A 142591-nucleotide genomic window follows, 5' to 3' on the forward strand; every position below is an offset into this window, starting at 1 on the left:
TTTCCTTTCTAGAGCAGTAACTATGTTAACTCGGCACCTTGATAATATATTTGACATGAGGTAATTAATAAATTACCGGTACTTAAGATGTTACGGGACTCTCTTCTTTCGCATTTATACTGCTCTTGTCCCGCACATGGCGGATCTTGCCAGCTGCCATTGGAAACCAGAAGTTTGATCAGAGAACTATTTTGACTAGGCCGGGACGGCGCTGCACAACCAGCGATTTCCTTTACGTGAGAGGCATTCACTCACTCGCTCCCAAAATGACAACAAACCAAGGGGAAGATTGACAGCTGCAACAGCCAATGGTGATCCAAATCAATTTCAGTCCATTTTTTCTAATTGCCCTGCGTGAATGGCACTACTGAAAAGTCGGAGTGACAACTAGGATCCTACGACATTGCACCGATCCATAATTGGACAGCATCGTTTGCCTGTTTTATAACCCCTGGATTGTTGTTCAGTCGTGTCCGACTCTTCGTGACCCCATGGACCAGAGCACGCCAGGCACCCCTATCCTCCACTGCCTCCCGCAGTTTGGCCAAACTCATGCTAGTCGCTTCGAGAACACTGTCCAACCATCTCATCCTCTGTCGTCCCCTTCTCCTTGTGCCCTCCATCTTTCCCAACATCAGGGTCTTTTCCAGGGAGTCTTCTCTTCTCATGAGGTGGCCAAAGTACCCCTGGATTAGATGGCTTTAAATGGGGATGGGCCAAATCTATGCTGGATGAGTAAATTTATGGCCATATTTACGACAAGTCGATGGAGCCTCCAGCTTCAGAGACAGTGTACCTCTAAATGTCTGATACCTTGTGAGAAACACGAGATGTTTCTCACCAGGCTTCCTCGATCTGGCTGGTGGCCGTCGGGAATAGGATGCCGCGCTAAATGCGCCTTTCGGTCTTTTCCAACAGCACTCTCCTCATTCTTTTTTTAACCCCTCCCGTTCAGTCATCGGCCCATGCCAAGCGCTTATACCCCGCCAGTATGCGCCAGCGGGGCTCATCTTCAGTCGTGCTGCCCCACAACGACCCGCGTTAAACCTCGCTTCAAACGAACCACTTGCGTTTCCGTTCCTACCATAGCCAATACTCGACGAACACCCGGAGTACTTCCGCCGACGGTTTCCGGGCGGCACCGGAAGTAGCGCGGGTTGCTGACCGGAGTGCTTTCTCTGCTGCAACGCTTCCTCCCTGAAAGTGTGCGTTGCTTTTGCCTTCGCTCCGAAAGCCTCGCTATGTCCTACCCGGCGGAGGATTACGAAGAGGTACCGGCCTCGCCTGCTCACTCCCAACCCGGGGTCTTGGTCGGCGGGTGGAAATAACTCGCCGGCCTTGGGAGGCGGCGAGGGTGGTTTTTGTCGGGCGGCCAAGCAGCCCCAGGAAGGCGAGGCCGTGGTGTGTCGCCTTCTGGTTAGCTGGTAGTCAGCATCTGAGTAGGGAAAGGGCAAAGCATCTTATGGGTGTGTCGGGTGCAGGGCTGGATTTAGGTCTGATGAGGCCCTAAGTTACTGAAGGTAATGGGGCCCTTTATATGTCTAGCTGTCCTTTGTCAACAACAAATTGTCGCTGTTTTTTGTGTTGAATATATGCTATATGGGAATTTATGGACCTAATAGGTCCATACACAACACAAAACATTGTTGCTGTATGTAGGTTTTATTTTATTTGTTTTTATCTTATATTTTAGAAATGTACATCCAGGTTTTTTCCCTTTAATTTTTTTGGGGGGCCCCCAAGGGAGTTAGGCCCCAATTTATACCTTGTTTAGCTTATACGTAAATCCGGCACTGGCCAGGTGTGTTGATATTCTGGTCTTTCTCTGTTTTCAGGGCTCATATGACCCCTATACTTATCCAGGGGAGTATGATATGCACACAGGTGAGCCCTTTCATTCTTATTTTATTTGTTAAAAATATGGCGGTCTGCTCTTCATCGGTACTGATGCTAAATTGTAAGATCTTTTGGGGTTAACCCCCCCCCCCACATTTTTAGAATGTTTTTGTTATTCTCTCATCTCAGGCTGTAGTACAACAACCAAAATCCGGGACTTTTTTTAAACACCAGGAAACACTAGACTAGAAACAAACAAACAGAGGAGAAGGTTAACCCACCACCCACTCCTTTCTTAAAAATCTAAAAAGCCTGAGTAGACAGATATATGTCTTCACTTGGTGCCAAAATGAAAATGTACAAACAGGGTGCTGCTTTTGAAAAAAAAGTAGCCATATGGAATGAGGCTCCCCCCTAGGCCTGGAGTACCAAGAAAACACATGGACCTTGCCCACTCCCAATGCATGCTGACAAAGTTGATGTGCTACACAAGATGTTTTCATGGTACATTAGGCCGGGACATTGTGGGATATGCACAGGCCAGAGCTGATACTTAATAAAAGAAGGGGGTGCTGTACAAAAGTTGCTAAGAGAATTTTACCAGCACCAAGTGCTGCATCAGAATTCTACAACATTGTTTGGAATTTTCTGTTTTGGGGCAAAAAGAACCAAACTTTTTCCTGGGTTGAATCTGACAACCCCTGTGGGAAGATTAGATAAGGTACTTTTCTGATTAAAATTTGTATTATCCCTTACTATTGTTAGGGATTAGGGACGTGGGTGGCGCTGTGGGTTAAACCACAGCGCCTAGGGCTTGCCGATCAGAAGCTCAGCGTTTCGAATCCCCGCGGCGGGGTGAGCTCCCGTTGCTCGTCCCTGCTCCTGCCACCCTAGCAGTTTGAAAGCACGTCAAACTGCAAGTACCAGTAGATAAATAGGTACCGCTCTGGCGGGAAAGTAAATGGCGTTTCCATGCGCTGCTCTGGTTCGCCAGAAACAGCTTAGTCATGCTGGCCACATGACCCGGAAGTTGTATGCCGGCTACTTTGGCCAATAAAGCGAGATGAGCGCCGGAACCCCAGGGTCATCTGCGACTGGACCTAATGGTCAGGGGTCCCTTTACCTCATTGTTAGGGATAATTCCCTGATGGAAATTGTAATCCAACATCTGGAGCACCATAAATTTCCCATCCCTGAGGTTCTTGATGAGGGTCCTTCTTCCTGCTACTTTGCTACCCTCAATGTTGTCTCCTTCCATTTTTAGTAATTAATAGGAAAATCTTGACAGAGCAAAGTAACTATTAAACTTACTGATTTTGTATTCTCGTATTTTATTTGGTATGAGGGGGATTAACTTGAGTTATATCTAAGAGACCTAAAACTTTTCTTTTTAGTAAACATCATGGTTATTAGTATTTCTTGGGTTAAAACAATCTTGCTGTTTGTTCCTGGGTTCCAGTATTCTTTTATGTAATGTGTATGGATGTTTGGAAACTAAGCATGTAAAGTAATTATGAAGGGAAATGGGGTTCTAAGTGCCAAGTGCTTTTGAAGGTTGGAATGCAAACTGTTTCCTATTAATCTACATCAAAAGTGGGAAACAGTAGCCCTCCATGTGTTGTTTGACTCCAGTTTCCATCAGCCCCAGCTAGCATGACAATTGGCAGAGATTATGGGGCTTTGAGTTCAACAAAATCTGGAATGCCACCTTGTTCTACATCTTCCTGTTCTGTTTTAATATTCTTTCATCTCTTCTGTCTCACAGGAGATCCAAAACAGGATCTTGCCTATGAAAGACAGTATGAGCAGCAAACCTATCAAGTGATTCCTGAGGTGATAAAAAACTTTATCCAGTACTTTCACAAGACTGTGTCTGACTTGATTGACCAGAAAGTGTATGAGCTTCAGGCCAGTCGTGTATCTAGTGATGTTATTGATCAGAAGGTTTATGAGATCCAAGACATCTATGAAAACAGGTAAGATTCAGTTTTTTTCAGGGAAGTATGAAGTTTGCAAATATAAATGTTTTGTGGTATCATCGAGTCCCTCGCATCAACACCTGTAAGGGAATGAATGATGGGACAAAAATGCAGAGCAGTTGCCTTGTTTATAAATTCTGGGAAGTTAGCTGAGGTTTGTGTAGGAAGTTGGTTTATACTGTTGGTCCAGTCATGCAACTAACCTAGTTCTGTTTATTCTAGCAAAACATCTCAGGTAGTGGCTGTCCAAGATCTCTGGCAGATTGTTTTCTAAGCCATAATACTGAGGATCTTTTAAAGCGAAGGTGCTTGGGGTTGAACCTGGGGGTTTCTGTGCTGCAGAGCTATAGCCCTTACAGAAGAAGACTTTTTCATTCCATTCTGAAGGGGGTCCTTCAGGTCTCACCAACAAACATGTGTAAATGAAAAGTCTTGCTATTGCTGTCCATAGAAGATAGATTTCTTTCTCACAGCAAATCAGTAATCCATATTTACATATGCTTGATTAAAAAAATTGGAAAAAGTAATGTGAGTTGCAACAGCAATGACTTCATGACTATTGCCCATGTTATGTCTTGGTTTTTTTTAGTACTGATGAGTGAGGCACTTGATTTACTAAACATTTCTGTATGTTGCAGTTGGACCAAACTGACAGAAAGATTCTTTAAAAGCACACCATGGCCAGAGGCAGAGGCTATTGCACCGCAGGTTGGAAATGGTAAATATTTTCATTTCCCTTGGTCAGCTTAATAAGTAAAAGTAATGGGGAGCTTGTGGCCCTCCAGAACTGATGGAGCTCTGGAGGGCTGCAGGTTCTCTTATCACTTCCTTAAGGTAAAGACTCATTGTGGCCTTTGTCATACATTGGAAAAGTTAACCTATTATTAAAAATAAATAAAGATGGAACCATGACAGTTTGGGCATTTGCAGTGAGCTGAAGCAAGCTTTACTCTGTGCTGCATTTTCACCTGGGCCCCCACTTATTCTTGGAAATGCTTAGTTTGACACCTGTGATACAGTTATTCTGTATTGTAATGGCCGATTGGCCGACAGTTAATTCAACTGCACTAATTTAACTGCAAAAAGTTAAGATTGGAGAGGTGGCAGGAAAAGATACTTACGGCCACCATTGTGTGGGTTCTAAGAAACTTGGTTCTGCTTGGTCACAAAGGAGCCTTTAGATTATGTCTAGATCCTTTAGTATTGCAGCTTCTTTCATAAATGTCTGAGTGCAGAGAAGACAGTTTTTAATTGATGGTTATTTTGAGAGAAGCACTTTCCTCTCTTTTTCATCATGATACTTTATTTCCCCAAGCTTTATTCTGTTATGTTTCTACAGCACCTTTTCTGTCTTATTACTGCTGTTGATTGGAAAGGTTTATGCATCTAGATGTGGTTTTGATCTTGTTTAGTTGTTCTGTATCAGCCTTCACCAACTTGGAGTCCTCCAAATATTTTGGATTTGTTGTTGTTATTGTTACTATCATTATCATTATTATCACCTTTTCCCCCAATGGGACCCGCCTGCCATCAGCCCCAGCCAAGTTGGTGAGCAGCGGGTTGGCAAAAGCTGTTTGAAATTGAATCAATTCATTGGGTGAAAAAATAGGATGCAAATTTTCAAATAAGATAATATATCTATTTTTTCTTGAAGATGCCGTCTTCCTGATTTTGTACAAGGAGCTGTATTATAGACACATCTATGCTAAAGTCAGTGTAAGTACTGTGATGGAAAGTGAATTGACTTATTCAGTTGCTTATCCACCTTGAATCCCTGGATTGTCTTGATTTGGGATTATCATTAGGTGAGATGCTCAGCTAGTATTTGAAGCCCAGAAAATTTAACTCCTAAACTATATACCATCTCAACTCTGATCAGTTTGGTGTAGTGGTTAAGAGCAGCAGACTCGTAATCTGGGGAACCGGGTTCGTGTCTGCACTCCTCCACATGCAGCTGCTGGGTGACCTTGGGCTAGTCACACTTCTTTGAAGTCTCTCAGCCCCACTCACCTCACAGAGTGTTTGTTGTGGGGGAGGAAGGGAAAGGAGAATGTTAGCCGCTTTGAGACTCCTTCGGGTAGTAAAAAGCGGGATATCAAATCCAAACTCTTCTTCTTCTTCTTCTTCTTTTAATTACAGGGTGGTCCATCTTTGGAACAGAGATTTGAGTCCTATTACAACTACTGCAATCTATTCAACTATATTCTCAGTGAGTTCCTAGAATCTGTATATATAACTTCTTTCTTTTATTGTGAAAGAGAAAACAGGGATAGTTTATATACCAGGAGCGGGTTTAATCAACATAGAATGCTATCCTACCCACACACCAAACAATGTTGGTGGCTATTTAGCTGAACTTTTTTGTCCAGCAGATTCTTTTATGTTTAATCCCCCTCACCCACACACACATACTAAAAGCAATGGGGGCAATTAGCTATGTCACCTCAAGTACAGCTAGGGACCTAAATTTGGCCCCTCTTGGGGGAACAGAGAAGCTGTGGATCCATAGCCAGCTCTGCTCCACCCCAGAATGTCCCGTTGTGAAGCACTATTCTTTCTACCACTTGTGGGAATACCACCCATAGTAGCTTTTTATCTGCCAAGCTCTCTGTGCATGCAGGTTGCTCCCTCCAGCAGACAACATCAGGGGGTTTGGATTGCTCTTTCAGTCTCTTAAGCACTATAAATTCTTTGTGAATGTTCTTCTCTAGATGCAGATGGACCAGCTCCCCTGGAACTGCCCAACCAGTGGCTCTGGGATATCATAGATGAATTCATCTATCAGGTGCGGTAGCTTTTAAGTTTGAAAGCCACAAGAAATAGAAACCTGGCTGTAGTCAACTGGAAGTGTGTGCACCAGGCAATATGGGCTCAGGACTTCTCAATGAGAATCATGTACCTTCTTACTTTGCTTGGCTCTTAGTACTTCCGAGACATCTGCGATTGAAGCTGCAATTTTATATACATTTTCCCTGGGAGTAAGTTCTGTTGAACTCAAGAGGCTTACTTCTAAACAGACATAGGCTTGGACAGACTCTTACATGGCTTACATGTTTTCTGTTTCTAGAATCTGATTTTCTTTGATACATAATGTGGATATATTGAACAGAAAATGACTTAAGTAAATTGCTAGCTGCTTTGGGTGAGATTGTTGCTTAAAGTTGGAATTTGTTTCCATTCTGTTTTCCCCGATTCTCCATTCTTGTAGCTGTCATTTGACGTCTGGGTGAAGAAACCTCTGGGAGTTTTTTTCTTGCTCAAAGTTCATATTTAAAATACTATTTAATTAGAGATCTGTTATTTGGGTATGCATGTTAATAAATTGCCTTCCCTCCAGCCTTGCTCTGGGAAATGCCTTTATTTAGTTGGGATTTGTATTCTGTCTCTATGCACAAACTATTGGAGGTGAACATATATACTGACCCAGTTTTCTCTGTATTCCTTCACAGTTCCAGTCCTTCAGTCAGTACCGCTGCAAGACAGCCAAGAAGTCAGATGAAGAAATTGATTTCTTGCGTTCAAACCCTAAGATCTGGAATGTCCACAGCGTTCTCAATGTGCTGCATTCCCTGGTGGACAAATCCAACATCAATCGGCAACTAGAGGTCTACACTAGTGGAGGTAAGAAGGAATCAAAGGTGTATGTTAAAGAGAGAGAGAATAGAAGTGGTCCAGGTTGTGGTGTGAAGGCACATGAAGAACCATGCCTAGAACCATGCATTCACCACAATGTGTTGGTTTCCATGATCAAGGAAAGGCAAGATATACAGGTAAATACATTAAATAATAAAACAAAGCCTTGTTCCTTGAGTTCCTGCCTGATTGGAAACCTGTAGAGGCTGTAAGTTCTTTTGTTTAAACTCACTTGTATAAAACCAGCTCTGTATGTGTGTAGTTTTCTACATGTAACATAATTTGTTGTGGTTTTATCCTCCAATACCTTTATTAGTATTCTTTCTGCAGAATCCTATCACTGAGAGGCTTTGAGCTATAGCTCTCCTTATCTGTGTGATAGGTACAGTTTAATCCGCAAGCCTGTTAAGCTAATTCTATCCTGCTCACTTTGTTTACATGAAGCTAAATAGTCTTAAATCTAATGCTTAGATTTAGCCAGTGTGTAGATTAGCCAGGAAGGAAACTGCATTTTGAAGATATTTGTTTTGTTTTGTAGGTCTTTTAATCAAACATGAGTCTTAGCAGTTTACATAATAGTATAAGATACTCATTAAAAAAAACAAAAACAGCAGACTATAAATAATAAGATGAAAAACAAATATACATAAAACAATCAACAGTTCATAAAAACAATTTACTAGTGGTAAATTACTTCAGTTGAATTGGTAAACTGCATGCTTGAGATTGCATAATATGGATTATTTTCATTCCAATGCATTTATAGTGCAGTTTTCAGCAGGTTTACTCAGAAGTAAGTCTTGCTGAGTTCAGTGAGCTTACTGAGTGCCTAACTGTGTCTCCTCAGAAGTAATTGAATTTAATTTAATGGGGTTTACTTCCAAGTAAGTGGGGTTAGGGCTGCAGCCTTAGGTTGTAATTCATGGTGGGGAAGTTGTGCCCCTCCAGATGCTGTGGGACTCTGGTTACATCCACCTTGTTTACATGGTCAGTGATCAAGAATAATGGGATTTTTAGTCCATCAACATCTGGAAGCCCACTGGTTTCGCACTCTTGACATGATTCTTTGCGTACTTACTTGAAAGTAATCCCAACTGAAACCATTGGTTTTATTTCTGAATAAAAATAGATCAGGCTCTTTGTTCCTTACTCTTACATTTTTATATATGTTGAAATTGAATTTTTTTACTCAGATTGTGTACACTGATGTAGTAGTGACTGTAGGTACAAAACCAGAGGATGGTGCTTATTTCGGATAGATTAATGTGCACAATAGGGATGTTTGTTCAGACGGGAGGATCTGATTCTTCTAATGTGTCTGTGGAACTAGTAAATTCTCAAACTCCTGTTAGGGTTCTTAAAACACTTTCAGTTCTTGCTCCAGCCTCTACTGCCACAGATGAATCCAAATAAACTATTTCTGTATGGAAAGTCTGAGCAAGTTGATTATAAAACAACATGTTGAAGGTTGCATTTGGTCTCTTCTCCCCTGTCCTGCTATAGAATGCACAGTGGTACTTTCAAATTCCTATTAAATATGCAAATACTATTTTCCTCCCCTAGGTGACCCTGAGAGTGTAGCTGGAGAGTATGGCCGCCATTCTCTCTATAAGATGTTGGGCTATTTCAGTCTTGTGGGTTTGCTGCGCCTCCATTCACTCTTGGGAGATTACTATCAAGCCATCAAGGTTCTGGAGAACATTGAACTTAACAAGAAGGTAACGGAGCACAGGACTCAAATCCTGCGAGATGCTAGAGCATTAAAATAGAACATCCCTGTTCTCTTCTGGGGTATTATACTCATTTTAGTTGCTGAGGAATCCTCTGGATTTCAATGAGGTTTGTGCACCATGATGATTTCTGGATGCTCTTCTCTCCTATGCTGTCATGTGTGTCAAATATAAATTTCTGTTGCCCCATTTAAGTGCTGAGTGTAGAACTAATTTGTGTAAATGGAGGGTACAGTTGTACTTTGGTTGCCAAACATCTTGGAAGTCATACGTTTTGGCTCTCAAACGATCAGAACGATTTTTGGAAGCCGGACATCTGGCGTGGCTTCCGATTAGCTGCAGGAACTTCCTGCAGCCAATCAGAAGCCGCACTTTGGTTTCCAAAAGTTTTGGAAGTCAAACAGACTTTCGAAACGGATTCCGTTCGACTTTCAAGGTACAAATGTACAGTGGTACCCCGCTAGACGAATGCTTCGCTAGACGAAAAACTCGCTAGACGAAAGCATTCGTCTAGCGGGAGGCTGCCCCGCTAGACGAAAAAGTCTATGGGGCTGCCTCGCAAGACGAAAAAATTTCGTCTTTTTTTTTTTTTCGTTTTGCGGAGCGCGGCTCCCATTGCCGCTCCGCAAGACGAAAACCCCGCTAGACGAAAATTTTCGCGGGACGAATTATTTTCGTCTAGCGGGGCACCACTGTACTGTGGAAAAATATTTCATTTTCAGTCCTATGCACAGTCAAAACTTGGGGTTTTTGAGAATCCAGCTCTTCTGAAAAACCCCCTTTTTGCTCTCCAAATTAGAGGTGTATATTTGAAAATATGCAAAGAATCTCCTTCAAAGCATCTGTTTTGTCATTTTCTTTCATACCCTGAGTTAATATTCTGAAGTACCTAAGTGCTAGGAGTCCTGTTATCTTGGATGTTGTATCCTTTGCACCATGATGCTATTTGTGTACTTCTCCAATATCATTCAGAGGACCAAGAGCATGTTTCAAAGAAGGCAAGCTACAAATATGACCTGCCCATTTCTCACTGTTGCCAGTTCTGTTTTCCACCTCGGGAATTACCTGCCCTCTCCCCAGTACCCTTTCCCAAATGCCATGTTCCTTAATCTTCTTTTTTAAAAAAAAAAAAAAAAAATCCTTATGCTTGAACATCTGGTTCTAAATAAAGCATGCATGTTGTGTACACACAAACATGCTGGTCTCAATAAAAGCAGATAAATGTATCAAAGTGTTAATTGCATTGTCAGCCGTTGTGACCAAGTACGTTGAATTAAGAACACAACATGGGATCTTAGCACTTTTGAAGTGCCAAGTGAAAATGTTTGTACATCTGCAGGAAAATAGGCACACCCCATCCCCCCTTTTCATGCTGAAAAATAAATAAATTGTAAATTTTGCTCAGGTTTGTTAGTAAATCAAATAAAATGTTACACCTATTAGAAAGGCAACAGTCGTGCCCAGTGTAAAACTGGAATAAATAATATATTAATCCCCAAGCCTGGTTTAAAAAGATAGCATGGAGCTGCTCTGTTGTCCACTTCAGGACTACCACTGACCCCCTTTCTAACATAAGGAACTTGAGCAGAATCCCTCCACCATATCCTTTGGAAGAAAGCTGTCCTCAGTAGAGATTGAAAATTATTTTTTCCAGGCATCTCACTTGAATCTTTTCCCTTCCCAGAGTATGTATTCACGAGTGCCAGAGTGCCAGGTCACGACCTATTATTACGTCGGCTTTGCATACCTCATGATGCGACGCTACCAAGATGCCATCCGTGTCTTTGCAAATATCCTCCTGTATATTCAGAGGACCAAGAGCATGTTCCAGAGGACAACCTACAAGTATGAGATGGTAAGCTGCCCTGAAGCCATGTGTTAAACAGTTGGCTTGTTGCTTCTGTTCCGAGTGCCTTTTCTTGGTGCTGTTGATTCTGCAGCTGGAAGGAAGATACTCAAAAGATTGATTTATTACATTTCTATCCTGGGGAAGAGAGGAATAACAAATTTGCAAAAAAATACACTTTATTCTGTGTATTTTATACTAGCAGCCTCACAATCCAGCATTGCTCAGAAATTCTAAGAAACCAAAAAAAATCAGTGCAGTTTTGAAAGGTTCGGTGTGCCATGTGGATTCAAAACTCCATCCAATTGTATCCAAACATAAATGCAAATGTGCACTTGGATCTTGGGAACAATCATGCAAAATTTAGTTTCTTAAAATATATGACAGATAAGACATATTTAAAGTATTAATAACACCTAGAAATCTCTATAAATAGTGGCTTACCTAAGGCCACCAAGAGAGTATGATCCCAAGGCGCTCCTAATTGGCATTTCTGAAGTTGGCACTCTTCACTTACCATTGCAAGGGCACATAGGCCTTACTATGGAAATGCAGGGTAAGATTGACTCCATTGCTTGAATCCGTGTAGTGAAATAGCCAATGGCAGCTTTCAGTTTAATCCTGGCAGTTCAGGCTGTGTGCCTGTCTGTTCTGTTTTGGTCTCCATGAAAGTTACCTGTCAACTCAAAGCAGAGGTGAGATTTGACTGGAGGCTTCTGTCACTCAGACTTTTGGCCACTGTGCTGCATGAGTTCTTACGTGGAAATTTGAAAATAAAGAGCGGAGTGTTTCTATCGAGCGTTCTTTGTGTTGCAGATCAACAAACAAAACGAGCAGATGCACGCCCTGCTGGCCATTGCGCTCACCATGTACCCTATGCGCATCGATGAAAGCATCCACCTGCAGCTCCGAGAGAAATACGGGGACAAGATGCTGCGCATGCAGAAAGGCGACGCTCAAGTGTACGAAGAGCTCTTCAGCTACGCCTGCCCCAAGTTCCTCTCCCCTGTGGTCCCCAACTATGACAACGTTCACCCCAACTACCACAAGGAGCCTTTCCTGCAGCAGCTGAAGGTCTTTGCCGATGAGGTCCAGCAGCAGGCCCAGCTTTCTACCATCCGCAGCTTCCTGAAGCTCTACACCACTATGCCAGTTGCCAAGCTAGCTGGCTTCCTGGACCTGACAGAGCAGGAGTTCCGTATCCAGTTGCTCGTCTTCAAACACAAAATGAAGAACCTGGTCTGGACAAGCGGCATCTCTGCCCTGGATGGCGAGTTCCAGTCTGCTTCCGAGGTGGACTTCTACATTGACAAGGTCTGTCCATTGCTGCCTGTCTGTTCATGTCTCTCCATCCCTTACGAGGAGCTTTCCGGGTTGGTCAGGTTGCATAGGTGACGTGGGGAAGGACCATAACTCAGTGGTAGAGCATCTGCCTTGCGTGCAAAAGGGCTCTTGTTCCATCTCTGGGGTTTCCAGGTAGGGCTGAGAAAAGCTCTTGTCTGAAAGCCTGGGTTCGCTGCCATTAAGAGTAGGCAGTACAGAGGTAGATGAACTAGTGGTCTAACTTGGTAGAAACCAGCTTCCTGCAGAGTGTCAAGGCGGTAGACACAGAGTTCCTGGAGTGGAAATGAGGTTTAAGCCAGGAAGGGCAGAGGTTAGAGGCTCTCCCAAGAATAGATTCATGCTTTTTAAAAATTTATAGTGCCACCTACCATAGGAGGTACTTTGTTTTCCAGTACCATCAGTCCCCCCCCCCTCTCCCATTTAATTCTAAAAGGGACAAAGCTATGAATCTTGTCCCAAAGAGTTCCATTCACTCCCACCTTTAAAAATCAACTACCCTTACCCAGTTTTCTCCATTAGTTCATCTTCTGCAAATACATCAGATTCAAGGCATCTACATTAGTGATTATACACCAGGGATGGGAACTCTGTGGCTCTCCAGATGTTGTTCAACTTCCAGCTCCCTTGAACATCTGGAGGGCTATATCCTGATATCTGATATACACCATCATCAAATCAATTCCCATTCTCATCTGCTTGAAGTTTGTGTGTGTGTGTGTGTGTGTGTGTGTGTGTGGAGTTTCCTAAGGAGAGGGATGAATACAAGGACAGTTTTAAACGGAGAGAGCATTGGTTGAAGCACCCTGTCTTACTACCTGACAGGCTTATCCTTTTCTTCTTTATAAGTATGGAGTATTATTATGTTTATTTGTGGCATCATAAAACAGTCTGTAAGCAACTTACAGAAAGTGGGGGATATATATATATATATATATATATAGAGAGAGAGAGAGAGAGAGAGAGAGAGAGAGAGAGAAACAAATCATTGATAGCCGCTTGGAATTAATAATGCATCAACAAAAAATAAACATCACAGTGTTTATGGACCAAGATAGCCAAGTAATCAGATTATTTCAAATGCCTAGGAAAAGATGTAGATCTTACCTGGCACCAAGAAGACGTTAATGTTGGCCTCACTCCTTCAGTAAAGAAGGAGCCTATCTGAAAAAAATATCCCTAGTTCCAGGCTAGAATGAACTTCATACGGAGCTGTTGCCTGTTAGCACCCCTGGGCTGTTCATTACTGTTGCCTATCTCCTGGCAGGACATGATCCACATCGCAGACACAAAGGTTGCTCGCCGCTATGGGGATTTCTTCATCCGCCAGATCCATAAGTTTGAAGAGGTAAGCTAGTTGCTGATTGAACAGGTGAAACTTACTAAAATGTTATCATTTGCAAAATTTTATGGGGTGACCTAGCTGCACGCTTTCAGCCAGGGTTTGAGGAAGAGCTGTGTCCATGTGTGTCTCACTCTGTACAGGAGAGAGTGAAATCTAAACAGCATTACTATGAATGCCAGAAATGAAAACGTAGATGGCAGCAGTGCCATCTATCTGTGAGTGGAAGGAGTTCTCCCAATGTCACCCTCTTCTGTCTCCTGCTGCTTGCAAGGGGGAACATAGTGTAGTTGTTCCAGCTCTCCCACAGAGGGCGCTGCATCACCAGGAGTCCCACCTGAGGGAATGAAAGCTCTATGAAGGGGAAATGGCCATTGTGTTGTTTTGACTCACATGGAAATTGCCACTTTGAGCTGGGTTAACCAAAAGCACTGAGCACAGCACCACAGGTGGAAGAGTGCCCTTCTTGTTAACATATGGGCATCATCTGCTGTACTGGGCACTTGTTGTGTTCATTACTTAAACATGTAAGAATAAGGATAAATTCAAGATTTGCAGGTGAGCAGTAAGTTAAGTGTTGAGTTTTTTAAGATTGCTAGGTTAGGGAATAGGGAAAGAACTGGAAATATGTAGCACAGAATGGAGGAGAGGCAGAGATAGTAGTAGAGTAGTATTCGGCATTCTAAAATGCAGCAAAAATACCTTGAAAGAAGATTCTGAAGCCATGGGTACAAGTTTTATGCAGCCTACTTCAGTCTGGCTGGCTGCTTCCCAACTGCAAGAACATGGACAGGGCATGATTTTGTTTAAGACTGGGCAAGCATCTCTTAAGCGATATGAACTCTAGGGTAGGGGTGGGGAGCCTGTGGCCCTCCAGAATTTTGGATTACAACTCTGATTATCCCTGTCTGCCGGCTTGGGCTGATGGAAATTAAAAGTCCAACAGCACTGGAGGGCCACAAGTTAGCTTAGGGGAGCCTTTTGCTGTCTGTTACTAAATACTAAATTACTCAATATCCTTGCAATCCTTTGCAACTTATGCAGTTATGCAAACTTCTATTTGATGTTCAACTCTTCTGTGTTCTGACCTCAAATCTCTCCATCTTGGTAGGGTCTAAGTGGTTAATTTTCCCCATGTCTGCACTTGGCATTCTTGCATGGTTCCCAAATCCTTGAGTGGACAATGCATAATTTGGATAGTACCGTGTGTGTGTGTGTGTGTGTGTGTGTTTTCTACCCTGCCCCCAAGAATTCTCTTGTAATTAGATGTCTGTCTCTTTCAGCTGAATCGCACTCTGAAAAAGATGGGCCAAAGACCTTAAAAGTCGTCTTGAACTCGTCACCAACCGCCTGGTTCTTTTGTTAAGTGGGCAAGTGGGGGGTGGAGAGAGAGAATGAGCTAAGAATTTTGGAATTTTCTGTAGGGCTCTGCAGTTTTTACTTGGATAGCAGACAGCTGAGCTCATATAAAAGGACTAAGAAATCTAATTAAATGAGTGAAATATCTCTTGTGTCTCTGGAGTTACAGTTCATTTGTCCCTTCAGGGGGAGGTGGCCAATTTCCTAGCTTCTTTTGATATCTTAACTTAGCCTGTGGAGAGCACCCACTTCCACTCTGTGGGAGGTGTGTAGGGATAGCTGACAGACAGAGCACACATGAGGACACTAATACAGCCGTCCACTACTTTGAAAAGTGATCTGTGGATGCTGTCTTTTCTTTTTAAGAAACATACAATGAAAACCTTGCACCTGCCCTTTCCCCTGCTGCTTTGTTTCCTAACAGGAAGGACACCTGACATGCTGTATATTGTTAAAAGAAAGAAAGGGCTTGGCTATATGTCTCCTAGGCATTTCTAGGATGTCATGTGAGTTCAATCCAATTTACTAGAGAATATTATCCTGATCTCAAGCTATTCACTGCTTACCTTTCAGGTGTGTTACTATCACTAGGTGTCCTTTTGGTAAATGTATGCCAAGCACTGTGACAGTGGATTGTTACGAGATCTATAATATCAAATGGTTTTCAGACTTCCTTGTGTTGCATAGTTCATGCTGAAACTTACGGTTTTTACTGGTGCTTTTTAAAAGAAGTCTTTTACAGCAGAAAATACAGCAGTGAAGGTCTGAATGGGCCTTTCAGTTTCCCTTTGTATGAAATAAAAGAACCTGCGGCTGGGGTCCTGTGCATGCATACGTGGGGTTGATCTCAGAGTACTCATGCGTGGGATCAAGCTGCACAAATCTATCTTATTTATATTTGAATCTGATGCCAGGATAGCTTTCAGAGTGTTAGTGAGGGCAACAGGTGTTGGGGAAGGCTTATTGCAGTGATGGAACAATGTGCTGAAAGAACCATGAGCACATTGTTCAAGTCGTACTCCTTCCCCAGCAGAAGCAAGTATGTGAAACTGACTGCAAATAGCTTTCATCTATCCTCTCAGTGTGAGGTTAGCACCTGTTGGAAACCTTGTTTGCATCTTGTAAGAGTCATCTTATAATGAGCTCTGTTAATGCATATGCTGCAGCCTCCCAAGGATTTGCTTGAGGGAACTATAAGTAGGGCTATATTTATCTCTCACTTCAGAGGTTTGCCACAGAAGAGCAAAATTGGATCCTTCTCACAATTTGACATCCAAAGAACCTGCATCTGCTCTCTGTTCCTTTTTATTAAACATTTTTCATGCCTGGCTGCGGAATAAGGCTTGGTAATGAATGGGTGATGTTTGAAGGCTTTGAAAGCAGTTTTGGACAGAACACAGCTGTCTGTCCCTAGTTTCTGCCTCCTGGTGAGGGTTTCCTTGTACTGTTTGCTCACTGCCAATACTCCAAACTCCACACTCCCTTCTGCCTTCCTGATCCTTGCCAAAAAATGGAGGGAGATATCAGATCCATATAAAACCAGAGTCCTGCAAACACTGTATTTTGCAACATTGCTGAACACATTTCATATAACTGCTTCTTGCTGCTGGGTGATATTTCTTTGGAATGCATGCAGCAACTATTTGTACAGTCAGAGAAGACTTAAACCTTCTAGCGTTCTGTATAAGCCTAAATTGTATTAATGGGTGGTTGATGTACCTATTTGCAATGTACGATGACTCTTGACTGAAGGTCCTGTTCATTAGTCTGGGAAGATCTGTTTATATGAATGGATGTCAGAAGTTTATATAGTTTGCAGGACTGTTAACAAACTGGTTCTCCAACTTTGTCATAGTGAGCTTTCCACAGAAAAAGAGAAAAGCCAGTATAACAGTTGGCTGTAGTCATGCACATAGCCTCATGATGAGAGGGAATAGGACTGCATGCTCATATATTACCATTTCAGAATGACTAGAGCCATGTGAGACAAAAGAGGCAGAAATATTTGTCCTGGGAGACTCGAAGGATACAAAGAGTTGCAGCCTATTGCAACATAAATCATGCACCAGAAAAGCCCTGCTGGATCAGGCCAAAGGCCTGTCTAGTCCTGCATCTTGTTCTCACAGCCAGCCCGATGCCCATGGGAATTCTGCAATCTGAACCTGAGCAGAACAGCACCCTCCCCACCTGTGATTCCCAGCAATGCATTCAGAGACATACTGTTTGTGACAGCGGAGGGAGAATGTAACTATTGATAGCCCATCCTCCATGAATTTGTCTAATCCTCTTCTAATGCCATTGAAGTGACGCATCACAACCTCTGGTGGGTGTGAATTTCCTTTTTCTTTTTGAGGTGAGGCGACCAGAACTCTACAAAATATTCCAAGAGCAGTTGCACCATAGATTTTTATAATCCCTTTACGGTATTGGCAGTTTTTCAGTTCCTTTCCTAATGATCCTTACTGCTATGTGTTGCGTTTTCAACATGCGTGATAAAAAGAACACACCACACAAAGCAGCCTTTGCTTGGGGCTTAAATGTGGAACTTGTGCATCTTGCACCTGTTACACATTCCCAGGAATTTAGTAGGGAATGGCTTATGTCATGCGTTGCACACTTAAGCCACTGTGATCCCCCCACAAGCTGCTGAAGGTTAGGAGAGATTCACTCCACTCACCACAGTTGACCTCCTGGAAAGAAATCAGGCCAGTTGCTCTTTGCCGCGAGAGGAAGGCCGGGCTCTGTCGGAGTCTGTGCCTGGCACCGACAGAAGGCAAAAGGAATTTGGAGCACGCAGCCACATCAACAGAGTCCAATTGTTGAAACGATGGGGAAGCTTCTGTGGAGCAACATTGTTGTTGGTTCTCCTCTCCAGGCTCAGCTGCTGTGATAGATTCTGAAAGTTGGTAGCCGTTGGGTAGGTAAAACTATTTTCAGATCAGAAAAGAAAGTTATCATTCATTAGATTTTGGAGTGAGGCATAAAAAGCAAAGGTGTTAATCCATTTAAAAAAGAACTCTCCAAAATCAATCAACCAAAGTATGACTAAATAGCGACAAGCTCTTCAAGACCTCTCGTGTCAGCAAGAGGTGACGCAAAGGGGGGGGGGAACGGGACGAGGAGGTGCTGCAGAGCAACCATGCTACCAGATCAGGAAGAAGCACTTATCTCCACACCATGCCATGCTGCTCCTGGCTTCATATTTTAAATGGGGCCATTGGCCAACTCTGCATCCGGTATTAACATGCTAGCATGGTGCCTGTTCAGACATCTGATCCCTGGCATGCTAAAATTGCATGCACATCCTGAAGCAACTCTGTCTGAACAAGACACACTGTATGCAGTTCATTTATTTGTTGCACATTTAGCATTGTGGTTTATTTATCCAGGTGATGTACAACAACAGGTATACAGCAATACTTAAGATGTAAAAACACCCTTACAAACAATACAGAACAATCGGGCTAATAATGAAGTTTTAAAATTCTGCATAGACCCGTTGGCATTAAAGTCTTCAATATATGCTTGAAAGTCACAAGTCAGGATGCCTATTGAATCTCTGCTGGAAGAAGGTTTTCACAACATGGGACCTGTGAGGTTAGTCTGGCCTCTGTAACACGGGACAACTTAACAGTGCTCCTCCCAACAGTCTTGGTGATAATTAGCTAAACGCCATAGACCTGGTTTGCTTTCAGCAATCACTTCATAACTTCTAAAGTTGGAAGGGATCCCTGAGGGTCATCTAGTCCAACCCCCTGACATTCAGGACTCTCAACTAAAGCACTGTTTCTCTCAGTTTTAATCCCTCACAGGAATCCAACTCAAGAAAAAAGGAGCCAACAGCAAAAAAGCTATCTCTCCTCTTGCTTGCAGTCAAATGAAAAAAATAAATACTTTTGCTTTTAAGGTAAACCATTCTTAAATTCCAAAGATCATCTTATGTGGCTGCTGAGTTCCTTATTGATAACAATAGAGTAAGTTGGCTGGAAATAAAGGTTCTCCTCAGGAGTGTTCTGTTCTCAGGTTAAGAGCAGCATAAGAGAACAAGAAGAAAGAACCCTCTGTGAAGAGTTTGAGACATGTAAACCTCGTTACCTGGATCAAGGAAGTCACAAAACTGTTTGAAAACATATGAAGGGGGGCAGTCTGACTGCAGCAAAAGGGATCTTTTCTGGCTTAGCTAAGGCCATAACATCTGCAGCTATCTCTGGAAGGAGCATGTCATATTCCGAATTGCTTGGCTTCCAGCCTTTCTGTTCGCCTACTCCTGCCCTTTCGGCTTTGGAGACCACAAAGAACTCATTGTATCCGCTGGTCTGAAAATACCGCTGTTTTCCATAGCTCCTTGCAGCAGGGCTGGTTAATGGCACTGCTGCCAGGTGACAGGCTGTTAAGAGCCCAAAATCCTCATGTGTACCTGTAAAGGTGAAGTCACGGCTCTGCCTGGATACAGGACACACCCTTCCACACCTAACTTGCTTAGCTCCTCATTCCAGTTCCCCTGGTCTGACCAGTTTTTGCATGGGTTTCTTCAGAAGACTTGGACTAGCCATGTTTGCTTTCCCAAACGACTGATCCAATATTATGTTATTTGAGGTTTTATTACCAGCATCAAGCAGAATATCAAACTTGGGGGGAACAAACGGTATTGTTCCTTTTTTTAATTATCCCTTTCTCACCATATCACCATCATTTTACCTAGCAATATATATGGTGCTTTTAAAAAGAACCATGTGTGACAGGTTTCTGCCCCAAAGGGCTTACAATCTAAAACAGACCCAGGGAAACTGAGGAAAGTGTTGGGAGGAAATGGGCAAGCAAGAGATGAATATGTGGTTCTTTCAATCACATATTCCTTAGCTTAATTCAGTGTGGAGAACCTTAGCCCTCCATAGGTTTACACAATATTGTTGAGTTTATGCCTGATTTTGATAATTCTGAATGGCTAGTGACTTTTGATCACAAGAATGCTGATGCTCCTTAATAGCTGGGTCTCCCTCTCCAGCCCTTGGAATGGAATACTCCCAGCAGATACTGAGAAGGTTAAATGGTTTAGAGCCAGTTCTGCAGTATGGATTTCAGAGGCAGAGTGTGTGTTGATTTGGCTGAAGCATCCTTGGTGTACAGTTGCACCTTTTGTAGACTTCATGAAGGATTAGTAGCTCTCACCTCCACTATGCTTGGCTTGTCTATCTGTTTTAAAAGCAAATATTACAAAAATAATAATGCCATAACAGTCCTGTGCTCTCTCTCATTCAAAAGAAACTAATTCTGTAGTGCTGTCCTTGGAACTTCTCAACGGGCAGCGGGGAACATGTAACAATATGCACCTTCATTAGTGTCAAAGAATGGGACCAAAATCGGCTTCTCTTTCATTCCCAGAGAGGGTGGGCAACAACGTTTTGAAAGATGCCAACTGGAACTCACTAATTCCATAATGTATGTGATTTCTTTATACAGTTTTAGAAGAGTCCTGGTTTTTCATCGGGGGGGGGGGTCAAAATCCAAACAAACAAGAAGCAATATATGCTAAATACAACTTTTCTTTTGATGCTAAATTTCTGTCTTTCAAATGCATTCAAATGATCAAAAAACAGGCAGTACAAACTGCATATTCTAGTGAGGCAACTGTCTTGAGGGTTGGAGTTAGAATTTTGAAAACTTTAGCCTGAGCCATCAAGAAGTTTATTTGCTGCATCGTTTTGGGGACAATCAGCTACTGTAAGAATCAATTAATGGGTCCCCCCTCCCTTGACTCCTCTGTTAGAGCCTTCCCTGAGAAAATGGGTCAGATATTCATTCTATCCTCAAGCAAGATCAGTGACGGGTGTGGCCTGGGGAGAGTTCCAAGGGGCAGAGTCTTGGAAGTCTTCATTTGGCTCCCAGGCCAGAGGTTCCCCATTCTTGGCTTATGTAGGCAAAATAGGCAACGGCACCACACATACGCTTGCTGGAGGATGGGGAAAACCCTAAGATCTGCATATTTTAAAAATACAAAAGGACCAGTTTGTGGAATGCTGACTTCATATTTCAATGAAAAACTGGATTACCAGGTGAGAGTGGAATGGAATATCCTGCCAGAGGACACTGTTGTAGGTTCCACTTGTATTGCACTACTGCAGCTGCCCCCCTTTCCCCATTGGTGGCTGGAAAGGAAGGACAGATCCTGAAGTTGAGGCTCCAGTACTTTGGCCACCTCATGAGAAGAGAAGACTCCCTAGAAAAGACCCTGATGTTGGGAAACAAGGAGAAGGGGACAACAGAGGATGAGATGGTTGGACAGTGTTCTCAAAGCGACTAACATGAGTTTGGCCAAACTGCGGGAGGCAGTGAAAGATAGGCATGCCTGGTGTGCTCTGGTCTATGGAGTCGCGAAGAGTCGGACACGACTGAACGACACAACAACAACAACAACAAGGTTGCCAGGCTGTTTGGGCTGGTACAGACCAGCTTGGCTCTTAGTGCAGTTTGGAAAGAAATGCCCCACAGGTTGGTATAGCATTGTGCAGACATATCATGCACTGGGCAGCCATAGACTGCATGCAGACCACAAAGGGCACACTTCCCTAACCACAAGAAGTCTGTTGTCTCTTTTTTTAAAGTGAATTTGTTGTGCAAGGGCAACAGAGCACTTTAAGCTACCGGTACATAAATTGCACAGGCCTAAATTTCCAGCTTGTACTTGAATCCCTCCTGCAAAATAACCAGTCTGAAAGTGGCCAAAGGCTTCACACATGGCTCTTGTGACTCCTTTTCTTCCTTCACACTTGTACCTTTTTTCTGCAGTAATGCTAGCTCTGATTTAGCTCAGCTCTAGAGGCCAGGCAATTCTCAGCAACATTTTAGATAATGTCACATGCTCCTCACTTCCCTGAACTGTGAGTAGTTCAAAAGGCAGCACTACCAGAGTTAGGTTGCGGGGTGTGTGAGTGGAGAACTGGAAACTCTGTTTCTGCAATATTTTGCTTATTTACCATTATACAGGTAAATTATACATTATACAGGGGCACAGGCACTCCAGAGGGATGCACCTTGCAACTCACTGGGTGCCTCCAAGGCACAACTAACTCTCTCTCTCTCTCTCTCTCTCTCTCTCTCTCTCTCTCTCTCTCTCTCTCTCTCTCTCTCTCTCTCGTCTTTCTGCAACCAGGTAGTATTTGTGTTGTAAATTAATGTGAAATGACAACCTGAAATTAAGTAGTCCAATATGCTTACAAGTCTTTGACTTGGATCCAGACTAACTAAACTAGTTGCCCTTATGTCCCATGAGAATCCATTTGAAAAGATCTTTTTGATGACCTGCTTAAATCCCACTGGTTGCAAAGGGAATTAAGTGCAACTATCTAGGCTGGATTTTTCCCAAAACATCTGCAATGGTTGGCCAGAACCCTAGAGCTGTGAATAGTAGATACATATACCTGCACATTTCCCCCTAGTGTAAGGTTACCAGACGTCCCCATTTCCTTGGGACAGTCCCCAGATGTACAAATCGGTCCCCATACCAAATCCATTGAAGTTGAAAAGTGTCCCCGGATTCATAGAAAAAAAATCTGGTAACCTTACCCTAGTGACTGTAAGAAAAAAAAGTGGGGGAGGATTTAGTATTATTTCAGCTTAATGTATAGATTAAAGGGTCTAATACTCTTATTTGGGGGCATTACAGTAACAGGTAACCTATGTATGGCCATAGGCAGTCATCATTTTACAGAAAAACTGCTTAGCCCACAGGACTCAGTCTGTGTTTGGGATGTGATCTTACAGATTTGAGTTTGGCCTGGCATTCCCAGGAGAACCTTTGAACTCTCCAGCGCTCCTGCCTTCCCTGCCACAACTACCAATTCTTCAGCACCAAACTCTTGCTTGTATGCCTGGTCTCTTCCAGCCCAGTGTCATGTCATGAAGAGCCCTGATGGAGCAGACCAAAAACCCATCTAGCCCCCAAAGTGGGGAACCTGAAGCAACTAAGGGACTCAAAACTCCCACCACCAGCCCGAGCCAACAGAGGCCGATGGTCAGGGTGTGTGTGTTGGGAGTTGTAGTACAGCAACACCTGGTGGACCAAAGGTTGCCCCCATTTGATTTCTAGACCAAGTATCCCGCTACCCACAGAAGCCACTTCGGTGCTTCCGGGAAGCTCACAGACCCGTTTCCCGCGGATGCAGCTGGCGCTGAGCGGCACGCTGCCTCTGCCCATGGAAGCTCCATTTGATGTTCCTAAAAATAAACTGCAACATCTCCAGCCAGCGCGCTCCGCTGCCGGAGTCCGTCCCCCCGCTCTCTCCTCTCGGCTGCCGGGGAGCGAGGCATGCCCTCCTGCTCTTCTCCAGCCTGGCGGCCGCGCCGCAACCGCCTTCCCCCGCCAGCTCGCGGCCCGGACGGGCTTTTCTCCCGGGGCCGCTCCATGAGTAACCGCTCCGGCGGGGTCGGCGCGGGTATCATCATCATCATCATCATGGGCGGAGAAGCAGCGGCGGCGGCGGCGGCGGCAGAGACAGGTCTGAGCAGAGCCCGGCGGTGTGGCTGGGCGAGAGAGGAAGGAGGCGCCCCCCGGGGGTAGGAGGCGAGCCGGGAGCCGGCAGAAGGAACCTGAGCGCGGGCCCCGGAGCTCAGCCTCCCCGCCCAAGCACGGGGCGAAGGAACCGCGCCGGGCTGGGAGGCACAGACCCGCCTCGACCCGTCGAGAGCCGCGCAGGAGCCGCCCGCATCCAACCCAGGCGCGCCCAGCCAGCCTGGCGCGGCTGCCTCTCCGCCCCATCCATGTCCCTCGGCCGGGCGAGGGTGGCGGCGGCGGCTCTCTGAGCCTGGACCTGCGCCCCGCTGCTCGTTTCGTCGCCCGCCCCGATGTCGGGGCCCCGCAGCGCCTTGCAGGCCTGGTGCCGCCGCCAGTGCGAGGGCTACCCGGGCGTGGAGATCCGAGACCTCAGCAGCTCCTTCCGGGACGGCCTGGCCTTTTGCGCCATCCTCCATAGGAACCGGCCTGATTTGCTGTGAGTACCGGGCGAGCGCCTCAGACCCCCGCACCCGACCCGACCCCACCTCACCGCGCCCCCTCCGGGACTAGGCCCAGCAGCCGCGCTCTCGCCTGGTCGAGCAGCCGGCCCGGGTTAGGACTCCTCTGCCGCTGCGGAATGGAAATTTGAAAAGAGGGCAGGGGCGGAACAAGCCGTATAGAAGGAAGGAAGGAAGCCCCTTGGCCATGGGGCAGGTATGGGGTAATCCCCGAGTGGGATTTAGACTGTTTAGGAAAGAGGAGAGGAAGCCCAGGTTGCCACACCTGGCAGGTAGGAGGGGAAGCCTTGTTGTCAACGGGAATATGCACTCAAGCGCACACCCTTCTGCTCCATATTCATTGATCCTGAGTGACTTCTGTCCTCTGCTCATTACAGTTGCCAGTACAAATTAGGGCCTCACCTCAAAAATGAGAACCTAGAAAAGGCTGGAAGGAGAGTCCGCCCTTTTAATCCTTCTTTGATCACCCATAGTTGTATATAAAGATTAGGGTAGTTAAAACGTGGGAGTAATTAATCTGACTAAAAGTGATCTCAGGTATATACCCAGGTTGCGTGTAACCATGGCTTAGCCTGAACAAGCAGACTTATAAGTTCCTAGACCAAAGATCATAGTCGCAGCTGCTGTACTATAGCGAGCAAAGCCATGGTGTTATGCTCATGGTTTGGTCTTGCTGGAGAGGCACTGTGTGTTGTAACCAAAGTCTGTTTTGGTTTATCACTCTCTCTTTTGAGAGCGGAAGACAAACCATAAGCCTGAGTCTGGATGGGACACTAAGCCAAACTATGACTTAACTATAAGTAGTGCAGTAGGGCTGGGAAAGGAGCACTATGGCTGCAGTCAGGCTGGGAGGGACTTGCATATATGATCATTTGTGCTAAGCCCATAGTTTGGCTTAGTTTTATGTGCAAACTAGGCCCATATATAAGGGAATACCAGACGAAGTCCTCAACCCATATCAAGGAAGAGAGGTTGTAGACTGTTTTTCTGAAGTTTGGGATCTAGTTAGGCGGTTGAACACATCCTTATCCAAGAGGACTTGGAGGGAGCAAATTGAACCTGATAATGGGGCTCCTCTTTGCTTGGGCTGCTCTGATGGGAGTGGTGGCCTCAGACTGCCATTGGCATAGCTGCTGTGAAATCATACAGGAGCTTTCCAGCCAAAAGAGAGGCATCTGATTATTGGGGTGCTGGTGGTGCTGTCTTAAAATCTGAATGCCAAGATTCATGTGCAACCTTTGATCGGTTCAGCTTCCTTATCTAACCCAGTACTGTACACTGTGGGGTTTCTTTATCACACACCTGGTTGTTGCAAACTGGTTGAGCCTTTTTCTAGAAAGAGAGACAGGTTGCCTTTAATATGTGATAGTGCCAACCTCTCCTGACTATTTCAGTATTATCGTTGCCATTTAGTGTAGTAATTAATACTTCACCTTCTAATCTTATTTTGAAAGCTTCCTGCATTGTCTCAGACAATGTGCTGCTTCCTTCCATATTACTATTTATAAACATGACTTGTGAATTGCAGCACCGGAGAATAACATCCATAGACAAAAGCAAGAGATTGATGAATGTGACCTAGTTTGTGCCCTTCAGTGACTTCTGAGCTTGTATTACAATGGACAGTTGCATCTGGTTGCTGCTTCCTTATGATCTGATTAAGTGCTTGGGGAGAAAAACTGGTGCCGTTTCAACAGGAAACTTCCTTATGTAGAGCATTGAGAATGTTCAAATACAGGTCTTACTTGGCAAAGATTTTAATTTAAAATAAAAAATTTAAAAATTAACTAGCATTTCAAATAACCATGTAGGTGAGAACTGGGAAACATGACCTTCCAGATGTTGCTGGACTACGAGCCCCATAATCACTGATTATTATTGGCCATGCTGCCTGGGGTTGAGGGAGCTGGAATCCAACAGTATCTAGAGGGCCTTGCTGCAGACAGAGGATGGCATTTTTAAAAAGAGTTCTTGAATTAGGACCCATACAGTAGTTTGGGACAAACAGAAACACAGTGTACATACAATATAAATTGAAAATAGTAAAAATGTTATAAAACGAAATTAACATACAGTTAAAGCTCATTAAAAATGTGGCCATCATTATTTTTAAAGAAGTCTAGTCTGTCAACTGGGAAACCATGATCAAAAGGGCCTACTGAACTTTTGGGAGAGAGAATTCAGCAATTGAATAGTAGTTACCAAGAAGATCTTTTCACTCTTAGCCACACCTCCTTTGGTGGCAGAACAGGGCTTCTGATGGTAACTGTAATGGACAGTAGGTTCGTTTTCATCATGCTCTGCTTCAGAGGTTCCTAGGGCATTTTACTGACCTCTGCAGGAGACAGATTGCTGGGGGAGATTTTCCAGAAACAGGTGAAGTCTCTGGTTTTGATTTTATTGCAAGGCGGTCTTACACAAGCCAGTAGTCTCTCAGCTTCAGACCCTTCCCTCTCTGCTATATGGAATCAAGAATACTGGCCTACCTTACAAAGCCATAAGGATTATTTATTGTGGTAATGTATGTAAATGGTGCCAAGGTGTGACCTGAAAGTGCATGAGACTTGCTGAAGTCTAAGAAAGTCTGGGCAATTGCCTGGATAGGTGACCATCTGGGCACCTTATGTACCCAGCATTGGATTCCATAACAGAAGAAAAGCAGAATGTAATTGTTAAAATAACTATTCCCTTGTTATATGTGTCTTATATTATTATCATCATCATGATCGGCCCTTTTTATGAGAACATTTGCTACTCTTCAAAATGGAGACTGAATTATGCTCACACATTATCTTGGTGATTTCTACTCTAATTCTGAGATGTTTTCAGCAGAAGGTTAGCTGCTAATTACTGGTAAATCAGCTTCGGTTTAGCACAGGTCCACACCACATGCAAGACAGTAAACCCACAACCTGTAGCAAACATGGTTTTGTTGCTAGGACATTGTTCTATCTTCACAGGTGAAGAAGTTCTTGCCAAGGGTCTCCATGGAGTGCTGTGTGACATTGACGCACGATGACAGACAGGCATGAGAACAGTGAACAATTCATACACTTTTTAGATGTGTGTGGCAGCTGTTAAGGGTCCAAAAAGCAGCTGTTTAAAGAGCATGTGGCCCAAGCCAGCATCTGAACAAGTGGGTCAGAAGAGCTACATTCAGCAGTGGCAAACTTCTACTCCAAACAGCTTTCCTATCCCATTAAGCAGAAGTCGTTGCTGCTAAATATCCAGGACATAAATCTCTTTTCTAGCAGATGGTCTAACTAAGCACTTCTCAGTTTAGTGAACTATATTGCAGGCTTGACACATAGGACCTTACAAGGACATGGCACATTAAGAAAGGATTTTCGAAGCAGCATCTAAGGGGAGTGTTGAATCATTTCAACCACTTTAGTATGCCCTGATTTGGAAGCAGGGGATCTAAGAGTGGAAAGAACCACTCAAACAGATCAAAAGCAGACCCTCTCTCCTTCCCTGCATATTAATGGGTTCTGGCTGTGGTTGCAGGGTCCTCCACATGGACTGGCTGTTTCAGCTGAGGCCTTGGAGAACTCAAAGAATCTGCTTAGTCCACAGTGAACTCTATAAAAGCCCTGAATGCTCACATACAGCTGTGCTATTAATCATTGCCACAGCTTACACAGACCTTATGATCAGGGTTTTGTGTGGTAAAACATCATAGAATTGTTGAGTTGGAAGGGACCACGAGGATCATCTAGCTCAACACCCATTCAATGCCGAAATCTTTTGCCCAAAGTGGAGCTTGAACCCACAACCCTGAGATTAAGAGCCTCATGCTGTACTGACTGAGCTATCCCAGCTGCGCTGCCATTAAATAAATCAAAACTCCACTAAGGAAAGATTTCTGTGACTTGAATAGAATACTTTTAAATTCTTATTTTGTGTAATTTAGTCTGTATGTTTACGGACGTACTCAGCTTGCACTTGTTAAAGGGAAGGAATGTCCTGCCTATTGGCCATGCGAAATCTTGCAGTCATTTTGATCTGAGATTTCACCAGGAGTTGTCAACGTGCTTTTAAGCATATCTTCACAATCTCATGCACTAGGAACTTGATTATTTTTTTAAAGTATAGGCACCAAAGAAGCTGAATTATGTTATTTTCCCCTCCCCTGCGCACCAGTGTGGGATACACACAGCTCCATTTGTAGGGGGTACTGAAACTGCCTTTGTATACTTCTGTTCTCATCCTGAAGCAAAGTTCTTAACCCGAGGTACTATTTCTGGGTTAGCGGAGTCTGTAACCTGAAGCGTCTGTAACCCGAGGTACCACTGTACATCATTGGTGGTGAACTAGATATGGGTTGAGGAAGAGGATGTTATACCCCTTCCACCCTCCACCCTCCCTCTGTTCATTGTGGCCATTCAGTGAAGGTGATGTGTGGCAACCCATACGTTCCTTGTCATTCACTCACACCTGGAATAAGCCTTGCCCTTTTGTTTTCAGGGTAGTTGCTCCTTTTTCTGACTACACAATGAACCAGAGGAGCCTGGGATCAGACACAGCTTTTCAAACCCTGGGCCAGTGAGTTGCATGTTGGTTCAATTTGACCAATGAGCTCGCTGTCTCCTATATCAGTATTAATACCATCCTTGGGCTCAGTGAAGTTTTCTCTGGGCTGTGGTGCCTCTGTACATGCCAAGCATTAAGTCACCTTTTATATACGAGCAGCTAGTCAATGTTGTGTCCTGGCTGCATATCATTCCCATGCTTTTTTTTTTTGCATATGAGATGATGACAGAGGAGGTGTTTCATATTGAGATTAACAAATAAATAAATCACAAAGAGAAATCCCTGCTGCTTTAGAGTTAGCAGCTAGAGGCCCTGGGCCAAACCTGGCTCCTGAGAGGCACTACCTGGCTCCCTGTGCTGCCAACCTGGGGGCAAGATGGATATAGAGAAATCAGCATCTGTGGGAGGAGATAGGGATTAAGGCCCATCAGCTCCCCCTCGCTTTTCTAACTGGGTTTCTAAGATTATTAGTTGCACAGACAGAGGCTTGCCGTCTCATATGACCCACTTTTGCCTCTGCGTTGCCTGAACCCGCTCCAGCTTTGAGCAGAGCCCCTCCTGGCCGTATCTGTGCTGAAATCCTATCCTTTCTTAGTGTGTAGTTCCTGCAGTTGAGTCTCCATTGGATGGATGAGCTTAAAAAACAGCACTGCTAGGAGGCCTTGCTGGGAAATGCACGAACCTTGCTTGGATGAGAAAAAAGTGTGTTGTCTTCTTGGAGAAAAATGAATGTTCAGCTTCACTTGTGTTTGATTGTGAACTTCCTCGACTCCGGCTATAACTAGCACATTTCACACTGTGTTTCTGAACTGCTGCTCTCAACTGCATCTTTTACTGCATGCCTCCCTCCCTCTTTCACTATTGTTCAGCAAGCTTACGTTGCTCAAGGAAAGCTCATGCAGAACAGGAGTGCCTTATATTCCATCTTGCCCTGATGGATCTAGTAGTTAGTTCAGTGGCCAGAAGGTTCTTCACTGAGGTCACCTCCGTAATGGGAATACCCACACCGTGCTAGCTAGGTTTGCTTAGGCTGATTTGCAGATCAAACTTTCTGGGGCCTGAAATGGGCATCTCTGAAACAGATGCAGTAATGATACTGGGTGGTGCATAAAAAGCAGTGTTTACTCTAATGCTGGAATGGCATGAATGAATTCTATTTCTATGCTCTCAGGTCCCTCTTATTTCTGGGACTTGCATATAAAACTAAAGAAGTACACCTTTTTTTCTCTTGAGGGCACTTGCTCAGCAATATGCCAGTGAGATGGCAAAGTTCGCTCTGTGTTTTGTGTGAGGAGCATTGCTAGGTAGGGCCCACAAATTGAAACTATTCTTTTACTTGGCAGTTTTTATAAGTTAACATGACTAACAGAAAAAGAAAGACATGCATAGACCAAACTTGCATATGTTTGTTCAGGAAGTTAGCCATATCGAGTTCCTGAGAAAGTGTTCATAAGATTTCAAAGTTAGATTTTGTTATCCTTAAGTCTGCAATTCATAAATTAACACAGGACACGTTGCATAGAATGTAAGTGCTAAAACTCTGCTTTGCAGGGTTGAATAGGGGAGCAGGAGAACAGAATAAATTAAAAATACAATCCTTCTGCAACTGGTGAAATGAATCCATGTGAAGAAAGGGTGCTTAGCCTCATCCTTAATCAAAGTGCTTGTTTTCTTGCACATGAAGCAGCAGGGGGTTGGACTAGATGACGCTCTGGGCCCCTTCCAGCCCTATAATTCTATGATCTTTGACTTCATCTTAGGTGCGTGGAGATGCCTAATTAAGGGTTTAAAGGACACACACAATTGCTGAGATCATTGGACAGGTGATACCATCATAACCAATCATGGTTGCTGTTATGGTGGATGTGCAACAACTCAGACATTTGCAGATCATGCCCTAGCTTGTTAGGCTTCCTCCTTTGCAAAAGGTACTGGAAATCTTGGCAAATGTTACCTCTTTTGCTGAACAAGCGTCCACACCATTAGCAATTAAGTGCCACTGAGTAGTTTTAGACTGGATGTAATGGTCTTACACCCCACCCCCTTTAAGTGGAAGCACTAACTTAACTTCAGAGTGTGGCAAACCACAGCCTCCCCCTATGATGCTGTTCATTGGTGTACACAAAGTTTTTATTCAAATTTCTTCAAATATGGTAGGGTTGCCATATTTCAAAAAGTGAAAATCTGGACACAAAAGTTGTTGAGTTTTTTTTGGCAAAGGTTTTTTGTTTGTTTGTTTGTTTGTTTGTTTGTTTGTTTTGGCCAAAATCTTTCAAAGAATTTGAATTTTTTGAACTATTTTTTTTTAAAGGAAATTCGTCCAAACTTCTGACATGGTTTTACACCCAGGTTTTCCTAGACATTTTTACCAATTTTGGGAAATTCCACCTGGACGCTATTTCTGACGGCCAAATCCCGGATATGGCCAGGAAATTCTGGATGTATGGCAGCCCTGTGCTGGGGAAATGTCGTGTGTGAAGCAGTCCATTTGATGGTATATTCCTATTTGGATAGACTGAAATGTCATACGTGCACTGGCTAAGAGCATATTGTTGTAGAACTGTACCTTTGTGGAGCAGCAGTGGAAGTGTCGGTTTTCTTTTGAAAATAATAATAATAACCAAAGCTCACTTTTTATCTTTGGTCGTTCTAAAATCATGGTTCTATGGCCTGCATTTCCTGCCTTTGTGTTTCGTAAAATGCCGTAGTCGGAAGCTTTCTTTTCCTGCCTGTAACATCAAGGACAATTAAACTACAAAGATTCTGTGGTTTGAAAATTGCGCTTTGAAGTGTCTCCATGCTAATGGTTACCCAGAGATGTTGCCTCTCAAATCCATGTGTGATCTGGTATAGATTGAACTGCTCCTTTTGTAACACCTCCTTTATTTTTATTTTATTTTTTCCTTTCAGGGACTTTAATTCGCTTTCCAAGGACAATGTATATGAGAACAACCGCTTGGTGAGTCCCTGCCTCTGTCTTCCCCCTTGATTACTTTACTTAATTCTGACACCATTCTGGCTTACAACAGTGTTTGAAAAAATCCCATGTGCCTGGTTGCCCAGGTGTCTAGAAAATACGATGCTGGTTCTCAGATATTTTGACAATTGTTTCCGATCCTGGCTGCATGATTGTGTTTCTTGAATTTGGACGGTGTGCTTTTCTTGAATTTGGCTGCCACCCCCACCCCCCATGATGGCTACATTCGCTTCTTTAAGTACTGAGGGGATTATCCCTCTTATCTCTTCCCACCCAGATATTTAATAATAGACCTAAATATAAATATGTTGATATCCAATGAGTTAACATATTGAAGTATAAATAAATAAATAAATAAATAAAAACAGTCATTAATTAATAATAAATATAGAATCACTCAAAAGATCCATCTGCTGTGCCCACCGGGATGATCTTGTTTGCTCCTGTTTTTGTGTTCTTCTAAGTACCCAGGTTCTGCAATTCACTTGCTTGCAAATTCCAAAAGTTCAGTCTATATAAAGAAATGAGGATGTTCCCTTTTCATCTTATGAATGTCAACTGCCTTGTCCAGTAACTACCAGCTTTTGCTTCTGGAAAGAAAGTGTTGAACCTTCAGTTTTCTGTAAATTTTAATGGATGCGTGCAAGGCATGTGGACTAAAGTTTTGGATTGTGAGCTGCTTAATGTTTTTGGGATAGAGATGGGCCTGGCAAGGCAATTGGTTTGTACAGTATAGGAAAAGGAGCAGAAATGAAACTGAAAGCAGCTAGTACTGAAAAGAAGGAAGAATGTGTTCACTTAGGCAGTTTGTATGATTTTATCTCAGCTTAATAAGATGAAATATGAATTAGACTTTTGGCTGCACACACAGACTCTTGGATCCTTTCTTCCTTCTACAGCCCATCAAACCATTAGCCATAGTTTCCCATTTTGTCTGAACTAGGAAACTATGGTTAATAGCTTCAGAACAAGCTGGAATTATGAAACTACCGGTATTCAGCTAAGTTTTAATCAAAGTAGAGCCATGGAATTTAATGAACATTACTAAGTTGGTGAGGGGTAGAAGGGGCTTGGCAACCTGGGTAGGCAGCCCATCTAGGAAGAGGAAAATCTAATCCTAAACCTCCGCTGTCGTGTGGTATATCTTTGGGAGAAGAAAAAGCTAAGGAGTAAATCCTAGACAAATCTGGAGTGGAGTCCCCAAGATGGTTGGATGGTGCCTTTTACACTTCCTTCTGGCAACTCCTGCAGCCAAGCTGGTACCAAACATATTGCTCTGCTTTCCTTTGGACCACACCAGCGAGGCCAAGAGGGGGGTGGGGCTTGTTGCCTGGGCAGTCCAGGACCTCCATACACATTGCCCGGGTTTGTGCCCCAGGGAGATCACTTCAGTGCTGCTAACACAGCAGTTTGGTTTCACCCTTGGAGGCAGACTCCATTGTCTCTTGAGACAGACAGATGCCAACAACTAAGTTAGGTCCAATAACTACTTAGTTGGATACCACCCATAGTTTGAAACTAGATGTAAATAGAAGACTTCCTGACACGTTTGCTTGCTTGTGTGAAGGATGGGGCTAAGGCCCCAAAGACTCTCTCCTCTCCTCTCCTCTCCTCTCCTCTCCTCTCCTCTCCTCTCCTCTCCTCATTTATTTATTTGTTTGTTTATTTCTTTCATGTTATTTATTAATGTCATATGCCACCATTCCTCCCAAAGAAGGCTGTGACTTATTAAGATGAGATATGGCCATCTGAATGTGATCAGTGTACAGCTCCATCCTTATTCAAACAGACTGAATAAAACTAGTTGCAACCAGACTGTATTTGTTAGAAACTCTCTCTCCCCCCCCACCCCTGCCACTCTGTTCCTTAAAAAAAGAAACCAAGTTCAGATTTCCAGGGTAGCATATGAGATTCCACATTTGCACAGCGAACTTGCAGACCCAAATATGCAGCCCAGCGTGATGGGCTTGCCATGACAGTGGAAGAATGTGCTTAGATTTCTCTTTGCGGCCTGCCAGCGATACCAAGCAAGTGTAAATAATAATCTCAGCTGGGCAAACAAGCGTTGATGTAATTGCAGACTTCTGGCTAGAGATGGGCTGGTTCTGACATAATCCTTTGTGGTTCCATTCTGGAAAAAGCCAGAGCAAACCATATGTACTGTACAAATGTTCATGCATACTTAGCCAGGAGTGCCTTTTTCAAAGTTTTGCCTTTATGTTTCCCTTGGCGCTAAAGTCAAAGGCTTTCTTACCATGTTTAAATTCCCAGCCCAAGACCAAATGGAACCATTTGCTTTGCAAGCAGAAGTTTTCAAGTTTGATCCCTGGTATCTCCAGGTAGCGCTAGGAGAAACTGAAATCCTTGAGAGCCACTGCCTGTGAGCATAGACCATTCTGAGCTAGAGGGACTAATGGTCTGATTCAGTATAAAACAGCTTCCTAGGTTCCTACTGCTGTGGTGGGCAGATCTCCCATTTCTTTGTGACTGGTATTTGTTCAATATGCATCTCTTCCTAGTGTTTTGTTCGGTGTTGTTGTCTTATGTTTTATATTGATTGCAACAGCTTTGAACACATATTTCTTGGGGGGGGGGAATGGGAGAAAGCAATTTTAAGCAAACAAATAAATAAAATATACGCCTTACAATATGATTCATGCTTTATATTTGATAAGCACCAACATTCTCAAACAGAGAGAGAACCTCAAGGTCGCCCAGTAAGTCTGTGGTGCAGCTGAGAATTGGTCAGAGTCCAAATTCTGACTAATGGGCCATGCTGGAAGCAAATATAGCATTGTCATCTCTATTACTTCTGCCTCATTCTCTGTCCCTGAGCAATTACTAATGACTGGAGAAATTCACTTTGCCATACCCTGGCAGGAGCACTTCTGTTGCCACTAATTTCTTCCCAATTAAAGTGTGTGTGTGTGTGTGTGTGTAAGTGTAATGTAATATGTGTGTGTGTGTGTGTGTGTGTGTGTGTGTGTGTGTATATAAAATTGGAAGGGGGTTGTGTTAAACTAAAATGGTGGAAATGATCATTGGACCCTTGCTGAAATGTTGGAGGTGTACAACAGAAAAGTTCTGCTGGTTCAGGCCAAAGGCCCCCTCTTCTGGCACCAGATGCTTATGGGAAGCCTGAAAGCAGACTTGAGCACAACAACACTCTCCCAACCTGTGATCCCCGACAACTTGTGATCCCCTGGCATTCAGAGGCATACTGGAGCCAGATGGGTGGGGTATAAATAATAAATTATTATTATATTATACTGCATCTGACAGTGGAGGCAAAACATAGTCATTGTGACTGGTAGCAATGTGCTATAATGGAAAGAGGTGGTATGAGTGGCCTAGGTCCCGATACGTGTCATCTTCCTTATTTGTTCCTTCTGTACTGCAAGTCTCTACTTGGCGACTTCTGCCCTTATTTTGTTCCACCAGTGGTGTGTGCCTGTCTCTTTCTCAGAGTCAGCTTCCGCTTCCTGATTGTCTGCTCTTTGTTGCCTTTGCAGGCCTTTGAGGTGGCTGAGCAAGAGCTGGGGATCCCTGCCCTGCTGGATCCCAGTGACATGGTCTCCATGAAGGTCCCCGACTGCCTCAGCATCATGACCTACGTCTCTCAGTATTACAACCATTTCAACAACCCCAACCAAGGTGAGAGCTCCAAAGCGGGACATTTTCCTACACTTACCCCCCAGGGATCTGAACAACACAGGAGGAGTTGTGCTCGGTCCCCTCCCCCCACTCCATGACAATATTGGTATCTTTGCTCTCTTGGAGTCCATAAAGTTGTTCACAGTGGCCAGCACTGACTTCTCCAAGCATGATGAATCCATGCTCTTCTCCTAGAGTAGGTGTGGAGAACCTTTAGCCCTCCAGATGTTGCTGAACTACAACTCCCATCATCCCTTGCCTGTGTCCATACTTGCTGGGGCTCATGGGAGTTGTATTTCAGCTGCTGAGTCACCCAGGAGCATGAAATGCTTGCCTTTGGTGAGTGGGTTAGTAGATTCTGGAGTACAATACTGGGAACAATACACCATCACCCTTCCTGAGACTGGTGTGGGGCAGGACACAAACACTTGCCTGCTCCTAATTTGCCAAATTTTGCAGATCCCCAGAACTGCACATGGTTTTAATGATGCTGCTTAATGCTTCTGGGCTCTCTGCTGAAAGTTGAGTTTAAGGAATCATTGCAGCATTGAAGTATAAAGGAGTGGGGTAAATAGTTTGCCCACAACAACCGGAAAGAACAGAAACTCATGTAGGCTGTGTGCTGCCACCCTTGTCCGGGTGTTTTCAACTATGAAACAGTAGCAAAGTGAGAAAATCCAGGTAGGGCAATTCCACCTTGTCAAATGCACTGATTCTCTACAACTTCTGGCCCTGAAAGCATACAGGCTAAAAGGGGGTGGGGGTGGATATGCAAATCCCTCTCCAGTGTCCCTGCATTTACCAGCTCTGCTTCAGACCCATGCTGAGAGGGAAAGTCTGAAGGGGGATTCTAAATGCGTTCACCCAACAGGCCTAGAATCCTCCCCATGAGCCTCTCCATGCCTTAGCTGGGTTCTCAATCGCAAGGAGCCTAAGCACGCTCACCCAAATACATTAAGACTCCCTTTTCTGACTTTCCCCCTCGTTTGTGTTCAGAGATGTGCTTGGGTACATTTACTTGTCTCCCCCCCCCCACTTTTAGCCCACATGCTTTCAGGTGAGCACCTGAAGAGGGCTTCTGTCTTTTACTGACTCATCAGCCACTGTCATGGATTGGTTCCCATCTGTCTTTGCAGCCAGAGTCCTCCCACCTATGAAGCACCCGGCAGTTGCCGCTTCACCTACTCTGCCAGCACACAAACCTGCGCCTGCCTCCGAGACCACATCAGCACCCAAGGTACTGAGCCTGCTCCTCTGATCGGTCGGATGTCTCTAACCTGCTTCACGTTCCAGTTTCTGAATCAATTCTTTCCAAAAGCGAGCGATTCAAAAAGTATGCCTGATCATTCTGTGCTCTTCAGCTTTGAAGAATTTATGGGCCTCCTTTTGTGGTTACTGTGGCAGGGTTTATATTGACACTTGGCACAGAGATATGTATATTTCAGGAAGGGGAATGCAGTGTATAGAGCAGGTGTTACTCATAAAGTAGAATGCAGCCGTTGTGCCACTAATAACAGCCCACAAAGGCAGGGGTGGCCCTTTAGGTGTTGTTAGACTTTCAACTCCCAGCAGCATGGCCAATGGTCATGGATCGTGGGAGTTGTAGTCCAATAATATCTACAGGGTTAGAGTTTCTCTTGTAAGGGTTTGCTAAACCTGTTTATGCTACCTGCCAGGGATTGCAAAAAAATAAATAAATGGGTGTTTGAGCACTATGCATGCCACAATACTTGGGTTGTAAATTGTGCAGGTCTGGTGTAGAGAGTTGCTGTTATTCCTGATATCTGAGGGCCTTTTAAAAAAAAACATAGTTGAGTATTTTGAAATAACTATCCCTTAGCTCGCATCAGTGGTTGCTGTGTTTACAGGATATCAACCCTAAATATCTTGTTTCACCTTGGAATAAAAACAATTCTATTGTAAACAACCTTTTTTGCATGCATGTACTCCTGCGACAGGGGTCAACATTTTTGCCCAGGGCAAATAGCAAACCTGTTAAACCTTGTCAAGCACATTTCAAACTAGGATTCAGTTGCACATAGAGACTGTGAAACAGCTTGCCTCTGGACAGGATTGCTGTATGATAAACACCTGTCTTTCTCCAGTCAGCAATAATGCATGAAGACAAAGTACTGGCTTCTTCTATGACTTCTCAGTATAACACTTTCTACTGCCAACAGTTCCACATGATCATGTCAAACAATAACACAGAAGCCTGCAATCATCCGGGGAATGGAAACATGCATGTGAAGAAGGAGGCGACAGTGAATTAGGGATCCTGCAAAGTTGTGCTGCACATTTGCTCAGGCTTAACAATACATTCAAAATCCAAAAGAGAGTATAGCATGCCTTTCTGCTGAAACTCAGAAACTTTCATCTTTACAAGCAGAAATGTAGACAGACCTTTTACCATAACCTAATCAGAAGGTTGGGGGGGGGGGGCTACTACCAGACTCCATAGAAATTTGCTTTGGTGTGTGTGTGGATGTGGCATCTGGTTGGCCACTCCTGATTACAGAAAACAAACCAGTTATCTGCAAATTGAGAGTAAGCCAAATAATGTAAACCAATTGGAGGTAACAACTGGATTTCAGAAGAAGGAAAGTCAAGATACGGCTTCTATTCTGAAAAGAATAGTGTAACCTGGATGCTATATATGTGCCTCTTTCAAGGGTCTTGTTGAGAGATTTAGTAGTTCCCATGAGCTGTTGAGAATTTTACATTATTGAACTGGTATTGGAAGATTCCCCTCTTCCTCCTTGGCAGTCATCGTAGGAAAGAGCATCATGCTCCATTCATTCCAGGACGGGCTGAGAGCCAGAGCATCTTGCTGAGATCTGGGCTGCGGATGTTGGATAAGTTGCTTCTTAATACTTTGAACTGGGTGGGGCAGGAATTTGCAGCACGGTGGAGCCCTAAGTTGGTAGGCAACCCTAGTACTTGAATAGATCTCTTTCTTCAGGTTTGAGGCTCCACTGTACTAGAGTCCTCTTGAGGCCAGTCCCAAGAATGTCTGAATCTCTTTGTTTGTGGAGGCATTCTTACGCCAACTTCCTGTTGCCACAGGATGAGGATGCTGCAGGCCTGGCAGAGCAGTCCCAGCGAACCACCCTGAGCAGCACTTGCGCAGCTTGCCAACAACACGTCCACTTGGTCCAGCGCTACCTGGCTGATGGCAAACTGTACCACCGCCAGTGCTTCAGGTAAGCTCTTCCTCCTCACTGAAGACCAAGTGGAGCCATCTGCTCTCCTGTAGCCTTATTCTTCTTTGCCAGGCATGGCCTTCTAATTATGCCAAGCCCACGTAGATCATCTCTGTTCTCTGAGTTGTGAGAACATACTGCCTGCATATTTTTGCCAGCTACCATGAGGTCAGTAACTTCATTACAAAAAGAAAGAAATAAGCAGCAACCTAAAGCTTCTGTACTTTAGTGGGTCCCATAATTGCTACTGTTCTGAGAATCAGGCAGAAGGGGCTTTCCTTGGCTTGTGGTTGTCCTCTATTTGTCTTTATAGGATATTGTCCTCCTTTAAATATATATATATATATATAGAGAGAGAGAGAGAGAGAGAGAGACAGAGACAGAGAGGGAGAGAGAGAGTCCAGTAGTACCTTAGAGACCAACTAACTTTGTTCTTTGTATAAGCTTTCATTTGCATGCACACTTCTTCAGATATGTCCTCCTTTAATTAGTATTTAACATAAAAGCTTTCTGTTTAAGGCTGCGTTTCAGTACAATAGGAGGAGGACTTCTGTTCCATGTCCTTCTCCCCATGCACCCCCAGAATCTGCTCCTGAGGGTCCCCCCCAAACCTCCAGAGCTGATTTTGATGGTACAAAGGGGTGCTGGAGAGGACATTGCACACACAAAAGTTTGTTGTAGTAGTGGAGCTGCCACATTGGATACAGCTCACGGTCCTCTCTAAGAGATGATTCCAAAAATATGACATCAGGTAAAACACAGATTGCAACAGCAACCAGTGAATAGTAACTACAAAGTAGTCAGACTTTTAAACAATGTACAGCCCAGCATAAAAATAGCCAGAATGTCCAGATAAACTGAAGATTAAAACCCAGTCCTCTAAAACCCAGCAACCTAAAAAGAAAGCTGAAACAGATGGGGCTTTAAGGCTTTTTCACACCACTACTGTAGGTTAAATGATGAGGTCATATCAACTTTTTCAAAAATATGGGCAAGTGTGGGAAGAAGAACTCTACTGTGATGTTCTGCTACTAAATCCATGAAGCTCATAAGTCTCGCTCTCATTCCCAGTTGTGACCTGCTTTCTGTGTTACCGGCATACAACTGTTGTGTAGAAAAAGTGAGGGGCATGTCTGTTTCTCAGGAAAGAGGCACGTTTTCCAAACCAGCTTTGATTGTTTTACTTAATATGTCTTTTATCTGAGGAATAAAATGTACTTGATTAACTTTATAGTGTCATATTTGCCCACACAAAAAGGGAAGACAGATCCAGCCCCGGAGAGCAAAACTGCTTTTGAGTTTAAGTTGTGTGAGAGAGACGGCACCAATCCCTGCTCCGAAAACCTTATAGCCTGAGTAAGAAGTGCAAATCAATTGTAATTTCTATGTGGACAAATGGAGATGAGGGAATGAAGAAACAGAGAAGCTAAGTGACTTAGCCCAGAGTGTCACAGGGAATCTTTGGCGAAACTATAAAGTTTGTTCTTCTAAGGGTGCCTGTGATCACAACTCCACAATTCTTGCCTATCTCCACTGTTTGGTGACAGGCTTTACTTGTGTCTCTGGCAGGTGTAAGGAATGCTCCAGCACTCTCCTCCCCGGTTCTTACAAGCCTGGACCCGAAGTGGGCACATTTGTGTGCACCCAGCATCGTGGCAAGTTGGGCCTGAGCGGGAGGATGGAGCGCAGGCCAAGCCCAGATCTTCAGCACGCGGGGGAAAGCGGAGAGGCTGGGATAGTGAGCACTGGTGCGGAGGAAGAGAACGGAATACTGGAGGAGCACCCATCCGCCGTGGAAGAGATAGGCAAAACAGGGGAGAGGGTAGCTGATGGAGTGGAGAGCGAGATGCCTCTTGCACAGCCAAAGAACGAAACACTCGCCCCTGCTTCTGGATCTGAAACCTGCTCCCAAACACCCCCCAAACCTCCTGTGCCAGCAAAGCCACCTCTGCTCATGCCAGAGAAGGCTAGCCTGCAACACGGGCAGCTCAAGGAGGCTCGGCCCAAGCCTGCCCCCAGGAAGAGCACAGACACAGCAGCAGCCCTGTCACCGCCAAGCTCCCAGCCTGTTCCAAAGCCCAGAGCCAACGTGCAAAGCGAGGGATCCAGTGAGCCTGGCGCTGGACTGGCCAATGGTAAGGAAATGTGTGCACAGAGAGAAGTAGTGAAAAACCCATCAGCAGCACTGTGGCAATAGCCAAACTGAAATGGGAGCTCTCATTTGCAGCTTGTGTGGATTGGAACATTAGAATCCTAGAAGGAACCTCAAAGGTAATCTACTTAGACTCCTGAGGCAGGAAACCTGCTTCTACAACATCTCTGGTAGGTGGCCAACCGTGATGTTGCAGGAGCAGATTCCCTGCTCTCTCTCTCTCTCTTTTTGTAAACTGCACTGCGACCATTTTTGTTGAGGGGCAGTATAGAATTTTCTGCATAAATAAATACAATTGGCAGGGGGTTGTACGAGAAAACCTTTGCAGGTACCTTTCAGTTGTAGCAGTGGGCAGCTTGGCGAAAGCCTTTTTGTCCTGTGAAACACACCCTTCTGATGGGACAGATACTGTAACCTGGATTCTGTGCCCATGAATTAACTGCATTCACTCCTTGTCTGATACTTCATCCTTCTTCCACAAGCACGATTTTCTGGTAAGGACCAGTGGAGTCGATGGAAAGAAGGGCGTGGAGATTCAAGGCTGGGTGTGCCTTGGGCATAGATCAGAGAGCCGTAGCCAAGGTGGAGGAGCTGTGTGGCTGTGCAGTCATGCTCCCAGAAGGCAAGAGAAGATTTATTTGGCCACTTTCCAAGTTTCTGAGGTTTCGCAAGATGCTGCGCAGCTGCATGTTGAGAGCTTTCATCCCTGGCTATAAAAACCTTCTTTAAAAACAAGTTATCCCAGCGTAATGGATTTGGACGTCCTTGCTAGGGTATGAGACACATGGATATGTTAAGAGCATCAGGAGAGCCCAGCTGGATCAGACCAAAGGCCCATCTATTCCAGCATCTTGCTCTCACAGTTGCCAACCAGAGGCCTATGGGAAGCCTGCAAGCAGGACTAGAGCTCAAGAGCAGTCTCCCCACTTGTGGTTGCCAGCATCTGTTATTCAGCAGCAGATTGCCTCTGACAGTGCAGGGGGGAAACATAGAGCTATTAGCCATTATGGCAATCTGCCATGACTTTGTCTAAGCCTCTGTTAAAGGCACCTATTTTGCTGGCTATCCCTACGCCTTGTGGGAATGAATCCTATAGATTTAACTGTGCGCTATGTGAAGAAGTATTTTCTGTTGTCCTGAATTTTCCAACAAATTCAGTAGTGCTTGAAAACTGTTGCGAGAGAGGGAGAAAAATCCTTTCTCTATCTGCTTTCTCCAAACTGTGCATAATTTTATACACATCTATCATGTTTTCCCTTACTTGCCTTTCCCCCCTCCTAAACACAAAAGCCCCTAATGTTGCACCCTCTTTTTGTGTTCTTCATTTCCGGATTAGGTAGGCCTCCTGAGCCCTGTCCTCCTGTTCCGAAGCCCAGAGGCAGACCCACGTCCTCCGAGCGGTATGTCCCTTTTGCTTGCAAATCACACAGAGACAGCGAGATAAGTGTCGACCTTCTCTCCATTTTCCCTTTTCCCTATCCATGCAAATCAAGCTGCAGGATGGGCATGCATTGGAGGTTTTAAGTGCGGGATGGGGGTTCATTCAGAACTTGTTATTCTTCTGAAGTAGTGAAACCCCCCCCCCCCAATCTATTGAAGAGAGAATCCTGGGTCCTCGCAGAGCAATGCAGACAGTAACTCTTCCCCCCCCCTCAATCTGTGTATCTCTTGTCAAAATGCAAGTTAGCAAACAACTGTGTAGACCACACTTTTCCAACCTGGTGCTCTCCAGATGTCGTTGGACTGCAACTCCTACCATCCCTGAACACTTCCTGTGCAGTCTGGGGCTGATGGGAGGTGGAGTTTAAAAACATATTGAGGGCACCCAGTTGGGGAAGTCTGACTAGATAGTAAATCATACATGCATACCCTGTGTAGGAAGAACAGCTTGTCTTGATTTCCAAGGAGTAGCTACGTTAGTCTGTTGCAAAGAGTCTTGTGGCACCTTTAAGGACCAGCAAAGCTAAGAAATCGGGTAGTTTTTAAGGTGTCACAAGACTCTTCATCATGCTTTAAGCAGCTCTTAGCAATTTCAGCCACATAGAGGGGAAGATGGAAAGACTCAGGGTCATGTCTGAGTCACCCGATGTCTCCCAGTCCAGCACAGATGGAAAGGGTTGTTCTCAGTGCATCAGACTATCCTTAGCTTGAGAATCCAAATCTGCTGCTCAGTATTCCTGCCTGAAAGATTGAAGAAAAAAAATAGCAGGGCTGTGTATATTCTAAACATAACAACAAAAGTCATGATTCAGTGCCAAGAAAATCTGCTTTCTGCTTTTCAGCCTTCAAAATATACATATGTGTCTTTTTTTTTTTAAAGCAAAGGGTTATGAGGTAAATTAAGATTCGGCGGGGGGAGTGAATGTTGTGCTCAGTATCAGCTTGTGGTCTTGTGTGGCACACTTGCAGAACATGTGGAGCTTTGGGCTTCAGAGATGGAGTGTCTTGCTTTCTCTCGAGCGACGGACAGGTGGGCACCTCCCTGCTTGGGAGGAGCCTCTTTTCCATGTCATACTCTCCCCCTTTCATCCTTCCTTACCCCGTATCTTTTCTCCTGCCAGAACTGGGGAATGCCCACGGCCCAAAGACCCTCCCTGGATTGCATTGGTCCAAGGAGAGCCTAAGAAGAAGCTGGCCCCTCCACCTCCCCCACCAGGTAGTCGCAAGGAGAGCCCCTCGAGGGTTTCGGAGGAGGATGAAGGCGGAGAAGGGAAAGCGCAAGGCAGGGAAGGCAGGCCCACTTCGGAGGAGCCCAAGCCGTATAACCCCTTTGAGGAGGATGAGGAAGAGCAGCAGCAGGAGGAGGAGGAGGAGGAGGGAGTCGCCACGCAACAGAGCACGCCAAAGCAAGAGCAGAGCGAGGGCGAGCTCACCTCCAAGATGGCTCACCCCTGGTACGGCATCACCCCCAACAGCAGCCCCAAGACCAAGAAGCGGCCAGCTCCAAGGGCCCCCAATGCATCCCCTCTTGGTGAGTCTCCACCCTGCCTTCCGACAGGAAGGAAAAGAATGAGCTCTCATGGCTTGGACCGATGTGGCTTGGATGTTTTAGGCCTGCTCCTGCCATGCTTGCCCTGGCTGGGATGCCCTCAGGGATTTGTTGGACTCATACTCCCATCATCCCTGAGCACTAGCCATGCTGGCTGAGGCTGATGGGAGTTGGAGTCCAGCAACGTTGAGGGGGAGATGCACAGGTTCTCCATCCCTGGGTTAATGGTTCCCTCATTCAAATGGGCCTGTCTGGAAAAGGTGTTCTGTCATGCTAGCCCAGAGGTGGGCCAGTAGGCTAGGTTTTGCGCACACACACACACAGTCCTCCGTCCTGCAAATGGACAATCAAGAGGCAATACTGGAGTTCAAGGACACATTCCAAGCAGGCAAATTGGGGGCCAAAGCAAGGCCAGTGGGAGGTGTGGCATGGGAAGGGTTCAGAGGGCTGGGCAGAGAGGCCTAAAGGGCCATGCTTGGGCCTGAGTCCCCCCACTTTCGCACTAGGCTCTCACCTGTACTTTCTCCTCGTTGCAGCTCACCACCCCATTTCCCGACTCTCCCGCTCGGAGCCATCTTCCTCCACCCCCTCGCCCGCCCTGAGCCTGGAGAGCATCGCATCCGAGTGTTTGGCCAAGGGCGCGGACAACTTGGACGAGACCTCTGTGCCCAAGAGCTCCTCAGAGCCCGCAGTCCACGTCCCAGCCGCCACTTCCACCGTCTCCTCAGGCCCCCCGCTCCCCTGCCTCTCCTCCTCTGGTGAGGAGGGTCCCACAGCCCTGCCCGGCAGCTCGGCCAACTCCTCCTTTTCATCCTCCAGCGATTTGGCTGGCGATGGCAGCGAGGCACAAGGGGGACATTCACAGACTGCCCAAAGCTGCTCATCTGGGAACTTGAAAACCTCCCCTGGGGGAGCCTCCCCCAAGCCTTCGGCCGGGGCCATTCCCACGCCTATCCTCTTGGCCTCGGAGCTGAGTGGAGCGGCTGCCAGGAGCTCTCCATCACCCAAAGCACAGCCAAAGGTAGGTCGGAGTCGCTTTCCTAGGTTCTGGTCGTGAGACCCATCCTTCGTCCCTGCAGGTTTTTGAAAAACAATGACCTTTTGACTTGCTCTGTTACTTTGAAAGGTCCCTGAAATGAACTGAGATGTTTTTATCTGTGCATGTGCATGTTTGTGTGTGTAACAAAGCATCTGGCCAGGAAGTCCCAGCCGGAGTTAGGGCTTTACTGTCTTCGTACAGTGGTACCTTGGTTTGCAACCTCTTTGGATTACAACCACATCAAATCCGGAAGTGCGTGTCCCTTTTTTGGTTTACAACCAATTTTTTTTGGGGGGGGAGGCCCCATTGGCGAAAGCACGCCTTGGGTTACAACCTGTTTTGGTTTACAACCGGACCTCCGGAACTGATTATGGTTGTAAACCAAGGTACCACTGTATTCCCAGAGACATGACAACTTCTTGGCCTGCTCTCCGCTCTCACCTCTAGCACCACCCGCTGGTTATGTTATGTACTGCTTATTTTGCAGCCTTACAAATAATTACCATTAACTTAGGGTAGAAGCTGCTGTTATGAAGGGTTTCAGATCCTCTGACAATGCTGCTTTAAAGATGGCATGCACAACAAAGGCTGTTCTCATGGGAAAAGTCTGTTAGGGCTGCGTTTGATGGTGCTTAGGGCCAGATCTGATTGGGGGGCTTCTGATTCCCCGCCTGCTTAATCTCTCCATCAGTTTTGGCTTTTTGCTCCATTCTCTCCCTCCCATTAACATAGGCCTAAACTGATCACATGCAGAGGGCTTGAAATGAAGGCTGCCTGTGGCTCATAAGCTGCAGAGAAGGGGGCTGACATGAAACCCCCCAGCCACAGAGTGTTGCAGGATTTCGTGTCAGCCCCCCTCCCTCCATCTTTTACCCCGGGAAATGTAAAACCCACTGCTCCACCATGCAATTCCCTGTACCACCAGGATCCCTTGAACTGCAGGGCAGTCTGACTGTGGCTGGCTTGTCCTCAGTTGCTGAGCATGGCTGTCGGGAGTGTCCCCAGCATTTGTGATTTCTCATGTGCACTGCCTCATTTCCCTTGCTCAGAATCAGGAGTCCCTGGCCAGTGTCTGTTGCTAAAGAGGCCTGGCTACTACCCCCCCCCCTGCCCCGTGCCAGAGCTGAGTCCCTGCTCCAGAGATATGGTCCTCAAAAGTGCCAGGGTGGAGTGGTAGGTTCAGGGTCCCATTGTGGTGCAGACCAAGAGGTATATTTTGATATTCTGCTTGGTGTGTTTGTCCCCAGTCATCCTGCAAAGAGAATCCCTTCAACCGGAAGCCGTCGCCTGTCACGTCCCCCTCCATTAAGAAAACTCCAAAGGGACCCAAGCCAGCGAGGCCTCCTGCTCCAGGACATGGCTTCCCGCTAATTAAACGGAAGGTACCGAGAATTGGGGGCTTCTGCCTCGTTTGCCATGCTACTTAAATTCCCACAAATTGCTCACGAAAGGAGTATTTAAATTAACTGAGCTAACTCAGTCGTGTTTGTTAACTTCAGTGGGTTCTACTCTGAGTAAAACTTAATTGAATACCACCCCTGTGAAGAGGGATTGCATACTTTCTAGCGGGGTGATTGAGGGCTAAGGGCTGGCATGAGGCATTTGTATGCAGTGGTTGTGGCTTCCTCTGAAAGCTACACCATAACAAAAGCTGCTGGGGCAGATTCTAAATGCTGAGCCTGAAACCTGGCTTTAAAAGTGCTGAAGGCAAAGCCTCGCTTGCAGAGGAACAGTTATCTGGCGTCAGGTGTGGGGCAGGTGCTGGGGCAAGGCTTGGGGAAGTGACAGCACAGGCCAAAGGGGGACCAGGACATGTTTAGTTAGGCCTGCAGGCTGGAGGTTCCTCACCAGTGCTTTATGTTTACTCTGTGGACTCCAGAATTTGTCTCCTTAAGAATGTCAGCCAAAGCAAGTTTCTGTCCCTCATGATTGTGTAGGAAACCATCTGAAACATTCAGTAGTGATAATTTTAGGTAAGGCGGCTAGGAGGGATTTTTGGGTGGGACACCCCTGCCAGGTTCTGCCCTGCAACTTGCCCTAATTCACAGATACGTATTTTTTTAAATGTATTCCCCGTGACTTTTATCTTCCTCCTCCCACCCTGGAGTCAGTAGTTATCTTCTAGAAAGCCACGCCTGCCTTGTTAGAAACAGGAAGCGTGATCCTTGGTTCCTTGCCTTTTTACAGGTTCAGTCAGACCAGTATGTTCCAGTGGAGGACATCTATGGCGAGATGGACAGCATTGAGCAACAGCTGGATGAGCTGGAGCATCGAGGGGTTGAGCTGGAAAGGAAGCTTCGCAGCATGGAAAATAATGGTAGGGTGGTGGATTGCTGCCTGTGAGGCTGCGCAGGGCAGAAGGCAGGAAGATTCGCAGGATATATGAGTGTTATCTTTGGCCATGCTTGCTGGGGCTGCTGGGAGTTGTAGTTCAGCAACATCTGGAAGGCCAAAGGTTTTCCCGCACCTGATATAAGCAGCCAAGTTTGCTTTTCCGTGGCTTGGGCACCACCTGCCTATCTTTGCTTATTCCACTGTGTATATTCATGCGGTGAATGCTAAAAAATATTCTATGTATACGAATTTTCCCTATTTGTTAAAATATATACCACGTAATACTTGGTTAGGGAACTTTCAGGCAGAAGGGTTTCTATGTTCAGAGCAAATGCAAGGAGGGAAGAGGTTAAGCGTTGGTAACTTGGAAAAGATGGGTCAGGTTTAAAAACAAAAGCCAACCCTCCAGAATGTTTGGTATTTGTGTCCAGAGATGGAGGTGATTGAGGAAATGCCTCTGTGTGTGTCCTGGTTGTGCTTCTGCTTCAAAAACAGCATTTCTAGGTTTCAGGTGCCCTGAAGCTAATGTGGACTAACAGTAAGAGCTGCTGTAGCTGCCTCATCCCTTTGCCTCTGTGGTGGGCAGATCTCAGGGAAGGTCTCAGTGGTAGAGCACATGCTGTGTGTGGCAAAGATCTGGGTTCAGTCCCTGGCATTTCTATGTAGGGCTGAGAAAGTCCCCTGGTCTGAAACCCTGGAGAGCCACTGCCAAGGTAGATGAACCAATGGTCCAATTCAGTATCGGTGTCAGGGATAGGCAAGGCTCTGAAGAGTGTGTGGCAGAGGCAGGGGGACAGGGGAGCGACCCCGGAGAGGGACCAGTGATTTATGGGATGCCACGCCAGCCACAAGGCAGGAACTGGGGAGGAGCAGGAGCCAGGGCAATTCAAGGCAGAAGAAGAAGAGACAGTTCAGGCGAGGGACAAGTAGATTCCCCACCTTCCTCTCTCCCACTGTCTCCTGGGAGCAGGAGGGGCTTGAAAGGGGAAGAGCAGGGACGACTTCTGTGCGGAAGGTCTCAGATTGAGGGCACGCCACCCGTCAGATAAGCCGGAGGATGGGAGGGGGCCCCACTGTTGCTGCAACTTCTCCATAGGGCCCAGACCTATGGACAGCTGCGTAGAGGCTAGAAGTGTGTGAGTATGTGTATCCAGAGCATGATGGAAGCTGCTGTGTTTCTCTAGCCAACAAAGAGTTAACTGTCAGATGTGCATCTTCCTTATCTGGGATAGGCTAGGACAATAAGGTAGCTTCATACCCGTGTGGGCTTCTGAGCTCTTTCCCTTCCTCCGTCCCTTTGACCAGCAGATGTTCCTGAAGACAGCCTGCTGGTCGACTGGTTCAAGCTCATCCATGAGAAGCACATGCTGGTGCGCCGGGAGTCTGAACTCATCTATATGTAAGTACACATGATTGATTAATGGCCAGCCACTTTCTAGGGGGCAAGTGCCGCTCTTTGCAGGCTCAATCCCAAGCGCCAAAGGCCATCCCAAACAGGTAGATCAGAGGTTGGGGGCGCCATATGTTGTTGGGCTCCATCTTCCATCGTCTCCAGCCAGCATGGCCAACGGTCAGCAATGATGGCAATTGTCATCCAGCAGCATCTTGAGAGCCACAGATTCCCCATCCAGGAGTGGATCTTCCAACCTTCTGAAAGAATCTGGACTTTGCTGAATCGGCTGTGGTAGGGAATGCCATAATGGCAAGGAGGATGAGCTAGTTAGCTGGTACTATTACAGATGCCACATAATATTAGTTCTGCACTTGTAAGAAGTAGATCTTGCAGGGGGCCACCACCAAAACTCTGGACCTCACTGCCTGTTGACACCAGGCAGGCGCCTTTACTGTACTGTTTTCAGCACCTGCCAGAAACTTTACCCAAACATGTAAAAAACTGACAGACATTTTAATCTGCCATTTTAGCCTAGCTGATTTTATTTCTATGTTTTATTTATTAAAAAAATAACTTTAGCTTTTATCAATAATTCTAATGTATATTTTATGCCTTTTGTAAACCGCTTAGAAGTTTTACTTCCAGTTAAGCGGTGTATGCAAATTTTGTTAAAAATAAAAAATAAATTTGCCTGTGCTGGCATGTAACTCTCCTCTTTTCCTTCGTTTTAGTTTTAAGCAGCAGAACCTGGAGCAGCGTCAGGCTGACGTGGAGTATGAACTGCGATGCCTCCTCAACAAACCTGGTGCGTCTCTCAGGGTGTGATACGAGCAGGTTTTTAAAAAAGTGATCTTTGCCGTAGCATTTGAGAATGACTTGAAAATGATTTTGGATGCATTTGAAGGGAACAGTGTTACAGGGCCTACGTGAGGAGACCATGCCAGGCGATGTGAGCTGTTTCTTGTTCCCTTGGTGTGCTCAGGCTTTGCTAGGATGGCCAGTGCTCCAGGCTGCTCACTTTGAGCGTTAGCCTAAGTATGTTTCTTCATAAGGTGTTTACAGTTCCTTCTGTATCCTTAAAATTGTGTATGTCTGTTTGTTTATTTACCCTACTCTTCAGCCAAAAAAAGACTGACTAGCAATCAATAAATCTTTCATTCAATTTATATCCTACCTTTCCTAGTCTAGGACTGCAGAAACAGCCATGATAAATCACAACTAAAAACAATCAAAAACAGTTACAAGCATGTTAAACGCATTCTAAAAACCAGCTAAAGACATTATTTCAGTCAGTGACCTCAGGGTTGCCAAGAGCAGTGTCCTTCAGCCATCAAATGCCTGAAGAAACAGTAATGTTTTTAGAGTTCTCCTGAAAGTCAGTAATGAAGGAGACAGACACACCTCACTAGGGAGGGCATTCCACAAACACCCCTGTCCCTAGGTTTAAAATTTAAAAGACACCACACAAAAGGAAAAAGGATTGGGCAGGAGGAGGAAATAAGCAAAACTCAGAAACTAGTTCTTAGATATGGAGTTCTTTTGACTAGCTGGAAGGGAAACTGCTCAAAGAGAGGAACAGCTGAAAGTTGCTGGTTTTGCTTCAGAGCCAGTAAAGTGGTCCTGCTTCCCTTCTTTTTGCTCTGCTGCAGTCTGACAGAATGGCAAGATGGCATTTGAGGGAGAAGAAAGGCCTGCTGGAGACAGCTTCTCAGTGGAGCTGATGGAGTGGTCCTTTCTTCCGTATGCTTCAGCCCGATGGAATGGCAGACTAGGAAACGGCCTGACACCTGGGGCCCAGCAGCTGTTCTTCCACTATGGCCTGATGTGTCAGCTAAGAGGAGAACTTCCTAGTTTGAACCTTCTCTCTGCCATGAGCGCATTAGGTGGCATTTGGCAAGCCATAGATTCCCAGCCTCAATCTCACCTGCAATGCGAACAGAATAATAGCGGCCTACCTTACAGGGCTATTCTAAGGCTTGCTGAGATTGAAGGATTTCAGAGTTTCGACATGAACCTTTATGTAGGCGCAATACTACCCAGAGCAGAATACTATCTCATCGCACGTTGACTGCCAGCAGAGAGCACTGTTCAATAAAACGAGAGGTTCTTTCCCTACTGCCAGCCTTTAGTCGATGGCATTTCCTGCCCTAGTTAGTTAATGAAAGTCCAACAAGAGGGAAGCTCTCGAAACAGGCTCAAGGCACGGATGATCTGTAGAGAGGTATGGGGAAGAACATAGTGAGCAAAACCCAGTGTTTCTTGAGCCACAATTGACCCTTTGTGAGGAGAACTTGGAAGATGTTCAGCCTCACAGGCAAGAAAGGAACATGGAGCAGTCTTGTTCTGAGTCACTGCCTTACACATTGCTTTGCCCAGCCTAGTTTTGTGTACTCTGTGGCTCTCTGAGGACCCAGGCAGAGGTTTTCCTTCACTCTACTACCTGAGACCCCTTCGACTCAGGAATGGCTAACCTGGGTCCCTCCAGAGGTTGCTGAGCTACAACTCCTGTCTGTCCTATCCAACACCCCGCCATGGACGATGTGGGTTGTCGTCCAGCAACTTCTGAAGGGAAACAGATTTTCTCACCCAATTTATCTGGAACTGACACACTCTGTCCCACACAATCCCACGGGTTGTGCCCCTTCATAAGGGCCACCTTTTATCCTTTGGGGTGGCACGTGCTAGGCTAGAAAGCCAGAATTCGCTCAGACTTTGTGGTATTTCCAGCACTGTTCGTGTTAAAAGGAGGAGCACGCTGGGTTCAAGCGCACACTTGTCATGTAATCCTTCACAGAGCAGAAGTGTGACCATCTGACGCTAGGAAGTTCCATCACATAACTCCTGCATTGCTCTTCGCTGCTATTCTGTGCTGATGTTTCGCTGTTGGGTGCTCTTGTGCTTTCATTTTATGATTTTAACGTAAACTGTACTTGTTTAATTGTCACTTTTTTTGTAATCCACTTCGGGACGGTTTCAAGGAAGGTGGGCTTATAACTACAAACACCTAGTAAATAAATAACCGCCTACTCACCTCTCTCTTTCTTGGCGGACAGAGAAAGACTGGACAGATGAGGACCGCGTCAGGGAGAAGGTCCTGATGCAAGAACTGGTGACCATCATTGAGCAGCGGAACGCCATTGTCAATTGCTTGGACGAGGACCGGCAAAGGTAGCAGAAGGGGAAGTGGTTGGAAATGGCCTGCCTACTTCTAAATAGCAGAGCTGGGGTGACTGTAAAGCTGGCTGTAATTGCATGGCCCCAAATGCCATTTTTATAGTGAACATCTTCTCTAGACAAGACACAAGAGCTTTGTCCAAAGGAGCTGGTGCTAGGAGCTTGCCCAGAGATATGGTGCATTTGGAATCTGAAAGAATGGCTTTCCTACTTGGGCCAAGAATGGTGAACCTGTGGCCTGTCAGTTGTTTATGGACTACAGCTCCCATCATTCCTGACTATTGGCCATGATGGCTGGGACTGATGGGAGTTGGAGCCCAACAGCTTCTAGGAGAGGGTCATAGGGACCTATCCCCCAGCATAGAAACTATTGGCTGAGTAGGATCGAGAGAAGAGCCACTTCTTGTGTTCTATGGCACAATGACATCTTTTTAGAAGCTGTACTTTGACTGTTCTTGCAAAGGCTGAATCTCACTCTTCCCTCCCCTTTTTTTTACCAGGGAAGAAGAGGAGGACAAAATGTTGGAAGCCATGATTAAAAAGAAAGGTAAGAGAGGTCCAGGAGTTAAGGCATTGGTTCCTGAATATTATTTATTAAAATATTTCTAGCTCACCTTTCATTTGGATAGCTAAAACAACTGTTAACCAGAACACAGTGTGCTTATGTGTCCTTTCCATGCTGAACACACTAAAAGTATGCACCCAAGCAATTTGAATTCTGCTCTAGGAAAAGCTGAATTGTATGAATTGTATAAATTTGCATAATTTCTCTTATTTTTTTGTAATCCTGCTGATTACTCAGGAAAGTAGCCTTCTGCTTGCAGATGCAGTAGGGGCTGGAAGTCAGGGTGGGATGGAATTTGAGACAGGAAGGATGTCAAATGCTCCTCTGCTTTCTCCCCAAACTGCCTTTGGCCATGGGTGGTGCATGTATGTTCCCTCTGTTGTTGGGGAATATCGCTCCCAGCACAGGGCAGCACATAATCCCTATAGCCCAGTTCCTGTTCTTCATCTCAGAAGCAGTTGTGATACAGAAGGAGGAAGCTCTGAGACATTGCACCTAAATCTGAATCCTTCCCTCTTAATAGTTGCCTGGGGGGCAAAAGGAATCTAAGCTTTCCCTTTCCTTCTGAAGCAGCTATTTTAGAAGAATGAAAGCCATGAAAATTCTTTCATGGATGCATGCTTGTTTTTGCTAATTTAGTCTGGTTTTGCTAGCCACAGGGCAGGGCAAGAAACTATGCAAGGCACTGAAAGCCCTGCCCCCCAAACATAGGAAATTCAGTCTCCTTTATGGCTTCTGAGATTTTAACACTGCATTTTCAAGCATTTTCTTCACATTCAAAAAGGCTAGAGACTTTTTTCTGTCCTCCTGTTTCCCCTCCCCCCTTTTTCTTTTAATCAGGAAACTACATTCAGTGACTAAGAAAACATGGGTTTTCTCTGGACTCCTGCAGAATGGCAGGATAGACCATATTTTTCCGTGTATAACATGCCCCCGTGTATGATGCCCCCTTTGGGGGGGGACTCCAAATTAAGAAAATGGGGGGTATACACTATCCATGTATAAGATGACCCCCAATTTTAAACATAACTTTTAAAGAAAAAATCATAGTCTTATACACGGAAAAGTACAGTACACTGCCTTGGGATCAACCCTAAACACCCAGTGATAATTCCAGTTTGAGACTGTATCTAATACATTACCCTTTAGGTGCATATTTGTTTTGGCAAACAGCAAGGCTCACGAATCTTTTTAGTGGTTGCTATTCCTCCCTTTTTGCATTTTTCCACAGGTGATGATCCTCCTTTCTCAATCCCTTGCAGAATAACAATTCCAGATTGTGTAAACAATGCTTGTCCTGTGACAAGTGACCTGTTGTATGAAGCATGCAAATAAGCAGATTTATGCTAATTTAGCTAATGTAATCCCTTGAGGCATTTGGATTTTCTGGTTACTGAATCTAATTTTAGTACAGAACTGTAGCATCCATGACGTTACAGGCATTTGCCAGGGTGTGTTTTGTGTATACTTGTTGCATGAAGATCCTGGTATATATGGGAGGACTTTAGCCCAGGTTCAGTCCCTGGCGTCTTCAAATAGTGTTGGAGACTCCTGTCTGAAACCCCGGAGAGCTGCTGTCAGTGCTGAGCTCCTGTCTGACTCAGTAGAAAACAGTTTCTCACCTTCCTCTCTTGCCCAACTCCAGGTGCATTCCACAGAAAGTGATTACTGTACTTTCTCTCTCCCCCTCCCTCCTTTCTCCAGAATTTCATAAGGAGACCGAAGCTGATAGCAAGAAGAGAGGGAAATTCAAGCCCATGAAAGTGTTGAAACTGCTTGGGAACAAACATGAGTCAAAGAGCAAGTCGCCCAAGGAGAAAAGCTAAAGCAGGAGGCAGCCAGAAGTGGGGAGGGACAAAACCGGTCCTGTTTGGCTGGCCACCTGGCAAATGGGGCTTCTGCCTCCTGCCCCTTTCCTGCCCTCCCACCACCACCAATGCTGTGCCTCGCCATACACCAAAGCTGGCTTCCCTTGGAGAAATTCCGTCAACTTCCAGCAACAGAAGCTCCTTTGCCTAGTAAAAGGGGAGAGAGGTGGGGCAAGCCTAGTCAGCACTGAAATTGTTGGAGGGACAGACTGGAGGAGGAAGCTACTTGTCTCTTCAGCTTCTGGGTAAGGGTGGGAAAGTGACATAGTTTTAGGCTTCCTCGGTTGTACGTGTGTCCTTCTTATTTCTGGTTCTGAGCAGTGCAGAATTTGGGTGCCTGTGGGAAACTTGCACTAATTGTCCCCCTCCCGTCTCTCAACTGTGATAGTCACATGTGCCTCATACCCCTCTCCTTCGGGGAGGAGGAGACTTTCCATAGTAGTCCAGGGACGGGGACTCCTCTCCCCTGCTCCAAATCCCTTTTCTCATTAGCCTGCTAGTCAGAAATCCCACTTTGGTCATTTGGAAAGGTTTTAGGCTTTTGGAGCATGGTTACTTTTTGTTTTGGCTTAAAACTGTTAAACTCAGTATCACGGGAAATGCTTCCATGCCATAAGGGCCGATAGAAAAGGCCAAGAGCCTAACCAGTGGCGTATTTCTCTCCTGCTGCCAATGTGCTGCGAATGCTGAGTCTCTTGGAAACCGTTTTTAGCAATGCAGGGAGGAAAGCTTAAAGGGGTTGGATTTTCATGTACTTGATAAGGTCTGAATCAGACACTCACTGGGCCTTTTCACCCTCTTGGTTGCTGCTGCTAAATTTCATCCATGGTGCTCTTCAAGGGACACAGTGGGCTGGGAAAGGGTCCAATGTTCCCCTCCACTGTGAGGGCGTAAGATCTCATGCTGTACTCAATGCCAACAAGGTTTCCTTTTTGCCTTGCTCACCAGTGCCTCCCTTAGCCCATTTGGGAGGGATTCCAGCTGCTCCCCCCTCAGCTTGACATGTATATACTTTCCTACAAGTGCAAGAGGGTTCCTTTCTATACTGCTTCCTTAGCTTGAATTTCCACCTCTCCCTTCCAGCTTTGTTTTTATTTGTTTGCGTGTGTGTGTGTGTTTGCGTGTGTGCTGGGAGGGAAGGTGCCTTCCCACCTTCCTTTCTGCCTTCTCCTCCAAGTGGAGGAGCTATTTATTGAGATGTTTGTTTGGTCTGAGTTAAACACTGATAGTATTGTAGGTGTTGGTTAGTCAGCTGTTAGTCTTGGGTTCTTGTTAGCAGAGTAGACTACCAGCCCAGAGCAAATTGCTGTGCTGCCTTATCCAAATATGATGGAATGTTTGGCCAGTCCCTGGCTATGACGCTCAGCCTACGCTGTCCCAGAAGGGGATCTGAGTTCATCAGTGTTGCCAGCGCTGCTTGGGGCCTTGTTATCAGTCCCCACAAGTGGATGACGACCTCCTGCTGAATCCTGCTCTCCACAGAAAGGCCATCCTGGGGTTTGATCCCAAAGCACAACATTCCCCTCTAAAATGAAATTGTTACAATATGCCACCAGAGACGCTCCCGTCACAAATCCCCCTAGCCCTGATGGACAGAATTACACTGTATTAACCATGATCTCCACATACATGCAGGGAACAAACAAATGAAATAAAACTATTGTATTTAGCAACAGTGTTGGTGTTTATTTCTCCGTTTTGAATCACAGTAGAAACCAAACAGACCCTCTCTTATAAAGGTAGTCCCAGGGCATATAAAACAGAGAAGTCTCAGGTATATATTTCATACCAGTCTTGTTTTTAAAAATAATAATCTGAGAAGAGTATATGAGGGGTAAACTAGCCTTGATGGGGCAGCTGTATTTTGTATTCACACTTCTGCCCCACAACTAAACTGGAGTGGGTGTTCTTTTTACAATAAAAGGTAAGGGGAGCTGGTTGCCTCCTCCCCACCCCCAATTTACCTCTTTCCACTCGTGTCACTTCAGGCATCTGCCCTGGTTCCAATACCAACCATGAGCTAAACGAGCAGTAAATGTTTCAAGTGACAGCACAGTGAGTTAAAGCAAATAAGGTATCAGCCCTCCTTGGCCCCAGCTTTAGTCATGAATGGGGTAGGCCTGTGAATAAACAAACATGGGTGCCCTCTGTTATATCTAGGTTGGTCCTGACATGTACATGCTCCCAATCTCACTGAGGTAGCCATAAAATTAAGAACAATATTTGTCAGGTATAATTGTACACAAGATTGTAAGAGACGGCAGCATTAACTTTCAGCTTTCACAGTAAAACGTGTGAAAAGTAAAGGATATGAGCTTAGAAGCATTTGACCCAAACACTTCCTATAACAGGCTGTTCTGATTTTAACAAGCAGAAGCACAGCCTTCTAGAAAACTGCATACTGTTATGTTTCACATTGAGACTAGATAGGTGTTTGGAACTTATACCCCTTGCTGGTCTGCTTAAAGAGGAAATGCCCATTCATGCCCTTTACTGTAGCCAGGCATTAATCCCATGGCTGCTTTTAAACCACACCCTTGAAAAGACCTCTTGGTGTTAAAGGCTATGAAAATAGAATATTTTGAGTTCCTGCAAAAAACAAAGCCCCTGGGGACACTGAAACTCTTCCATTTGCCACTTAAGGGCTAAGAGCCATTTCTGAAACTCTTGTGGAAAGCCTAGTTCTGGCACCCTTGTGCAATAATCATGTTCCGGAGTGGAAAAGGACTACTGGTCTTCTTGACTTGTGCATTCAGGGGCAGGTTTGTTGCCTATATTGTAGGATTTAGCCATCGCCTCTTTCAGTTCCGCACTTCTCTGCTTGTCGATGATCTCCATCTCTCGTACCTTCTGCAAAAAGCAGGGGAAGGGGAGGCAGTGAGAATTCCAGACACTTTCATCTCAAAATCACATGCAACGAGAGTCAGAAATTTACTCCCACCCCTGTAGCATTTTTTAAAGGATCTTCATGTCCTCCATATACCTGTCGGTCAAATCTTTCCCCACCTTCTCAAAATACATTATGGCCAGTTAGCAGACTCGAACAGTAATGCTCAGTACTATACATGACAGAATGTCCAAACCAAAAGAGGCCACATACCTGTGATATTTCAGTGAGGATGATCCCTCGGTAGAATTTGTCTTGTCCCAGGGCCTCCATTTCTTCCAGAAACCTCTTTCGATCTTGAACTTCATTAACCACTGAGCATTTTATTGCAGGGAGGGGGAGGGGGAGAGAAAATGAAACAATGTGGAATGAGGGAGCCTGAAGGCAGGAACACATAAGTACTCCCGGAACTCTGACTCATCCAATTTCCTAATTACTACACATATTGTATTCATTTTTAGTATGCTCTTTAAAACTTGGAAAGGACCGTTGCTCTCTTGGAAAGAAAGCTTGATGACTGAATTGGTTTATTTACATGTATGAAAAGGAAGTCTTCCCACAGTGCCTAATTGATTTTTCGAATTCGCCTGCAATATAAAAGTGGCGGTCAGAGCCTTAGGTAACTTTAAAATGGGACTAAGCAAATTTATGGATCTCAGCTTGCTGGAGTCCAATATACAACCCCAGGCAGCATGGCTCAAGGGCCAGGGAAGATGGGTGTGGTGCCCTCTAGATGTTTTGGACTACTCACTTGGCGAAGGCTGAGCTATAATAACTAAATGAGAACTCAGAGGAGCTGAGCATATACATTCTAGTTGCTGTGGTTGGAGGGCAACAAGTACAGGCCAGCAGTTGCTTGCCAGAATGTTAGATTGGATGGCCCTTATGCTGATCCAGCAGGAATCTTTCATCAGAGCATTTATATTCTGCCCTTCTAGTGTTGATACACCACTTAATATACATTAAAAATATACATTAAAAATACAACCCTATTAGAAAATGGTATAAAACAATTACTGAATAGACATGGTAAACAATTACAAATAATGTAAAAATACTGTCCTAAAAATTCAAAATAACATTTTGTTGCCTTTTTATTTTAATTTATAAAGTATTTAATTTTATACCATCTCATCAATCATCAGAGCAGTGCCTGATCACCATCAATCAACATATTTGAATGCAGGGGAAAATACGCATAGCTTTCCCAACTTGCATGTATGTATATCACCTACTCAGCATGTTTTCCAAATCAAATATGAGAATATTCCCCCACACCATTGGCAGATGCTTTTCAGAATGAGCTCATCTCAAGGTTTTTGATGCCACAGCTGTCATTGGCACTGTGAAGGCGTTCCCATGTACACACTGGGTGGGGGGGTGTCTGCAGTGTGAATTCACTTTACACAGTGGACACAAGCCCACAATACATGTGCTGTTTCTGTTGTGGCAGGAGTTCATTTAACCAGGCAAACTAGGCTGGCTGCCTAGTCTGTTTATATATTTGGACAGCTTTACCGAGTCAGGCCTGCAATGTATGTGCTCTGACACGAATCTAGACCTTGTAACTCATTATACCCATCTTAAATATGTATTAATCTTACATCAGACTGCTGTAATGCCATCATGGGGAGCAGAGGGCACCACTGACCAAAGCCATGTTTATGGGGTGGAATTTGCCCTGCACTCTATAGTTCCTACTTAGTGAGGTAACCTTATATGACAAGACACAATAAGGGAGATTCCTTAATTTAGGGCTCTCCCTGAATCCAATAGTACAACCCTTACTTTCCTCTGACCAATTCCTATGCTTCAGAATGGGAGAGCAGCCTCCCCACCATGCATAGAGCACCAGATCACTGCTTTCAACCAAGGCAATCCATTGTACATACATTCTTCAAACCGGTCTGGTTCTGGGACCTTCTCTTCTACCTTGACTGGCTCTTTCTTCGGCTTTTTTTCAACTTTGTCCTTTCCCGTTGCAAAAATGTTTTGGAGTCTTTCCTTCTCCTTCTCCAGGTCTCCTACAAATGCCAAAGCAAGCAGATGATGTACAACATGTGGGAGAAGTGCTTTCTTCTATTGCAAGCTCTTCAGGCAGTTTCTCTGCTAGATATACAGAGCTCCTACAAAGGTGTCTGCATAGGAGACTTCTCAAAATCAGGCACAACAGACTGTAGGCTGCAGAGGCCCTGCATCCTGAAAATGACAAATATTTTGGGTAGATGTTCTGACACAAATCAATCAACAATGTTAATGTGAAACAACCTGAACACAGCAAGATATGGCAGGCACCAAAACTGGTAAGAGGAGGGCAGAGGTTACAACACAATCCTATTCATATTTACTTGGCAGTAAGTCCCACTATGTTCAACAGGGCTTGCTCTCAGGTAAATATGCATAAGGCTTGTAGCCTTAGTAATGGAAACTAGATTCTATTAAGCTTTTCAGAGGAGAGGTGTGAAAACTGATTTAACACCTGGAAAATTTCAGTGTGTGGTCTAAAAATTCTGCTGAGCTTTCATAAACATTACTGCAAAGAAAACTTGTGAGCTACTGCACTGCAGTGGCTAGGAACTGGAAGCCAGGAATTTCCCAGTTCAGATCGTGCTCTCAACCATAAACTTATTTGTGGCCCTAGGCAAGTCACTTATCCATCAGCTTCAGCACAAACACACCCACCCATTGCACATGGAAGGACTGTTAATGCTGACCTGACAGGGCTGTTGTGAAGAGTGCTAAATCCATTTTACATTCTGAAGGGCTACATAAATGCAAAATGTTGTCAGGGTTACTTAACTCCCATTTCAAAATTTGCCCCCTGGGAATGTTATCATTTGCAAAGGTTTGCTTCCTTACGGGTGGCCTGGGGCCTGAATTTCTCCCGGGTGTATGCATCGCCTGCCCGGCACATCGCAGCAGGCCGGAGATGAGGTCTTCCATATGGACTGATGGACAAAAAAACCTTTGGTGGTGAGACAGGCTTGGGAAGCTCTGGTTCTTTGCTGGATGTTGGGTAGCATTTATCAGGAAGGGAGTCACCTCCTAAGGAAGGAAAGACCAAGAGCAGATGATCAAGGAAGCAGAACTTGTGACTTAGTGATAGAAGTAAGTGGAAGTAATCCTAACAAAGGCTTCAAAGGTATACCTGGTAAAAACCAAGTATTTCAAGAGCTCAGATTTGAACCAAAGGCCTAACACAGCCAAGCAGATGCAGTGCTCTACTCACAACCTCTCAGCAGAGGCTCTGGCAATTGGTTTGGCTGCAAATGCATAGTGCAGCATGGTAGATGACATTTAACATTCAGAATCTTTTGATTCTCATCTTTTAATAAAAACTATCCAAATCTAGTTTTACAGTATATGCAGTGACCAGAACAATAAAACAGCCTTTATTATATCTCTACGGAGTCAGCTGGATAGAACTAGTATCTGTTAGGGAATCATCCATGACTTATTTCCACTTACTGGTACATTCTGTTTAACTGCTTGAGTCAATGCTAATTTCCTTTCCAAAGGGATGATTTGTTTGTTTGTAAATGGATAACATGAATGTGACTAAACCGTATTTGGACTTTGTAAACTAGTAACAACCAACAACTCAGCAGCAATGCTAAGTGTAATGGCAAGGCTGAAATTAGACATAACTCACGCTTTATGCAGTTTGTGAGATGACGTTGCTGGAAGCTGGTAAGTTTGGATTCTTGCATCATCACTGAAAAACAGAAGCTATCTGTAAATATCATGGCCTGAAAATTCCTAAGACATGATCACCTTCACAGGATTAGTTTTAACATAAACAGCAGCTATGCAGGAAGAGCAATGGTCCTACAGATTCTTAAAAGATCTTAGGTAAGGTTTTTTTTGGGGGGGGGGTTAAAGTATATACAGAAAAATAACTACTTAAATCTTCAAATGTGTGATTAGCCATCAGCTCCCAGTGATCTCAATAAGTGGAATTCTTGGATGAAATAGTGATGACTACTGTATTTGAACTTCTCAAGAGACCCCCAAATGGAATAATTGATTCTCCCCATATTTCTGAAAAAGAATACAAATATTTTAAATACCTTCTGAACCACAGAAATCCAAAGGAAAGAGACACTTTTATGAGTTTGTACTGGATCTTTCATTTTAAAAAGTATTATTCAGAAAGGCCATTATACAGAAGGTTTGGGTTTTTTTTACACAAAATTGCAGATCAGCTTAGAATCCATTTCCATTAAAACTTCAGTGGACAGCAGCAGTGAGAGAAACCCAATCTTTGCCGACATGGAGCCAACTGCAGAGCATGGCAAATGGGACACATGCACTCGCCCCCATGCGTTGGGAGCTTGGGCAGCTTGTGGTAGTGTGCCAAAAGCTGCTTCCACTACATTGTGGCATGTGTGGAAATCCTTCCTGGCACATGCTAGGCAAAGAAGGGACTTGACCTAGGTTTTTTTCTGTAGTCATCCTTTATGAAAGTGGTTGTCAAACTAGGCCTTTACTTTATAATCCCAGTTTGCACTTTCAACACCATTAAAAATTAGTTGTATTATGATGTAATATATATTCTTTGGCTTGTGCTCTTAAGTGTAGACTTGGATAAAGAGGGCTAAATCAGAAGTGTCAGAAGCCCACAAATTAGATAACTCTGAAATGCAAGTCCATTTTCTTGCACTTATACAATAAAACTCATGCCATGTGGATGGGCCATGCCATGTGGATTGTATTTTTAATCTTTGTTGGAAGCTGCCCAGAGTGGCAGATGGGCGGGGTATAAATAAATAATAATAATAATAATTATTATTATTATTGGCTCAAGGAAAACCTGTAGCATGGTGGTAGTATGCATGTCAGCCCCTTGCATAGCTGTCAAGTTTCGGATTTGAAAATAAGCAGTCTCACCTATCCCGGGGACAGTCACATGTCAGTGGTGGGCGGAGCCAGAAGCAAAAGTGGGTGGAGCAGCAATGTAAACTCCATGCGGGCTCGGGCTCGGAGCGGAGCAAAGAGGAGGGCAGCCAGCAAAGAGGAGGGCAGCCAGCAAAGAGGAGGGCAGCCATGTGCTCCGCGCGATGGAGCCCCATTGTCTTCTTGTCTGATCCCATCAAAACAGGACAGGAAGCAGCAGCTGCTCAAAGGCAGCCAGGCTCTGCCCGCCAGCTAACCCTATTGGCCGGCTTAGGGGCTTGGCGGCAATGGATAGGGGCTGATTCAGGGGAAGGAATACACCCCCCTGTAAGCACGGGAAACAGCTCCCACTTGCTTTGAGGGCTGAGGCTTTTCTCTCCAAGTAGGCGAGGTCTTCCCACCCAGTCCCTGGCCAGCAGGGGAGGAGCTGCTTCCATTAAAAATGGGAAATTTAAGGGAAATAAAAAATAAGGGAGAGCAGTGGGAAACTGCTTGAAATAAGGGAGAATCCCAGGGAAAACAGGATACTTGACAGCACTGGCCCCTTGTTTGTCCAAGAAGGCTGGGTAAGACTCCTGCTTGAAACCCTGCAGAGCAGTTTCCAGTCAGCATAGAGCAGTGGTGGGGAATCTGTGGCCCTCTAGATGCTGTTGGGTTCCAATTCCCATCAGGCCCAACCAGCATTGACAATAAGCCGGAATGGTGGGAGTTCAGTAACATCTGGAGAGCCCCAGATTCCCACCCTGCATATAATCTTTGCAGACAATACTGATTGAGATGACTCAGTGATCTGACCTGGTAGAAAGCACCTTTCAGTGTTCATGTAACTGCAGAGACTTTGCTGTATCTGCACTTGCTGTTGCCCGAGGTGCAGACAGGCCGCAAAAGAGGAGCGATGAGTGCTAGATGGACTGCAGATTGTGATAGTGAATGTGGACCTACAATCTCAAGGACCTATGTGCGTGGGAATGCATTCACACAGAAGATTATACAGGGCAGCATGGCCAAATGATCTGGTGCATGAAGCAGGGTACAGAGTTGCTGGGCAAGGTCTACGACAGCTCAGTCTTGTTCTAATATCTGCTTAACAGCCTTAATTACCTTTCAATAGTTTCTGTGTTTCCTGGCTATATTCAGTTACAATGGGAACATGCCAGAATCCAGAGCCTTTTGCCACAGCAGGTGTGGTCCTTTCTCGGGCAGCCATTGCAGCACCTTAAAAAGAAAGGTAGAGAAATGCATTTTCTGCATTGGTTAGAACTACACCTCTAAGACATATTCCATCACCAAATATAGTTTTACAAATAAACGTTGGTCAACATCAACAAATTTTACCCTTTCACCGTGCTGTCAGGTACTACTGAAAGAAAGATGTGGAGTGAAAATTATACTTTGAGAAGTTACAGGTAATGGTTTAAATGCATTCAGGATTTGATTGCCTTATATGCAGTCCAGTCCTATGCATATTTACTGGGTACTGGTTGCTTCTAGGCCATATTTATGGTGCTGGTTTTAACCTTGAAAACCCTTTGTATTCCATCATTGAAGGGGATGGGAACCTCAGTTGGTAGAAGCAGTTTTTTTTTACAGCATTTGCTCTCATCCTGAGTAATGATCTCAGACCTGAAAAGCTGCAAATCTTTGGCTGCCTTTAGAAAGACATGAGGCTTTCAAATGGCTTTTGGTTTGGGTGGACAGGAGGCAAATTACCGTACAAAAACCAGCTGATGCCATTACAGTTCTGGTTTTTTTTAGAACTGTGTTTGAGATGCTATTTTAAATATTAATTTCCTATATGCCTCTCTTACAAATAAAAACACATAAAAACCCAGAAACCAGCCCTTCAGACTTCAGTGGGGCTTAGAACCAAGTAAGATCTAAAGGGATGTCACATAGAAGATTGAGAAAACTTGTTTTCTCCTGCTCTGGAGGGTAGGACTCAAGCCAATGGATTCAAGTTACAAGAACAGATATTCTGACCAGTGTTGCAAACTGAGATATGAAAGCTAGGAGCTAAATGGCACCTTAAACCTAGGTTATGGGCACCGCAATGGAGTGTCTAGACACACTTTTAACTAAGAATACAAAGCTGAAAATGAATGAACCACAGCTAAAATCTTATGCTTTTTTCACATGGTTTAGTCCTCATCTGAAGGCTGCAAAAAACAAAGCCATACTTTCCCTGCTCGCCCCACTAATATTCTTATGAGGGTCCATTCTCCAGTCTTCAGAAAGTGGCTGGAAGTGAGGAGGCAGAAAAAGGCCCTCCTTTTCTTCCAGCAGTGGCAGTTTTAATCTGAAATCTTAGGCTCAGTACTGCGCCCAGAGCTCAGAAACTGCTCATATTAATGAAATTCCCTGTCGCAAAATGTGCCTAGAACAATGGGAGTTTCAAACGCAGATTCCAACTAAACAACAGGAAGAACATTATGACAGTAAGAGCTGTTCAACAGTGGAATGAACTCCCACAGAAGGTGGTGAACTCTCTTTCATTGGAGGTTTTTAAGAAGGGGTTGGATGGCCATCTGTCATGTGATGGAGGGCTGAACTAGCTGATTCTTTGGTCTCTCCAGCTCTTTGATTCTAGGAAACCAAATATTTCAGGTATTATTGCAACATATGAGTTTCTCATGCTGAGGCTGTATACACACCATATATTTAAAGCCGACATGCCTCCCCCCACAGCCAATACTGGGAACTGTAGTTTGTTAATGGTGCTTTAACTGCAGCTCAGTGATGGCTAAACTACAGTTGTCCTGATTTTGGGCCGGGGGGGGAGGCACTCAGCCAGAATTTCTCACAAGTGCAACATAAAGACAAAAAAGATATCTTTATTATTTTATTTTATTAAATTTGTATACCGCCCTTCATCCGTAGATCTCAGGGCAGGTCAGGGTATAAAAATACAAGTTAAAAACACGTTTCTTAAGCAGTACAATACAAACGAAGCAGCAATCCCATAAGGGAACACACAGCGCCTCGTGCATGTTGCTGCAACAATCCGCGTGCATTTCTTATTCCTGACTGGTTCCAGGGGGGATTTTGGCATAGTACGTGACGCCACGGAGCAGTTTCTTGCCTCGCAAACAACGGAGGGACTACCCTCTTTTCTTCCCATCCGCCTTACATATACCGTGGTCGCCCCAATTCCACCCTGTTACCTTTAAAAGAAAAAAGTTCCCTCATAGGATCTTAATTGTTCCCTTCATTTGTAAGGGTATGACGAATCCCGCACATCCTCCTTCTCTTGCCCGAGTTGGCGGCTGCCGTCACCATAGCAACCGCCTCCGACGTCCACTTCCGGTGACATCAGCTGCGACCCGGAACGACTTGCGCTGAGGAAATCTTTGCCGGTAGAACGTTTGGGAGGCTTGCGCGCGGCGGCCGGGGTGCCGTTTGGCCTTTCTTGGCTCCCTCGTGTGAGGCGCCTCGCTTCTCGTCGGAGCCTCTGGTATCGCGAGAGGTCGTGCCGAACCCGGAAAAGCCTCAGCATGTCTGACAACGAGGATAAGTAAGGGACCCTCGTGAGGGGAAAGGGGTGGGGGGTCGGTCGCTGGGGTTTCTGTAGGCAGCAGCGGTGGTATTTACGCAGGGCGCTTATTTTGTGCTGTGTCGCTGGATTCCCCAATATTAAACGCCATTATTGGCATTATTCTTATTGCGTCCTCCTTCCAAGGAACTCAGGGCAGCCTACCTGGTTATTCCTATCCACATTCTTTCCACACAACAACCCTGTGAGGTAGGTTAGGTGGAGAGATGGGGACTTGCCAAAACTCAACCAGTGAGCTTCATGGCTGACCAACAGTTTTATGGTGGTGGTGGCCACAAAAGTTGGATGATTTTAAAAGAGGATCGACCAAATTCATGGAGGATAAGGCTGCCACTGACTACTAGCCACAATGGCTATGCCCTGCTGCCACAGTTGGCAGCAGTAATGTCCTTGAATACCAGTTTGTACAACTACAGGAGGGGAGCATGGGATTTTTTTGGGGGGGGCAGGACTTTTGTTAGGGGAGAGGGCAGAAGCGATGTGATTGGTCAATTAGTTACGTATTTCTATTGTTTTACTTGATGGGGGGGGCAGCTGCCCCCTTTGGCTATGTCCATGCAGGGGAGAGCAGTCTTGCGCTTGAATCCAGATTTTGGTAGGTGGTGGTTGGGTTCTTTTCTTTCCCTTTTTCTTATACTGTATTCAGGTGGAAAAAACAGAAAGATGGTGATTTGTCTGTGGTTGCTCATTAAACCAGTTGCCAAGTTGGAACATATGCCAAGCAGTCAGTTCAAACTCTCATAAATTAATAAGACTATTAACATATTTCCTCAGTTCTTCCAAACCTTCCACTCAATGCAATGGAAAGGATTGTGAGAATAAGATGCCTTGTTTACATGGACGTACATGCTATGTATCTCATGTCATGGCAGCCATGCTCATAAGTTTCTCACCTCACATTATGTATAGTATTTTCAACTGGTCCAAAGTGTCTTAGAGAAGTTGTAAGGAATCCAGTGAGTCACATTAGTCCTTGAAGCAGGACTACTGGCCCACAAACTTTGACTAGCCACTGCTGCATGTTGCCACCAACCTTTCCCCAAGTCTTCTGGGATATGCGAAGGATTCATGCTGGGATTTGGAGATTCTTGGAAGATGTAAGAGAGCTGTGATGGCAGGTTTCAGTTCTCCAATCTTGGAAGCCTTAGCAAAGGAGATTAGTTGAACATATTTTGTTGATGATTTTGCAAAGGGAATCTTGCTGTTAGTAAAGTTTAAGTAAGGTACATTAACAAGCCAATTCCACAAAAAGTTATTTGAGTAGTGGCTATTATGAAAACAAGCAAGAGAGTATTTGAAGACAGGGATGTAGTAAGATTTGAGCTCTGAAACTTTATATAAGCCTTTGATACATTTCTTCCTCCAGTTTTGATGGAGATGATTTTGATGATGGGGAGGAAGATGAAGGACTGGATGATCTGGAAAATGCTGAGGAGGTAAGTGACTTCAGTATATGATGTCCTATAGCCTATGTAAACATCCCAACATTTACCTGCAGCTCTTGTATCCGTGTCTGTAACCTGTACCTGCATGGTTCCTATGCCTAACGTCAACAACTCCCCCAAAACTCATGTGATGAGAACAGTAGAAAAAGGTTAGGGAATAAGTTCTAATCTATTAAGGTGAACATATCTTATAGCTTAATGCCTGTCTCTTTTTTTTTTTTGAAATGATAAAACTTAGTAGCCTTATGTATTAATCAAATAAATACTTCTCTCGAATGGTTTTCCTCTTTCAGAGCTTTATTTTAATATATTTTATTGAAATCTTATCTGTAGATTTGAATTTGATCTCAAGTGGCTCTAACAATTAATACACATATAACTCTGTGAAAATGGTTATAATTCCTTATATTTGCACTACAGGAGGGACAGGAAAATGTAGAAATCCTCCCTTCTGGAGAACGGCAGCAGGCAAACCAGAAGCGAATCACCACTCCTTATATGACCAAATATGAGCGTGCCAGAGTTCTTGGTACACGTGCCCTCCAGATAGCGTAAGTATGGTTTTGGTCCAGGAATATTAGTCAATGCAGATTGGTAGAACTTATTTCATGTGTTTAAAGTTACTACTGTTTAGAACTACACCTAGTTCTTATCTCAATCCTCTCCCCCTCAGAAGATTTGGCGTTCCAACCAAGGACAATATCTCTGTGCTATAAAGCACGTTAGGTGCTTTAGCCAAATCCCAGAAGGTTTGGGGCTTTTTCTATAATTTTCTGCCCCCTTCTGTTGCCCCATTGTGCAACAGTGCCCCTCCAGAAAGCAATAATAAAATAACATTTGGGAAGCATTTCAGAACAACTAATGAAGTGGAATGATGTGTGGAAGGGCCAGTAACACACTGTTGCTGTGTCAGTGACATGTTGCAGAATACACCCACACAAAACCTTGGTCTTGAGGGGCCACGTGTGTCAACTACGCATGCAGTGGATCGCCAAAAGAAGTAAGCTGTGCATAAGGGGTGACAAAGAACAGGTTGCATATAATCTGCCACCTAATCTTATGGAGCGAGGAGGTGGGATATCTGTCTAGGGACATGAGCTGCTATCTTACACCAAGATTACTACACCTACTCCAGTTTACTGTGCAAAGAGTAAGGGAAGCTTTAGGGTGAGGTACTGAAAGTACCTTGCTCCACCTGTGTTTGTTGTTACCTGATGTCTTGCAGAAGATGGAGATATTCCCTGCTTGGCATTCTGTAAAATCTGGGAGTGAAGAACAGCCCTTTTCTGCTCAGGATTAACTGGTCACTGAAAGTGGAGTGATGTCCAGTGTTTGGCAATATCTTCTATTTAGGACTTCAGGAAAGCACATGGAATCAGTGTAATGCAATACAGTACTCCTGAGCTGAGCCTAACAGTATCTTACCACAACAATGAAAGGGCAAAAATAAATGTAGTTTGTAGATACAAAAGATCGCTGGACTGCTTTTCTCCCTGAAGTTAATAGGAGTCCCACATAGTACAGTTGCTTTGATAAGCTAGCTGAGACATGTTTGCTGGCGCCTGTCAGAATAATGTGCGTGTCTGACAATTGTACTCTCTGTTTGCTTTATTTCAAATATTTCTATTCTGCCTTTTTGCCCGCAAAAGGGCCCCTAAGGTGGTTTTCAATTTAAAAACTACAATAGAAAATTTAAAAAACACAATCAAAACATCTCAAACAAATGAAGCAAGTGGTATTAAATGACCTTAATTAAAATAGCAGCAAGCAGAAATCATGAAACTAGGTCAAAAAGCTAACAGTAGAAGGATAAAAACACAGGTTAAATAAAAAATATGATGCAAGATGGAATTCACTGCCCACTCTGAACTTAGAATAGAGCTGCTACTGCCACAGAGTATATCCCTATTGCTGTAATGATTTTGGAATTGTTTCCCCTCCTCCCAGCATGTGTGCCCCAGTGATGGTAGAGCTGGAAGGAGAGACAGACCCGTTGCTGATTGCAATGAAAGAACTCAAGTAAGTTGGAGATTTTAACCACGTGTGCATGATTTGTTGTAGAATGCTCAGCTGTAACGGATCAGCCCTTAGGGAGGGTATGGTCAGGAGCCCAGCGTGTTAGGAGTTAACATACACTCTATGTGACTGGCGGCTCACTCGCAGGAGGCGGGACTTTTCGCCCTTTAAAAAGGGGAGAATGGCAGTTGGTCAGGAGGGTTAGAGGGTTGGAGAGAGATAATGAGAGGTTAGGCTTTGGGGGGATGGGAGGAAAGGTCTTTACCATTGCTATATTATAACCAAGCTGAATTACATGAGAAGAAGATTTGTAACAGTAATAACCCTGGACATCCATGTTTTCAAGTTACCTAATAAAGTTAAATGTGTTTCAATGTTCATTGACTCTGGCAGTGTAAGAGGTGTGACTAAGAGGAGAGAACAAAGTTTTCCTGTGGAAGAGGAAACGGTTTGCTTATTCTCCTGTCATACAGAGGGCTGGACAGTGAAGCCAAAGTTGCCACGTAGTTGCTTAAAGGGAAGGCAAACTGCTGTAGTTGGGAACCCTGGTAGGGAGATTCCATAGGTGGCAAGAGGTTTTCAAACGTAGAGCCCTGAGGTACCCCAGAGACATCTCCCATATGAACACTTTAGGATTCATCCTAGTTGTTAGTGAAACCTAGGGAGAGTCACTGTTGGGGAAGCATTGAAGGGGAGGGATCGGGGATAGGATCCCTCACATTAGCCCTAAAAGGAAAGTTGACATAAAGCTATTTGAAGAAGAGGGCTTCATCCCATCTCTTAATATTTGCTGCCATTTCATTCACATGTAGATTACAGACAAGGCTGGTATTGATAGGGAGTTTAAATGGAAAATTAATTTTCTTATTAAAATTGCAGTAGAACCTTAATTAGCTTGAAAGCCATAGTGCCACTTCATAAATTACATAGACGCTGTGAAAGAAGTGGCAGCAACCTGCGCTCCTGCTATAGTGCAAGTGAGATTCATAACTTCAGCTTCACACATTACAGAAGTGATGAGAAAAAGTAGGACAAATCAATCAACCTTTCCTCGCATATGTGCTAGATTTTTATATATTTCATTTATAGCTAGGTTTTCTCCGTAAGAGTCTAGAGATACGGCTTTTGTTTTCCATATAATTTAGCATCTGTGTCTGTATAACTTCATGGAAACAAGTTTGAATATTACAAACATTGAAAGTATGTAAGCTTGTTTTGTTGTAAGCTTGTTTTGCTGCATGTTTGAGCTGTGTGGAAGTTACGCCATTCTGGACACGGCTATGTAATGAATTCTTGTGATTTTAAAAGATTTTCATGTGGTTGTTTTTTTTACTGTTCATGTGCTGCAAGATTATAAGCCTGATGTCCTGGACAAATTCCAAGCTGGCTAATTACATTGTTGACCTAAAAAGTCTTACTTAGATTAATCTGGATTTGAGTTTCTTTCCTTTCGGTCCTGAAATGTTCACTTTTCCAAATGCTTTTTCACGGCTATTGTATTCCACTCAAAGGTGGGACAGTTTCAGTGGTTGATGAAGTGTGTGAGCTCTTTAGACTCTGCTAGACAGATGTGTCCCTTGTGGGGAGCGGGGGCAGGGATGATCCATTGGTTGGGATTCAGTATTACTAAATCAGACCATTTCCTGCTGAGTTGTGGGGGAACTCCTCACTTAACGTCAGAAGTTTTTGTAAACATTTTGTGTGATCTTACCCCACCAAAGTGCCCTTGGATGTGAAACTCCACAATGTGGCCAAAGTGCTTTCTTCTGTATACTTTTCTTTCCTCCCTGCAGAGCCCGGAAGATTCCCATAATAATCCGCCGGTATCTGCCAGATGGAAGCTATGAAGATTGGGGTGTGGATGAGCTAATTATCACAGACTGATCAGCTATCCTTCTGTGCTCTGACTTCACTTTGACTGCAGATGTTTTTATTTTTGTGTAAATAAATACTAAAAACCCACTATAGATATTTCGTTGCTTTCTCTTACCTCTCACAACTTAATTCCATGAAGAGGCTGTAGTATGCTTTTTTCCTTTCTGTTTTTCTGGAGCATCCAGGCTACATGTCCTATTGCTGGATTTGAACTTTGAAATACCACACCAGCAAACTAATTGAGGGCCACAAGAACAGACTCTCATGTACTTGTTTCTGACTGCCATGTTGTATATTTAAGTGTTTTTTAAAGTGATTGTGCAGCTGCCAGGCTGCCAGGTGCCCTCTAAGGCAATTGAGAGACACCCTCCCCCCTGCCCGACCCACACCCTTTTCCAGGGGCCTGTAGTAGAGGAGACCTTTCTCTTGTCTGCCAGCAGACAGACATGCCTTTGTGCCTGGGAACAAGTTGCCTTGGAAACCCTCAATTTCCCCTCTGATCAGGGCTGGCTCTGTGGGCTTCTCAGGAGTATCACAGAGCAACTCTCATCAAATCTCCCATTGTTCCCTTCTTCTGCCCCAGCTTCTTATCAATCAACAGGATCCCCTTACAGTGGCAGTTCTGCAGCAGAAAGCACAGTTGTCTCTATGAGTCCCAACCTAGTGAGGCTCTGTTTTACATCTTTAGGTATAAGCTATGATTTACAGTATGTATCAGTGCACCTCTTTCCCACAGATCCCATCATAGCCTTAATGTAAGTACATCTGGCCTTCCTATTGTAAGAAAGTGAGGTTCTTAAATTTTAGTGAATCAACCACTATTGAGGCAGGGATCTATTTGAGGCACTCTGCAGGTAACAAATGGAAATATTCACTTTTGAAAAAACAAAATAGAAAAGAGCAGCTATTTGGATGCTTCTGGATGGGTTTCTGTTCTGGTAAAAATAACTGTCTTTTGGCATCTTAAAGACTGAAACATTAATTGTGTCTCTTCATTGTTTTTGCTGTGTATCTTAGATGATCTAAAGATCTGCATATAGCACTAATTCCAGATTTTAGGTACTGAAAGCAGATTTTAAAGCAACAACCATCCTTTAAAAACAGCAGCACCTTTAAATTGCTGCACTGCAAGTTTTAAAAAGCAGTTGGTGGTAACCTGTAAATGTGTCAGAAACAAAACACGTTAAGCGGATGACAAAGCTACAAAGTGGGTGGAGTTCCCTGGGCAAAGAATTCCAGAAGTGAGATTTTAATAATTTGGGGTGAGGGAGAGAACCACCCCTAACTATACTATGCTCTTACAGACTCCACCAAATGTAAGGCACTCTGTGATCATCAAAGGAAAGGTGGTAAATAAATGCAATAAATCAAAATAAATACACAATGAGTTACAGAGCAGAGCTTAATTGGCAGCAGGCACTCCCTAAGCATGTAAAGTGGTTTTAAAGGTCAACAGCAGCACCTTGAATTGGGGCCGAAAAAGAAGTGGGCAGTCAGTGCAGACAGATCAGCATCAGAATAATGTGATCTGTCCTAGACAAAGCTGCCAGTAGGTGAAAAGCGCATTCTGTATTACCTTTCCAAACAGTGCAGGGCAACACGTTGCAACAGTCTAAACCAGACCCTGCCATCGCAGAGATGGTTGGAGCAAAATTCTGGGCTAAAAGAATGTCTTAGATTATTTGCCAACAGAAGGTGATAGAAAACATTAGTGGACATTTTCTCTGCCTGAGAATTAATCGGCCATACACAGTCAAGGAGCACTTCCAGGCTGCATGAATCAGGAGTGAAGAATCTGTAGGACCCAAGATGTTACTCCCACCATCTCTGGTTATTGGTCGTGCTGTCTGGGAAGATGGTAGTTGTAGCCCAACAGCATCTAAAGAGCCACAGGTTTCCTACCTCTGATCTATAATGTTGAAAGTCACTGAGGTCAAGAAGCACTGTTACACTCTGTCTGCTGAATTCTAATAATCTAGATGTGTGGTAGTCAATGTCCCCTCCAGATGTGGATACAACTTGCATCAGCCCCAGCCAGCATAACTATTAGCCAGCAATAATTGGAGTCCAACAACATTAGGAAAGCACCAAGGCTGCTACTCCTGATCTAGAGTCTTAAGTGTAAACTTACTTTAGTTAAATTCTGCACAAATCTACCGTCTCTTGTACTCAAGTTGCTTCTTCTTTGCAATTTCATTGCCAAGAACTACATCATAAACCAAGCAGAAGTCCTTCTTGTTAGCAACGTGAGAGATCATGGCAAAATACCTTTTGATTCCAATAATCAACTTGGCTACAAACCAGAACACTAGTGGGAGCAGCTGACAACATCCCCAGAGGGTTTGGAAACCAAGTGGATTCATCAGCCTTGGAGACATATCTGAACTGATCTCGTAGGAGACAACTCCTAGGGGCTGAGGGGTCTTCAGCCCCCCCTAAAATATTTGAGGGAGCCAGGCCCCACTCCCATAATTGATGGGTATTGCCATTCATATGGTGTGATTTCACCGCATCATGTGATGGATTTGGGCAGGGCTCACCTGCCCCCCCCCCAATATTTTTTCCACGTTGGCACCCCTGATTGATCTACCAACCCTGAGTAAGTAAAGGACTTTCACGACCTGTGCCCTGACCAGGTTTTGGTTTGTGCATGATAGCTGCAAAATGGAAATGTTGCCTTAAAACCCAGCAGTAGAGCACATGCTTTGTGGCAGGAGCTGGAGCCCAGTGGAGGTTAGCAATTCAAATAAAGGAAAACAGTGCAGGCCTAGTCATCTCGGTAGGTCTTGCCCCCATGTAGGTCTTGCCTAAGTCCCTTCCTCTCCAGGTTTTTCCCCAAGCAATTGGAATAGTGTCTACATGCAATCTCTACCCTGCTCTTTCATTTTTCTGTGTGTTCTGGGAGACCAGTGGCTGGTTGCAGCAGGACGGGGAGACTCCCTGGATTCTTCAACAGCCAGTCTCCTCTGTTTCCTAGTCCCCATCCTTTCCCTCCTCTGAATAAGGACAGATCTCTGCCTCAGCCTGTTCCTGCTCACTAAACCCTGTTGCCCCTTCAGCTTCTTCCTCCTCCTCCCAGACTGTCCCGTCTTCTCCCTCTGACCACTCGTCGTCATCCCACCACCGATCCCCTAGCTCTGAACCTTCTTTCCTTGGGGGTTCCCGCCACTCCTCTGCATCCAGCCAGTCTGGGACACTTTGCATGCAAAACATCCCAGGCCTTGTCCTAGGTATCTGTAGGAAGGGCTATGGAAAATACTCCTGCCTGAAACCTTGCAGAGCCAATGCCAGCCGGTGGGGATGGTATTGAGCTAAATGGATCAGTAGCCTTGATTTCGGTCTAAAGCAGCTTCCTGTTAGTCCTCATCCATGTGACCAGTGTAGGATATTTGCCATATATGTGCCTTGCCAGTGACCAGCAGTTGCCGTGGGTGCCATGAAATCCTGAGCTACATCCAACAAGGCAGATTTGATATGGATGTATCCCCCCACCCCGGCTGCAGCCCTCAAATACCAACAGCCTTCATTCTGTGTTGTGTGTTGCTTCAGGCAACCCATCGATAATGTCTTCCCGTGTGAAAATGGAATGCAGAGATGCGAACGGCGATTTAATCAAGGGAGCAGCGGTTTAAGAGGCAGTTTTGAGAAATGACCGCTTTAAAGGGATATGATAAGCAGCTGTCAGCAGGAGCAGGGCACCGAAGCCACAAGGAATGTGCTGTGTGCTTGCAGCAACCTGGCCAGGAAAAGGTTAATCTGTGGAGTTAAAGCTTACAGGCCTCCTTGTCCTCCCCGCTCCCCCTGGCGTTTAATCACGTTGGCGTGATGAAATTTCAGTAATGAAATGTGCCTTTGTGCGATCATTTTGGCATCTGCAATGGAGCGCGGGAGTAGTTTTCTTGGTCCTCTTTTTTAAAAAAAGCTTCTTTGTTTTAATGCTCCCCCCCCCCTTCCCCCAGCCCAAGCCTTGCATCTATATCAGATACAATTAAAGGGATAGCGGGGGACTCTAGGCCAGCTCCCACCAGACTGCAAAAAGGGAACGTGCAGCCCCTTTGTGTCCAGTGTGGAAGCTGGTGGGTGCCGGATCCTGCTTTTGCTGGGAAGATAGGAGTGGAGTCGTTGGCACTAACTCTTGCCAGTCAGTGACCGAGAGAGCCTGCCACCGCTCTCTTAAAAAGCCTTCTTCGTAGGGAAGTCTGGGGACCACTTGAATTAGGCTGGGAGTTTCTCTTTCTCCAGCTTTGCTTTGGTTTCATGTGCATCACTTTTTTGCATGTTCCCCTAATCCAAATCCCAGCTGGGCTTCGGCAAAGGCAGGATTTGAACCTGCACTTTATTCTTAGCTATCTTTCCCAACCTTTAAAGATGGCTCCCCCCCCATCTTTCTTTTTAAAATATTTTCTCTGCCTTGGATTTTCCAAGGGCGCGTCTTCATGTGCACTTAACCACAAGGCAATTTGCTTTTGCCCGCATATCCAGGGAGCAGCTTCTAGAGGGCTGTAGCCGTGATAGTGTGTTGCTGCAAAAACAGTCTTTGGGATCTTAAAAGACTAATATTTATGTTGGCATAAACTTTGGGGATGCCTCGGATGAAGTGGGCTCTAGCTCACCACAGTTTATGCCACAATAAATCTGTTATTGTCAGGAAAGTGAAGGATCAATTGCCCTCTAGAATTAAGCAGTATCTTAATTTCTGTCTCATTTGCCATCTGAAGGCACCTGAATTTGTAGCCATGGCTGGTACAGACGGATTAGTTTCCAGTGCCAGCCAAAGGTCACATTTGCCCAGGTGTTTGCTGGGCATTAGCACTTGAACTGTATTTGATTATTAGATTTTACTGGGTGTTTTAAGTTTGTGAATAATATATTTTCTTAGTGGTTTATTACACGTGTTGCATTTTTTTTTAATGGTGGGGGAAAGAACTCTGCCCTGGGCTTGTTTTTACAAAGAGGAATGGGGTAGTGCATACATTAAGAGTTCTTCATGTTTCCGCTTGCTGACCTATCCCTTCATAATCCTCTTTCTCGTCTTCCACTTTAATCTATGGGTACAATGGTGGCAACATGGGCCCTTAACTAAGGCAGAGTACCTCCCCTCACTTGATTAGGCAACTTCTGGCACCGTGATGGAGGCATGGTCCAAATCGCTTAATTTGGCTGGGCATTTAAAGCATTTGAACTGGAAAGACCCTTTGTAGGCGTGGAGCCAAAAATTCCCATTAAAGCTAGTCGGGATAATGTCAGGCCAAATGCATAACCCACTCGCCTACTGCATTTTTGCATGTGCCCACGCGGAGAAAATGTGCAAAGTGTCTGCTCTGTCATGCAAAAACGTGGCATTTTCTAACTCTTTGAAGTGACCTCTGGCTGGGTATCCCCCCCCCTTCTTACCTTTTGCTACCCTTGGCCTTGCAAAAAGATATTTCAAAGTGAAGAAAGGATGTGTCGTCTGTTCGTCATCTTGAAAGGCTTGCTGTGGAACCATTTTATCTGATGGAGTGGAAAAGCCAGGGGAAGCTTCTGTAAATGGTGTTTCTTTCTCCTCCTGACTACTGTGCAGTATGACAGCTCCGAGATCAGAGGGTATCAGTTGCCTTCAAGGGTAGTGCAGAGGCTTGAAACAAAGGAATCATGGTTTGCAGAGGAAATGCCAGTGGTGTGGAGCAAAGAATGGGTTGCTGCTGCCATAAGCAATCTGGTGGAGGTGTGCAGGCAGCGATGGGATGGAGGAGGCAGAACATCCTCTTTTACTTAACCTTTGGCTTCAACTGAGCTATGTATGATAAGGTCAGGTACTCTGAGTTCTCTCTATGTGTGTGTTTCAGTACTACTAGAATGTGATGCTACCCAGTGGAACAGATTAGAAGGAGGCTGACAAAATGGAGTCATACTTAATGCAATGTATAACTTGCAGATGCATTGAATCAGTTGCAGGTATGGATGGGGGAGATATTCTGTTTAGATCACAATTAAAGATGAGCCTACCTAATTTGTACTTCCCAAAGATATAGTCAAACTGAAACACAGCCTGCCTTTGAAATTTGCATTTATCTGAATTTTGCAATGTCGTGTGCACAAAAATGCACATATTCATGGAAGTAACATACAGAAATGCTTTAACTTAGAGGACATTGCTTTGCAAAAATGTGTATATTACATAAAGCTGCATACAGAAATGTGTTTATTCGGGGACAAATTCACACTAAAATATTGATGAGGACTTTAAAATGAACATTCGGGGGCCTGATATAGAAATGTGAAGAACTGAACTTAAGTCTGGAAAAATGAGAAACTGAAATGGATAGATTTGCCCATCTCTAGCTGAGAGGGACTGAAATGTTTGCTTAGTCCAGTCCCCTGTCAGTACATTCCCACAAAAGGTGGAAATGAGTGCTTCTAACAAAAGATTAGATGCAGACCAGGGAGTGGATTTCATTTGTGATTATCCCTGAAAACTAACTGGGTGGACATTTGGTCACCCAGCAAAGACAGTTCTTAGTTACCATTTGTGCCCTTTCAACAATGTGTAGGGAAGAAATATGAAACACTATTTTCATATTGCATTTGTATTACTGCTATTAGCTGCCTTGAGCACTACAGTCGTACATTGGAAGTCAAACGGAATCTGTTCCGGAAGTCCATTCAACTTCCAAAATGTTCGGAAACCAAAGTGCAGCTTCTGATTGGCTGCAGGAAGTTCCTGCAGCCAATCGGAAGCCGCTGAAGCCCCGTCGGACGTTTGGCTTCCAAAAATAGTTTGCAAACCGGAACAATCACTTCCAGGTTTGCGGCGTTCGGGAGCCAAAACGTTCGAGAACTAAGCTGTTCGAAAACCAAGGTACGACTGCACTTAGAGGAATTCAGATTTAACATATAAATAAAAAGAAAGAAAATGTGTGAGCCAGAAGGGTATGTGTAGGGTAGAAATAGTTTCCTTACACCCCTTTTGGGCAGTGGGGGTGGGGATTGAGATAGAGAAAAGAAGAAACAGAAATTGACACGCGTAGCTGAAACCTCTTAAGTTTATTATTCCATACATTTGATGCAACGTTAATGGTGCTAGAGGGTTGTGGTGCTGGGAACAGGGGAGGATGTGCTACTTCCATAAATAAGGGTGTAGAGCAGTTAATAGATTGCATGCATACAAGGATTACAGGCATACTACATGTTCTTTTCAAACACCATGGAGAAGAGATAATCATCCATAGCAGAAAAATGGAGTCAAGAATATATAAAGCTCATAACTTTGGGGGAGGTTAGCCTCAGACATCTCAATCCAAAGGGGTTAGGAACAACAGCAAGTACCACAATGTACATGGTGGCCAGTTGTGGGTCTATCCTCATGCAACTGCACAGTGTCTGGCCTCTCTGGGGTGTTTTTTTTGGTACCGTCTAAGTCACGGCAGCCATCAAAGTGACATGCTCATTCTCTTTTTTGGAAGCTGTGGAATGGGCATGCATCAGGGCCACGGAGAAGAGGAAAATAAAGGCAAAGTTTGATTTAGCTGAGGAGGCTTCCTCCATTTGAAAAACTCAAAAGTGAACATGGGTTCATCTGAATTCTGCAATGTTGGTGTTGGTGTTGACCTTTAAAGCCCTAAACGGCCTCGGTCCTGTATACCTGAAGGAGCGTCTCCATCCCCACCATTCAGCCCAGACACTGAGCTCCAGCGCAGAGGGCCTTCTGGCAGTTCCCTCACTGGGAGAAGCAAAGCTACAGGGAACCAGGCAGAGGGCCTTCTCGGTAGTGGCTCCCACCCTGTGGAACGCCCTCCCATCAGGGGTCAGAGAGATAGACAACTACCTGTCATTTAGAAAATACCTGAAGGCAGCCCTGTTTAGGGAAGTTTTTAATCTGTGACTTTGTATTGTATTTTAATATTTGTTGGAAGCTCCCCAGAGTGGCCGGGGAGACCCAGCCAGATGTGCGGGGTATAAATAAATTATTATTATTATTATTATTATTATTATTATTATTAAATGCCCATTCCACATCAGTTACACCAGCTAGGTCCTCCTTGTTTTGGCAAAGATAGAACTTAGCTGTTAACAATTTTGAACATGTGACAGGGATTGGCCCTGCCAGGAGGCAGGGTGAGGCACACAGCAGATTTTGGAAAGCGGGAGCAAATGATTGGTGATTTAGTTTATAATCAAAACAAAATAAAAAATATAAAAAGAATTCCTTCCAGTAGCACCTTAGAGACCAACTGAGTTTGTTCTTGGTATGAGCTTTCGTGTGCATGCACACGAAAGCTCATACCAAGAACAAACTCAGTTGGTCTCTAAGGTGCTACTGGAAGGAATTTTTTTATTTTTTATTTTGTTTTGACTATGGCAGATCAACACGGCTACCTACCTGTACTTAGTTTACAATGTTTTTGGCGAGCCATGTGCAGCATGCTCTGCCTCGGGCACCAAAATGCCTTGAACTGTCTCTCGGGGAATAAGGATATGTCTGTTCTAGCATTGTGTTTATGTAGACGTTCTCCCGGCACATTTGGTCTGTGTTTAAGAAAATAGGAGAACCACACTGATCGTTCCAGGCACTGATATCTTTCTGCTTTCCCTCACCCACTCTGCACACACATGTACACATACGCATATAGACACACAATCATTCTCGTAAGCCGGAAGGAAAAAAAGTATTGGCTTTGGTAGGGTATCTTCTGGCATGTTAGAAAGGTAGCTGGGAGAGTTTAGAAGGGAGCCACAAAGTGTTGGAAACAAACTAGGAATACAAAATGTTCATAACAACAAAGTTGGATTCAGTCCCATTTGCTTTTTTTTTTTTTACGGTCCAGGGGACCAGCATGTATGCACATGCTTACATGCTGCGATGCAAAGGTGGCCAGAGCATATAATGCAGTTCCTGAGTCCAAAGTACTGTGTAGTTAAGTCTTAAGAGAGCCAGGCAGCAGAGAGGCGATGGAATGGATAAGGGAAAGTGGGCGCAGGTGCCAAATATCAACAGGAAAAGCAAGCATAGGTTGGTCTTCCAATGGGGAGCAACATTTCATGCATGTGCGACTCTGAAGCAGGAATGTCCTAGAGCATGGTCCATATTGGACGGCTGCACCATTCTACTTCTCCACCTGTAACATTACCCCACCAGGGTGCCCACCTAGCCTTCACCCACAGCGAGTGGCAGAATTGTGTCCATTGTGTTTCTTTCTAAACCATCAGGATGATGTTCTGGACAACTTCAGGGATGGGGAGAGAAGGGAAGGGATTATCTCTCAATTTTATTTTATTTTAAACCCTTGAACTGCTGAACAAAAACAAAAAAACCCACCATGACTAGTTGCTCCGTGCCTAGAATCGTCCTCATCTAGAAGGCCCACGGGACTTTGGAAGCCAATCAAGGACTGGGATTGTGGGGGGTGGGTGGGAACCTTCCTCCGGCCAGGTGAGCCATCGATAACTGCGGTCAAGATAGACACGCCCGGATATTCTGTGGGTTCTGGCGACTGGGTTACACCGAATGACCTCGGGACCCGGAGGCTCGTCTTCTGGGGCTGATTCTCCGGAGCCTTTCCGCTGCTGCTTTGGTCACTGCTCCCCATTCCCTAGGGTCTCGAGAGGGTCGTATATACAGGCTGCTCCCAGTGTGTGGGGCTATGAGACTGTGGCACTGAAGGTGCTGGGTCAGAGATGGCAGTATATAGGGGCCGTTGGGAGGGCCCCATATAGGAGAAGGCCGAGTAGAGGCCGGAAGCCTGACTGGAGTGGCCGTAGTAGGGTCCTGAGGGCTGGTGGTCAGGATAGTCAAACTGAGGCCTGGATATAGAGGGGAAAGCTGAGCCATAGTGGGGCAAACTGAGAGAGGTGTATGCTATCTGTGAAGTGGAGGGCTGGTCAGAGTAATGGGCCCCCGGAGCAGAGCCCTCTGTTTTCACTTGTGCCTTGGAGTCTACCACCGATGATGTGGCAGCAGACAAGGAGACTCCATGCTGCTTGGAGATCCAGGCCGAGTGTCCACTGGCTGCAGCCAGGGCACTCCCAAGGCCATAGCCAGCTGCTGTGGCATAGCCTCCGACATGGCCTGGGTGAGCAGCATGTCCATTCGGCGGCAGGTACTGGTCAAACTCGTTGACGTCAAAGGGCTCCATGTTGGACATCACTTCGTGGCTGATCTCCCCAATATCCACATTGCCAAAGTCGATGTGTGGCTTTCCTCCTTCCCCAAGGGAACGCCCCTCCCTCTTGGAGTCAGCCTTACCGGACTGCAGTTCTGTCTTTGGAGTGGTCGGCGGTGTGGGAGGTCCGTGGCTCTGACCTGTGATGTGAAAACCACATAGGAGGAAGCCGAGAGAAGATGTCAATTACCAAATAAAGCAGAGGAAACACCTTCATAGCAGAAGAAGAGAGCAGCTGACCTGTCTCCCTTCGCTGCACAGACCTGCTGGAGCTGCTCCCTAGCTTGAAGCCCTCCAAATGTTGTTGAGTTGCAGCTCCCATCACCTTTAATCATTGGCCGTGCTGGCTGGTGTCAATGGGAGCCAGAGCCCAAAGCATCTGGAAGGCACCAGATGGAGGAAAGCTGTGCTAGCATCGTTCCTCAGAGAAGAGGCAAAAACAAAGTGGGCAGCTAATGAAATACAAAATGGCAGCTGGGTTAAATATAGTCCTTAGACTTTGGCAATAATGAACCATGAAGGGTTTTTTTTCTTTTTTAAGTTGCCAAACTCACTTGTGCCATATTTAACTATGCCAGGTCAGAAAAATAGCAACAAATTCAACCATTTGTTTTCACCATGGTACTCTACATTTTGACAAGGGGTAGCCAAGTGATGCCCCTCAGATGAAGGTGAGACTACAACTCCCATCATCCCTGACCATCAGCCATGCTGGATTAAACTGTATAACGGGACTAACCTGAGGGGTGTTCAGGGTGCCCGTCAGACAGGGGAGAGCCTTCCCCAGGGTGCCTGTGGTCCAAATGGGCGTTCTTGTAATGCGCCTGTATTGCAGCTGCTCCACCAGCTTCCCCCTCGGCCTGGCTGTCATTTTCACCCTGGGCGGCCTTGCCATTTTTCCGCCGGCGAGGCTGGTATTTGTAATCAGGGTGGTCCTTCTTGTGCTGCATTCGCAGCCTCTCCGCCTCCTCAATGAAGGGACGCTTGTCGCTTTCATTCAGCAACCTTAAAGAAAGCAGAGGAAGGGGTGGGGTGGGGGAGGACACGTGGAACGGGTTTGTTAAAAGCGGAACCACAAACCCGCCAGAAGCCATAGCATTGCCATAGCATTGGAGGAAAGAGGGTCAAATATGTTCTGTAAGTGGATTGCTCCATTGTGACCCCTGTCAATCCTGCACTCCCTTTCAGAGGTTTTGCAGTGGCACAGTGAGGCTCTTCAGGCCATTTTATGAACGACCTGCATATGTGATCAGCTCCACATTTTTTGATACAGTTCTAGTCTCAACCAGTGAGCCATCTGATCCATTTATCAGTAATAGATTGCAATTCAATCACACCAGCAAAGTTGTTGACCTTAAGCACAGTTTTATTTACCGGTAGATTGACTAACACAGGCAAAATGTGTTAATTCTCTTTATTTTGTTCTGTGTGGTTTTGCAAGCTGTGCAATCGGGAATGTCCCATTTAATTATCCCAAATATTGTTGCATTAAAAAAACAAAAACAAATTCTAGGGTCCCTGTGTTCTGATCTCATTTTCTACTCTCTTCAACAGGCGCTGCTTTATAAGTTGCTGTTTTGGGGTGACTAATTAAATACACAGCACAGAGCCTTGAAAACTCGGGATGAAAGGCACTATAGAACAGTACGCAGTGGTGGAGGAAGCCTCTTCGCTGCCTGGGGCGGCAGTGCAGAGGCACCCCCCTGGGGGTGGGGCATGACATGTGCGTCGTGACGTCATGACACACGTTGGATGCGGCATGAAGGTGAGGGGCAGGCCAGCGAGGGTGGGGCGTCACACTTGTCGCTGGCATGATGCCCCTCCTCGCTGGCCCACCCCTTGCGCCAGAAAAAGCCGCTGAAAGGGCTTTTTTGGCGCTGGGCTCCCTGGGCGGAGCCGCGGCATGGAGGCGAGGGCCGGGCCAGCAAGGAGGGGCACCCTCCTCTCTGGCCCACCCCTTGCCTCCATGTCACGGCTCCGCAGGCCAGCCAGCGCCCAAAAAAGCGCCTGCTTTAAAAACTGGCCAAGCGAGGGTTTGGAGGCGCCGATCGCAGGGGCGGGGCCCCGCCCCCGAGTGTCACCCCCCTGTGGTACCCGGGGCAGCCCGCCCCCTACGCCCCCCCTTGCTACACCCCTGACAGTACAGCCACTCCTGTAGCACTTGTGAGTTTTCTCTAGTTAGAACAGAATCCTGCTGGTCTTCATCACATTAGACATGGGCCAGACAAAATCCTATACCTCTTTTGCAGGTGCTATCAAGCTTTCACCACAACCTTTTCATGCCACATCAGGGATGGCTAAATGGTGACCCTGGAGTGATTTTTTTCTGGACCCTGGCAACTCTTAGCAAGTCTTACCAGACTTTAATCAAGGTGTTTTGTACATGCTTGTTGCCAGTTTCCCTCATAAGAAACAGCATAGGGTGGACCACGTTTCCTGTCTTTGTTCCCAAATACGCATAGTTAGCACATCTAATTTGCTCAAACATAATTTACACAACTTCTGTAGATTCCAAAATTCCAGTTTCGGAGTTGTCTTCTGAATATGGTTCCGTGGTCATCCTATCTTGCAACTCAGATTGACTGTCATTCCCCACCAACCCAAATGCCGTTCTGCGTTCTACAGGAAACAGAAAAGCTCCAAGGTACGGAAGCTTCTTAGGTGACATTTCCAGTCAAGACAGATCTAGTTGTAATATCTCAGGTGAATTCCCCCCCCCCCCCCAATTTATATGCAAGATCTCTAGTTGAAAATTTGAGTTAACTTCTGGAGAAAGTATAAACCGAAGAAGCTTCTGTGGGCCTATGCAAATGCATAACCAAACTTTTTGCAGAGTCTATTGCTGGAAAGTAAATAAACTCAGGACAAAGAAATAAAAAAGGAGAAGGAGCTAATGGCAGGAATAATGAACCCAAAGCAGTCCATAGCAAAAGTAGTGGCAGACTTAAGACTGACTTAGTCAGGCCCTAACAACAACAACAACAACAACAACAACAACAACAACAACAACAACAACATTTCTCACCTGCCCTTCACCATGGTATCTCAGGGCTAGTTACAACAATTTAAAAATACAGTATTAAAAACTGTTAAGGCTATTGGGCAGACTGAGGACACTGCCTCAGGTAGCAGATGCTGATGAGTGAGGAGTGGCAGCAAGGTGTTGGGGAAACCTGCCCTGCCTCCCTGAAATGCCTCTGCTATCCAATGAAGCCATAGAGGGTGCTGCCTCGTTCACCAAGGATGAATTATGATCCAACTGCCAGTCCAATCCGCTTCTGTACACAAAGGTAGGGACACCATTTTGCACTTCACTTCAGCAAGCAAAAAGCCCAGGCCAGCCCTGGATTTTTTCTTTTCTCTCTTGGGCAGGATGTCCTGCAGTGGTACCTCTAGTGGAGCTGACCAAACTTCACACCAGGCTGAGAGGGTCTCCGCCACATAACTGCATTCCAACCATGGCTTTAATCCAGGAGATTAAAACTATTGAGTCACCCTGAGTTCAACACCAGCTTTCCTGTGTCTCCTTCCCGCCCCTATTTATCATACACAAATGTCCCCAAGGGTCCTAATTCTCTTACCCTGAATTGCTCTTAGCACAGTTATTCAATGAGTCCAAGACTCAATTCCTGATGGTTTCCAAGAAGCGGGAGACTTTGAAATCAAACCCATTTTGAAACCTATTCTGGGTGCTTTAGGTGGATCCACACCGTATTTATTTACTATATTGATTTATTTTAAGTTAAATTTCTATACCATCCTTCCTCTGAGGATCACAGGGCAGTTTTCAATGTAAAAACACATGAATATATAACATAGTAACAAACAAAACAATACTTCCCCCAAACAGTTTAAAAGGCTATAGATGGTTTAATTAGCCAAAGGCCTGAGGGAAGAGGGATGTTTTTGCCTGGAACCTTTATATTTAAAGCACACCCAACACACATTGAAAGCACATGACTTCCCCCAGAGAATCTGGGGAACTGTAGTTTGTTAAGGGTTCTGCAAATTGTAGCTCTGTGAGTAGGAAACCTACAGTTCCTAGGATTCTTTCGGGGAAGTCATAAGTTTTAAATGTACACCGGATGTGCTTTAAATGTATGGTTTGGATCTGCCCAAAGCACCTAAACAGGTTTCCAGATAGGTTTAATTCCTGGGTCTCCCGCTTTTTGGAGACAATGAGGAGCTGGGCTTAGATTAATCATGCTTGGAACAATTTAGGATGGCATAATTAGGATTTTTCTGACACTGGAGGGAGCAAAAACTCATTCCAGCAAAGGAGCCAGCCTTTTCTAAACCTGGAAGGTACTAAGCACAACATACACTCCAACATTTCTCCAATGAAAATAGGGATGTCCCATTTCATAATGATGATTTTACTATTTATACCCCACACATCTTACTGGATTGCCCCAGCCACTCTGGGAAGCTTCCAACCTATATAAAAGCATGGTAAAAAAATAAACATTAAAAAGCCAACCTTCCCTACTATACAGGATTGCCTTCAGACGGCTTGGGGGGGGGTCAGATAACTCCATACCCTCCAACATTTCTCCAGTGAAAATAGGGACATCCTAAGGAAAAGTGGGACATTTTCTGGCATCAAATCAGAAACCAGGATGGCTTCTCTAAATCAGGGATGTCCCTGGAAAATAGGGACACTTGGAGGGTCTGAGTACAAGCCAGTGGGGAGTTGGGTTTCTGCAAACTTTCCAGAGCTTCCAGCCCTTGCTTATGCTAGTGAACATAGGAAGTTGCCTTATAGTCAGTCAGAGTATTGGGCTAAGTAGCTCAGACAGCTGCTTTCTGGGGTTTCAGCTAGAAGGCTTTCCCCAGCCCTACCTAGTGATGCTGGGAATGGAAACTGGGAACTTCTGCATGCAATGCAGATGTTCTACCCTGGGCTACAACCCCCATGCATGCACAGGGATGGACTTTTCAGTTATGGCACCCACGTGTGCCTAACCACACTGCTTCATCTGAGTTTAGGATGTCATTTCCCTTTACTGTGAAAAACGGATCATGCGCAGTGTTACAGAGACATGTTTGACAGGAGGAAACGAGCCACACAAACAGCGACCTCTGTTTTCTGGTCAGCCCCCTCCAGTTTTGAACTGCAGTGCTCGATAGCAGCCTTCCCCTTGAGATTCCCTGACTGCATTGTGCGACCAAGTCCTCTTTCCGTTCCTCCCACCCCACCCCGTGGCCCAACCCTGCCCTTGTCTTCTCCTGCTATGTCACCTGGCTTCCCTTTGTTCTTCCTGGGGATCAGAACTTCAAATCAGCTTTAGCGAAGGGAAACCGGTATGAGCAGGCAGAGAGGCCAGGAGATTTGCGGGATTTGGATTTCACTCGTTTCCTGCCTTGGCGTCCCCCCTACTTCATGACCTTTCGTGCAATGGAATTTTTGCAGGCACCCAGGAAAGAAAGAAAGAAAGATTGGCATGCAAATGCAACTGGTATTAAGGCAGTTTTAACTGGAACTTCTCCTCCTGCCTCCCCATACTTCTTGATGCAGCCAGAGTGGCATCTACACTCCAGTTTTATGATCACAGAGGGGATCCATTGCTGTGCCTTCTACATTTCTAGTCGTAGCACATGCAACTAGTCCAAATCACGGAGCCTCTTGGGCTTCCCGATCAGAAGGTTGGCAGTTCAAATCCCCGTGATGGGGTGAGCTCCTGTTGCTCTGTCCCAGCTCCTGCCAACCTAGCAGTTTGAAAGCATGTCAAGGTGCAAGTAGATAAATAGGTGCCGCTGCGGTGGGAAGGTAAAGGATGTTTCCATGCACTCTGGCTTCTGTCACAGAGTTCCTGTTGCACCAGAAGTGGTTTAGTCATGCTGGCCACATGACCTGTAAAGCTGTCTGTGGACAAACACCGGCTCCCTCAGCCTGAAAGCATGATGAGCGCCACAACCCCATAGTCGCTTTTGACTGGACTTAACCGCCCAGTGGTCCTTTACCCCCCCCATCACCACCACGCTACAACTCCCATCCTCCCTAACCACTACTGGCTGGAGTTGCTGGGAGCTGGGGCCTGACAACATACGGCATACCCTCCAACACTCCTCAGGTGAAAATAGGGACATATTCTACATCAGTGTCATCATTGCTATACCCCTCAGAGGCTAGGGCATGGATTCAGATGCAATGGCCGAACGAAGCAAGCTGGAGCCAAGTGACCATAATGGCTGCTCTTCAGCTCCCGCGGTGCCCCTTGCAGCCATGGAAATGGCCTTGCAGAAGGCCCCAACCCCGTCGCTCCCCCACCCTCCACTTTCTTTATGGGAGTCCGACTGACTGAGGGGCGGGGAAATGGTGAAAAACTTTCTTAGGGGCATTCGAGTGACTTGTTTTCATAAAAACAGGAAGTGACGCCATATTGAGCACGGGGCACAAATCTAAGAAGTGTGTTAGAAGGACGCACAGAACTGAACTTCTAGTAACACATTGAAACGCTGTACTGAAGGGAAGGGCACTTGGGGATTTGGGACTCTGTGTGAGGAAGTGAAATGCTGTAGTGGCTTAAGGGTTTTCGTGACGATCCTAGCATTGTGAGGGCAGTGGGAGGGTATGCATATGGAGGGCACCACCTTGGCCATCCTTGCCAAAGTATCGCATTTTCCCGTTTCCCTGTCTATAAAACGCCCCCATGTATAAGACGCCCCCTATTTTGGGGGACTCTGATTTAAGAAAATGGGGGGGGGGAGATCTATCTGTGTATAAGATGCCCCCAAATCATTATTTTTTAGGGGGGAAACCTAGTCTTATACACGGAAACATACGGTATGTCTATAGTGTAGTGACTGCAAAGGACACAGCTGTGATATATAGCCAAGCCTCTTTACTCATCAGTGTCTGCTACAGCTGAGCCAGTGCTATAAGAAGGGTCCCATAGAGAGCAATGAGGAGAATTAAGGCAGGGAATGCAGTAGGGGAAGAGATCAGTTGTCTCTATGCATGTGTGTGTTCAGACCCAATGCAGATGTTGCAAGCACTGCTCCAAGGGACAATTTGTTCAGAGCGGTGTGTGCCGAGAAAGATTTGGCTGTTATCCACATGCTGAGATCCCACCAACTCATCTGTTGCATTTGATAGGCCTCTTGCATCTAGCATGCATGCATAGAATTTAAAAAACCCAAATCTATGGCGGCCAATGGATTCATTTCCTGCTGCACCGAGAGTGGACCCTCCATATTCAAACACCCCAAAGACCTTTTACAACCTATTTTGCCATACACCAAATACAGAAGAGAGAGAACAAAGGAACTTTAAAGAGACTTGAGCATGAATCTGCTAAATTATAACAAATGTTAGTTGCTATCCACTAGGGCTTGAATGGAGGCAGTGGTTTCCTGTCTCATTATAGGTGTGTGTAATTAACTGTGCTTATTTTGAATACATTTAAGTTTTTAAATGCATTTGTGACAGTTCAATTAATGTATATGCAAAATAAGCAGAACACCAGGCTGTAATTTTTAACCATTTGATGCTGTTGACAGTTTTTGCTCTCTATATCAGAGGTGGGGAACTATGAGCCCATGGGCTGGATCAGGCCTATCAGACCCCTCCTGTCAGTCCATGCTCATTCGCAGAGAGGAAAACAAAATGATCTGCCCCTGCAGGAAGTTCCTTACATGGCCAGATTGCTGTTTTCTCTCTTTGAGCGCTGAGAAAGGGCTCCCTTTTCCCAGTGCCCAGAGAGAAAAACAACACACACACTTGTATATATACACATACTTACAGACATATGCACACTTGCATACACTTTCTCTCTCTCTCTCTCTCTCTCTCTCTCTCTCTCTCTCTCTCTCTCTCACACACACACACACACACACACAAACACACATGTGTACACCAACATGCCAACTGAAGATCACGGAGGGGGACTCTATCATATAAAAGCACATGCCACAATAAACATGCAAGTCCTAAGGATGTATTCTGCCTTAAAGGGAAAGCTGTCACTTAAGGGAAATATATTTATTCAAAGGCACCTTTAATATTATTTCACATGTTCACAGTCTAAGGCCTGGCATGCAGATCTAATTTTGAGGCCAATTCTGGGAATTTAGGAAGCATCAATTTTATTCAAAGCCATGCACATCTTTTTTAAAAAATGTTTTCATTAAGACTTTCTTGGGTTACAAAAGTACATACATCGTTTCTGTTTTCTGATCATAAAGTCCTTTTTTCATATCATTTATATTCAATATGAGACTTTGATGCTGCTTACAGTAGAAGGTTGGGGGAGAAAAGAGGTGGGGAGAGAAAAGAGTGTAGTAAACTTTCATTCTTTTACATAGTGTATGTGTGGGGTTTCTGTGTCAGCCTCACATGTGTAGGTTCTCTTTCTATTCAATAATTAGTTTTCATTGGCGTTGAGAGTGGTTGGGAACTCACGGTATGGTTAGTTGCCTTCAGCTGACTGCTGTGAGTTTTCTTTCCATGGCAGGAGGAGAGGGTTGTTTGGTCAATATCAATTTTTTATGCTGTTGGTGGGTTCTTGCCAGGCACATCTTTTAAAACTTTGTTTTAGCTTAGCGAAATTCGTTCAAAAAGCTCTGAACTATGTGTGAAAGTAGTTCCCGTAATTGCAAGGTGAACTGAATGTGGAAGATATGTACGTTTATCTCCCATTTGTGGAGCACAATCTGTGGGCATTAAGCTCAGGCTGTGCTTTTGTTCTTGCAATGTCACAAGCGATGTCACAAGTGTCACAACACTTGGCACTATTTATAGCCCTTGTAAATGTAGCACACGGATTGTTATGGCATGAGGGTCATAGGCACCTGTTGGGCCCAGCCGTCTGTGATGTCATTCCTGGCAGAAAACAGCTCCTCCCTCTCTCCCTCACATTCTATTGGTTGCCAGATCCATTTCGGGGTTTGTCTGGGAGTTTTTATTTTAAATGCTTCATTTTAGGTTTGGGGTTTGGAGACTGTGTGCTCTCCTGAATCATGAAGAGAAGCATGTGCACTGTGGCAGAGAGAGAGAGAGAGAGAGAGAGAGAGAGAGAGAGAGAGAGAATGCAATGAACAATAAAAATATTCCACTTCCACAACACGCTTGTTATGTTTATAGCTGGGATGCAGGGATGTGATACTGAGGCACTTCTGCTGGTTGCATCACTCGTGAAAGTACTGCAGAACAGGTGAAATGTGCCCGGGGGAACACTTTGAGTTATTATATGGAAAGGCTGAATCTGAGGGCCTATTATTTACAGGCTTCAAATGGGTTAACAAGTAACCCCCTATTTCCTGTGAACCATAGTCCTGTGAGGAGCACAGGAACCTCTAGAGATGGGAGAGGGGTTTGCGAAAGAAGTTCTATTCAGTTTGTGAATCTGCCTTATTCGCACTTTCTGAAACAACACACAAACTGAAACACAACCACCCTTCCGAATTCTCACTTCTCCGAATTTTGCAATGCAGTTCTGCATCCAAGCAATGTGTGCATAAGTGTGCATACTAGGATAAAGCGTGCATACGATTGCATGTATTTGTGAAAACAACATACAAAAATGCATTATATTAGGGGGAAATTGTTTTGCAAAATTGTGTATATTAGGAGAAAATGGCACAAACATGCAGGCAAATTTTCACAACAGCTTCTTTAATTAAAATGGATGTGAAAATGTGGAGAATTGAACTTAATACTGAGAAACCAAGAAACTGGATAGACTTGTCCATGCCTATGGATTTCTGACATAATTATCAGAACCTTCACTAGACTACATCTCCCAAGGACTGTCTAGGGAAACCTTTAAACTGCTATAATACAGATATATGTTTCGTGTGTATATATGCCCCCAAAGTTAACATCTCTTTGTGACCAGATTGCTTATTGAAATTCTTGGGCATGCTCAACTGAAATAAAGGCGCTTCAGGGAGTATTTCTAATGTGCCTTGGTTCATCTCACTTGTTTCATAAATTCGTGTAGCAATAAATTAATTTGTGTTTAATGTGCCTCAGCACTCTCCTCCCTCCCTCTTTTCCTCCTTTGTGGCAACAACAGCTGCTCCTCTGCGGCTCGTTCCTGTGACCAATTGTTTGTTATTTGACTTCTGTCCAGTAGAGGGTGCTGCTGCGGACACCAGTATCTTGGCATTGCATTTTTTCAAGCAGTGGAACAAGTTTGATCTCCTACTGCATTATGCCAGATACTGATAATTGTTTTGTCTTGCTTCCAAAAGGGCGAGGCTCCTGTTTACAGGCTTTTGGGGAGAATGTCTGTAGATACGCTACGTGTGTGTGTGTGTGTGTGTGTGTGTGAAAGCCACCACTTCACTTCCCATAGGTCTGACACCATTGAATATTGCCAATTGTCCCCGTTTCTCCCTCCATCTCACTGTTTTGACTGTCTTCAGCCTACCTCTTAAACTTCTCTTTAAGTTCAAATCAACTAAGTGGGACTGACTTCTGAATAGGCACACCTAGGATCATCCTTTCAGACTTAAGAGTGCTTCCAGATTCAGACTTAGTATTTTATTCAGATACGACAAATAAGTTGTTTGCAACAGAGTCGTCGTCCCCCCTAAACTTTGTGAGTTCTTACCGGTAAGGTAAATCCAGATTAAAGTGGGGAATATGGGATAGAATCATAAAATTTTAGAGTTGGAAGGGACCCTGAGGGTCTTCGTGTCCAGCCCCCTGCAATGCAGGAATTCTGCCCCTAGTCATCCCTGAGTGGGCTTGAACCACCAACCTCCTGGCTAACAGCCAGACACACTGACCCATTTCGCCACAGAGACCTCTTGATGCCTAGGAAGTTATGAAAGTGCTACAAAAAATGTATGCCTAAGTAGCACCTGCCCCACAATAGACACCCACCTGGAATCATCCTTAAAGAATATCATTCTAGGATTTGACTAAGTTAGAAGCATTCGGGTTTCCTTATGGCAGGGTAGGGAACTATCAGATTTCACTGGACTCCAACTTCCATCAGCCCCAGCCAGCATGGCCAGATGATGGGAGTTGTGGTCCACAGGTTACACGCCCCCCTGCCCTAGGGAAGCTCAAGTGAATTTAGCAGCTATCCTGGGTCCAGCAATTTCCTGGCATTCAGTCTTGAGGCACTGGATACTGATTTTTGTTATTTACGGGAAGATGTTGAAAAGCATCAAACTAACCAACTAGATTCAATTTCAAAACTTCTCCAGGTTGATTTGTTTTTTTAAAAAAGAAAAGAAACCAGCTCTATATGATTAGCCTCATCAAAGTTGGCAAAATGGCAGGGTGGGCAGTTTAATTTCCACTGCGTTCCCAGTGAAGCATTGTTGTTAGCTGAAATATCCAGTGATAAACTGCATGTTTGAATCATCTATCACAGATTAACCCCAGCAGCCTAAACTTCCACATTTTCGGAGAAGGATTACAACTAAAAAAAATACTGTATAATAGAGACAGATGACACATTCAGCTGGGAAAGTGGATCATTAGGTGGCAAGCCGACAAGTGGAAAGAAACACGTATGCATTCACACACACACACACACACACACACACAAACACCTTGTAACTTCTTTATTTAAGGGCGCTTCCAAACAGCCTGTTTACTGAGCCTGTTTATTTTGATTTGTTTACAAGGACGTTAGCTGACACCGTGTCAAAGCAAGTATTATAGCACACTTTCCAGGGCATCCTATGATTCTATTTACTCATCGTTTTCCTTTCCGCAAAGAAGTCAGATTTTGCAGGGGGCGGGGAGTGGATTTGTTGTGAAAGACCTCCCCAAGTCCGAGTCGGTGATAACCGCACAACTTGAATTTGCTTGTATGTGATTGAATCCCGCCCTAAAATAGTAATAATCTGGAAGCACCGTAACTAGGGTGGAGGTCTCTAATTCCTTTTTCTCCTTGATGCATCCAGGGGCTCATTTCTAGAAGTCACAACTGAAGCTGACCCTGAAAGCCGTGCCGTCGGACCTTAACATTTCACATTGCTGCTGCTGCTGGTTGTTGTTGTTGTTGTCCCACATTTCAAAACATTTTTTTCCACAGCAGCTTACAAGTGATTACAAGGATTAAAAATACATCAAGGCATACACATTTATAATTCCATATATTCCACGGTTGAACAGCTCTAAAATTTTGTTACAGGGCTGAGTCCTGGTGACCTTGAGCCAAGGGGTAGCATGTGAAGAGTGGTCAGATGATTTAGACTGCAACCCATACCATGTCTACTCAGAAGTAAGTTCCACTGAATTCAATGCGGCTTATTCCCAGGTAAACAAGGTTAGGATTTCAGCCTCCGTTACCACTGGAAGAGCCAGCAGTAAAATGGAGCACCATGGGAAGACAACCTGAAGTGTTGTTGTTGTTGTTGTTGTGTATATATATGAATGATATTTGTATACTACCCTTTGTAACATTTCCCTCCCAATGTGGATGACAATGCAGTTCATAATGGAAGACAGATGTAGTAGCAGAAACAGCAGCAGCACAGCAGCAACAACAATATGCTTTGTAGTCCTATACTTTCTGTAAGATAGCTATTCTCAACAAAGGAGATAAATAACTGGGAATTAATTAGACCGACTAATTACAGCATGAAAATGAAGCCGTTGGCATCACGGATGTTGCCACAGAGTCTGAATCCCTTGTAATTGCCCTTCACATTGTCAACAATAATTGTGATGGGAGGTATTCAAAGCTCGTCCTACTCAGAGTAGACCCATCAAAAGTAATGGACACGACTAATGTAGGTTCACTAATTCCAATGAATCTACTTCGGGTAGAACTCAGTTGAATACGATTAAAACTCAAGGCACACTGTAAGCCTTGTAGCATATGGGGAAAGCACACAACAAACCAGTGGGAGAGTAATCAGCAAACCCCTCAAAGGCCTGTTTACGTCTCCCAGAGGTGTGGTTTTATCATGACTTGCCCTAGGGACGGATAGCAGTTGAGTGTGCTTCACTCAGATTTATTCTGCCATGCTCACAAGCCTGCCGATGCCCGTGCAACTGTTGAGTCCGTCAGTGTACAGTGACCCCAATTACTACACTGCCTGACAGCAACATTTCAAAAGACGAACAGGTTCTCTGCAAAATCATGAGCAAAGAGAAAAAGGCACATGAGAAGGCAAGGAGGGAAAATAGAGACACAGGCTGCACATTTTTTTTCTGAAGCAAATTACATGTAACCCACATGTGCGCTGTCACTTATAATGAATGCAACATGTCTACTTTGCTACATGTGCATTCCTCGCGTAAGAAAATGTACTCTTGAGGAATGTGCATGCGATTTCCTAAGTAAAATATACATCTGTGAAGGAAATTAATCGTGGATGAAGTAACTGGCCTTTGCTTTTAAGAACCAGCAGGGCCCAGTAGCTGAGAGATCTATTTAGTTAAAGCTCAACTCAGCTACAGACCTGGTGTGTTTATGCAGCGAGGGAGGGGGTATTGGTTAAGTCACTCCCAGCTCCTCATCAGTAAAATAGGGTGGCCAGTTATGGACTGCCAAAAAAGAAGATTTGCATGGACCAAAAAACAAACAAACCACTTTGCATAACATTTGCATAACAAAATTTGTATGTATAGACATGGCTCTAGAAATAATTCCTATAATTTAAGAAGAACTACAATACATCACAGCATAGTGGGGAAGACACCAAGTGACTGGTGTGCCTGCATTTTTACTGACCAGGGGTGGATAATTGTGATGAGTGGCTTCTAAGCTCCTGATCTCCCTTTCTATAGTTACATATATTTAAACCAGACATGGGGCAGATTTGTTTTTCCCCCTGCATTATGTATTTCTGGTGTTTTCAAATTGTAAACTGCCCTGTGATCCTTGGATAATGGGTGGTATAGAAATACAACAACAACAACAACAACAACAACAACAACAACAGCAACTACTACTACTACTACTACTACTACTACTACTACTACTACTACTACAACTCTTCAAATAGAGGGCTGTCTTCTGACTGCCCTTCCAGAGGTATGTAAAGCAGGACACATGACTATTCTACCATAAAACAAGACATAACTTATAGGCTTACTGTGGGAAAGATGACCTAAAGCACACTGCAAATTTAAAGTGCTGCCTATCTTTACAATTCTAAGTGTATTTGATAGTACTAACTGCAGGTCTTCCTTCCCCCAAGGAACTCCCAGGTCGTGTTGATGTGCAGATATTACCACAATGAATAATGCTCTGCCCCTTGATGTCTATCTCTATAGACAGCGGTTCCCATAGTGCAGTGAATGACTTTGGTGTGGGTGCATGTGTGTGCACACACGTGGAGGATAGAGGAAGAGAAGCGTGGGCACATTTGAAGCAAACTACAGCTCCCTGGCTTTCACCCAGGGAAACATCTTTTATGGAAGATACTTTAAAATGGAGAGGAAGTATGATTCCTATCTTCCGGACACTAGCATTCATCTTTGGAAGTCGTGATAAAGGGATCAATGTCATTCTATAATCATTTTGTATCTGAGGAGCATGCACTGCAGGACTGGACTGACAGATCAACACTTCAGGAATAAGGAATGTTTTGGAACCATGGGGCTGGAAACAAGGACGTGCATTATGATTTATGCAAGGTAACGGTGTCTAAACAGCCTTGTTGTTGTTAAAACGCAAGAAGAGCCATGCTGGATCAAACTAAAGGCGCATCTAATCCAGCATCCTGTTCTCACAGTGGCCAGAAACATGTCCATTGGAAGCCCACAAGCAGGACATGAGTGCAACAGTATTTGCTACGTTTTGTGGGACTGTAATGTTCTTGGGTGTCCCTTAAAACAACAGAAATCTGGAAATTCAGGCAATAGTTTTGCATTCCTTGAAGGGGGAAAGAAGGGCTACTGTGGAGCCTAATGAATCTTTAAAATAAAATAAAAATTTGTTTGGAGCTCCTGTTTTTGCCACAGAATGTAGTCACAGAAAGAGAAGGATTTGGAAACCACTAACAGCCCAAGGGGAGCAGCAACCACACCACAGGTGAAAATAAGAGGGGCAAGTGGCATTTCTATTTTGCCAAAGTGATCCATCCTTTGACTTTTAATGCATCAGCTTTTGGTGGCACCAAGGCCAGTCACCATTTGATCCCAGTTCCCGAACCTGGTGTCTTAAGTGTTTTCATATCTGCAGCTTAAACACCTTTACATCTCTCTTGCCTGTTTGTTTGTTCCCAATGCATAAATATAATGCAGAGGAGAGGCATTTGTCATTCTAGCCAAGTGCAGGTTTTCCACTCACATTTAAAACCTCATGTCATGAGTGAAAACAGGCTCTAGAATGCCACTCGCCCACTCTTCTGGACCTAGGACCAACCTGTGCAACATGGGACTTACTTATATACAATTCCACCATTTCTCTCCCTCCCCCCCCAAACTTTCCCTCCTTCCACTATCTTTCTCATTCCTCTAAAACAAGGGGTGGCAAAGCTGTAGTCCTCCATTCATTGTTGAATTCCAACTTCCACCAGCTCCAGCCAGCATGACCAATGGTAAGCGATAATAGAAACTGGAGTCCAGTAATATTCAGCAAACACATTTTATCCACCCCCTTCTTTAAAATGTAATTGTAGCATTGCTGCTGTAACATGCCAAAGCAGCATTCGGGGGGGGGGGGGAGATAAGACCCTCTAGTGGCAAACCAGAGCTCTGGAACTCTTATATTCTGCTTGCTATCTCTCACCCTTTCCAACTCAAGTGGAACAACAACAATGGAATCTTTCTGGGAGCGATCCACCAGACATGGTGCCACTGTGCGGCCCCTCTTATTTGAAACTGGCCACTTGTGCGGAAAAAACCACAAACCCACCCAAGCCACAATGAAAGGAATGGAAGTCGCAGGACTATAGTATTTGGTAAATAGCATGACCTTTCTGATTTATTTATGTGTGTGTAGAATCAAAATAATAATGACAATCACAGATTAGTAGTAGTATACTGCCTTTCCACGCAACAGAGCCCAGGAAGACGAACTTCATTCTAAGGGCTCAAATGCTGCCACATCAGAACTGCAAAGGAAAGTTGCATTTCAGTTTTCCTTCTTAGGAAAGTTCTTTTTTTAAAAAAAGAAGTGTCAGTGTATTTTGGTGTAGTATTTATTTTAAAATATTTCTGCTGATTTTGAAGCGTTGGCGGCAGCAGAGTATTTAAAAAATGAGGAAAGCGGGTAGAGCCATGTTAGTGGCAAGAGACACAAGGAAGTCTCTGTTAGCAAAAGCAAACAAGGCTAAACAAGTAAAGGCGTACATTGGTGGTGTCTCCCCCCCTTTTTTTTTTTTCCACAAGGCAGCCATGTTGATTTGGCCCATGGGTTGTCCTCGTGGAAGCCACTGGGACATGCTGTGAATGCACTCCTAAAACCAGAACTATGCATGCAGGACAAATACCAAGGGACCTGAGGCTAAAAGGGAGCTGAATATTATCCAAACCTCTGCCTTAAACGATGAGCATTCATAAGCAGTTTTTAGTACAAAAAGGAAGCATAAGGTAGCATCCAGCTCTCTTCACTGTAGGGAGTGCATTAGCACAGTGTTTTTCAACCACTGTTCCGTGGCACACTAGTGTGCCGCGAGATGTTGCCTGGTGTGCCGTGGGAAAAATTGAAAAATTCAAGAGAATTACTTTATATATAGTCAATATAGGCACAGAGTTAAATTTTTTAACATTTTCTAATGGTGGTGTGCCTCGTGATTTTTTTCATGAAACAAGTGTGCCTTTGCCCAAAAAAGGTTGAAAAACACTGCATTAGCAGACCCATAAAAATATCCACAGTACAGATCGATCCTAAACTCTCTCTTTTTTTTTGGTACTCTGAAATATGTTCCATTACATTCAGTGAGCATCATCCAGGCCACTAGTAAGTAAATTTAGAATTGCGGCCTAAATGTGTTAAAGATATCAAATAATCATAGAATTGTAGGGGCTACAAGGGTCATCTAGTCCAACCCCCTGCAATGCACGAATCTTTTGCACAATGTGGGACTCAAACCCACAACCCTGAGACAAAGAGTCTCATGCTCTACTAGCTGAGCTAATAAGACATTAATAAGACAAATATAATAATATAAGAACAATGAAAGTAAATGCAGCCATGAATTAAAGGATATTGAGATCCAAAAGATACCGTCATTCTGTTTAGTGATTCACAAATCAGATTAACTGGAGAAGGGTTTAAAAGGCAGGGACTGCAACCTTACACCATCACTGAGCTTGTAGCTAGTTAGGGAAGTGGATGGCACTCAAAAAATTTTGTTGTTGCTGTTTTGCCTCCCTCCACCATAATGTATATATTTCAGATATTTGTTTGCAATTCGATTTGTTCTTACTCAGGTTAAAAGATTTTATAATTACTGAATCCTTACATTTGTGGAACGGTTAAACATTTGCAATGCTAAAAAAAATCATATCCAATAAGGGTCGGGGAGAAAGGAATGGTTTCTGACTGGGACAAGATAAAAAAAGTACATGCAGACAATTATAATTAAACTTTGTTGACACTCACTCTGCTCCTCCCTGCCAACAGAGACCAAGGCATTACACAGATGTATGTGCTACTGTTACCAATGTAATAGAGACACAGGTTTCCTTATCAGTTTATATTGCAACGGGCTCTTTAGACGACAATCCTCTGTCCACTTTCCCTTGAGAAAGCCCTGCTGAGTTCAGTGGGACACACTTCTGAGCAGACATGATAAGGTTTGGGCTGTTCTGGTAAGCCCCGCTGAGATGTAAGTCCCATTGAGCTTAATGAGATGCATGCCCAGGTAGGTTGACTACAAATATACTTCTATCCACAGCAGAACAGAGTCAAAGAATCCCTTGAGCCACCATTTGACAAGCAGCAAGAACATTGTGGTATTCTCCACAAATTTAAAAATAAGAGCTACAGAGAAAAAGGAGATCCTTTAATCGAATGGCTAAATGTAATATTTCAAAGAATTCCCTGCCTAGGACTGAACTACCATCAACTTGTCTGCATGCCACAACAACAGTCAATTGCATAGCTGTCAACTTTCCCCCCTTTTTAAGGGAAATTTCCTTATTCTGAATAGGATTCCTTGCAACAAAAGGGAAAAGTTGACAGCTATGGTCAGTTGGGTTAAATCAGCTAGGTATCTGCAGTATTATGATGATGATGATTGGTGGATAAAGTAGGAAATGTGTATTGGAAGAGTCAGGTGAGTGGCATACACATCTTTCCAAAATCTTTATCAGGTTCAGCAAAGCATTTAAGTCCACATACCAGTGAAGCATTATGGGAATGATGGCTAAATATTTAGACTGGGAGAAATTTATATGTAGGCAGGACAATTGCTGGGAATTGCATGTGGGGTAAGTGTTGTGGCACCCGGGTCCTGTTTGCTGGCTTTCCGGAGGAATGTGGATGGTCACTGTGAGTACAAGATGCTAGAATAACTGGGCTTATTGCCCATTCTGGCAAGGCTTTTCTTTTCAGGACAAATCAACCAGTGCCAAGCCTTAGGAATCTAATTTATGGTCTGCCACATTTCTCCATTTTAATTCTTCGAGGAAGCCATTTTGTTTGAGTTGTACTGCAAGCAGAAGACTTAGAAAAAGAGGTGGTTTGATAGACAGAGGAAAAGGTTCCCATGGGCGCTATTCTCTGTCACCACAGAGGCAAACTAAAGAATGGATATAACCCCAAAGTCCTGCCTTTGAATGTCTGTATTTAATAGTTCAGCTTCGCACCCACTAGATGTAGAAAGAGGGTTATCTGTCAGATGCAACATGGCGGAGAGAATGGAGACCCAAACGCTTTAACTGAAGCTCAGTCTTAATTCTTATGAATTGCCATAAAGGGGGGGGGGGACCTCAGTGTCAGAAAGGGGTGTGTCTCTGACCAGTCTAACGTGGCAGTGAAAAAGCATTTCTCCATATAGGAAGTTGCTTTATACTGAGTCAGACCGCTAACTCATTGAGCTCAGTATTGTCTAAACCAAGATTTCCCGAACTTCTGAGTTCATTGACTCATTGATGAGCTTATAAAGTCGTCATCAACCCAATCCCAAATTCTTCATAATGTAAATGAAATAAGATCAAAATAGATCAAGATATAATCGATATTTGTTAACAATCACTCACCTTTACTCACTGGCAAGGGAAGTGCACTCTGTACATGCCCACGGCCTTTATTTCAGAGGTTCGTAATTCCTATTAAATTTTTTTTTGTACTGTAACTCAGAAACTTTTTTTCCACGATGACCTTTTGACCCATGGGTCTTATACATCCCCTGGAGAGTCTCATCAACCCTCAGGGGGTCAGTACTAATTACTTTGAGAAACCCTGGTCTACAATGACTGGCAAGGGCTCTCCAGGGTTTCAGACCAAGAGTCTCTCCCCATCCCACCTAGGGATGCCGGGGACTGAAACCCATGACCTTCTGCGTGCAAATCAGATGCCCTACCACTGAGCTACAGCCCTTCCTATAAACAAGAAGCCTGAAAAGAAGTGGAACTCTTGGCCCTGCAGCAATCACATGGATGCTGCATGGCTTTCCACAGACAAATTGCTCAGCAAAGCTAATCACATGAACTAGGTCCCTGCTTATTTAGATGAAGGAATGGCAGTTAGGGTGTGGATGGGAGAAGAATTTGAAAAAAAGAGAGAGGGAAAAAAACCCACAGGGTGGCCGGATCTTAAGATTTCAGCATGTTGCATATATCTAATCTGTCACTCAAACCAAGAGTCATGTGATAATTATTATTTTTTTAAAGGAAAACCCTGCGTCTTCCATTTTGTTTTGTCTTGAAGGTATTTTCTAATAATCAGATTTTCAGATAAAAGCTGAGATCCTTACCATAACCTCAAGGATTCAACTCAAACAGAAAATAATTTAAGCTTTGCTCAAGCCTAACTCGAGTGGTTTTTTTTTGGTGGGTTTTGAATATTTAAGCTGTCAGAGTACTGCAAGCTGAAGTAGAAGGGATATCCTGCCTTGGTGGAATTCGGTCTTAAAGGTTTACGTGGATGAACAGCCCCACTGCATTTCAAATCTCACAGGAGAGCTTTACAAGTCCCAGTGCCAATGCCATAATACAGTGCCCATCCCCACAAAATGCACAACCAGCCTTTGTGCCAAGGGAGGTGCCAAGTTGTTTCACTCCCAACTCTTTAAAAAAATAAAAAAGTCTGATTGATGTATGTTCCGGAGAAGGGAAGTATTTTGCTTGCAAAGTCAGGATGCACTTCGGAATGAAACCAGCTAAGGTTAAGCGTTCAGGAGTTTCTTATCAAATCTACCAAAGCAATAAGTCCAGATAAAGCCTCAAGGCAAGGCATGTGGAGACTGGCTGCTGGGGGCACGAAACTAACAAGGTTCTTCTCCGTCCTCTGCCTCAAGGATTGCTATTTTCAGCTCCAACTTGCTAGCCCTCTCTTTGCAGGTTAGCATTTGGAGAACGTGAGTTGGAAGCAGAGTTGCGCCTGCCATAATGCATGGGGGCATGGACACTGTCCAATAGGTGCCCATGACATTGTCACAACTGCATGATTCTAGACGCTTGCTCCAAACAACAACAGTCCTCTTAGGTGGGGTAAATAATCACATTTCCCCACCAGCACATAGTGTTACTTGAATGCCAGGAAAATGTAATGTCTCTGAAAACAGTCTTGCTTCCTTAATGTAAGATACTTAGATTCCATGTAAATGGTGAGCAAGAGCCGCAGAACAAATGCACAATAAACAGATAATCTGGAAAGTCTTGAACAGTACAATCCTATTTCCAGTATGTTCAATTGGATTACTCCAAGTAAGTTTGCAAAGGAATGTTGTTTTCAAAGATTTACTATATGAACATATGTGCACCTGAATAAGGAACATAAAGTGCCTTCTCGCTACCTGAGTGGACTTGTTGCTACTATGGTTGGAGTAACATGTTGTTCCATAAACAGAAACAACCCCAAATTCTCAGTCCAATTAGCCAGAAGCAATGCATTGGCATAGATTGCTCAGTGGCAATATAAGGGATCTTATATTCCGATTGCATTTCCTTATCTCTCCATCAGCCTTTTATTACAAGCCTTGTTTATTGCTCCATTAGCCTCCCCCTACCCCATGACTCTTCATTGTTCGTATATTTCACAGTTGCCAAATTCCAAATCCAAATCACCTCCAGGCAATCACCAATTATCGATATCTGTGACTAAACAACAATGAGATGGTCTGTAACACGGGGCTGAGTTTATGTCCTTTGCCATACCTGCTCCTTCCTTCCCGCCATGCCAACAGCAGCTCACTCTGTCTTCAAGACAGGTACAGATATATTTAAGGAAGTGTTTTGTTTTGTTTTGTTTTTAAAAAAACAAACAAATGGCAGGCTGGAAAACTCAACAGACACCAAATATCAAATTCCAAACGCTCCAATCTGAACTTTCACAAATCAAAGGTGGCTTAAAATCATGAAATGAAAACCAGCTTGCATACAGGGGAGCACGATTTTTGTCATTTTGCTGCTCAGCCTTTGTTCCATGAAAATCACTTTCTTTTTCCTCAGCCATGATAGCTGTCAACTTTACATTTCGAATTAATCTTTCCCTTAATTTCACCACCACGACACTGCTTGTTTTGGACTTCAGAACTGTTGGATAAACAGCATGCAGCAGAGGAGAAACTCGTGATTTCAATAGGGGATAAAACTGAGAAGAACTCCAAAAGTGTAGTAGAAAGAAGGAACGCAAAGGTCAAGAGGAGAAGGTGAAGTATGCAGTTTCTGAAAGCTCAACTGCTGGGACTGTGGTTTAGCAGCCAGATTAACTGGGCCTTGCAATGGACTAAGAGCACAGGTCAAATAAAAAATGTGGACCGAGTTTTATACTGGTAGCACATAATCAAGAAAGAAAGTGCCTTCTATGCTTTTGCCCCCTACACCACTATCTGTGCCTATTTCCTGGATCACCCCACCTGCTCTCCCCTTATCACCACATCAAAGCAAAAGTTAAACCAATCTACTGATGCCTGCTGAGCTTCCACCACTCTCTAGTGCACCCCAGTTTGCCCCTCTTACGTGGTATCTTTCTCCCAGCCATTCTTACCTCCAGAGCTTCCCAAGCGTCTTACTAAGCTCTGCATTGTGGAGGTGAGGATACTGATCTGCCAGCTTCCTCCGGGCCGCTTGCGCCCACACCATGAAGGCATTCATGGGCCGCTTGACATGGGGCTTGCTCTTGCTGCTCCCATTGACCCGCACAGGCATGGGCACCAGGGTCCAGTCGTAGCCACTCAGCACCTGGCTCACTGCCTCCCTGATGCACACTGGGAACTTGTCGTCGTCCGCTTCTGAGTCCTGCTGTTCCTTCTTCACCTTCCCCATCTCACCGCTGCTGGTGTTGCTAAGGTGAGAGCTAGCATCTGATGCCATGGAAGGTCCTGGAGAGAGGCAGTGGTGGTCTTCAGAACCCACAGGACTCATCTCCACCTCAGAAAGGTCTTGATCGTCTGTCATTGTTTCCTCTTTGTTTTACTCCTCAGGTACCAACGTCTTCCAACTGGAACCACACACACAAAAAAGGTCTAAATGAACACTAAAGCTAAAAAAGTTCAAAATATCCGAATAATCTGGAAAGGATTTGGTACATACTTAATAAAAATCTGCGGACCCTACCACATTACATGTTGTTTTATGGGACCTGCAAAAGCCATGATCAAATGTGAGTGGATAACATTCTAATTAGCTGTAAACTTCTGACATGTGCCATAAAGTTTCTCTAACACGAGAATCCGTTTTTTTGTGTACATGTTATCTACAAACAAAGATTGGGGAGGTCTTCAAGAGGGTGAAGACCAAAAAAACACCTATTTCTTAACTTGCTTTGATATTGGAGTCAAGAATATCAGCAGTTGGGGGAAATGGGTGGTTATAAGTATTAAAGGATCAAGACAAAACACCTCATGATTGTGTAAGAATTAGTGTATTCGGAGTGAGTCTCTAACACACTGCGCCATTTGAGCAGACCAGGTAAAAGGCATCATAGAGTGGGCTGGAAATATTTTGGCTTCATATTCCCTTCCTGGTTCACTTACGCTCCAGATATATTATTTTTTAAAGTTTGCGTGCATTGCATATATCTAATAATATACACGTATGTTTAAAAACTTCTAGAAAATTGAAGCTTCTATCACTTTTCAACCCTGTCTGACATTAACCAACCTCAGGAAAGCAATACCTAAAAATAAAGTTGGCAGAGACACCTAGCTGGTTCCCTAACGTAAAATAAATTAGCCCCCACCCCAAATTGGCTGCCTTTTCAATCTGTAATTCTTCACCCAAAGCTCAGTTGAAGGGTGAAGGAAAACTGAAGGAGAAAACTTCAGATGTGTTTTAAAAAGGAGAGAGAAAGAGGGGGAGAGAGAAAGAGACAGTGAGTTACCAAGCTCAGGTAGAGAAACTTACATCGGCCGCTCTGTCGGGCAAATCCTGAGAGAGCTGTAATTTGTATCCCAATAGCCCCTCTGTTCTCCTTTCACAAGCCTGGTGGCTTTTCAGGAGCTGTGTGCTGAGGAAACTCTCAGACAAGTGCCATTCCTAAGGGGAGGCTTGGTTTTTCCTAATACCCTGGATGAATGTCTCTGTGACTGGCTTGCTGCTTTACACAGGGGGAGGGAAAGGCAGAGGGTGGAGCTAAGAGCTCTTTATGGCCCAGATGCATTCATTGTATGCAGGCAGGAGATTCTTAGCACCCCCCCTCCACAACTGCACATTTCAGCCCCCATCTCAAACTGACACTTATAGAGGCATGTTGTTATTTGTTGTTGTTTTTGGGGGGTGCAGCCAACGTTTATTTAATTTGTTTTTACATTGGATGGTTAACATTGGGCATTTTTAGGCCCATTTGGCATGAGAGGGGATGGCGTTTAAGGACTGTGTTGAGCAAAATTCCTATACGGAATGGAGTGTGTGTGTGTGTGTGTGTGAACAACCCACGCAGAGATTTTGTGTAGCAGCTGTATATGCATTGCAGAGCTGCCATCGGCCAGAGTATTGCAGCATTTCTCCCAGAGAAGACCTACGTTTGTGTAGCCACCACAAAGGGGAAATATGAATGTAAGCACATCTATATAGAAGTTCCTTCAGCGTAGAACTTGTATAACATGTGTGATCTGGAGGCCTTTGTGTCTCCCCTCCTAGGCTTTCCTAGATGTCTCAGCACATACACTTATTGGAGCCTACGGGGAAGAGAAAGATGGCAACATCTTCATGGTACAGAATATTCTAGAAATGGTATGGAACATCTAGGAATAGCTAGAATCTTAAATATCTGCTTCTGCCATCTCCATGTTATGGGATCCATTTCTAGAAGATACCAGGATGGCAAGGCATAATTAAAAGTTTGAAAAGGCTATTTGAGGTTAGGGATGAGGGAGAATTTCATTTTGCATTTAAAGGTGAACCTACCTAGCTTGCACATTCCAAAATAATACGTCAACCAAAACACCACAATCCTTCGAAATTTGCAATGTTCCGAATTTTGCAATGAAGTTCTCTAGCCAATCTACTTGTCCAAAAATGGACGTACTAAAGTACAGTGTGTCTAAAAATTGCATATATTAATGACAGCAACATGCCCAATGCATTATATTAGGGAAATTGCTTTGCAAAATGTGCATGTTGGCCAAAATTGCACAGGAAAATGTGCAAATTAGAATAAATTCACACTAAAATGCTGGTGTAGAAATGTGGAGAACTGAACTTCAGACTGAAAAAAATGAGAAACTTGGAGAAACCACAATTGCCCATTCCAATATGAGCATTTGTGCGGAAAGATAGAAGAGTTCTCACCAAATTATGAACAAATAATTTAACACCCCTTCCTCCAATGAAAACTCTCTAAAACTATATTTTTTGTTCCATTGTCATAAGTGATATCTTAGACACTGTGCAACTAGTGCTTGTGAAAGAAGACACCTCTATCATCTGAAATAAAGACAAAAATCTATAAAATCATAAAAATGAAAATATTTAGTGTGTGTGTAAAATTGATGTCTATCTCATCCTTGGAGATCAAGGTTTCAGCCACATGTCCTAGTATTGTCCCGTAGTCTCAGTTGGAAAAGTATAATGTCAATTCCATGCGTATAAAAGTATAATGTCAATTCCATGCGTTCTTCTGCAACTGCACCATAATAATTTGAGAAGGGCAGATTTGGAAGAATTGTTTTGGGAAATGCAAATTAGGTCGTTTCGCATTAAAATGTGAACTGAACCAAATTTCTCCCCCATCCCTTGCTATAATCTTTGTTTTCTTATGGCTTGGTCACTAACAACAGGTGATTAATTAATTAAGCGGCAATCAGTGCTACTTTCCAAGGACTCTGCAGCTGATCAGGTTGCCAGATGTTAATCCAGAAATCATATCTGTAGCATTAAGAGACAAAAGTGGGAAATGAGTAGCTGGTTTTATCCCCATCTAAGCCAGGTGCTCCAGGGGCCTTTCACCTGTCTTCCTCTCCTGCTTGCTACTGGTAGGGTGGAACTGAGAGTAAACTTCTGCTTCCTACAGCAAGTCCACTCGGAATAATGGGCAGGAGGCACAGGAGCTGCTTCTTGCATCTTCTACTGCTGCAGGCATGATCTCTGACAATGGTTTAAGGCAGGAGTATCCAGCATACAGCGCTCCATATGTTGTTGGACTCCAGTTCCCTAGGGATTTGCTTTCATATGAGCATCCAATGTTTTATCAATACGGAACCCTATTGAGAATGTATATCAATTACCACATGTGTCTTAACATGTGCATTCCTGTACATGCCAGCTCAGAAGAAAGTCCCATTGAATTCCATGAGGCTTCACATGAATATAGGATTGCACCCTAAATTCTTTTAACTAGTAACTATGTTTGATGGAGCCCATACCTCTATGGATATAATGTCCTCCTCCGTTTGGCACAAATAATAGTTGTGTATTCATTTCCTTCAGAGAATGTAATGAGCCACACAGACTTGGACCGGGGAGTTGTTTGCCATTTAAAAACAGGATCCTTCGGGATCGTGCTATGAACCATGCAGCAACCCATCAGTTAACAAACAGAGCTTGGTAACTTCTACCCAAGGGAATAATGAATGATCCCCAGCGCATACTTTTGGACGATGGAATGTATCGCATAAACTCAGCTTGCAAAGTGCCCACTTCCCGCTTGTTAGAGCTCTTTGAGCCAGTGGGAGAGATGGAAAAGCCTCCAGACCAAGGAGCAGCCTCGGGGAGTGGAAAAGGGGGTTGTCTCCTGGTCCCACAGGGATATCACCATGGCTTGGAAACACTGGCCTGATTGTTCCCATGTCAGGGTAATATTCAGCTTAGGGTGGAGGGAAGAGCAAGCAGCGAACAATGGGAAAGAGGCATGCAGCCCACCCGCCAAACAAAAAACCCCAAAGCCCAGGTGCAGAGTTTCTGCTGGCCTCCAGATGAAAAGAAAGAGTAAGTGAGACACCGACTTGCCGGCAGAAGACCTAGCAGGAAGAGAGGGAAGGAATCCACATTGTGCTAGGAGAAGCTAATGCAACAGGTTGGTTGAATATGGACAATAGATTATTACGGTTAGGAAGGTGACAGGGACATGCACTGAAAACAGTCGGGTTAACAAGTGACTAACAGGAAGACGTATAACATCCCACAAGCAGGATGAACGCTCATTGCTGTATAACATCCCCACAAACAAATCACATTGAATGCTCAATAAATACCAGACACTGTCTAACCCATGGGTAGGCAAATTAAGGCCCGGGGGCCGGATCCGGCCCAATCGCCTTCTCAATCCGGCCCACAGACGGTCCGGGAATCAGCATGTTTTTACATGAGAAGAATGTGTGCTTTTATTTAAAATGCATCTCTGGGCATAGCTGTCAACCCTCCCTGCTGTTTCCCAATGCTATAATAAGGGAATTTCCCGCAAAAAAGGGAAAGGTTGACAGCTATGTCTCTGGGGCATAGGAATTCATTTTTTTCTTCAAAATATAGCCCGGCCTCCCACAAGGTCTGAGGGACAGTGGACCGGCCCCCCTGCTGAAAAAGTTTGCTGACCCCTGGTATAGCCTCAGCATAAGCTTTGTGCAAGCAAATCAGGATGGATGCTCAATAAACAGGTCATATGGGGGAGCCCATATTTCTGCAGTCTCGAAGCAGGAAAAAAATATATTATTTGTACCTTGCCCATCTAACTGGGTTGCTCAAGCCACTCTGGGAAGCCACCTTTGAATGGATTCTTTTAAAAAAGATGGACATTCTCTCTTCAAGCATAGAAGCTGTACTCCTCCAGTGCTTCTTTTGCTGCTATGCATGTCTTCCTCAGCTGCAAACTCAAGACTTGCACAAAATTTATTGTGATCCGTGTTTTTAGATTACGGTTTTCACTGACAATTCTGCTTTTATATTGCTGTCTGCCTTCCTCCATAATGTTGCATGGCCTGGAGAAAACTCCACCAGACGTGGCTTCTTCCATCACTGTGGCATAGGAACAGCAAGGGAAAACACAATTCTGTTTGGAACAAAGCTCCTTTCCAAATTTGCATTTCTCCAAATTTTGTGATGCAGATTTCCAGTCAAGTAACATGTTCAAAAAGGAAAATACGAGGATAAAGTTTGCATAAAATACGTATATTAATGAAACTAACATTCAAATGTAGCTATATTAGGGGAAATTGCTTCAAAGAAAAATGGTATATGTTGGGAGAAATTTGCAGTAAAACACTGGTGAATTTTCGTGAGGATTTTTTTTTAAAAAAAAAAATATGCAAATCAATGTAGAATGTGGTATACTGAACTTAAGGTTGGAAATATGAAAAACTGAGAGAAACTCATAGTGCTATGGCAGCTATGGGAAAACCACATCTGCCTGTTTCTCCTTCCATATAGCCAGGGCCATCCCAAGACATTTTGCTGCTTGGGGTGAAAGGCAATACATTTAAAATGATGTGCTGACACTTCAAACCGTCAGTTCCCCCCAGAGAATTCTTGGAGCTGCAGTTTGTCAAGGGTTCTGAGACCCCTATTCCCCTCACAGAGCTACAATTCCCAGAGTTTCCTGTGAAGAGGGATTGATTGTTACACCACCCTGGGAATTATAGCTCTGGGAGAGGAATACAGCGGTCTCAGAACAAGACCGGGCCCTGCCTGCAACTCTTAATAGTTAGATGTAACAAAATCGAAAATTCTTTCTAGTAGCACCTTAGAGACCAACTGAGTTTGTTCCTGGTATGAGCTTTCGTGTGCATGCACACGAAAGCTCATACCAGGAACAAACTCAGTTGGTCTCTAAGGTGCTACTAGAAAGAATTTTCGATTTTGTTTTGACTATGGCAGACCAACACGGCTACCCACCTGTAGTTAGATGTATCCCTTCAAGTTCTGAATCCAGAAGCCAGAAAACTTTCCATAACCAATGTGTTCTGGAAACTTGGGGGTGCAAACATGGAGTGATTTATTATGCCACGAGACAAGGAATGCATGCAACTTGTTTACTTCATAGACCCTCTTTTGGCTGGCTAATTACCATCCCCAAAGGATAGCATATTCAAAAACTTATAGAAAGTCACGGAGTGATGAATCGTGCAGTCACAAATTAATGTGATATTTATTAAAGGAAATAAATAGAGGCAAAAAGTGGGGAGTGAGAATCTTCCTAGTACTAACTCTACACAGTCAAAGGAACCTGGATGTTCAGATGGTAAACAAGTAATTCAGTTAAGCATAAAGAGCTCATTTGCGTTTATCTCTGGCCTAGTTCATTCTTTTCATTTGGAAATGCCTTTGTATGAAGGACTCCCCTCACCCCTTTGCTATTTGAATGTGGAGTACTGGTAAGTGTATGGTAAAAAGGTAAAGGTAAACGGACCCCTGACAGTTAAGTCCAGTCGCGAATGACTCTGGGGTTGCGGCGCTCATCTCGCTTTACTGGCCAAGGGAGCCGACGTTTGTCCGCAGACAGTTTCTTTCGGGTCATGTGGCCAGCATGACTAAGCCGCTTCTGGTGTAACCAGAACAGTGAATGGAAACATTGTTTACCTTCCCACTGGAGTGGTACCTATTTATCTACTTGCACTTTGACGTGCTTTCGAACTGCTAGGTTGGCAGGAGCTGGGACCGAACAATGGGAGCTCACCCCGTCGCAGGGATTTGAACCGCCGACCTTCCAATCAGCAAGCCCAAGAGGCTCAGTGGTTTAGACCACAGTGCCACCCGTGTCCCAAGGTGTATGGTACTTCCTCACATAACATGAAACTTGCACCACCACCATTCTGTTTAGGGGATTTGTAGTGGTACTGGCATGGAGAAGATGCTCCATGAAATGATGTTATAATGACCAGGGCTTGGTTCAGTCTTTGGCATCTTACAGTCTGAAACCCTTGAATGTTCTGGGACAGCCACTCCCATCAACCCTAGTCAACATGTCCAATGGACAAGGATGATGGGAGTTGTAGTCCAGTCCAGAGGCACCATGTTGAGAATCCCTGGTGTAGACAATCCTGAGTAATGGTACAATTTGTCCCAAGGCAGCTTTCTATGTTTCTGTCAAGCAGAGGCATTTCTGAATTGGAGTCGTCCTGTGTAGACTAGCCCTGTAGCACCACAAATAAGTCCTAATGCCTCCGGGTGTGCAGGATGGCCATGCTATGGCTATGAGTTGTTCTCTGGGCTGGTGCTAGTATGGAAACTCCTTACATGATGAAAATGAAAGGCATTATTACTGGCAGTAGAAGTTTCAGCGATAACAGGGAGATATTATCACATGGCAGCATATTCACATGATAGGTGCACCATGGAAACCAGTCCTGTTACTGATCTCAGCCCATGTCTGAAACATAAATTTCTACAGGCTGATAAAAAAAAAGATAATTAGCTACCTCTTATGTCTTAGCTGATTTTGATAGTAACTGACATGTAAACAAAATTCAAAGCACAAGTCTCTCTTTGAAGTGGATGTAATAGATGAGCTTTGAAAGTGCTTTCTGAATGGGACACACAATCCCAACAGTCATGGCAAATGTACTAATTGGTGAAATGAAATAAAAATTTGGAGTTACAAATGGCTGCTTGGAGAGCCAGGGTTCCTGTCTTTTTCAGCAGGAACCCGCCTGCTGGCTGAGACCATCTTCAGAGGCCCTGTTATAGATTCCACCTTTGAAAGAGAATTGCTTGGCAGAAACACAAGGCAGAACCTTTTCTGTGGCAGCACCGCAGTTGGGAAATTCTCTCCCAGATGAGGTGAGACTAAATGTTGTTGTTGTTGTTCAGTCGTTTCGTCGTGTCTGACTCTTCATGACCCCATGGACCAGAGCACGCCAGGCACGCCTGTCTTCCACTGCCTCCCGCAGTTTGGTCATGTTCGAGAACAGTGTCCAACCACCTCGTCCTCTGTCGTCCCCTTCTCCTTGTGCCCTCCATCTTTCCCAACATCAGGGTCTTTTCCAGGGAGTCTTCTCTTCTCATGAGGTGGCCAAAGTATTGGAGCCTCAGCTTCAGGATCTGTCCTTCCAGTGAGCACTCAGGGCCAATTTCCTTCAGAATGGATAGGTTTGATCTTCTTGCAGTCCATGGGACTCTCAAGAGTCTCCTCCAGCACCATAATTCAAAAGCATCAATTCTTCGGCGATCAGCCATACATCACTACCTGCTGGCATTTAGGCAGGCTGTGCAAAAGTTCTTACTTCATGTGGCCTTTACTGGTTTTAAATAGATGATCGAGGTTTTAATTCTTTTAATTGTTTTGGGTTTTTTTGATGTTATTTTTGTTATTTTTGTAAACTGTTTTTGAGGGTGCTTGCTAGGGCAGAAAAACAGTATAAATGTGCATAAAATAGAATAGGTTAGCAGTTAGAGTGTTGCACCAGGAGACCCAAGCTCAAATCTCCACTCAGGCCACAAAGTTCATTGGGTGGTCTTGGACCAGTCACTCAATCTAACCTACCTCACAGGGTTGTTGCAAGGATAAAATTGGAGGGGGTAGGCTTGTATGCTCTGTGCTCCCTAAAGGAAGGGCAGGATAAGAATGTAATAATAAAATATAAGAACGGTGGATGAAATGCGATTGTCCTGGGAGGGGATAAGAAAGCACGCAGTGGTTTATAGCAAGATCATGGAGAACATAGCACCAGCAAAGCAGAATATGGCATGGAGTTACAAAAGACAGTTTGGAAGATTTTAGGATACAAATGGTAGAGGAGACGTTCAGAATCCTGACAAAGATGAACAAGATCAATGGGAGGTGAAGAATACGAAGAGCATTCAATGTGAGCAAGAGAAGTCTCTGCTGGTTGCAAAAGGGAAGGCAAGGAGAAAAAAACACTCAGATAAACTTCTCAGCATTGCTACTTGCTGCTCAGCTATGTTGGCAATCTTTTCCAACCTTGACAAAGGGCGCTTTCTTCCCGGGTGAATGTTGGAGCCATGAGAAACTCAGTACTGCACTATGGTCAGTGTCAGCCTTAGACATTTTTCCATTGGAAGCTCTGGCCTGGAGCTCCTTTTAAAAAACCTCAGGGAGAGAGAGGAGGACTGGAGACAGGAGAATGAAGCCTCTTTTGGCAACTATAGCACAGCCCCATGTTTCTGCACATCAAGAAACTGTAGCTGTGTGCAAAGCAGCAGGAAGAAGAGGAAGAGGAAGCTTCCCTTGCTCAGTTTGTGTCTCATTGGCTCATCTAAGGGGCAATATTTAAGTAAGCTGCTAGCTATATTAACTATGACAGGGATGGAGAACCTGTGGTCACCCTCCAGATGTTGGAGACTCAGACTCCCATCAGCCTCAGCCACCATGGCCAAGACTCAGGAATGATGGGACACCCAGAGGACTACACGTTCTCCATCCCAGGCCTATGAGGTTGCTCTTGTATTTATGCATTGTACCCATAGCAAAGTTAGTCCTCCAACCTACCACTTACCATACTTGACTGGAACATACAGTTGCCCTACACAAACTGTAGCTCATCAGGAAGAAAATGGTTTCACTAAGGCCCCCTCCCTGATGTCTGCTCAGAAGTAAGTCCTACTGAATTCAAGGGGGTGTACTCCTATATAAATAGTGTCACAATCTCAGCCATAGTAGTTTCCTGCTAATGATTAGAGCAGGCATAGGCAAACTCCGGCCCTCCAGATGTTTGGGACTACAATTCCCACCATCCCTGACCACTAGTCTTGTTAGCTAGGGATGATGGGAATTGTAGTCCCAAACATCTGGAGGGCCAGAGTTTGCCTATGCCTGGATTAGAGGTCTAAACAATGTGGAAGACTGGTCCATCAGAAGAGAAACTGGTAAGTGGAATCCATATATGAAAAGACAATCCAATCTCATGGTGTCCCACATCAAGCCCCCAAGCCCCCTTAGTCCTCCATTATCTCACCTAAACATTTGAATGAACTTGCATGCACAGGTATGCATGTGCCGTCACTAACTTCACAGCAGTGCCTAAATAAGAAGGTGGCAGCTGTTTTGTCTGTCTCCTGTCTTAGGGGCACAAAATTGGTGTTGTCCCAAAGCAGCCTGAGGGGAAAAAATGGAGGGTCTCACACAATTAAATATTTCTATACAGTAGAGCAGAACTGGGGGGGAGAGCAGAAGAAGTTTGACACACAACGGCCGAACAATAACACCAGTGTGCTGACGGAATGGGAGACCCATGAATTGGAAGTTTGATAAGGGCTCTCTCTTTCTCTCAAAACCCCTTCAATTTCCCTCTGCACTCTCTCCCCTTCTCTTGCCTGCTTTCTTGTTTGGGCTTTTTAACAGTGCACTGTCTTTGTTCGAGATACAGGTGAACAACAATCATGTGATTAATACACACACACCACACACATGCACAAAGCTTTTTAAAGGCCCGTCCTGCCTTGCCTCAGAGAACCAAGGAGCAGATAGGGCTTCGAGGAGTTGAGAGACGTCAAGAGATGGGCTGCAGGCCACAACAGGGCTCCCTTCGGGTCGTTGTCGTTGCTGTGAACTTTTCCCAACAGCCAGAGAACCTGCAAGGGCTTGGGGTGCCTTGTCTTCAAATGGAATGCTTCTCCATAGATACAGAAGCAGCATCTATTTGGAGGATGTGAGGAGAAGGTTTTCGTTGTTTCTGAGGCGAACTATGAAACCCTATTTGATGCCATTCTTCTTGGTTTTGAGGTCTGCTCTCTCTCTCAGACTCCAGTCACCCAGGCCTTGTTGACAAACAGCAGTAATTTGGCATGGATGTTGCTTGTCTGCTTGCCTCTATCTGTCACTGCTGGTGGTGTCAGGAAGTCTCACTGGAACTAAAGCTGGGGGATGGAAAAGAGAGCTGAAGGTTAGTCATCTTTATTTACGCCACTTTTTAAGTCACACAGAAATTGAAGAAGGGGCTGCCTGCAGTGGCAATCGATTAGCCATTCCTCTTCAAGGTCCGAGGAGTCTTTCATATGCCTTGAAGCCTTGTAGAGGCAGATTCCAGCAAAGAAAGGACCCACAGAGATTCTTCTCATTTCCTTCCTCTGCTGTGCCTCACACAAAAACCACTTTCTTTCATACTCGTGCATGATTCTAGAGCCTTCCACCACAGAGTCTGCCTCTCTTGGGTTCTCTCTCCTCTCTCTCTCTCTCTCTCTCTCTCCTTCTCTCTCTCTCTCTCTCTCCTCTCTCTTTCCCTCTTTTTCTGTGATGTGAAAGGTGGTTGTACACCCCAGAGTCAATGAGAAAGGAATGTGTGAGGCAGAGGTGAGAGATTGTCACTAATCTTTCCACGCTGGGGCTGTTGGGGGGGAGGGTACAAATGTGGAGCCACCCAAAATATCCCAGACAATCATTCCTTCAAAAGGAACAGCTTCTAATCTGTTAGTATAATGGTGCCTCATGTGTGAAGATGACACTTGGCAGCTATGATAGCATCATCACAGAGGCAAAGAGGGCGTTGAGGACCCTGAAGAGGCAATGATGCATGTGTGTATCTACAGATATAAAGAATTCTAATCGTGACTCAGCCCTTCCTTCCTTCCTTCCTTCCTTCCTTCCTTCCTTCCTTCCTTCTTCCTTCCTTCCGTAGCTGGCCAGTTCATGAATTTTATTTTTTCTTATATCCCTTCTCTATTATAGATAACAATTTTTGCTGCAGGGACTTTTAATGGTGCAATTCTAGGCATGTCTACTCAGAAGCAAATTCAGTGGGGCTTCCTCGCAGGTAAACAAGTATAGGATTGCAGCCTTAATGTCCCCTGAAGCTAAAAGTTTGGGGTGGGAGTTCTTCAACTGCAGGAAGGCGGGGGAGGGGGGGCACACACAGATGTTCGGCTGGGGTGACACACAGCTAGCTGAATCGTCATCGAGGGGAAATGCCAGTAAATTGCCAGACAAATTTACAGAGGGCCTGCAAAATATTCCCTTTGTGTAAGCTCGCCCCTAGCATGACGCTCAGCAAGGGGGGGGAACGGAATGCCTTCTTTATGCTTGTAAAGTCTCCAGCTTTGATTCTGAACATGAATGTAACTTTGCTGACTAGCTTCATGACTCCTTCTATTCATGTCCCAGGTCCTTGCATTTCTGAGGCATTCAGCTCTATTTTAGAAACATCATTTGACCTAAGAGCTTGCCAGTGCCACCTCCAAAACTTATCGTGTTGGAAGTCTAGGGAGTCTATCTACACTTGTAGACTGGTTTTGTAGCATTTTAAGCTACATGGCCGCCTGCAAAGATCTGGAGAGGTGCTGACAGTTCTCCGCTGTTCACTGCGGCTATACTCTCTGTGAGGAGATTCCTGGCTCCTCTCACAGAATGCAATTTCCAGAGTTCTCTGGGGAGAGGGAACGACTGCTCAACCCTGTTTAAATCCATAGAGTACTTCTGCCCTAAATGGTGCTCCGTTGGTTTAATAGACTGACATAACTTTTTCCTTATTACAGGATGAGAAACAGCACCATGAGGCCATAATAATCTGTTTAGGCAAGTGGGAAGGCAAAGGTCATAGTCTGATCAGATATGCTTCATTCTCAATATTTTCTAGTTCTTGACTCAGTTGAGCAGCCTCCTCCAATCCAAGGACATAAGAAGATCCTGCTGGATCAGGCCAGTGACCCATCCAGTCCAGTATCCTGGTCCCACAGCATTCTGCCTACTTGCCATTCCCAACAACTTGTATTCAGAGGCATTGTGGATGGAGAACATAGGCATCATGGCTAGGAGACCTTGATAATCTTCTTGAACTTGTGACCTTTTCTAGGCAAGGCATGTGGTCTTTGGGTCAGGAGCAAGACAAATAGGCCATGTTAGTGCTTCTTTTTCTGTTTCACCCATAACATGATTTAGCCCAGTATCTTATCACCATATCATCAGTTTTATTGCAAACCCTGTCATCTTCCTGATGATTTGTTCTCATTCTTTTCTCCTTGTTGCTAAGCAGAAAACTGGGAAGTCTATACAAATAAGAAAGCAATGAATAAGCACACTTGTGTTAAAAACAAGCACCATGGGTTTTAAGACCATATGGGGAGGGGGGTGGTTCGTTTTGCTTGCCAACATTTTTACAACATGTGGGGAAAGGCCATAGCTCAGTGTTAGACCATCTCCTTGGCATGAAGAAGGTCCCAGGTTCAGAACCTCACATCTCCAAGTAGAGCTTGGAAAAAAAATCCTGCCTGAAACCATGGAGAGCTACTGCCAGGGAGCCCAGCACAGAGTAGGGCAACTGATTTTCATTTGTCAAAGCAGGTACACTCACTTTGGGTGTTCTTGATGAACTGGCCAAGCTACACATTATGTTAAATGTGTCTTTGCCTTTAAGTGAGTGTGTTTTAGCAGGCGTCTTCCTTCCCACAGCTCTACCACTACCATCCAAATCATAACCATGGTGCTGGTAGAGAGGAAGTTAAGCTTCTCCCACAGTCCTAATGAAAATACCTGCTATGAAATGCTGTTCTATGATTGGCACCAACAGCAACTTCCCTTCTGGGGCAAATAGCAGCTTTGAAGCGTTATTCTCACCAGGACCGTGATGGGAGGCAAAGGGTTAAAGCCTCTTTCCTCTTAACACCGTGGCCCATATATAGGTCTGAACAGGAGAAGTGGCAGCTATTTTTTAAAACACACACAGAGAGAATTAACATAATGTGCTGCCAAGGCAAGAAGGGGTAGATAGATATTCTTTTAAGTAGGGCTGATCCAAAATCCTAGTCATGATAACTGAGGTCTCTGGGAATTATGGAAGGGTCTTCAAGAACTGGGGAGGTTTTTCACATCTAGGTTGTAGTTTGCTTTCCAAGCCAGTGGAAATGTGAGCATTTGTACCACTGAGATTGTTCTGTGGCATCTGTGAAACTACTCAGAAAAGGGGGAACAGTTTAGTACAGTCCAGTGGTTCTTAAAGTGTGGGGCAGGCCCAACTGAAAAACGATGTCAAGGTATGAAAAATAAAATGTACCTGTTCAGGATCACATCTAGTCTGTGTCCTATTTAGATCAGGTCATTTTTATACTGTACACGCACTATTAAGCACACCTGGAATCCACAACCAGATATGTGTCGATTTATTTTCTGCATCTGGTGTCACTCCTAAATTGGACTACCATTTTCAGGAAAAGATTGAATGTTACCCTAGATCCAGTGTATTTCGGTCTGTCTTGAACTGGTCTAGTAATCAGAGCCCCAAGTTTTGTTTCTGCTTGATTGCTTCCAGGGGGGTGAATGATGCAACACCATGTACTCCCACCCCACCCCACCCTCCAGTATCTCTTGCTTTGGTAACTTGATGAAACTCATGAAACAATACTTTCCCATTTCTTTATCTGTTTGCCCAAAGCCAATGGCTTATGAGGAAGCCCCTGAACATTTTCTTGACTAAAGGAGGGTCTTCAGTTTAATGGTAGAGCCCAAGCTTTGCCTATACAGGCACTGCAAGTTAGTTGAAATGGCGTACATTGGGAACACCATTGATAAAGCCTGCAAACACCCTCCAAATCTCCTTGCTCGAACTCCAACTCTCCACAGGTCTCAAAGGTCGGTGCAAGGGCTCCTGGGCTTGCACTTGCAAATGCTTGTGGGATTGCTCGACACTGTTTTTGTACCGGTGTTTGCATTTAGGGCCATTTTTTGCCCCTTTTCCTGCCATTTCCGGTTCCGCAGCAATGCGCGTGGTCGTAGATGAATTCAATGCTCATAAATGGGGAGTTGCTAGTCTATCAATCTGCCTATTACATTCAATCTTCTGCAAGAACCTTCTCCTTCTGTGGTGGATGGCAATGGGGAGAAGGCCATCTCTGAGAGAGCAGAAGTCTTTGGAATACTCTTCCAAGGGCAGTCCCATGATGGGCTTCTGCCACCAAGTCGAAACACAATGGTTTCCCCAGTCTTCCAGTGGTATTGACTGAACTAGCCTTCACTAACCCGGTTCCCTCCAGATAAACCTAGTGCCCACCAGATGTTGTTAGACTCTGTTGGCCACAATAATTGGCGCTGATGGAAGTAGGAGTCCAACATTTGCGGAGGGCATCAGGATGCAGAAGGCTAGATTAGACTCTGTACAATTTTTTTAAATTTGGGGAAATACTATACTATTTTTTTTTACAGAAGGTTAACATGGGGGTTTTAAAGTACAGTAGGGAGGAGCCCCATATAGGAGCGACTCTTCCTGCCTACCAGCTAAGAAGCAGGAGGATCTGATCCTGGCATTCCTGCTCTTTTGCGAGTGGCTTTGCACAAAGGAACAGCGCAACTGCCACACCCACAGTGCCTTTGATCAACAGCTATTGAGCAAAGGCATTGATCCTGTGAGGCATGGTGTCAGGCTGGCAAGAAGGAGAATCACAGCACTGGACCTACTTTCCCCTAGAAAGACGCCACTGCTGGTTATGCAGGGCTTGCCTTTTTCATGTGGTTTTCCCACCCTGCCTGCCTCTCATTCTTGCCTGATGCCCTGCCCTCTGGGCTCTCCAACCTAACTTGTAGCCATGAGTGTCTGTACCTGATTTGTCTCACACCTGAGTCCCTCCAAATATGCCTGCTTTGGCTTTGGCCTCAAGCCTAGGCTGAATTAATTAATTAATTAATTAATATATAAACTATGGAAGGCACCACATTGAGCCACATGAAATGGAAGTCCATCAACCTCACCAAGAAATTTGCACGTGTAAGGGTCTGGTGACTTCCGTTTCAGTGTATCTGAAGAAGTATGCATGCACACGAAAGCTCATACCAAGAACAAACTTAGCTGATCTCTAAGGTGCTACTGGAAGGAATTTTTTATTTTATTTTGTTTTCACTATGGCAGACCAACACGGCTACCTACCTGTAACTATTATTATTATTATTATTATTAATTTATTATTATTATTATTATTATATGCTGCTGCTTTCTATCCTAATGTTCTTAAACTGTTGTCCTATTTGTAGTTTATATTTTATCTGAATCTATTGATTTGTTTCTAAACTGTCCTGGGGTTCATTTGAACAAAGGGTAGTTTAGAAGTGCAACACATAAAATTAATAAATAGCAAAACTGTGGAGACAGTTTGATAAACTGAGAGCCTGGTTTTAATCAGAAGCCCAGCACATATATCCACTTGTTGCAAAACTGCTTGACAGACAGAAAGAGATTTCCAATGGCAAAGGAATCCTTTTTCCTGCATAACTAGGGCCTCTGGAGATCAAAGAGGAAATTGGGCACAGACTATCTGTTTGCTACCTGCTCTGGCAGGTGGTACCCCACCTTCCGCTCACTTGCTGTTTTAACTCCTTCATGTCCTGATGGAGTGTGTGTGTGAGAGAGGAGTGTGTGTGTGTGTGAGAGAGAGAGAGATGGGAGGATACCTGTGTTTTTTCGGTGAGCGTACACCATGCAAGTATGCAGAACCACTGTCCGGCATCACATGCAGTCCTTGGGACCCCCAAGGTTTTCCCACCCCTGGTTTAGTAAAATGGGGTTAGCTTGTTAAGCATTAATGTAATAAAAGGGTGGGGGCAGGGAGAGCTGTAGCTAGGTGATATTGCGCCCTTGGCAGAACTGTCTAGATTGTGCCCCCCCAAGCCACAAAAATAGGGGAAAACATGGCTCCCGCATATCATATAATGACCACCTATTTAAAACCTTTTCTTATGAAGCAATAATCAATATTTTTATTTATAGACATATTTATGGACATTTTAAAGCCGATTTTGCGGGGAGACCCTGCCTGTGCCCCTTGCAGGGGCTTCTTCACCCCCCCAGCTACGGCCCTGGGGGCAGGATCCTGTCAGAACCTTGGTTCCGAGCATATTTTTCTGGCAAGAAGCGCGGTTCTCTTGGAGGATGATAGTAGAGTCTATAGGGCAATGTAACTTCCCTGCTTTTGTCTCTCTGGGTTTCTGGAGTGTCCCAGGAAGTCAGGGGAAGGGTTAAGTCAGGAACTTTTCAGTCTGCTGCTTTGGTCCTTGTAATTCCTCCCAGGGAATAAGAATGGGAGAACAAGGAGCTCTTTCTGTTTTCGAGAATTAATAGCAAAGAGTCATCTGGGGTGTCATTCAAGCCGTGATCGGCTCCCAGAGGAATGTGTGTGTGTGTGTGTAAGTGTGCACATGTGAGAGAGCACAGGCCTAAGGCTGAGATGCCAAAGCAAGGGCAGACACAGTTCTGTGGTAACCAGAGATAAAACGGGCATCCAGTTTCTCTTGTACTCCTCAAACTCCAACAGCCCTTAGGTAAAGGTAAGGGACCCCTGACCATTAGGTCCAGTCGTGTCTGACTCTGGGGTTGTGGTGCTCATCTCGCGTTAATGGCTGAGGGAGCCGGCGTACAGCTTCTGGGTCATGTGGCCAGCATGACAAAGCCGCTTCTGGCGAACCAGAACAGCGCACAGAAACGCCGTTTACCTTACTCAGAGACATTTTAGTCAGTCTGTTCTGCCACAAAATTAGGGGTGACCGAATCTCTCCACTTTGGTTTCTTTCAATTTCTCATTTTTCCAGCCTTCACTTCTCCATGTATCTCATACGATTTTAAAAAAACACACAAAAAACCCTTCTCATAAAAAACCACCAACATTTTAGTGCATTTTTCTTCCAATATGCAGATTTTTGTATGCACATTTGCCTAATACACTCATATTTGCAAAGCAATTTCCCCCAATATAATGCATTTTTCACTAATATATGTGTTTTAATCCATAGTTTCCCCTAATAATACATTTTTGCACACATTACTTGGCTGGAGAACTGAATCGCAAAATTCATATAACTGTGAATCTCAGAGAATGTCTGTGTATCAATCTGAATATGTATATATTTCCTGAAACTGCAAATTAGGTAGGTTTGCCTTTAAATGCAAGCTTAATCAAATTTATGCCCCCTCCATTCCTATGCATAACAGGCAGCTGCTCTTTCCTAACCTGTGGCTGCTGCTTTTCCATATCCCAACAAGGCTGTTTAGGTACCTCAGTTCTATCTGCTCTATGATATGTACCTTTACCCTCTTGGGTTGGGATATTTTTAGGTTGTTGTTGTTGTTTCTGGGTTGGGGGTTATTGCTGTTATTGATTTTTTTTTGGGTATATTTGTATTATGACTCAATGTGAAAATTGTCGATTTTGTTATATACCTTTTGATGTTTGTTGTTTATGACTACTTTTGTGATACAGTGGACCCTCCGGATACGAACTTAATTTGTTCTGGGGTCTGTACGTACCCTGAAAATTCCTCAACATGAGGCGCTGCTTCTGCGCATGCACGCAGCGCAATTGAGTGCTTCTGAGCATGCACACATGGCGAAACCCAGAAGTATACACTTCCGGGTTTGCCGCGTTCGCAACCCGAAAGTTACATTACCCGAAGGAAATGTAACCCAAGGGTCCACTGTATTTGTAATTATGTGATTTTTCATGTTGTAAGCTGCCTTGAACATGGTTTTAAAGTATGGTGGTGGCATACAAATACCGGTAAATGTGTATGTATGCAATGCTATTATTCTAGAAAAAGAGGTGCCACAACTCACCACGCACACCTCCCTTGTTCTTTTAGAATGGCTATGGTGCCCATCTGAGAGGTGCCGGAACTGAGTTCCTTTGAGTTCCCCCTGGAAAAAAAGCCCTGCATGTATGTTTGACCCACAAGGAATGAAGGCTCTCAGTGGAGCTGATGCTGGCTGCATCTATGGCAGGAGGTCTACACCTACCTTCCTCAACTTGGTACCCTCCAAATGTTGTTGGCTTACAACCCTTACTGTCCCTGATGATTTGGCATGCTGGCTGGAGTTGACAGGAGTTGGAGGCCAACAACATCTGAAAGAATACCAAGTTGGAACACACCTGTGTGGGTTGTCTGCATGGGCTGAAACCTTCCCTTATTATAAGAACTAGGATGAAAGGCAGAATTCCCATTCCTGACAACAGGGTCATTAACAGCATCAAGCAACCCATGGATTATCTCTGGTATCAATAGAGTAAGCCTCTGAATGCTAGTTGCTGGGATCATTGGCGGGAAACAACTATTGCACTCATATCTTTATCATGGGCTTCCTATAGGCATCTAGCTGGCCACTGTGGAAAACACATATTGGAGTAGATAGATCCTTGGGCTGATCTAGCAGGGTTCTTTGTGTGTGCTTATGCCATGTTCCCCAACGTCTCACCTTCCAGAAGGTTTGGACCAGGCTTCCTCAAACTCGGCCCTCCAGATGCTTTGAGACTACAATTCCCATCATCCCTGACCACTGGTCCTGCTATCTAGGGATCATGGGAGTTGTAAGCCAAAAACATCTGGAGGGCCGAGTTTGAGGAAGCCTGGTTTGGACCATCATCTCTGGCCACTGACCATTCTGGCTGTGGCTAAAATGTTGAAAACATCTGGAATTCACGATTTGATGGCTGATTATTTCCATCAAATATTACTTATTATCTTCCTACAGCATTCAAGTTGACTGCTGTTGGCTATCCAGCATGGCTTGTGATCGGGCCACAGAATGGTCTCATCCAGCCCTGGTAGTCGATATCAGGGGAAAATATGTGTCAGTGCGAAAATAGGACTAGACTGCTGCCTTCATTGTGGATTCCCCAGCTGTTAGTCACGTGAATCCTGGAAAATGTTAATCTATATGGATTATTTAGGCCAGTAGTCCATTAGTCAAAGTGCAGGAAAAAACCTGTTCCACCCAATATCTAGATCTGCAATTAAATCACAAAATGATAGCTAACCTATGTGGCCTTTCCTCTCACGCCCTAAAAAAAATAGCATACAAGTTAGAGGGATTGATTTAATTCCTGTTTTATCTACCACAGCTGTAACATGTAATGTTGTAGATAGCAGATTTCTCTAGAAATGAAATCTGAACTAAATTAACTACTCTTAAAAAATGCATCTGAAAGGTTTTCTGGGGGAAATTTGATGATTGGGTGGCATAGCTTCATTTCTAGGGTTTCTCCTTTGCTTCTCTCCCCCCACCCCACCCCCATGAACAACACCAGCATATCCAGAATTTCAAAGGATTGTATGTACTGGTAAATCAGTGAAATCTATCACAGATGGCATAAAGTCAGTCAATACAGGTAAGCAGGCTACTGAGTTCTAATATTACATACAAATTCAGGAGAGCTAGCAACGTGTTAACCTTCACAAGATCCTAAAAAGATTTTCTTGGAAACAAGTCTAGCTTCAGATGTGCTTAGGACTAGTGGAAAAATAAGTAGTGTGCCTATGAAGATAGATAAATTTAGAAGTTACAATTTTTGGTCCTGCAAATTACCTTTTGAGACTATTATATTATATTATTTTAAGAAATAGATTTAGCAAGTTGCAACACCATGCTTTTGTCATAATCACCCTCCATCTTAACAATGAATTCCAATGAATATCCAAAATGTAACAAGGGAAATGGTTATCTAATTTGCTTATATGTTGTTTTATGGACACAGCAATGATTCCTAAGCTTTAATTAACATGATTCACCAACAGAATTTTGCAGGCATTTGTGAAGTACTCATTGGTTCCAAATTCTGAACGACTGGAAGTGGATGTCCTTGCAGACTGATATTTTGCAATTTTGCCTTTCTCTTACTTTCAACAGCCATCAATAAGGCACTTACTGGCTTTTGTGTTTCTTCAAACCCACTAATTTACTTAGAGCAATTGGATATCTCAAAGCAGTATAAGCTCAATCCATTTTCTCATAAACATGTCCAGTCTTACTACCCATAGATTTGTTTCATATTGTAAGGTGATTATAGAGAGTAGAGTGGCCATTGGTAATTTGTATGTGCTGATACTTGTAAATGTTTGCAAATTTAAAATTGTTAGGCATTGAGGCTAAGTTATAAATGCACCAATGAATGAATGACTGGAATCAAGGTGATCTTAACTAGCCAACACGTTTTAAGCATATTTTAAGATTCTTGTGGTGCCAGTTTTAAGTAGGCTCTGTTAACATCTTATTTATACTTTTAAAAATTATTATTACCATTACTTCTACTGAAAAACTAGCAGTAGTCTGGTATCAAATGAATCAAGTCAACTGGCCAGTATGTTGACCTATTGACCTGTTTTATCATCTCTTTGCTTTTGTTTCCTCCCCTTTCATCTGCAATGTCCATTTGTTCTCACTTCTTAATGTACTCTCTTTGGGGCAGAGACAGTTGCTTTGTTCTGTGTTTCCTATTAATCTGCTTCCTCTTCATCATCACTGGAATCGAGTAAAATGAGCCACCATTTGGTATCAACCATCAATGGGAGCACAACGATGGAAGAATGCCTACAGTTTAATCCCTGTGCTCCTCTTCCTCAAAGGAAAGACTGTATATACAAACCCATCACCCTACAAATAAGGGCCCATTGTAGAGGAAGGGTTAATAAATGATGTAAAGAAGAGACCATTTAAGACATGGCAAACCTTGACCTTTCATAAATCACACTGGCTCGGTTGCGAGTGTGTGGGGGCTATACGCAGCTGCGCGCGACGTTGACATTGTTCCCACCATCTCTAAGTGCAACAAATCCCTCTATTGTCTTCCCAGTTTATCTGGTTCCTCTTGTTTATTAGCAGAGGTTGTTTGGCACTGGTTCCAGCCCTGGGCGGGTGGAAAGAGTGCTGGCACGCACCAAAGAGGGAGGGGGAGGGGGGATGAGAAGGCTGTATCAATGGCGTTATTGTCCCACCATTTTTGCTTCTGCTGTAATGATATGTTTGAAAAAAAGGGATTAAGAGAGAGAGTGTGTGAGAGAGAGAAATCTGTGCAAAGGACTTGGTAAGAATTGTTGTCTGGGCCCCAAGCGGATGCTGCTGCAGCTGGGAGGATGGCCCAGGACAGAGGCGCGACGGGGCTGCAGTGCGCCTTTATTCTGTTCCTTTGGATTCTGGTCTGTCGCTCTAGTGATAAGCGCTGGAATCCACAGGTGCCCATGCAATTGTTTTTGTATGTGGAGGTTGTCCCCCAATTTCACCTCCATCTTCCAGAAGCTGCTGTGATATTATGGCGATTTCAAGAAGATTATTATATTAACATGGAACAGTAAGTGAAGAATGGAAGTGGAACAGTAAGTGAAGAATGGAAGATGGACAAAATAAAGGCCTCAGTTCCAGCAGAGAACAAGAAGAACCCAGGAGGTTGTTCTTTTTTAAAAAAAGAGAGAATGGTAAAATTATTGTTTTTGTGGTAACTGCACTGATGATATTTGACATGCGCAGCAGCAATATTGCACATTATTTGAACCATGTTGCCTGTTTTTCTTTATATGGATGGAGACCAGGATTCTTAAAGAATTATGGGTCCCGAAGGAAACATGAATTAATACACATATTCCCGAAACCACAGAGTAATTGAGTTGTGAGCCCCACTGAAAATATTCTGGTTCTTATGGCAATTCCCCTTGCCCCCCTTGCAGAGCCCTGAACGGGCACTGGCTGAGGCTTCTGTTTTACTGCCAATTTCCTCATCATCAGCTTGGCTCCAACAGGGAGGTCAGAAAGTGATCAGGAGGCAATGGAAACTTCCTGTCTTTCTGCTGCTTTCAGAATCAGACCCCATGGAATCTCTCCACCAGCAACAACCCTCCCACCATTCACATGCACATACATTTCAAGGAACCTTTGAAAGAGTCCAAGCCTATGAAAGTTCTGCATGTTTTTAATTGGATCTATCTTGAAGATTGCAAATGGAGAGATATAATTGCCTGGCCAGGAGTCTGAAGAAAGAAAATAGTTTTTTCAGATTAAATGAAAGCAATTTGAAAGAGGGACGGCTGTGCATGCATGATCTATACTCTTATCCCAAATTTACCTCTAATAAATAGTCATGCAGGTTTCTGTACTGTTTCAAGAGCCTACAAAACGTGTTTGACCTCATTGGTGACAGTTATACTCATTGGTGTGAAGAAGTGGCATCCATCTCAAGCCATTGTTGACTATCTTAAAAACTGTGTTATTGTCTTCACCAGCCATACAGGGTTATAAATTGGAGTTCCTCAAAAAACAGAGTTAATGGAGACCAATGGACACTCTGTGTTGCAAGCAGTCAATAATGAAATTAGAATACAGATCCTTTGTTTGGATGAAGAGGCAACCCCTCTGTTGCAAAGGAGGAAGAACACATCTCCATATGGATATATGTATAACAGAGAGACTGAACAAATGCGACAACAGTTAAAACCTTTGAATATGTTTGTGTGTTTAGGCCTCAATCAAGGGCTGTTCATGAAAGAAAATATTATTCTGTTTCTTTAGTGAGTTGAAGGTGGTTTGAAATTCATTAGCTATTTTGTGTACAAAAGCTGTGCTGAAAATCCACTCACCCCATCATTTTTACAGGGCCTTTCAGTCCTCACCCAAATTGAGATTTTCATTATATTTTGGGGTGGCCACAAATTCTGAAGACCTTTTGCAGTGACTGCGTATCTTATCTTAACTGAAAATAAAGTATGGGGTGTCAATGGCTTTTGACTTTCTTTCTCTCCCTCCTTTTCATTTTTAACTAGAAAAAGCCTGAGCTTTCCCTTCCTTAACAGTGTGTCCCATGGGAATGACAACACCACATAAGGTAGCGCCATCTTTTCCTTGATTGACCTGATACATTTTGCTGCCTGAGGCGAAGGGCAAGATGGTGCCTCCTTCCCATTGTACTTAGGGAAACTGGGCTGGCAGTTGAATCTTACTTCAACTCTGGGGATGGAACAGAATCCTCCACAACACCTGGGGGCAGGAGACTACCTTAGGGAGCATAAGATAAAAACCCTCTGCTGGATCATGCCAGTGGCCCATCTAATACCAGCATCCTGTTCTCACAGTGGCCTACCATGAAAAGCCTCCAAGCAGGACCTGAGTGAAACAGCATTGTCTCCTCCTGCAGTTTCCAGGAACTAGTATTCAGAAGCATGTCGCCTCCTGACAGTGGAGGTAATTGTAGCTAGCGGCCATTTATTGCCTTTTCCTCCATGAATTTGCCTGACCCTTTGTTAAAGCTGCTCAAGCTGTGCCCATCGCAGCCTCCTGTGGCAGCAAATTCCATAATTTAACTATGTGCTACGTGAAGAAGTACTTTCTTTTGTCTGTCCTGAGTCTTAAGGACATAAGACAAGCCTGCTGAGTCAAGCCAATGACCCATCTAGTACACCCGCCGTCTTCTCACAGTGGCCAACCAGATGCCTGTGGGAAATTCTCAAGCAGGAAATGAGCACAACAGCACTCTGCCCACCTCTGTGATTTCCAGCAACTGGTTTTGTTGTGTATGCAGCATAGCTGTGACCTCTCTTATGTGCAAGCCTGGGCAGGGTGTATGGAGGTCCTGGGCTGTCCAGATGACAAGACCCCCCCCCCAGCCTCACTGATGTGGTCCAAAGAAAAGCAAAACAATACATTTGGCACCAGTTTGGCTGCAGGAGTTGCCAGAAGGAGGTGTACAAGTTGCCATCCAGGGAAAATTGCAGTGCATGAATCTGTCAGTTTAAATTTCTTTTCTTTCAATCTGAAGTATTTCGTTTTTTACAGGTAGGTAGCCATGTTGTTCTGCCGTAGTCGAAACAAAATAAAAAATTCCTTCCAGTAGCACCTTAGAGACCAACTAAGTTTGTTATTGTTATGTGCATGCACACTTCTCCAGATACCTGAAGAATATGAGTATCTGAAGAAGTGTGCATGCACACAAAAGCTCATACCAATAACAAACTTAGTTGGTCTCTAAGGTGCTACTTGAAGGAATTTTTTTATTTTGTTTTGTTTTGTTTCTTTCCCATCAGGAGTTCAGTTTACCCCTTTCTACTTCAGCTTTTGATTTTTGATTTTTTTTTTTTAAAAAGAATAAGTCTGCATGAAAATTTGTAAGCTTTTCGAAACACATTTCTTTAATGTTAGACATTTCCCCTAATATACATTTTTGCAAGCAATTTCCCCAAATATTATGCATTTTGTATGCTATTTTCTATTAATATACAGTGTGTGTGTGTGTACGCGCATGCACACACACATTTTGGGACATTTGGAGAACTGCATCACAACATTTGGAGAAGGGCAAATTGCAAAGGATGGGTGCATTTTGGTTTGTGCATTGGTTCAGGAAGTGCGAGTTAGGTTGTTGTTGTTCAGTCGTTCAGTCGTGTCTGACTCTTCGTGACCCCATGGACCAGAGCACGCCAGGCACGCCTATCCTTCACTGCCTCTCGCAGTTTGGCCAGACTCATGTTGGTTGCTTCGAGAACACAGTCCAACCATCTCATCCTCTGTCGTCCCCTTCTCCTTGTGCTCTCAATCTTTCCCAACATCAGGGTCTTTTCTAGGGAGTCTTCTCTTCTCATGAGGTGGCCAAAGTACTGGAGCCTCAACTTCAGGATCTGTCCTTCTAGTGAGCACTCAGGGCTGATTTCTTTAAGAATGGATAGGTTTGATCTTTTTGCAGTTCATGGGACTCTCAAGAGTCTCCTCCAGCACCATAATTCAAAATCATCAATTCATGGATCACTGCCTTCATGGATCACTGCCTTTCGTGGCGAAGGGGCTTGAATTACTCAGGGAAGCTATAGACAGGTCAAGATGCACAGGTCATAGTGGAGAGTTTGGACCAAACGTGATCCACCTGGAGGAGGAATGGCAAGCCACTCCAGTATCCCTGCCAAGAAAACTCCGTGGACAAAGACAACAGGCGAGTTAGGTAGGCTTGCATTAAAATGCAAACTGAATACATTTCTTCCCCCATCCCTACCATGGCTTCTTTGAGAGGAAGGGAAAGAAATATAATAACTATATAAATAAGTAAAAACAAAATTCTGCAATGTATTCCCACCACCAAGCAGAAGTACTCCTGGTCAGGATTACAGCCAGCCAGTCATGCCCTGCTCAAGCAAGCCATTCCATTCCATTTTATTCCCCACCTCACCGGCACACAGACACTTTCCTTTTCTTACTGACATTCAGTAGTCTGTAACTACTGCTGGTTCAGTCTTCAATGGGTTTTTGAGGTCTGAAGAGGCAGGGATTAAGATTTGTATGTGTGCGCGCTGCCTTCCACCAACCTTGAAAGTCCTTATTTTTCAACGGTCCTGTCAGCACTCAGCACCTTCATTCGCTATTAGAGGAAGTGATGCAGTCATTCCCTGGCACCCAGATATTAGCAATAGACCCGAAAAAGGAATGACCCATGAAGATCTTTACTGCACATGAGTGTATTGTGCTCATTGGAAAGGCACCCCACAACATCTTCATAAAGGACAAAAAATGGACAGTGTTTTACCATGGATAGGCAGTGTGACCAGGTGTCCTCCTTGACAAAGGGTGGCCCTCCATCTGAAGGGCTCTCAGAAGCTAGACCTCAATTTTAAGGCATTCTCTGTTTGAAGGGCTGCCCAGTCCAAGTCTTGATTTAAGATTTTTTTTAAAAAACAAACTCACTCTGAAAAAGGGAGAGCAGGGGTGCTGAAATTGCCCATCAACAATTAGCAACTGGACAACTGGACTGCGGACTGAGGGGGCACATAAATCAGTAGGGAAGAAGAAGCAGAAGCAGAAGCAGAAGCAAGCAGAAGAAAGAAGAAAAGAAGAAGAAGAGAGAGGAGGAGAGGAGGAGGAGGAGGAGGAGGAGGAGGAGGAGGAGGGAGGAGGAGTTTGGATTTGATTTCCGTGCGCTGCTCTGGTTCACCAGAAGTGGCTTAGTCATGCTGGCCACATGACCCGGAAGCTGTCTGCGGACAAACACCGGCTCCCTTGGCTTGTAAAGCAAGATGAGCACTGCAACCCCAGAGTCGTCCACAACTGGACTTAACTGTCAGGGTCTCTTTACCTTTTTACAATACAATAAAAGTTAACCAAAAAATAAATTAAACATAATTTAGATCTAAATATAAAAGTATAAGAGGCTGTGGAAATAAAAAGGCCTTCAACTTGCCACATGGGGGAAAGCATTCCATAGCTGGGATGCCAATGTGCAAATGTACTATATTTTGAATCTTTCTTTCTTTCTTTCTTTTTCTTTCTTTCTTTCTTTCTTTCTTTCTTTCTTTCTTTCTTTCTTTATTTTATCCAGCCCTTCCTCCAAATGGAGTCCAGAGTGCCAAACAAGAAGAGATAATGAAAACATCTTTAAAAGGTTGGCTTAGGCGCTTGCAATGCTTTTCCCAGGCCAGAGTAGACAATATGGAACTAGATAGACCAACGGTCTGACTTAGCACAAGGCAGCGCCCAATGTTCCTACCTTCCTATTCAGAATATACAGCGAGTTAATGCTTCATTTTGTTTGTCCCTGCCTCTAGCTAGTGATTATATAATCTCACCATCTAGAATCTCACTGAGCAATGTGCAGTTTTTGAATTGACACACAAAATGTCTCCATCTTCCACAGAAGCTGCCTTCTCTCCTCCCCCCTCGCCCACCAAGCAAAGTCTCTCCCTTCCACCTCGCTGCCACCCCCCAATCACCAAACCAATCTCTCTCTCCCTCTCTCTCTGGAACTTCCTTGCAGCTGCAGAGCTGGCTAGACAATCGGGTGTTTTAGAGAAATACATTTTTGGGCTAATTTGCCATGCATAAGTGTTTCTCCTACCCTTTAAAGGAAGGGAACAAAGAGTGTATTCTCCCAGCACTCTGCCCTGTTGTGAGGCGGCCCTGCAGCTGTACAGAGCTGTGCTACCCTCCGCTCGCTCCTGCTCCATTCTCTGCTAGCTTTGTAAAGAGATGGGCCTCTGCTTTTACCAGCGCCACGAAAAGACCATGCCGTCTCCAACCCCCTCCAATGTGCTTATTCTTCTTTGGGGAGGCAGATGGAGCAGATGGGAAGGCCGAGATGCTGCAGCAGCAACATCACCCTACCTATAGCGCCTTTGTTTGTTTGTTTTTAAGGAAAGCTCCTTATTTTAAGAGACAGCTGTTATTTTAAGGGATATCTCCCATTTGGTACTTTATGTCGCACTTCCAACACCAAATAAAAAAAATAATAGGTCAGATGCCGAAGGAATCAAGGGGAAAGAAGCAGTCCTATGCAGGGAATGTAATTTAGATGATGTATCATTACACACTTTCAGTGGTTAAACCAGGGTTGGGGAAGTTTTTTTCAGACCAAGGGATGCATTCCACCACGAGAAACATTCCAGGAGCCATTTTCCAGTGGGATCAAAGGCCAAAGCGAGCAACTGATTCTAGCCATGCAGAGGTCAGAGGTATCTACATACCCACAAGTCACCAACAAGCATTATAATGGTCCAAGGACACATCAGCCAGGTAAGAATACAAAGAGTAGGGCATGGAGCTGGGCCAATTATTTAAATAAGCTGTGGGGGTGGAGCAATTCTCCCTATTTACCTTTCCCCCATACTGAAGTAATGGCAATAATCTTCCCCCAAAGCCGATACACATGTTGTAAGGAAAGTTGATGTTGACACCAAGGGCAACTTCAGGAGTGAGGGTCAGAAAAAGAATCCATGAACTCTGAGAAGATTGGGTGAAGAGATTTCCTACAGGACAAAGTCCAGAAGTATCACTCTACCAAAACTCTGTGGGTGGGGAGAGAACCAGGAGTTTCCTTGGCCACCAGCCATACAGCTTAAGGTGATTGCTCTACCCTTCCCAGACTCAACTCCTGAGTTCTCCATAGAGTTCCCTGCTCCACCGAAGCCAATACCTGCAGAATCAAGCAGTGATTTTTTAAAAAGATTTCTCACAGGGGTGGAAGTAGAACCCCTGATGCGCATGCAACTGATTTAAGCTTTTAGTTGACATAAACAGTGATGGCCACACTTGGCCCCCTGCTGTTTTGGGACTACAACTCCCACCATCACTAGCTAACAGGACCAGTGGTCAGGGATGATGGGAATTGTAGTCCCAAAACAGCGGGAGGGCCAAGTTGGGCCATCACTGACCTAAAGCATCACCGAAGCAGCATCTTAAACTCTTGGATTCGTGGACCTGCCTGACTCAGCTATTCATGGAGCTCTCCGGGGTTCTGTTTCCTTGCTGAAACTTTTGTGTCACCTCTCAAATAATCTTCACAGATTCTACCTGAAACAGGTGAATAATGCTGCGCCAATGCTGCTTGGTGAGAAGCCTGGCTTTCTGTTGTAATCAGGCAAAGGGCTGTTTCACACATGCAAATCTGGGTTTGCCCTAACTTCACACTTAACACAAACAAAATGGAACACTCTCAACCATTGCCAGTCACAGTTTCCTGGCACACATGACTATATCCACATGTTCCAATTTTAGGTGTGTGCTTAAAATATTTTACACGCTTGCCTTAAAAATGTAATGCATGAAGTCACCCTAAGGAGAATAGTGAATACTTACGGTATTGTGTAGTAAGAAAAGGATTCACAACCTTCATCATACTCAGTAAGAAGGACATTGTGGTGACTTCCAGATGTTCAGTTTATTGAGTCTTCATCTTGATTTGTTTGAGGGAGGTTATACAATGTTACATCGAGCACCCATTATTTCCTACTTTCCAGCGATTCCACCCCCACTCACCCACCCTGTCCCATTCTTTATCACTAAAATTCTGATTTTGGAAACAGGTTTGTTGCACAAGAGCATCAAGTCTGGGCTCCACAGTTCAAGAAGGATACTGACAAGCTGGAACGTGTCCAGAAGAGGGCAACCAAAATGGTCAAAGGCCTGGAAACAATGCCTTATGAGGAACAGCTTAGGGAGCTGGGTATGTTTAGCCTGGAGAAGAGAAGGTTAAGGGTGATATGATAGCCATGTTCAAATATATAAAAGGATGTCATATAGAGGAGGGTGAAAGCTTGTTTTCTGCTGCTCCAGAGAAGCAGACACGGAGCAATGGATTCAAACTACAAGAAAGAAGATTCCACCTAAACATTAGGAAGAACTTCCTGACAGTGATAGCTGTTCGGCAGTGGAATTTGCTACCAAGGAGTGTGGTGGAGTCTCCTTCTTTGGAGGTCTTTAAGCAGATGCTTGACAGCCATCTGTCAGGAATGCTTTGATGGTGTTTCCTGCTTGGCAGGGGGTTGGACTGGATGGCCCTTGTGGTCTCTTCCAACTATGATTCTATGATTGTAAGGCACCTTTAATTGCACAACCTGAAATTGCCTGGATATGATTGGCTCCCAGCTGAAAATAGCAACCATCTGGAAGAACCCAGTTGGTTCTTCAGGAAAGGCTGACAGGTCTGCTGAGATTAAATATCAGCTGGTAAGGGGTGGGCGTGTCAGAAAGAGAGTGGTGAGAGTGGTGAGCAGAATTTTTAAGTAACAAATGAAGAAAAAAATAGAGCAGAAGTGAAAATTCCATTTTAAAACAAAAACAAAAATTCCATTATCATCATTCAAACTCTGAAGGCAAAACCCATATGGATAACATGGATTTCTCACCTCACCATTTGGAATTTGGGTGTTTTAGATTTGTTGGCATCTCTTGGTTGTCCCGAAATATGAAATGTCATAAGCTTTTAACTCTTAGTACAAATCATGGCACCTACCCATCAAATACTTTAGGAATTAAATATTGAATGCTATCATCATATACCAATACTTAATGCCATTTCATTTCCATTATGAAATTTCAAAATACCAGCGGCTGAATATCAATTACTGAAATCTCATATTAGATATCAAATACAGATACTAAACATTTGGTAAAATGTCCCAGAAAAATAAGAAAAGGTATTTGGTGTGGCGTTTGCCCTTTCTAGGGTCTACATATAGGAGAAGGAGTAAGTAAGGGGTTAAGTGGCTGGCCCTAGGCTGTCCAATAAACAGAGGGGGGAGGAGCTAGGGGCAGCTGAAGGAGTCAGTTAGAGTTAGAGCGGGGAGTTAAGGGAGTTGTTGAAGAGCAGTTGATCGAGGGAGTTGGTTGGTGGGTGGTTGTTGATTGTGAGGGTTGGTGGTGAGGTCTAGTGGTGAGCGTAGGCAGGGTTGTAACCAATTTCTTAAGTTGTTGAAGTTTTTAAATAAACTTATTATTTTGTTTAAAATTGCACCCTGACTGTGAAAGTTATTACCAGGGAGGGGATCCTGGTTGGTGGCAGCAAAGCGTCGTGGTGGCACAGGGATCAATAGTCCGTCAATCGACCGGGGACCCTGTGTGATCGCCACAAAACTGGCGGCAGCGACGGATAATCAATATCCAGCAGGAGACATCAATAAGCCCGTGGAGGGATATTGAAATCCTTGTGCCTGTTCACCACAAAATTGGCAGAAGCAGCTGGGGGTTAAACAATACACCTGGAAGGGGAAGGGTAAATCTGTGAAGTGATAACCTAGCCCGGGGGTGTAGTTGTGGGTACCCAAGGACGCTGCAAGGCTAAGATAACAAAAGGAGAAAAGAGAGCTCACAAATCTGTTCTGGCAGAGGGTTTTGACTTGGGGTCCGAGGAAGTAAGCTTAACGGGTAGAGAGAAGACCCATAGCAGAACTTTGAGACCCGAGTCTGGAGAAACCTAGCCAGGGGGAACAGTGCTGAGAGGAGATTTCTCTTATTTTGTTAATTTAACTGTCAATCCTCAATCACACAATATGCCACCTAAAAAGACAAAGAACCCTGTGAGGGAACCAGTTCAAGATAGCTCTGAAGGGGAGGAAAATGGGAATCCTCTGAGGGAAGAGCAGAGCTTAGAGATGAAAACTATATTGTACCTGAGGCGAGAGAGCCACAAGTGTCTATAGAATTAGAAAAGTGGAAACTAGAACAACAATATAAATTTGAAATTAGAAAAAGAAAGAATTAGAGCTCAGCAAGAGAGCGAAAGAATGCAATTTCAGTTGGAAATGAGGAAACTAGAATTAGCAGCAATGGAGAATCAAAACAATAGTAATAACACCCGGTAGTCAAACACCAGGGAAAGTGGATTTAAAGCGATCCCTGAGTTCAAGGAGAAAGATAGCCCAGAGGCTTTTCTGATATCATTTGAGAGAGCCTGTAAAGATTTCCAAGTGAAGGATGAGGAGAAAATGGTGATCTTAAGGGCTAGAATTAGTGGGGTACTGGCAGAAATACGCCCAATGACAGAGAACAGTCAACAGATTTTGAGATGTTAAACAATTAATTTATACGAGGTTTGGAATTACCTCAGAACAACTAAGAAAAAATTCAGGAGTGTGACAAAGTGGGAGAAGAAACGTACTGCCTCAGTTGGGGGCAAAAATTACAACATTACCTCAAAAATGGTTGTAGAGCAGGAGGTGCGGATTCAATTCAAAAAATCAGAGAGGTTATTGCGTTGGAGCAATTTATGCCACCAGAACTGGGGAGCTGAAATATCTTGTAAAGGAAAGAAGTCCTAAAACCATTCAGGAGGCAGCATCCATAGCTGACCAAATTAATGAAATTAGGGACCATTGATTTGATAGTCCAAATTGGCGGGAATTGTGGGGGAACCCCAGAAACCAATTTCAATATGCTAAAGAAGCTCTCTCCGGCAACAAAAAAGGGAAACATACCACAGTCAAAAAGCCCAAGTGACGTGGGCCAAACTAACACCCATACCTCTGAGGTAAAAGAAAATAAATCTAATTATGCTGGGGGAAGAGATATGAGGTGCTGGTCGTGCAACAAACTGGGCCACAGAAGCTTTGAATGTAAGACTGGTGAACAAGTTAAATCTGGGAGCACAAACACTCAAAAACACTCTTATTGTATCCACTCAGTAGGGCAGGGTGAGGCTAAGCAGGTTGCCACGGAAACCGAAGCTTTAGCTAGGCCTGAGACAGAGGAGATTCCTGAGGCTCAGTAATACACTGTTACTTGAATTAAACAGAATGATTTGCTCTTGAGAAAGTCAGGAGAAAATATTTGGATTGAAAACAAAAAATATCTAGGGTTAAAAGATACCGGATCCCAAATCACAATTGTTCATCCTGAGGTAATCAGTCTCCGATAAGTAATTCCAGGAAAAACTATAGAAATAAAAGGAATCGCAAAGAGCCAGTTAGACTCCAAATGGCTGAGGTAAACATTAAGTTACATGACTGGAAGGGGAAGTGGCAAGTGGCCATTTCAGAGGAAATCCCCACTGCGGGTCCTTATCGGTTGGGATCTCCTGGAGCATGTGCAAAGTGCGTTTGTGATTACCCGCTCCAAGGGGGGCCAACTGTAACTGATACTGAGGGAAGCGAACAGTTGCCAATGAGGGCAGGACTCAGAGTCCTCAAGTTGAAACTTTGAGTGAGCCAGGCTTCCTAATACCTTTTAAAAATACTCAAAAGACTAGTTTCTCTCAGGAACAAAAGAATGACATGGGACTAAACAGCTGTTTTGAGGCAGCAAAATCTACTGTTCCATTAACCCCTGATTGCCCAGAGAGGTTCTGCTTAGAGGGGGGGCTGTTATATCGTGAAGCCCTTAGCACACCTTATAAAGGGGGAGGAGGAAACCGCAGACAACTAGTGGTTCCTCACATGTACAGAGAAGAAATCATAAAACAAGCCCATAATAGTATTTTTGGGGCACATATGGGGATAACTCGGACCAAACGAAGAGTGGCACAAAATTTCTATTGGCCAGGAATGGGGAAGCAAATTAGAATGTATTGCCAAGCCTGTGACATTTGCCAGAGGTTAGGACTCGACTTGGCACAACCCTTGCCTAGAGCAACCAAAAAGGGGAATGAAATGCAACTAGCCTGGGAGAAACCATCCCAAATCGTGTCCAAAATAAATAATGTAAACTACCTTATCCAGCAGGGGGATGAGGGGCGCAAGGTAGTTCACGTAAACATGATTAAGCCTTACCAGAAAACTGAAAGCTGGGCTCCCTGTGCTATCCGAGAGGACCCAGAAGAAGCAGAAATATCATGCTGGGAGGGGAGAGGGGAGCAAGAATGGAATATACAAGAAGTTAAGCTAGCCCCTACCTTAACCCATTCACAGCAGGAAGAAATGAGAAACAACCTACAAAAATTTAAAGGATTTTCAGTAATACTCCAAGACTAGCAAAAGGGGTAGTCCATCACACTGACACCGGGATTGCAAAGTCTTGTGATTTCATATTTGTTATGCCGTACGATGAAACAGAGTCAGGTGTGGTTGCAATGCAAAGCCAGAGCCAATGCTCCATATAACCACACCATAATGGAATATGAAAAATACATTCACATGGGCATTAATCCAAAGAAGATTGTGATGGGTGTCCATGGTATGGCTATGATTATACCTGTCTAGGTTCAATTAAGGCCCGTATTTGTTCAATTGCAAACGTTCCTTTCCGAGGGGCTCCATGCAGTGACGTGGCAGGACGTCAGCGCCCATATAAAGTAAACATTGATCTAGTAAACAGTTTTATTTCCGGGATCCTGTGGGATGAGGAACAGGAAGCCCCATATTTAGAATACAAGGTCTTTATATTTGACATTGGGGGGCAGGCCTGGAAAGCTTATGACTGGTCACATATTACCACAGTGTCGATTGTTGGAAAATACAACCCAGAGCTTATGGGTTATGTCCCTTCAAGAGGAGTCAGAGTTGTTTTTAAAAAGTGACCTATCTGTGAGATCAGTTAGAACAACTATTCAAAGTTATGATAAAACATTCATCAGTTGGAAATATAGAAAGAAAAACATACTGAAAGTTATAGTTGCCAGGTGTCCCATCAACTTTCTATGAAAGTGAAAGTGTTTCCTACACTAGAGATTGTGTGGTGGAAGTTGGGTACCCTGCTGCTCATGCAAACACAAATAAATGCCCAAGATGAACGTGGTTACACAGCATTAACGTGGCCACCACGTCAAAGACATAAAAAGTAGTCTTCAAATTGCTTGAAGTGGGAACTGATAATTCAATACAGACCAAAGATGGACTGACAGCAAGGGAGATTGCTAACAGCAATAGGCAATCAGAGCTTTTTAGTCTACTTTCATTGAGTAAACACGTTTGTCCAAAAAGCTTCAGCAAGCTGACTAAAAAAGAAGCTATCCACAAACTTCTGAAAGCAGTTCCCAATGAATTCAAAAGCCAGACAACCAGTTCTTATGCAGCTTTTGGTGACATGGAGACGTTTGTACAAGACCTCAGGCTTCAACACTTAACAGAGATCCTGAAGGAGAGAGAGGGTGACCCAAGAGAGCTTTTGACCCTGAGAAACAAAGACTCTACACAGCTTGGAATCCACCATAGTTACAGACGCATCGACTGCAGGGATCGGAGTTGGACTGTGTCAACTTGCATCCAACTTGCATCCAATCACGTGTGGCAGAGAAAAGACTGGTGCCCAGAGAAAGACACTTCTTGTGGCGGTTAAGGACAATAAGGAGCGTGAAAGGATCCTGGACATCGTTGCAGATGCCTTATCACGAAGACCCGAAGGCAAAGATTAAAATGGACAGTTACAAATTTTCTTGCAGTTAACTAAAGGTTTAATATTGCATGATCTATTGTATATAATGTGAAAAAAAAAAACAATTATTAAGCCAGTATAAGATGAGGAGTTAAGGTTAGTAAACATAGAAAATGTTTGTTTGAATTAAGGTGTCACGCAGTTTGATCAGGAGTATAACTCTGTGCAGTTATCCCTCCTGAATCAAACTTATTTAAGGGGGGAGGTATGTGGCGTTTGCCCTTTCTAGGGTCTACATATAGGAGAAGGAGTAAGTAAGGGGTTAAGTGGCTGGCCCTAGGCTGTCCAATAAACAGAGGGGGGGAGGAGCTAGGGGCAGCTGAAGGAGTCAGTAGAGTTAGAGAGCGGGGAGTTAAGGGAGTTGTTGAAGAGCAGTGATCGAGGGAGTTGGTTGGTGGGTGGTTGTTGATTGTGAGGGTTGGTGGTGAGGTCTAGTGGTGAGCGTAGGCAGGGTTGTAACCAATTTCTTAAGTTGTTGAAGTTTTTAAATAAACACTTATTATTTTGTTTAAAATTGCACCCTGACTGTGAAGTTATTACCAGGGAGGGGATCCTGGTTGGTGGCAGCAAAGCGTCGTGGTGGCACAGGGATCAATAGTCCGTCAAACGACCGGGGGACCCTGTGTGATCGCCACATTTGGTATCAATGACACAGAAGCAATTCTGAAGATAATTTAGAGAGCAAATTTCAGCGGAAACAAGGTACCATGAAGAAGCTGTGGAATTAATGCCACTGTATTGGTTGGACATTCCAGAACATTCCAAATGTGTAGTATAAGATGGCATGAGGCTCAAAGCCTTGTGAGCTTTCTAATTCTATAAAAATAGATACCATATCTAGATGGATTCCCTTTGCAGAAAAATAGTTATGCATACCTATTCTTCATTTCCACTGAAGACTGGAGCTGAAATTAAGGTCGCTTGCAGATAATCCGTTTGTTGAGCATTCATCCAGATTTGTTTAGACAAGTTTGCAGAGAGGCTAGATTATGTCGGCTCTTTATTGGATATTCATTCTTAATTTTTTTTGCAGGGAGATTAGATGGCATTGGGCCTCCTCAGATGTCCCTTTTAATTGTGCGTTTGTGATCATTAGTGGTCATGGTGGTGTCCCTTAACTCCCTAATGAAACCATGTAGCTTTTCTAGCACAAGTGTTCCCTTTTTATGTTTTGTCGTGCTTCTGTTGAATGATATATCTTACAGGCACGTCCAACTCCAAGAGACTGGGATCTACTCCCAGTATAAAAAAAACTGGCAGTGATCTACCCATTGTCATTGGAGGGAGGAGGAGCATGTGTTGGGTGGGTGGATTGCCCAGAGTTGTTGAGCCCAGAATTGTTGAGCTTTTTTTGGGGTAGGATTGCCCATAGTTCTTCAGCTTTTATTTGTTAACTGTTGGTAAACTTTATTTAATCCCACAATTGATAAGGGTCCCGTGATCCATCAGGATCAGCCAGGGATCTACTGGTAGATCATGATCTACTGGTTGGACATGCCTGAAACACAAGTGTGCCACTCCAAATGGCAATAAGGGAGTAACACTGAGGAAGCATCACAGGGCAACTGATAAAATTGAGTGCTGTGTGGACAGTCCAGTATAAATCCATAACAAATGCACTATTATTGTATCAATGACATGTTGCAGAATATGCTCACACAAAAACACCAGTTGGGGGGCTGTTTTTCCAAACAATTCTTCTCCCACTCTTTCCTTAATACTAGAACCCCCAGTTCTAGTATTATGAAAGGGGGGAGAGACATTTTCTCTATCCACTTCCTCCATGCCATGTATAATTTTATCCACTTCTGCCATGTCACCATTTGCTTGCCTCTTTCCCAGTCTAAAAAGCCCCAAATGCTGTAATATTTCCACATAGGAGAGTTCAGATTGCATCTGAATCTAGGACAATATCGACAAGCATCTAGCGGGGGGAGGTATATTTTTGGGCACTGTTCTACAGGCGTCTCCCTAACTTATGCGCGTCTGACTTGTGCATCTCTGGGTTATTTCTGCGGCCTGCCTGGTGTTTTTACATGAGTAGAAAGTGTTGTTGTTGTTCAGTCGTTCAGTCGTGTCTGACTCTTCGTGACCCCATGGACCAGAGCACCCCAGGCACCCCAGAGGAGAAACTGTACTTTTATTTAAAATGCATCTCTGGGTTATTTGTGGGGCATAGGAATTCGTTCATTTTTTATTTATTTTTTAAATATAGTCCGGCCCACCACATGGTCTGAGAGACGGTAGACTGGCCCACGGCTGAAAAAGGTTGCTCACCCCTGGTTTAGAGGGTGTTTACAGGCTTTTCAGATGGTGTTCCCCACTATACATGATTTCACGTATACATGCGGTACCCGCAAACGTAAGTGGAGAGACACCAGTACTCTATACTGAGTACAGTGAAGAGTTGGGGGTTTCACTGTGAATCTTTTAATGACAGCTAAATGATCATTATATTAATGGCTCAGCATTGCAGGCATTTTGTTTTGTTTTAACCTGGAAGGTTAAAGCCAGTAGAACTGGGTTTCAGCAAGCTTCCAGTTCTTGCTTATGCTAATGAAATTGCCTTGCACCGAGTCAGAGAATGGGTCCAGCGACCTCAATATTGTTTTCACTGACTGACTACTGCTCTTCTGGGGCTTTTCTCAGCCCTACATGGAGAACCTGAGGCCTTCTGCTTGCAATGCACACACCCTACCACTACTGAGAACCAGACCTTCCACTACAGGTGAAGTCACCTGAGCTCAAGGATAAAGAAGTCAAAATGGCACAGTGATTTGCATGACGCCCTGGAAGTTTTCTGGTGCAACACCCTCTCTCCCTGGTCTCAGACTCTTGTACTCGATCTGCAGGAGCAGAGATTTCCAATGTTTTTGGTTATAGGAACAGGGAGGAGGAGGAGGAGGAGATCAAGAGGGTGGCTGTTGTGAGGGGGAGGGGTGTCTATGGATTCGTGCTACCACATGATTTCCTCAGTTGTTTTCAAAGTGCTGCTGAACCACCCACACCCCCATGTGATCCCTCATTTACGAAAGCAAAGGCGTAATCAGTGCGCAGCCAGCATTTGTTTATCATCCCACCCAACCCACATCTACCCCCAACCCCCACCCTGCGTACATCCATCGGCATTCTTAATATAAAAGGCGCCGGAGACTTGGAGACAGCTGACCCTGGAATGCCACGTGGTTCCTTGAGGGGAATCTCTTTTTCTGGTCACTTCCTGGCTCTGTGCTCCTTTAGGGCTGTTAGGCATCGAGAATCTTTCTAGGAAGAGCATTGCTCCGCTTCAAATGCTGCCCCACCCCACAGGACACCCGAAAAGTTCAGTGGGGAGACCACTGCAACTGATTCTGCGAGATCCCTTTGGATTACAAGGCTTTCCTCGCAAGGAAAATGCGGACAAGCCTGAAATGAGCAAGGAGGCCTTGTTGGGTGACTGATTTGTAGGGTGCTAGGTCTGAATTCCGCTCTGTAAAAAAACAACAACTGGGTATTATCAAAAGGTCACAGAACGAAAGACTGTTCAGATTAGCTTCACTTCTGTGTAGATAGGAAACCTTATTACATGGTTTCAATATTGCCCATTTCTAATAAACAGAGGGACAGGATTGGTTAACAACAATAACACTATATATAAAAGGTCAGGTGCATTAGCAAGTTAGTATGGGTGGAAGAGGAGCAGGGAACCTCTACCCCAAATTAGGCCCACCAAGCCACCCCATTTGGCCTGCAAAGCCATGTGGGCTAAGCCATGCCCAGTTGCCTTACATATATCATATGGTAAATCTATGGTTGGATTGAAAGGGGGGTTTCCACCTGTAAAACTGATTGTCTGGGCTTCTAAAGGGCCATGCACAACCCTTTGCAAGCTTTGGAGATCCCATGCATAGCATACCCCTCAACTGTCCCAATTTGAGCAGGACATCCCAGAATTACAGAAGGCATGCCGGCTTCTGATTGGATCCTAGGTGTGTCCCATTCTGGCTCCCATAAGATCACAACCCCAAAAGACGTCCATTGGGGGGGGCGTGCTCTTACGCAAGTCACCTGACTCCCACAAAAGAGTGCAGCCCCTCAGCATGGGGCCCACTGGGGTTGTCCATCAATTCCCACCTTCCCTGCTTGCTCTTCTTCCTCATCCACTGTGATGCTACCTGCTCACCTGTCCTCTCCAAGTGATTG

At 44.4% G+C, this 142591-nt stretch overlaps 5 protein-coding genes across 9 annotated transcripts; 3 read left to right on the forward strand and 2 right to left on the reverse strand.

Moving 5' to 3' along the window:
* The first annotated feature begins 1171 nt into the window (after positions 1 to 1171).
* On the forward strand, positions 1172 to 15213 carry EIF3L (eukaryotic translation initiation factor 3 subunit L). 2 transcript variants are annotated; one of them, XM_033161708.1, is made up of 13 exons: positions 1172 to 1271; positions 1836 to 1884; positions 3602 to 3812; positions 4454 to 4533; positions 5470 to 5531; positions 5955 to 6024; positions 6527 to 6600; positions 7265 to 7436; positions 9012 to 9166; positions 10863 to 11033; positions 11841 to 12338; positions 13633 to 13713; positions 14991 to 15213. In XM_033161708.1, the coding sequence occupies exons 1-13, from the start codon at positions 1242 to 1244 to the stop codon at positions 15027 to 15029; spliced, it is 1692 nt and encodes a 563-aa protein (XP_033017599.1). In that variant the 5' UTR covers positions 1172 to 1241; the 3' UTR covers positions 15030 to 15213. The 2 variants fall into 2 exon arrangements, with proteins under 2 accessions (XP_033017599.1, XP_033017600.1); XM_033161709.1 differs by lacking the exons at positions 1172 to 1271; positions 1836 to 1884; positions 4454 to 4533 and having other exon boundaries at positions 3734 to 3812.
* Positions 15214 to 23500: 8287 nt separating this feature from the next.
* On the forward strand, positions 23501 to 55629 carry MICALL1 (MICAL like 1). 2 transcript variants are annotated; one of them, XM_033163061.1, is made up of 16 exons: positions 23501 to 24053; positions 31519 to 31567; positions 35098 to 35239; positions 36376 to 36476; positions 38306 to 38442; positions 40012 to 40577; positions 41931 to 41994; positions 43156 to 43565; positions 44120 to 44604; positions 45870 to 46004; positions 46810 to 46939; positions 48262 to 48355; positions 49081 to 49154; positions 51403 to 51517; positions 52024 to 52070; positions 53793 to 55629. In XM_033163061.1, the coding sequence occupies exons 1-16, from the start codon at positions 23908 to 23910 to the stop codon at positions 53912 to 53914; spliced, it is 2817 nt and encodes a 938-aa protein (XP_033018952.1). In that variant the 5' UTR covers positions 23501 to 23907; the 3' UTR covers positions 53915 to 55629. The 2 variants fall into 2 exon arrangements, with proteins under 2 accessions (XP_033018952.1, XP_033018953.1); XM_033163062.1 differs by having other exon boundaries at positions 48265 to 48355.
* Positions 55630 to 56176: 547 nt separating this feature from the next.
* On the reverse strand, positions 56177 to 65012 carry C10H22orf23 (chromosome 10 C22orf23 homolog). 3 transcript variants are annotated; one of them, XM_033163065.1, is made up of 8 exons: positions 64901 to 64990; positions 63036 to 63096; positions 62841 to 62951; positions 60496 to 60558; positions 59703 to 59888; positions 58736 to 58867; positions 57057 to 57157; positions 56177 to 56806 (listed from the first exon to the last, which is right to left on the reverse strand). In XM_033163065.1, exons 3-8 carry the CDS (start codon positions 62944 to 62946, stop codon positions 56684 to 56686), a joined length of 711 nt encoding a protein of 236 aa, XP_033018956.1. In that variant the 5' UTR covers positions 62947 to 62951; positions 63036 to 63096; positions 64901 to 64990; the 3' UTR covers positions 56177 to 56683. The 3 variants fall into 3 exon arrangements, with proteins under 3 accessions (XP_033018956.1, XP_033018955.1, XP_033018954.1); XM_033163064.1 differs by having other exon boundaries at positions 63036 to 63099; XM_033163063.1 differs by lacking the exon at positions 63036 to 63096 and having other exon boundaries at positions 62841 to 62954; positions 64901 to 65012.
* Positions 65013 to 65103: 91 nt separating this feature from the next.
* POLR2F (RNA polymerase II subunit F) lies at positions 65104 to 70715 on the forward strand. The gene is made up of 5 exons (XM_033163066.1): positions 65104 to 65250; positions 66656 to 66725; positions 67155 to 67285; positions 68682 to 68753; positions 70544 to 70715. Exons 1-5 carry the CDS (start codon positions 65231 to 65233, stop codon positions 70632 to 70634), a joined length of 384 nt encoding a protein of 127 aa, XP_033018957.1. The 5' UTR covers positions 65104 to 65230; the 3' UTR covers positions 70635 to 70715.
* An 8685-nt stretch (positions 70716 to 79400) lies between these two features.
* SOX10 (SRY-box transcription factor 10) lies at positions 79401 to 104327 on the reverse strand. Its single transcript, XM_033162295.1, has 4 exons — positions 104148 to 104327; positions 102790 to 103242; positions 81507 to 81772; positions 79401 to 80907 (listed from the first exon to the last, which is right to left on the reverse strand). Exons 2-4 carry the CDS (start codon positions 103197 to 103199, stop codon positions 80198 to 80200), a joined length of 1386 nt encoding a protein of 461 aa, XP_033018186.1. The 5' UTR covers positions 103200 to 103242; positions 104148 to 104327; the 3' UTR covers positions 79401 to 80197.
* Between the last annotated feature and the right edge of the window lie 38264 nt (positions 104328 to 142591).

This window comes from Lacerta agilis, chromosome 10, assembly GCF_009819535.1.
Source record: "Lacerta agilis isolate rLacAgi1 chromosome 10, rLacAgi1.pri, whole genome shotgun sequence".
Classification (NCBI taxonomy): Eukaryota; Metazoa; Chordata; class Lepidosauria; order Squamata; family Lacertidae; genus Lacerta; species Lacerta agilis.

Excerpts from the sequence above, each read along its gene's own strand:
- POLR2F (XM_033163066.1), top strand. The coding sequence starts at position 65,231 with ATGTCTGACAACGAGGATAA. Across the intron at positions 65,251-66,655 it reads ATGTCTGACAACGAGGATAA|TTTTGATGGAGATGATTTTG; the intron begins GTAAGGGACCCT and ends TTCTTCCTCCAG. Across the intron at positions 67,286-68,681 it reads ACACGTGCCCTCCAGATAGC|CATGTGTGCCCCAGTGATGG; the intron begins GTAAGTATGGTT and ends CCCTCCTCCCAG.
- EIF3L (XM_033161708.1), top strand. The coding sequence starts at position 1,242 with ATGTCCTACCCGGCGGAGGATTACGAAGAG. Across the intron at positions 1,272-1,835 it reads CGGCGGAGGATTACGAAGAG|GGCTCATATGACCCCTATAC; the intron begins GTACCGGCCTCG and ends CTCTGTTTTCAG. Across the intron at positions 3,813-4,453 it reads CAAGACATCTATGAAAACAG|TTGGACCAAACTGACAGAAA; the intron begins GTAAGATTCAGT and ends TGTATGTTGCAG.
- SOX10 (XM_033162295.1), bottom strand. The coding sequence starts at position 103,199 with ATGACAGACGATCAAGACCTTTCTGAGGTGGAGATGAGTCCTGTGGGT. Across the intron at positions 81,773-102,789 it reads ACGCTTGGGAAGCTCTGGAG|GTTGCTGAATGAAAGCGACA; the intron begins GTAAGAATGGCT and ends GCTTTCTTTAAG. Across the intron at positions 80,908-81,506 it reads GCACCCTGAACACCCCTCAG|GTCAGAGCCACGGACCTCCC; the intron begins GTTAGTCCCGTT and ends TTCACATCACAG.
- C10H22orf23 (XM_033163063.1), bottom strand. The coding sequence starts at position 64,925 with ATGAGGGAACTTTTTTCTTTTAAAG. Across the intron at positions 59,889-60,495 it reads TCTCACAAACTGCATAAAGC|GAGGTGACTCCCTTCCTGAT; the intron begins GTGAGTTATGTC and ends TTCCTTCCTTAG. Across the intron at positions 56,807-57,056 it reads TCCTCACTGAAATATCACAG|AAGGTACGAGAGATGGAGAT; the intron begins GTATGTGGCCTC and ends TGCTTTTTGCAG.
- MICALL1 (XM_033163061.1), top strand. The coding sequence starts at position 23,908 with ATGTCGGGGCCCCGCAGCGCCTTGCAGGCCTGGTGCCGCCGCCAGTGC. Across the intron at positions 43,566-44,119 it reads CCCCAATGCATCCCCTCTTG|CTCACCACCCCATTTCCCGA; the intron begins GTGAGTCTCCAC and ends TCCTCGTTGCAG. Across the intron at positions 52,071-53,792 it reads AGCCATGATTAAAAAGAAAG|AATTTCATAAGGAGACCGAA; the intron begins GTAAGAGAGGTC and ends TCCTTTCTCCAG.